Here is a 144,179-nt window from a genome sequence, read left to right as displayed (position 1 = left end):
TTCTAATATACTCCAAATGCTGTTTTGTCATATTTTAGTTTGTTGTTGATTTGTCTTCTCCTGGCAATATAAGTTTCATATCCTGAATTATTTATATAAGTCTATATGTTGTGTGTGATTCTTTTGAACCTCTGAGTGTAACAACGCTGTTTCAAATGCTGAAAAGAGTTTCCTCGCTCAACACTCCAGGTGTGTGGTGCTTCCTTCTTTAGCATTTCATGTAGCAGCTTCGTGATTTTGCTGAAGTTAGTTACACAACACCTATAGTATCTCACAGAGTGTAATTACACTTTCAATTGCTCCATTGTTTTAAAATGTCATTACTCCAACCACTTTGACCTTGTGGTGTCAGTCCTTCATCTGACTAGATATGACTAAAATAGCACACTTCCTTTCACAAAGATTCACATTTTTCAACCTGTAGTTTTAGAGTGTGGAGACTAAGCCTTTCAAACACTTCCTTTAGCCACATACTATGTCCCTGTAAGGAGGTCCCAAATATCACCACATCATCTGAGTAGATGAACAGTGTGTAACCTCGCAGTCCTGTAAAACAGAGTTCACCAATTTCTGAAATGTACTTTAAGCTGTTTTAAAGCACAATTGCATTTTTGTGTACTGAAAGCCATATTTTCTCGATCCTCTTTGTTTGATAAGACCTGCCGTTTTCTAAAGTGAGTGTTGAAAAGTATTTTGTCTTTGATAAACTGTAGAGTATCCTTGACTACGGATAAATTGATTTTACTGTGATTCCAGTCTGCTGTCTATAGCCATATTTGCTTTCCACTAGTGTCCATCTATTTCAGAACCAATATCAATGGAAAGTTCCATCCATTTTTTCTAGGCAGTAAGATATTATCCTCTGACTTCTTTTCATCTCCTGCTGTTGCACCTCATTTTGTGTTTGTTGTATTTTGTAGCACTGTGAACGTATCATCCTACCTTCTGCTTCCAGGAGCAGTTTGATTTTGCACCTAATTCTAGATGTATAAGTTACTTGTCTCCCAACAAATGAAAAATATCACCATACATTCATAGTTTTGTAATGGCTGTCTTGTCTTTTGCATTTAAGTGACTACCACAATAATTCCTTTCAGCACAATTATTCGTGTCTTCAGTTGTGGCCTATTCTTACACTCTGAAAAATTCCTGCATCAATACTGCCTCAGGTATACACACACCTTGGGTGATCTATTTCAGAAAGAGAGTCCCTCTCCTTCTGTTTGCCTTTGTTCTTAATGTTGCTCACCCATTCCTTTTGAGGTCCTACTGTCAGCCTTCTGTCAACTTGCTCAGGTCTCTTTAACTTCTCTTCAGCATTCCCGTTTCCTGTTTCTGCTGTAGATCATCAATTTGCCTCCTGTCCCTGCCAGCCTTTGCATCTGACCTTGTTCTGAAAGAGCCTTCTTATTTCTGTAAATGCACTGTGTGGAGCTTGCCCTCTTGCTCTGTCTTTATTTTGATGCCTTCCCCCCAGATCCACAGACTACTCGTGGTGTAATTAAGGTCAGTATTACATCATCATATTTCTTTGACAAAGAAATATGATCAAATATTCGTCAAAGATCTTTGACGTGGTGCTAAAAAGGGGTCATATTATTCCTCAAATTTCAAGATGGCGGACAACAACTTGTTGTTATGCGGTGCAGTTGCAAATACCACAATTGCATTGTGTGTGTATTCAGAAGAAATGCAGCGGAAAAAAAAGGAAACATACGTGGATGAAGCCCTAGGTATTAGGCCACAATAATAAAAGCATTCAGCAAAATTTGTTACAAGAGCTGCAAGTGGAGGAAGTAAAGTCTTAATATACAAATTACTTATGAATGGATGAGAATGTATTTAAGTATTTGTTCAGTAAAGTGGCTTATTGTATTACAAAAGAGAATATTCACTTGAGAAATGCTAGATGTGCAGAAGACAGGCAAACTTTGAAACTGCGATTACTTGATACCTGAGAGAGCTACTCTAGTTTACAACATGGCACTCTAATATCACATTGCACATTAACCAAAATAATTCCAAAAACGTGTGAAGCGATTTATAAAGCACTGAAGGAGGAATAAGTGAAGGTAAATAAATGTTTAGTAAACTATATGGGCAATAAGAACTATTTTGAATAATTTAATTAATGGAATTTGTGTTCCAACAACAATAAAGTTAATAAAAAGTACAAAACAGATGAAACAATGTTTAACTTGTGGCATCCAGGGTTCAAAAACAGACAAAGCAGGACGGAAAGGTAAGAAAGAATTTCTTATTTTAGAATTTGCCCACATCCTCTTATTCCAGCTTCCTGAATAGCTGCCTGGATGTTTCCAGAGGTGGATGGCTGTAGCTGTGATTGTGAACATGAAGTCGCGTGCAGCATATTTAACCCGCCTATCAACACAATTAGTAGCATGCACTGTGTCCCTTGTTCACCTCTCGCTCTAGTCAAAGCAAGTTTATTAAAGAGAGAGAGAGTCAAAAGAACAAACCAACTTTGAAGCTATGTTTACAAACACACTACAGATACATCAAATAGCTTTGGCACCGCCAGCACTTTAAGTGGTTACATTTCACATTGCAGTAAACAGAAGACTAATTACTTTTATGATCAAATCTACGTGAGGCCCTAGATTTGATCATAATTATTTGACAAGAGGTGAGATATGACAAAGTTCCCTATTATACCATCAAATTTCTTTGACAAATATTTGACATATCAACTCTGACAAAGAAATATGATAGTGTAATACTGGCCTAATTAAAACGCCATCTTCCTTTTAAGAAAACTCTGCCCACCAGCTCATCAAATGGAAATGCCCTGCATTCTGATACCTTCAGTTGGATTATATCTTCTCCATCTCTCAAGCTACTTCTTTATACCTGGTTTGTTTACAATCCACTATCCACAAGAAATATCATGTCATTCTTTGTGCATCCCTGGCAGTCCATTTCTACAAATTCATTCCTTTTTCTACAGTCTACTGTTAGTATTTTTCTGGGCAATAGATAAGGCGACTGCTTTCTTGCGCCCTTACTTAATTTCCCTGCTGTTTACTATTCCTCTCTGCCAGCCACGCACACACCACCCACTCTTGCATAGTGACCAGTTCGTTTGCATTTAAAATGTGTTACAGTCTACAACTGTGTACTTTGGTCACTGTGCAGGGACAAGTGGCACTGCAAGCATCTTATTGCCTGCAATGTGTCCATTTATTTCCCTGCCATTACTATGGAACATTGTAAGATCAATGTAGGCTGCCTTGCTGGCACTGTATTCTCACCTCCATTTTGTGACAACTGGCCCTACCTATCTTACTGGCACAACAATCTTGCACCATGTGGCCTGACTTACCACATACTAAACACTCCTTTCATTTTTCAGTGCTGCTGATCCTCTATCCGTTTGTAAAAGCGACCTCTATAGCATCTGCTAATGTTAACTGTTCATCCCATGCACACGCTACTGTTGTTACCCTGTCAGCATAAATCCTTTGGATGAACATCATCCTGCTTAGCTTCCATATGAGCACAAGGCTGCCTTCCAGTTATGACGTAACAGGGAACCACAGATTGCTTCTCTAAAGTAGTGTTGCAGCACATCCAGCTGTGAGCCCCACTATGCAATGCTTTCTTCACATTTTTGCCAACTTGCAAACATGATAATCTAGCTTTTTTTTTTTTTGGGACAGAATTTTTTACTAGAATGGTATGCATATCCTGCCAAGTTGAGCTTAAATCTCTGACTAACAATTTGCTATGTGCTTACCCTGCTACCTTAGTTTTCACATATTTAAGTATGTTGCATTGCTCAGAATTTATTAGCTAAAATACAATATTGTAATTGTCAAGAAAATCATTTAGTCCATTATTAGTGCCATTAAATGATTGTGGTATTAGAGTGCTACTAATAAATTGCTTGTTGGGCAACAATCGCATGGCAGTGCAGACTCACAAAATGCCATCTCCATCACATCAAGTGCCTGCTAAGCGGTTCCATTCACCACCTGAATTCATGGTGCTGCCACTGTTGCTGGCGTGTAGCATCCACTGTGAAGTGTTTGAGTTTTCGTGTCACCATCTGCCATTGTTGGTTGTGTGTGTCTTCCACTGCATACAGTCGCCTGCACCCTTGTGCTACCGCACTGCCACTGGCTGCCTCAGGGATGACTGCATTCATGCCAGGTGCAATCCATCTGAAACTGCTCATTTTGCCCACTTATCCTCCCCCTCGCCATACTCCAGACACTGTCTATCTGATGTGGCTCCCCCAATAGCCTGCATCATGATTCTTCAAGTCAAGCCATCTCATCTTGGTTCTTAATCTTGGACTGAGTAGGTTCAGTATTTTGAAAGATGGGAAGACCACTTTCGCAATCCTTAGTGTGCGGCTACTATGTACTCAAACAACAATTGCTACTCTATGCCAATCCCACAACTGATGTCATAATATATAAATTTGTGAGTTACATCCAGCAAGCAGAGTGGACAATTAATGACAGTATGCTGATTCAGTTAGCTAACCATGGTGATCACTAATACTAAACTACTACAATCTGCAAATTCCCATGGAGGAAGGACACAGGCTAAGAACTGAAATGCACAGCAGAGGCAGAGCAGATTCTGTTAAATCAATCACAGCCCCCACATACACCACATGGCAGCCCCATTTCCCATTCTGCATTGGCATGTCCAGCTACACCCAGTGGCACTGTCTCATGTATGGTCATGTGGGACCATATACTGTCAGCAACACACAACCAACACCTCGCTGCACCTCAGCATCATCATATGAGGCCATGCGAGTTCCACTTTGACATCTGATCAACACTCAGCCAACACTTTTCCAGCAGCATCTCCTTGCTGTTCTGCAAGCACATTCGTTCACTCTGGTTTCTGCTCTTTGTCATTTAGGCATTGCATTCTCCAAGTATGCAACAAAGTATTCTAATATTTCCACTTGCTGTCTTTGTAATTGTGCTGCATTTGGCATGTTCTCTTGCTGTATCTTTCCAATTTGGTTGGCATTTGAACCAGTGCGGTGTCACACAGCTACCCCTGGTTGCAGAGTGACGCTCCTCTCTCCACAAGGAACAGGAAGTCTCCAAAGGTTGCTTAAATGTTTTCATCAACATTTTTGTGCAATTGTTTGTCACATTCAATTCATCATACAAAACTTGATTGACTGTATCATTGTATTGACCTTATTGGTAATTACCTGAATATTCGAACATTAGTTTTCTTTCACAACTCATTAAGTTTTTGAACGTCTCCTCCAGTTCTTGTAATGACTGGTCTACCAGGACACTATCTGGCAGTAACTACTTGCTAGCAGTAACAAACAGCCACCATCTGAAGACATGAAGCAATTCCCAAGAGAAAATATTGTGGGATACGCAGAACATGGTTTGGTGACAGACCCTAAGAGCTCTATATTGAACGTATCCAATGGGGAAAGCCTGAAGAGTCACGCCAGGATGGTTATTTTGACAAGGACATGACCGAATTCTTTCCCATCCCAAGTATGTGTTCCATCTATAAAAACCACTTTGATCTGCTGTGATGCTGGGTGGCAGAACTTGGTAGATTAAGGTCAGTGTACAACCACCTAAGGTGTGGGTTGCAGTGGAGTGGCAAGTGGGCGCCTGTTAGACAACTGATGAGGTGATATCTTTGTAAAATCCTGCATTTATTATTCAAAGCACATCTGTTGCATCATTGCCCTGGGATGGAGGCAACAATGGTATGGAAACAGTGTGCACCCAGTCTAGGAAGGCACCATGTACAGATGTCAATGATACGGCTAGGCCACTGACTGTGCACGACAGGAACTCTGCATCAACCGTAAGAGGCCCTTAGCAGCCCATATTGAGGGCAGCAGCAAGGCTGACATGATCATACTAGTGACCCTACGCAGAAACGGCAGAATACCCAGAACAGAGGTAGACAGCATGCACAGGCGTGAGGGACAAGCAACAACATGTCCCCATACAGCAACCTGAGACCTCAAGGATGGAAGACTAGCTAATCCGCTTTACTTACTTTGCTGCTCTTGGTGGCTGGTGTTTCTTCTCTTGTTAGCTGTAGCAAGCTGAAAACTGGTGGGGTGACAAAAGAATAGTCCCAATGATGTGGCTCAAACAGTATTTAATGTTAGAAATCAATAACATTTACTTCTGTATTTATCAAATTCGTGATCAAGGGCCAGTTCGGGTTTCACAATTCTCTTTTGTAAGCGGGTAAGGGAAAACTAGATACTGCAGTTTGTTACAGTTCTCGTTGTAAAGTTTTTGCGCAATAAACCTGCTCTTGATAAACACTTACAATGCTCAGTGACAACATAATTTCACCAAAGTAACATTTACAGTGAAATCTAGGCACAGCATCTACTTGTAATAAATACAGTGCACACACTGTGGTATTGTAGAAAGCATGCTTCATAATTAACTTAATCCTTGAAAAACATTTTTAGAACATGAATTATTTAGGAATAAAGGAGATGACTCACCGCAAGGCATAAGCGCTACATTGTCAGTAGGTACACAAACAAAAGGTACAGAGATTTGCTAGCTTCCGGAATGAAGTCCTTTTTCAAGCTTGTAGCACGAACAGGCAAGTGTGCATTATTGTTACAGTGGTTACATGCAAAGCATTAACAGCCTAAAGTCGTTCCAATTTCTGCCAGTTCAGAAGCAAGGAGTGCAGCGGTGAAGCTATTTATGAATAGTAAGTTTAGTGCACACATCTGAACTGGATTTTAAATGGGGTGCCAGTGTGTAGGTTAAGCATGTGCCGCAAAGGAGAGGAGTAATGCGGGGGAAGCATGTTTTGTACCAAGTGTGTACTCTCACTGTGGATAGTCAGCTTTATGTCCTAAGGAGTTGTGGTTAGCATTTGTGCCACACCACGAATTCCTTTGTCATTAATTCTCTGTCTCAAACACACACTCACCTCAATACCATTCATGTTTCAGATTTTAAAAATAAGAGTACTAAGAAAAGTCTTACATTCTATGGTTTAGTTAGGTGCTTAAGTTGGTGTTAATGTGGGTGGGGGGGGGGGGGTGTTACTAACTAATGGCTGATTGCACTCGGGGGTAATAGTCTAAGAAAGGTTGGGAACCACTGGTCCAGTTGGTGATGGTGAGTAGGGATCCGTCTGTGGGCTAGATAGGGATGCAGGTAGAAGGTGCAGGTGGCAGACAGTTGGGCATGAGACATCATACACTGGGCCAAGAGGAACTGGTATATAATATTGCTGCTTTCGCAGGTGGCCTGGCCTCTGATGGAATAGCATAAGCCTGTAACAGGACTGGTGTAGGTGGTTGTGGATTGGACAGGTCTTACATCTGAGTCTTCAACAAAGGTACGACCCCTGGGAGATTAGGGGTGGGAGTGGTATGGGTATAGACTAGGATGTTGTGGGCAGCAGAACAGCACTTTGAGAGGGGATGGAAGTATCTTGAGTAGGATGTCCCTCATCCCGGGGCATGATACATAAAGCCCTACCGAAGGACTTCTTGGTTCAGTTGTTCCAGTTTCGGGTGAAATTGGCTGACAAGGGTGCAGTTCTTTGGGGTTGGTTCTTGGAATGGATGTGAGGATCAGGCGTGTGTAGGGATATGGCACATTATTTGTGAATTAGGTCTGGAGGGTATTGCCTGTCTGCAAAGGCCTTGCAGATGCAGTGATAACTCCCTCACCCAGTATGTTGAAGACCTCACAAAGGCCTGTTCGTGAGTGCAAAACTCGTTATCATGCAATATGATATAGATACCTATTCTTTAAACTTTCATGTATCAGTGACAGAAGAACTTATTTTATGTGTATTGTTGAATGTTCCAAGACATCTAACCCTCACCATCAAATTAACGTTGTAGGTTGTCTTGCAAATAAAAAAAGCTATTGTCACATGTAATTGCTGTGTAGAAGATTGCACTGGCAGCCTTATACACTGAAGTGCCAAAGAAACTGGTATAGGCATGGATATTCAAATATAGAGCTATGTAAAGAGGCAGAATACGACACCGTGGTCGTCAATGTCTATGTAAGACAAGTGTGAAACAGTTGTTAGATTGGTTACTGCTGCTACAACAGCAGGTTATCAAGCGAGTTTGGAAGTTGGCACACAGCATCTCAGAGGTAGCGATGAAGGGAGGATTTTCCTACGCGAGTGTGTCGTGACTGGATGTATGGACAGCCCTGTAGGATTCATGGTGTCAGTTCCCTCCAGCACTACTACAGATATTAGTTAAGTCTATGCCACATCATGTGCCACTTCAGCATGCTCACAGGGGTCCCACACAATGTTAGGCCGATATACCAGTTTCTTTGGCTCTCGGTGCAGTACTACTTGCTTGGCCAATATTTGTTACAGAAAGGAATCCAGTGTATTTATAGTGAACCATCTAAAATGTTTCATGATCCAAGGTGTTAAATATCTTGCTACCATCTGTCTGCAAAATTGCACCGAACAGCAACAGTGGGTTGGTTAGTAGGGGAGGAAGCAGCATCTGAAGATGGTAGGTTCCCACTCTAGTGGTATATTGTAAATAAGTGATCCACAACAAAATTGTTTTTAGAGGCACACTAAGTTAAAAAGCAATATTTTCCCACATTTTGGGACTCACTTCCAAATCATTTCATCCAAAAATACAAAATATTTTTAATCATTTATGCTTATTGGGAAACCACACTTATTGAATTTTACTGTTTTCAAAACGTGGTGACTGAGGAACACATCACACTGACAATGCTTCAATGTCAGTCACGCATATTCACAATCAACTTCAACTGCACATTCATTCCTAATACTGGTCAGCTAATAGTTCAAGGGAAAACAGAGGGCCGAAACAATCCCGAGCTACTCCTCACATTACACTCATTTGTTTCACGTTCATTAAGTTGCAATCATGTAAAAAGACAAAATGTTCTAGGTAACAAATGAAACATCAATCAACTACATATTGTTCTAACCTGTGCTTAAATGTTTTACAGCCCCACAAATGCATGCTTAGTTGTTGATCTTTCCTAAAGCCACACTGACAAATACCCCAAGGATAAATGGCCCAGCTTGCACACACATTGTTGGTTGAATGTCCACCTGTGTTGACCATGGCTGTGTACCCCAAAGAGACAGGACCCATCTTTGAAACAAAGATTATAATTAGCTTGTTGCAACCTATTGTCTCAAACATAGTAGAGATCCAGTTATTAGTGTCACTAATTTTTCAGCTGCATCATGTTGCACAGCCATCTGACTAGGATAATACATCCGGCTGTTAGGTATGTTTATTCCTACAAGAATACTCACAAATACCTCTGGCTTCAGAAGAGATACAGAAATGCAATTAATGAATCTTTCCCAGTTTTGATCTGTGATATACTCCATGGTATAGCTACAGTCTACAACACTATGAATATGTTTTAGAACATAATTACTTCCAAACTTGGTAGGACACATGTATTGATCTGCCACATCACAAACACAGCCATACTGAGTACCTGTAGTGTGTTAAAACTTGAGAGCTTCTGTACCAACTAATGTGTTCTTTGTCCTTTTTACAGTCTTCTGAATCAATGGAGATATTTATGAATACGCCTGCACATTATCTACTGTACAGTGTGTATCAGTTCCACATCCTTTGTGTAGTAATAGGCAATTTGAAGCTATCAGAAAAGGTACTACTTTGGGCCCCTTCATCACTATGTTCATTATGTTAAATTACCCTCTTGCAGTGCTGAAACAGGCAAAAAATGTCATTTCTGCAGATAATAGGGAATAATTTTAGTACTCTTGGATCAGAACAACAAAGTGAGTGAAAGTTGTTTACAGAATAACTTTTGCAGCACCAGATTGGGGAGCAAGGGCCAATCCTGTGTCTTTTCTTCATTACTGTATTATGGGCATAGGGTAGTTATGGTCACCAAAGTGACATACTGGTTTTAGTCTTGTGATCTGTGCCAGCTTTTAAGATGCAAAATATCTGCAACTAACACGAGCAAAAGAAAAATATCCTGTAAAGTGAATTCAGCATCACATGTTAATGCAGAAAGTACAAAGGAATTGAGTACTCAATTGCTCAGCTGTTGCTGCCATATTAGGCATGCAGGTAAAGGCAAACTAACAATCACTCCTTTTTGTTTTAATTATTTTATTCTGATCCAAGCACAGCCCTCTTACTAAAAGGGCAGCAAATGGTTGAAGGCTAGCTCCTGAGGATTATACTTACATATTATGAAAGTGTGCACACAATCTCTACAGTATTTTTCTACTGACAGTATCTATATATGCCCTTGAATGTACTACAAAATTATTGTATGACAGATCAAGAGATATGAAATGCTTGAGAAACTGCCACATCATGCATTTAGTTTCTACTACTAAGGCAGTCTAATAAAATTAAGGAAATCGAAGACTTGACAGCTTTCAACTGTGAAGCACAAACAGGTGTAGGTGAAAACATGTGTATGGAATTATGAAGAGCCATTGCCATAGACATTTACAAAATTGTATTGCAGTGCCCAGTGTACATAGATTGTCTGGCACCTGGTTTCTTAATTTGGATACTGTACTTATGCGTATTTTCATGTACAACTGTTTCATAATTTCAAAGGGAACTCCACAAATACATGGAAACAAATTTTCAATATTTCATTAAAAACAATTCACTTTTGTTTTAATAGAAAATGGGCAAGATGCAACACATGGAAAGACAAGGATTGCCAGCTAGTATAACTATCTGGTTGTACTGCTTAAACATCCTGTAGATATTTCCTTTTTTATGGCAAGTGCCTCAAAGTACTCACTGCCATTTGTTTTAACCATTTTATTTTCCTTTTCTCAATAGTACACTGCATGATTATAATACTAAAGCTAGATAAACCTCAATGTCAACTTTAGCACAGAAAGGAGCCAATATAACTACATGCATTGATCAGCCAAAGCATTGTGGCCACTACTCAGTGACAGTGGTTGCCACCTTGTGGCATTGCAGGCATGTGACAGTAACAAAAGTGTGTAAGGAGGGCAGACATTGACATGAGATCACCCTAGCACAGGTATCTCGCTGTAGCATAGACATGAGCTGCAAATGGGGAAATCCTGTGAACAAGTCTCACATGGCAAAGCTGTCTAGTGTTGGAGTGCTATTGTTGTGAGCTCTACATAAAGCAGTACAACAAAAACTCTGCTAGTTTTTTTTTTATCTGTCCAACATTGTTTACTTAAGGTGCATCTGAAGATTGGAATGGGATTTCTTAAACAGATCATTTTAATGTTATAAAACCATCTTACAGCCAGATGCTATTTTATTTGTAATATACTTGGTTGTGTTCCCACTATCCACTAAAATGGATAGTAAAGATGGAATGAAATCCTTGCACTGTATTTTTACCTATTTGAATATGGAGATGCATTTAATCAGGTTGTGTGTAAATTATTAATCTAGTAAAAAAGAATGAACTTGCCATTTTCATAAATTTTACACTAATTTGTAGTAACTTCATTGTGAGGAAAATCAGTTCCAGAAATGATCAGTGGGATGTACACATCCCACTTTTGAGAAAATGGTTCAAGTTAAAAATTATTGAAAGGCATATTTGTACAATTCTGACCCAAATAAGACACTAACAGCTGAGGTACCTTAAATTCTTAAAAACTAGTAAAAAGCACAAAAGGGTTAAGCAGTTGCATTAACAACAAATCTCACTGCTACAAGTTATGACACAGACAGGGCCTATCACAGGCCCTTGTATTACTAGACCCATGACTAAATTCACTTCCAGTTACACAACAATAAATTACACCTCTACAAGCAAATCTCAAGGCCACTGTACTCATGTAAGCCTCCACATTTAGCAAACAGTTACCAGGTGGAGTAACATAAGCCTGACTTACAGCAAAATCTAACATATAACCTAAAGACACGGGTGGTCCAATTGCAGCACAAGAAGCAATGCCTTTAACTTCATTATTCACTATGATAACTGCAGTCTTCAACTCAGAATTGTCTATAGCCTTATAGCTTGAGTTCTCTGCAATGCTCATGTCAATGTAAACATGAGTGAGCCATAACCCATGCAGAGTTAAAATTCATTTCTAGTTGCATAACAGCTTTAAGTTGTGGTTAGATAAGGTGACTCACATGGAGTTGTACATATGCAACAGCACTGAACAGCTCACAATGGGGCATCACTATCATTGTCACTCCTGGGCTCTAGGCAAAATTGAGTTGGAGACTGCAGTTATCACAGCAAATAAGATAAAGGCATCACTTCTCGTGCTGTAATTGGTGGACAATGTTTTAGGTTGTAGGTTTGATTTTGCTGTAAGTGAGGCTGATGCTACTCCGCCTAGTAATCGTAATGGATGGTTAACTTGTGTTAATCTCTAGGCACAACTGAGTATTATGGATGCATCACTTTGAGACTTATTGTAAATAAAGTCTTTACCTTTATTAAAGTACACACTGACATTGCTGAAAGACTTATGGGGTCATGAATAAAGTACATTCTAAAAGTTTTATACTTGTGAATAAAAATTAACAGCGTATTCTGACGAGGGAGCTCATTCTCACTGCTGTTTTATTTATAATTAGTAATTTTATAGCAATCTCCAAATTATGAAACCAATGAAGATTTATGGTCACCTTGAAGGACTATAAAAAATTTGGTAACCGAGCAGGTTTATAGGGGCAATAGTAACTTCCAAGTTACAGTTGTCTAAAAACAAAGCCAATTTTGTTTCCTAACAGCTTCAGTAGTGGCAATATCACTGCTGTAAACAGTCACAATATTCACATTTATATGATTTGAGTTAATCTTTTAGGCTATCACTGCAGTCTTCATCACTGCACTATCCATAGTATGTGTTACAACTGGCTCACCTGGACAAAAGCTACTGTTGCAAAAGTGAAAATCCCTCTGAAGGAGCTCAATTACAACGTTTTGAAATTATTAAACATACCTTTGAAAAGCTCAGTTGAGCTGAAACTACAATAGCAAAAATATCAGCTTTTTGGTAATTCGCACCATCTCATAGTGTGAGTTAAATACTGAAACACCTTTGTCGAATTTCTTGTAGCAGTTTCTCCAGAATTAACAGCCTATAATGCAAAACCACTACAATGTGAAATGAGAGAAAAGTTGCATTATCTATCACCTGAACCTACTTTTCATTGTTTTAATAGGGTTCTTGAGACTTTTCACAGGATCAGGATAAAGGAACAGAATTAACAAGAAAGCTTTTGTTGAAACATTTATTGTCCCAACAAATTTATACAAAAGTCTCTGCTGCAGCCACACAACACAATGAGCAGTGCTGATCAGATGTTATGGAGTTCCAGCAGCTGAAACAAAGAATTCCACAGTAAATAACACAATCAGAAACTAAATTTACATCTGACAGTCAAATTATAACCTTGCCCACTGGCCACAATGCAATGTACATTGCCAACACCTGCATGGAATTTGAATAACAAAAAGTTAATACTAACAATGATGTACAAAAATATAGCACATTCCTAAAAACAGAACATGAAGAGTACACAAGTTATAGCTTACATTCAGTTACACTCAAACAAAATTGGCAACAAGGTGTTTTTACAGTACAACATGCTGCTTAACAAAATTACTTTCACTAGCCTTCTCTACTAGTCAATTTGCTGGGATAATTTTAAATTTAAAATATAAGTTTATACTTTTCAGCCAATATTATTGAATCTGGCTATGGCCATTCAAACACTAATATCCTGAGAGAAGTGTGTAAAAGTTGAACTCTACATTTTTCACTGTAAAAAATTATGAGAGGTTTAGAAAACTGGGTCCATTCAGTTTGTAACAGCTCCCATGTTCAATATATGTTTTGCCTTCACAGGCCATCAGTTTAAACTATAAAACTAAGGTAAGCAATCACCTTAATTACAGAATTTATTGGTTTTGTAAAATAATAGTCCAATGTGTTAGTTACCTTACTGTATATTTTAATTAAAGACATTTTTGGTCAAAATAAGGCTATTTGTGAAAAATGTTTAAGAATGAACCTGTCATACCATGTTTATACTTTGCCACTCACAAAAGTATTTATGGAAATATTTTGAAAATTATGATTTATACCTTGAAACATTTCTTAATCAGAACCAGTTTTAATACAATGAAGAGCATAAAAATGTTGCCAGATGACTACTTTCCCAGCTCTAGGTCAACTAAGTCAGCTCAGCTATTTACAGAAGTGTTCATGCTTTCTTGACCAGTTTGACAATTTTATAGAGCCATGTTTCAGGAACAATTAGATAAAAATATTTTTTAGTCTCAGCACCCATTATGAGTACCATATTTTATCAAAATTAAAATAGTGAAGTAAATTGGGTGTGTGTACTTCACATGGAATGGCCCAAGCAAAGGGAAAAGACCAATAGATGCATTTGCAGAGCAGTGCACAGTGAAGGTGAAGGAAAATGAATGATAACTGACCCCTGAAGTTTGAGACCTACAGTGCAACCTAAAGTGAGGTTACATGATGTGATTATAACTGATTTGTTGTGCAGATTGGTATCTACATAATGCCATATTTAATGCTTCATTAAGAAAAACTGCAAGACAGATTCAGGAAACCTACACGATGTACAAGTATCCGACCATTTTAGTGCAAACTGGTCATGTGCATTACCACTAAAAATGTAAAGGGGATCCCTAGGTAACTCATGATTTCTCACCTATTAAACATTCAAAGTATGGAGCAATTTCCAAACCAAATGACTAGCAACTTTTTTCCATATGAATGACCTTTCTAGGAGAAAGAACATGAGAAGTTCATTCCAGAATGGAGGAAATTGAAACATCAGCAAGTTAAATTTGTAAATTTAATAACCCAACTGAACACTGTTGAAAGCAATTTTTGCATTATTAAGACTATTTCCAACCATGTCAAAGTATCTGTTTTGTTATCTTAGGTTACTGTGTATTGCAAGGTAATATCCACATGTCCATGTAAGATCAGTAAAACTTCCTCTGGTCATAAATTCCAGCCTACAGAACTTTCACTACCTTAACTTGTAAGTTTCAGGTTGCCAATGAAAGTGGTAACTGATTTGCTGTTTAGCCTTAGGTAAAATTCTAGTTACAGCAGCATAGCATGCTGATGTTGGCAACAACCATGACAATGCTGTTCCTGCTGCATGACAGGTTGTCCACTCAGAAAATTACATCAAAGTAATCATTTGCTTAATAGGTTCATCTGAGCAGTTGCCAGAAGGTTCGTGCACATGCAGAGCTGAATTCGCATATGAGCAGTGCCTTCTCCCACTTCTGGTTACTTGAAGCACAACTGTTTGCTGTATGAGCAGTAGCAGCAAGTATCCACATCCCACCCAAAAAAAAATTTCTGGTACACCCAAGTACATGCACAGAGCAAGCTGTGTCACAGTGAGGGGTCCTTCTCCATGTGAACCATGCATGTTTTGTCATATTGCTGTTATGTTTACAGCTCCCATGTCAAATGAAAAAACATTTTGGTGGCCAGGAGCCATCAGATGAATACACATTCTCATCATGAAAGACCAAAATAAGTTTCAATTTTCTGATTTTACATTGCTTTCACATTAGCAATAAACCATTAATGTCTTAAGTTATATCTGCCAGTTAAATAGACAAATTTGCTTCTAATAATTTTTTCCACTGAGGCAGTTTATTTGAAACTCATTCCACACCATTGGCTTTCAACTTTGTTCAATTTAAAGTGCGAATTTTCATAATAAAAAACCAAATACAAGAATACAATACTGGACCTCCAAGACAGTTGGCATCACAAAAAACATAAGAATTTTCTAAACCATCAGCAGTAATGGAATATGAGCATTACAAAACACCAATTTGAAGAGAAACATTTAATCAATTTACACTAGTACACAAATGACAAAGCTGGAGACTAAGAAATGAGTTGAGGGCAATGAGTTTCCCATGAACACTATGCCGTAGTCTCAGCAGGGACTTAGAATTGGTCAAACACTGAGATCATGCCTCCAAAATCATTTATAAAAGATTATGCAAATACTAAATCTTTACAAGATAAGGTGTGGTATTTCACCAACAATTATATAGCAGTACAATACTTACAGCGTGAGGGCCAGCAACCTACTTCGACCTCGCCCTCATCTTCCTCCTCTTCCGCTTAAGCCTCCGCATGCGCTTCTTCCTCCACTGAAAGCAATTACATAACTTACTATGCATATCAAAACTTAACATAGGTACAAAGTAGCTCACAGCGTGATGAAACGCAAACTGCACACTACACATGTGTAGCCATTCATTCACCGTTTTTCTATGAACAGGAAAATTGGAAACATAGTACGTTCTATGGGAACAAACTGGTAACGTCGTCGGTCCCTACACACACAAATCCGAAAGGAAGGGGGGGGGGGGGGGGGGTAAGCACAAACCGTGGCAAGGCGCCTTACATCTCACGGCTACCAGCGTCGTAATCAAAATACATTACAGAATTCACAATACAAGGCAACTCCGGTCTCTACAAAACGTGTCCAAAGCACACTAGGACTTCTAACTCCCTCAAGCCATGTTTAGAATTTGCCCAATATTCCAATATTTATAACAGACGTACTGCAGCACATTGCTTGAAAAGTTGGAAGACTTATCACCGCGAAACCAACAACACTGAACATACACACTATTGCGAAAACAACCCGGTAGTTTAATTTGCCCAACATTTTATATCGCGTATTTCACTTCTGCAAATATTACAGATCTTAACAGAAAATACTATATATCATTCACGGCTCCCCAAAAATCACGTGGTAATGCACATTCATAAAAAGTTAAACATCATTAATTCGTCAATAACATTAACGAATATTTCAAGCTCACCTTTGCTCTCATGCTTTCTGCTGAAGTAAACTACCTAATTCTCCAGTAGTTCTGAAAAATCAAGAGATTTCAACGGATATCACCAGCGACAAACGAACATGTATCACCAACGCCAGCAAATGAAAGAAGAAGGCTCGTGGCGGAAACCAAAGAGGACAAACAAAAAAAAATGCACTTTAACATAGTAGCCAACTTAACAAAACTAATCGCAATACCGTCTAAGAAAGATATCGATGGATTTTTTAAAATGTCAATCGATCCCACATTGTAGTAAGCTATAAATGAAACGAAATGTTTCTATAAGACACTAATATAATGATAGTTTTACAGCTAAATAGGTATACCGCGAGAGCAGAAACATTTTTAAGAGGGTGAAAGCAAAAGGCTACTTCACAATGCATTTCGTATGACGCCATTCACATAGGCCATCACGTCACGGCACTTCACGTCACGGTATAGTACAATTAATCTTTCTCAGGAAAAACGTTTTGGGGGTGCTGTCGCCTCCTAAGATCTCAAGCATATATATAAAGCACGAAATCTATTAATATAATATAAATGAGTGCGGTGAAAATAGGTTTTGATTTGATTTACTTTCATTCCAATTTACCCGTAGTGAAGAGGTCCTCCAGGATGTAAAACATGTCATAAAAACAACAATACATGACAAAAATTTACAACTCAAACAATATAAGATAACGTACCAGTCCACAGGTCACAAGTGAAATTTTTTAAGAACACTATATGAAAGGATCATTTTACAAAAACTAATGCACTGTATTTAAATAAAAAAGTTTATTTGTTTATTTATAAGGTAATAAACGTGTAATACAACTACTATAATACTTATTTCCAATGAACACATTACTGCACTGAAATTGTGCAGAAGTTATATTGTACTTTATATATATAAACTTTATATATATGAACTTGAGATGTTAGCAGACGACAGCACCGCCAATATTTCTTTGCTTTCATGCCAAACTGAATCTATTCCATAACGAATTTCCATTGAGGGTACTTCCGCAAGCGAGGTCAGATATATGAATACGAAAAATTATTTAGGTTGTGCAATAACAGAACAGAGCTGACACACAGCATGTATACAAATAAGTCTATATGTTGATGAAACACTTTTCGTTAAAAAACACTTAAAGTGAAAAAACCAGCTCTAACAAAGGAGCAAAACAAAGCTGTTTATGTCAAATTTACTTATGGATAAAGTCATCATCATCAGTTATCTGCTATATTAGCAGGTCCTTTGCCTCTCCATTTTCTGCAATCCATTGCTTCCTTCTTAAGGCTGCTGTATGTTGTACAATCCATCATGTCATCCAGTATCTGGAGTCTCTTCCTTCCTCACTTCCTTTTCCCTTCGACATAACCTTCTTAAATTGTTTTTATCAGTCTGTCATTCTTTCTTAATATATGACCAATCGAATTTCATTTTCTTCTCTTTATTACATCTAGTAACTGTCTATTCTCTCCCACACCTCTCAGTACCTCTTTATTTTTTACTCTGTCCATCCAACTTATTCTTTCCAACCTCCGCCATGTCCTGATCTCAAAAGCCTCCAACCTTCCTCTGTCTTTCTTCCTCATAGTCCATGTTTCAGCGCCATATGGAAGAACAGTCCATGCAAGACATTTTATGAGTCTCTTCCTGATTTCTCTGTCCAGACCGCTGCAGGAAATTCTCCTTTTCTTATAAAACGCCTCTTTGGCCATTGCTACCCTTGTTTTAATTTTTGTCATGCACTTCCAGTCAGTGTCTATCCTGCTTCCAAGATACTTAAAATTTTGCACCTCTTCTAGTATTTCTCCATTGAGTATAATTTTTATTTCCTTATTTCCTCCCAATACCAATACTTTTGTTTTATTTGTGTTAATTTTCATTCCATATTTTTTCCGTTAGTTTCAATGATGTCCACCAAATCCCGCAATTCATTTTCCCCTGTGGCTAGGAGGACCAACTCATCAGCAAACCTGAAACACCCTACTCTTCTTCCTCCAATTTCTACGCCTTTGTCATCGAATGAGCATTGGTCAATTATATTTTCCACGTAGAGGTTGAAAAGAGTAGGTGATAGACAGCGTCCATGTCTTACTCCTTTCCCTAGTCTGATCCAGGTTATACTTTCTCCTCTCAGTTTAACTGAAGCTTTTTGATTAAGATATAATGAGTTTACAAGTCTTCTGGTTTTCCAGTCCACTCTCTTTCCCCTCATTATAGTCCCCAGCTTGTCTCACACCACATTGTCAAATGCCTTTTCTAGATCGATGAAGCACATATATAGGTTTCTACTTTTTCCATAAACCTTTCTCCCAAGATTCGTAGGAGCCCTATTGCATCTGTGGTTCCCGTATTCCATCTAAAGCCTAAATGCTCCTCGCCAAGATTCTCGTCCATTACTTTTCAAGTCTTTCATTAATTATTCCCAACATCACTTTGGCTGCATGTGGAATGAGGCGGATCGTCCTATGCTCGCTGTATTTATTGGTTCCTTGTTTTTTCGGTAATGGAATCGTTACTGTTGTCAGAAAGTCCTCAGGCCATTCACCACTGTCATATATTTATCACATAATCTCAATATTTTTCTTATTCCATCTTGGTTCAAGCATTTTAATATTTCTCCCGGTATTGTATCTGTACCTACCGCTTTGCCATTTTTCATTGAAGCCATGGCAGACTTTACTTCTCCCATTATGATGGTTGGTCCTTTCTCATCGTCACTTACACTGTAGGTGATTCAAGTTCCAGAGTTTCTGGTTTGCTATTTGTGTCATATAGCTCTTATAGATATTCTTCCCATCTCTGGAGGAAATCGTCACAATCTTTGTACACTACCTCTTCGTCTTTACTCAAAATTTCCATAGTAGCACTTCCTGCTCTCTTTTGTTCCCATGTCATAGTCTTTACTCTGTTGTATAGTAAGTCGTATCTTCCCTTCCTGTCCAGTTCTTCAATTTCATCACATTCCTCTTTTAGCCATATTTTCCTAGCCTCGTCTGTTTCTGTTCGCAGTTCATTATTTAACCTTCGGTTTATCTTTCTTGCATCTTTAGTGCTCTTGTTTTTCAATTTTGACTTTTTCCCTTTTACATATCCTGCCTAGTAGAATTTTGTACAGAGCACAACTTAATCATAGCTAACACTTGGTTCAAGAATCATAAAAGAAGGTTGTATACGTGGAAGAATTCCGGAGATACTAAAAGGTATCAGATAGATTATATAATGGTAAGACAGAGATTTAGGAACCAGGTTTTAAGTTGTAAGACATTTCCAGGGGCAGATGTGGACTCTGACCACAATCTATTGGTTATGACCTGTAGATTAAAACTGAAGAAACTGCAAAAATGTGGGAAATTAAGGAGATGGGACCTGGATAAACTGAAAGAACCAGAGGTTGTACAGAGTTTCAGGGAGAGCATAAGGGAACAATTGACAGGAATAGGGGAAAGAAATACAGTAGAAGAAGAATGGGTAGCTCTGAGGGATGAAGTATTGAAGGCAGCAGAGGATAAAGTAGGTAAAAAGACGAGGGCTGCTAGAAATCCTTGGGTAACAGAAGAAATATTGAATTTAATTGATGAAAGGAGAAAATATAAAAATGCAGTAAATGAAGCAGGCAAAAAGGAATACAAACGTCTCAAAAATGAGATCGACAGGAAGTGCAAAATGGCTAAACAGGGATGGCTAGAGGATAAATGTAAGGATGTAGAGGCTTATCTCACTAGGGGTAAGATAGATACTGCCTACAGGAAAATTAAAGAGACCTTTGGAGAGAAGAGAACCACGTGTATGAATATCAAGAGCTCAGATGGCAACCCAGTTCTAAGCAAAGAAGGGAAGGCAGAAAGGTGGAAGGAGTATATAGAAGGTTTATACAAGGGTGATGTACTTGAGGACAATATTATGGAAATGAAGAGGATGTAGATGAAGACGAAATGGGTGATACGATATTGCGTGAAGAGTTTGACAGAGCACTGAAAGACCTGAGTCGGAACAAGGCCCCCGGAGTAGACAACATTCCATTAGAACTACTGACGGCCTTGGGAGAGCCAGTCATGACAAAACTCTACCAGCTGGTGAGCAAGATGTATGAGACAGGCCAAATACCCTCAGACTTCAAGAAGAATATAATAATTCCAATCCCAAAGAAAGCAGGTGCTGACAGATGTGAAAATTACCGAACTATCAGTTTAATAAGTCACAGCTGCAAAATATTAACGCGAATTCTTTACAGACGAATGGAAAAACTGGTAGATGCGGACCTCGGGGAGGATCAGTTTCGATTCCGTCGAAATGTTGGAACACGTGAGGCAATACTGACCTTACGACTTATCTTAGAAGAAAGATTAAGAAAAGGCAAACCTACGTTTCTAGCATTTGTAGACTTAGAGAAAGCTTTTGACAATGTTGACTGGAATACTCTTTTTCAAATTCTAAAGGTGGCAGGGGTAAAATACAGGGAGCGAAAGGCTATTTACAATTTGTACAGAAACCAGATGGCAGTCATAAGAGTCGAGGGGCATGAAAGGGAAGCAGTGGTTGGGAAAGGAGTGAGACAGGGTTGTAGCCTCTCCCCGATGTTATTCAATCTGTATATTGAGCAAGCAGTAAAGGAAACAAAAGAAAAATTTGGAGTAGGTATTAAAATTCATGGAGACGAAGTAAAAATTTGAGGTTCGCCGATGACATTGTAATTCTGTCAGAGACGGCAAAGGACTTGGAAGAGCAGTTGAACGGAATGGACAGTGTCTTGAAAGGAGGATATAAGATGAACATCAACAAAAGCAAAACGAGGATAATGGAATGTAGTCCAATTAAATCGGGTGGTGCTGAGGGAATTAGATTAGGAAATGAGACACTTAAAGTAGTAAAGGAGTTTTGCTATTTAGGAAGTAAAATAACTGATGATGGTCGAAGTAGAGAGGATATAAAATGTAGACTGGCAATGGCAAGGAAAGCGTTTCTGAAGAAGAGAAATTTGTTAACATCGAATATAGATTTAAGTGTCAGGAAGTCATTTCTGAAAATATTTGTTTGGAGTGTAGCCATGTATGGAAGTGAAACATGGACGATAACTAGTTTGGACAAGAAGAGAATAGAAGCTTTCCAAATGTGGTGCTACAGAAGAATACTGAAGATAAAGTGGATAGATCACGTAACTAATGAGGAAGTATTGAATAGGATTGGGGAGAAGAGAAGTTTGTGGCACAACTTGACTAGAAGAAGGGATCGGTTGGTAGGACATGTTTTGAGGCATCAAGGGATCACAAATTTAGTATTGGAGGGCAGTGTGGAGGGTAAAAATCGTAGAGGGAGACCGAGAGATGAGTACACTAAGCAGATTCAGAAGGATGTAGGTTGCAGTAGGTACTGGGAGATGAAGAAGCTTGCACAGGATAGAGTAGCATGGAGAGCTGCATCAAACCAGTCTCAGGACTGAAGACCACAACAACAACATATTTTGCTGTCCTGCTTTAATGATTTCTCCTTTCAGCATATTCCAGTATTCGTTGGCATTATCAGGTGGTTCTTTGTCTCATAATGTTTTAGAAACTCACGAGACAGCATTTCTGTAATTTGCTCTTTGTTGGATCTTATCTTCTCTAGATCCCACTTCTTCACCATGGTCGCCTTCTTCAGTTTTTTCATTTTTATTTCTGTTTCTGCCATAAGTAAATTGTGGTCACTACAAATATCCGCACTTGGTAATGTGTGCACCTTCTTGATTCCATTCCTGTATCTTTCTTCTACCAGTATAAAATCGATTTGGTTTCTGTATTTATCCCCCGGTGATTTCCAAGTGTAGGGCCTCCTCTTGTGGTTCTTGAACCATGTGCTTGCAGCTATCAGCTGCCTTTCCCAGCATAAGTAAATTAGCCACTCACCTCTATTATTTCTCTTTCCAAAACCATGACAGCCTACTATGTTTCCCTCTTTCCCTTTTCCCACAATGGCGTTCCAGTCTCCCACTACTATTTTGCAGCATTTTTTTATTTTCGTCCATTATTCACTCTATTACATTGTATGTTTCCCCTACATCATGTTCTGAAGTTGTCATATACACCTGGACAATCAGTAAATCTTTTTGTGCTCCTTTCAGCCTTACACCAACAACCCGGTCATTTGCATAGTCTACGTATTCCATACATTTAGCCAGTTCCTTTGTCATAACCATTCCTACTCCATTCATTCCTTTTAATTCTCTGACAGAGTAGTACAACACATATTCATCTAACTGTAACCCTCCATGTCCATTCCATCTTACCTCAGCAACTCCTATGAGGTCCATATGATTCTTTTCCATCTCTCTTTTAAGGTTATCTATTTTTCTTGCTCGTAGCAGAATTCTAACATTCCAGGTACCAATTCTCGTTTTCATTTTGTTCCTCCTTTCAAGTTGTCCCCCCCAATGGGTGACTATTTTACCTCTGAACACTGATTTAACATGAGAGGAAGCCATTTTTGTGCATAAAATGGAGACTGCACTATGCAGGGAAGATAATCTGCGATGGTATTCCGTTGCCTTCCGCCGTTCTGGAGGCCGCCCCTAACATGGGATACAGACGCCTTTTGCAGCTGCACACTCCGGGTCAGATGCTGCATGAGAAGTATAGGTTGGAAACTGAAAGACCCCTAGCCCTTGAAACCTAATAGCGTCAGGGTCGGAAAAGAACAAGAGCTGGCTGAGGGTGGCCAGATAGGAAAGATAAAAGTGAGGAGCCTGGCATAAGTAAATGGAAGCAATGCCAGGACTCAGCTTGGGGCCCCGTGGTCGTGAGCCAAGTAATCACTAGGTATGACTCCCTGAGGATAAGGTAAACAGAGTTTATTCTGTCATAAATATTGTTTGATATGTTTATTTCTGTATAAACATATATATATTCATTATATATATTATTAGCAAATAAATGCCACTGTTATGAAATATTGTTTCACTTATCAGCATTTTGCCTCACTAAACGGGTCAAAAACGTACGTTATGAAGTTTTCTTTGGCCGTCAATAAACTTTATCTTTGTTAGTTCCTCAATTCCGATATTACACTCAAACATTTTATATCATAGATCGTATCTGATAACCTCACATACACCGTTCGATACTGGGCTAAGCGAATTGACGTTGTATTACGTGACAGACAGTGCGAATACATGACATGATGGTGCCAAGACGATACATAGCATGACGGCATTTGTGCATTGTCTCTGAATATTTCTTTTGCTCCCCGTTCCTCTTCATCAAATCGTCCCAGAATACTTCCACCTGCTTCGTAGGAAATTTATATTATAACCGAAAAACGATTTTATCGCTATCAATAAAGTTTGCAAAGTCTATTCCACAAGCAATGAGATCAGTGCAGATAGATGTGCAAAAACGTGAAGCTGGAGCTGGAGGTTTGAGCTGCATTGCTCAAATGTGTACTACCATATCTACCTAGACAAATCGAAGTGTGTACATAGAAGATCGCCGCGAAACTGGCGCGTGATTCATGTTTAAGTCAGCTGTTTCCTCAGTCGATTGTTTCTCGTGATGCTAAAATGATTGATACATTTCAGTGATTTAGATAATTAGTTGTCGAATTTATTGAAGTATATAGGACTGACACAAGTTTGTGTAAACTAAAACACGCAGTTGTACTCATTTTACATATAAAAATCTATCTCATAATATTGTCTTCCACAAGGAATTGCTAGGATATTTTCCCTTGTTAGTGTTCTATGCTTTAATATTGTCAGGTAGTGTAGCTAAAATCAAAAGAAGCATTTATTCTACAGATGAGAAGAGCTGGAATATTGTGTTAGATCGATAAAAGAACATTTTGCATCAGTGCCTCCTGCGACATAAGAATTCTTACACTTAAGTGTGAGCCCTAATGGAAAATGTGGTTCATAAAAAGAGTGAATCCAGGTAAATCACACAATTCAGTACCATGGTACTGAAAGAATAACATATAACACAGAGTATGTACCCACATCCAGAGTTCCATTTTGTATTCTGGTGCAAATATTTATGAAAGATTGCTGGTAAGCAGGGTAACTGAAAATTCCCAAATACTGAAGCAACATAAAGAAATGTCATTGGCCACCTCTATAACTTATTAGGTTACATGGAGTTCAAAACATGCTGTGTGAATAGGGTTTTGAACATGGCTGATATCTCCAACACACTAAGGACACTGCACTGGTGCCATTTGTGGTCAAATACAACAGTGCAACCTGCGGGTTTGGCTAGCATCTGCACTTGCGGTGTTTCTTATGCATTTCTTATTGTGTTTCCATATTTTTGTCCAACCCCTGTAGCTTCACATGTAACAGGTATTATTTTGACCAATGCTTGTCTGGATACTAATATCGAAATTTGTTCTCTTCATACAAGTGTTTTGTTGTGTTGTATGAGTGTCAATATATGGCTACATGTCTCAATGTCCATTGGCAAATAATTTTGCCAGACGTCAGGTTCAGCATGTGATTCACGAAATACATTAATAAGTGAAAACTACTTCATGTAATGATATGCTTTCTTGAACAAGTAGATTGTTATTTCTTCCTTTGGCACTCTGTTACCATTTTCAAGACTAATTGCGAACATAGACCACAGCAGAACTTCCTGATTGTGAGTTAGTGTGCTGAACTGAAACATTCATTTGCGAAAGTTGCTTGTCACCGAAAGCTCCTTCCTATACTGACAGATTTCAGGACAGCAGTACTCTTAAAACGTTGTTCAACACTACCTATGAAATATTTGATATTATTATTACACAGAATACGAACTTCACTCATCAGAAATCCCTCAGACTATTTAGTCATTAATAATTGGTACATTGGTTAATGCAGATAGGAGGAATATTAACAAAAACACACAAGTAACGTACATGAGAACAAACTGTCTGCAACCGTAAGTTGAGAAATAAGAAAGGTGTATAGCTGATAAAAGAGACCTACTTGTTTGGTTCTGTGCACTTGTCGACCATCTGCACATTCTCAGTCTGTTAAAAACTTTAATTACGTTTTATCATAAATATAAGAAAACTTCCATCTTTTTCAAAAAATTTATTCTTGACTACCAGATATATTTCGCCTGTTCATATTAGGCATCTTCAGTGATATTCACTTTTGAGTAGTGTTCACACAGGCATTTGTTGTTCTACGTGTGCTAAATGCACATGGTATAGGTAAATGCACATGGTATAGGTTTCTTCTGGTAAATGTTTCTTGCACATAACCTATACTGAAAAAAATTACATATACTTGCCTTGCTGTTGGTCACATGCTATACAGCGTGTTCGAAAGAAGAAGCACTACACATATAATATTAATATCCAAGCCATGATGGCGTTTTATGATATGTCTAGCATGGTGCACCCTAGGGCAGATGCTGTGGGAATCACGCAATGAAGAAAATGGCCAGAGAGGTGCTATGAAGTATTGTGCAATGACTGGGAATTTGGGGTGGATGGGAAGAATCCTTGGACAGCATAAGCAATTAAGACAACCACTCCCGTAAAGCGTGAATCCATGTTTGAGTCTCAGTCTGGCACAAATTTTCAGCTGTTACTACTGAATTATTTCAGTGCCCTCAGGTAGATGACTTGTGTATTTGTCTTTCATAACTTAATATCAGTTACTTATTTTCAATTCCTTAAAAATGTGTGGCATTAACGGATAATATATAATGCCACAATAAATAGCAAATGATGCTCCTGGAAAATTTGCATCCCAAAATTCACAACAAAAAGTATAAAACCAGATGGGCCTACCTCATTGTGAATTTGTAACCTGTATCACCAGAATGCTTTTTAGTCCAGTTTATGAAATTCTAAGGGTCTTGAAGCTTTCTTCCATACTTTGTTTCTCGTATGGCATAATGTATCATCAGCTACTGTCATATGTATAAAAATTAATATATCTTTATTTGAAAGTGACTGAGGAATCGATTTCGCCAGTAGTGTGGAATAAAACATTTCACTCTCGAGATATATTTCAACATCTGTGTGTTACCTGCTCTATGCCTCATGGTCTTTCTTAATTTGTTGTTTAATCTTCAATTTACTGTACATCATGTGTGATAAATTATAGATTGGTAGCACATACTGTTTTATCACTGTGATATATCTTCCATGTGTGATGTGTGAGACATATTTTGTAAACACTTTTATATACCTTTATTCAAGTCATTTGTTTTATAACAACTAATAATGGAATGAAAAAAAATTGGAGCACACATTCTAACAGAGTTATTTGCTACTGTTGCAACTCTACGAAACTAACTCACATCATGTTGGAATGTTGATAATTTAATGAGGTATCAGATTTATTTCAACATCAAACTGTGGAGAACCACCTCCCTCAACTTCAATATCTAATAATATGAGCTGAGAGTGATGTGAAAACTGATCTTTTTGTTACATATCCAGTCTTGAAAACTAGATTTGCAGAGTTGTGAATATAAATTAATCTAAAACTGCTATTTAAACTAAGTATGCTACATTAATGCATAATACAGCACCAGGTAAGAGACTGTTCACGTGATTTTATGTCTGTTATAATACATTATTGCACATTCTGGTTATTTCTGCATCTAGCTCTAACATTGCTCTAATTCGGGAAAGAGCTATGAGAGCAATGATCAGTACAAAGCTAACCGATACATGTAGAAGGTTCCTCTTCCAATACTCATATTATGAAAATGTTTTCATACTGAGATCGACTAAATCTGTTGGAAGTAACAGCAATAAACTGGATATAAAACAAGTGCTTTCACCAGTGGGTAATAAACTGATTGCCCATGGCAAAACAAAAAACAAAAATTAATTTCAATATTCATACAACAGAAACAAGGAAGTCAAACTTACAATTTGTCAACATAAAATACATTGTCTTTTTCTTATTTAGCAATAATCCTTTAAGATTATTGCTTCATTTTCTCAAATTTGGCTTTTTGACATATTGGAGTAAAGAAATACTGTGTGTGTGTGTGTGCGTGTGTGTGTGAGAGAGAGAGAGAGAGAGAGAGAGAGAGAGAGAGAGAGAGAGAGAGGGTGGGTGGGTGGGTGGGCGGGTAGGTGGGTGCGTGAGACAGTGGGTGGGAATATGAAACTGCAATAACTAAATGTCACCTTTCACCTAATTATGTCAAATCCTTTTTGCTTCATGTATATATAAATTTTTATCACACCAAGTCATTGTAATGCATCATGACACTTGTCACTTCATAATTCCCCTGGTGTGTACATTCCTTTTTAGAAACTGATTGGAAGAATCAAAATTGGACTAATAATACAGGTAAATTGCATGTTTGAATACTGTTCTCACTTGCTAAATTTGCGTTCTTGTTCTACATGTTTTCTGTAAATATTTTATGACTATGATAGATGGGAAGCATTGGATAGTGCCTTACAACGTTAAAAGTAGCTTATTTGGAACTGGAAAAAGAGATAAATTGAAGGTAACAAATTTATACACCTACACTGGATTTTCCTGACTTTTACTACACCATGTTGCAACAAAAATGACACGAGTTTGATAGACCTCTTATGTGTCATTGCAACTAAGAATGATATTTTCTCATGTTTTGAATGATGGAATCCAACATGGCGTTAAAAGAAGTTTTGCACTGACAACTAGCCCTACAGGTGACCAAACAATAAGCATTCAGAGTGGGGAAAATATCACTAGCATTTGGAAGCTCTTCATCTATTGCTCATGCACAGTAATGTCAATTTGCTAATGTTGTTGAATCCTCTTTGATTATTGCTCAAACAAGGGAAATTTTTCCAGAATTTCGTAATACCAAAGGTTGCACATGAGCAAATTGAATCTATTCAATTAGATAGCTCTACTGTCAAATGAAGACAAACTAAACTTTTGTGGGTGGGCGTTGTCAACTAGATTCAAATGTATTCACTTTGTCATGTTAAACTGAAGTGATATGTTTCTGTGATTGCTTTAATTTTACTTTATTTTATTTTACTTACATGTTATTAGTGACGATAAACAATGAAAAGTTAGAATGACTTCCCATTGTAAAGGGTGTAGCTCTGGGATCTGGTCTTCTACAAACTCTTTTCATTATTTATATAAGATATTTCAAGAATATATATTCCTAAAAGAAGTAGTGTTGGTCAAAACTAAAACAATATTTCCTGGAATGATATATCCAGAAAGTTGTACCTGTTGAGATACGGGCCAATCTGCCCTTTTAATCCCATCTGTCACTTAGGTAGAAGTAGATGCTGAGGCAATGCTGTGTGTGGTCACAATCCATCCAAACAAAAACTTCAACCCTGTTCGCGATAAATCTTGCACACTTTCAACTACGTATGGCTCCATTCATATTGTGTCACATCCATTAGTCTCACACTCCTGGAATATCTGCAAATTGTTGATGCATTAGGTGTACACCAAGGCCTTTAATGTCCCTATAGACACCAGCAGTGTCCTGCAAATTACAATCATTCAGATATGCAGAATGAACTGCAATGGTAGGATAGTATACACCACTGAATACTATTTATTAATCATCACAATTAAAATGCCCAATATCTCAACAGATATCGGTTTCCAGACATATAATTATAGGAAATTTTCGTCTAGTTTTGACCTATACTACTTCCTGTAAGAAGATTGTGCAGTTGTTTTGAATATCCCATCTAAATGATTTCCTCATAGTTGCGTCATTAAAGCTGCGATCTACAAAGATGACACAGGACTCACTACACATGATACCAACCTTGAAAACTAGCAACTCAGCCTGGCTGCAGTGATGGAAAGCTATGCTACTTGGTTTGAGGCAAATATACAGCAGAAAAATGCCAACAGAACTGAAGACATTGTATTCAGTCTGAATGCTGCCACTCATGAAAAGGAACAATCAAACTATTACGATTTAACACAGACCAATATCTGAGATGGGACACCCGCAGAAGTAAATTATGTGACAAACTAGCACATGTTATCTATGTGCTATACTAACTGAGGAGCAGTGTCAGTAAAGAACGTCTAGCAAATGAGTATTTTGCATTCTTCCACTAACAGCTGAGCTATGGAACACAACTATGGTTTACTCGTGTAAGCTCCAAAATAAAGTTTAAATGACAAAAGAAAGCTATCAGGTGTATTCCAGGTCTTGGTACAAGTGCATCATATATACATTATTTCAAACATCTAAATTATAATGACAATGTGTGGCCTGTATACTTACAAGTGCCTATCTTGGTTAAAGAAAACCTAAGTAAGTATGAGGTAAGCAAGACAAACAGAGGGCATAAATTAATGTTCTAAAGTGCCTACACATTGCCATAAAATAAATTTAAAACTAGTATTGTATAATGGTTGAGAAGTGAAGAATTTTACTCCACTCAACAATTCCTTAAGTGTTTAAGAAATCACCTACATTTCTTATGAAAATGAACTACAAGCAAACAACAGACCCTCTTGTACTTGTTGTCATTTCTCTGTTAGTTATATTCCGTTTTTGCCATACACCAATGTAGCGCATTTATTTGTAATTGTTCTGTTACATAACTATGTATTGTGATTGTCATATGCTTAATTAAACAGAGTGTTTCCCTCTATTTTTTAAAGTTTTGATGACACTGATTGCGTGTACCAATAGAGATGTTTATACCTGAACAAAACATTTAAATGTGTATTCTTTTCCATTGAGAATAACGGTTTACTTGGAAAATGTTTTATTCCATACAACTGCTTAGTTCTAACTGATTGCTTAAATTCATACACAGGTAGGCATCAAAAGATCATATACAATGCCATAATAAGGAACAATCATAAGGGATTACTCCAGCAAAATTGTCATCCTGAAAACAATTTTGATACACGTAATACCAGCTACTGTGGATCTGGACATACTTGCTGTAGTGTTTCAATACATTAACTGAAATACCGCTATCTTTTCCCACCTGAGCATCAACGGCTAAGTAGTTATTAGTTGTCTGAACAAGTATTCTTAAGTGTCAATCAATTTACAGGGTGGCACAGAAAAACAGACAGTTTTAATTAGTCTCTGAAAGTGGAATGTCATTATTCACAACACTGAATATTTGTGATATATTTCAAGTTGGTACACTATTTGCTGAGATGGGGCGCTGGAGTGGGCCTGAAAGTATTGTGGCTGTGAAGGCCTTTTACAAACATGGTGACGGTGTTGCTGCTGCTACATGGGAATACCATCATCATTTCAAATTTAGATGTAATGATCATGTAACGTCAGTGTATGCAATCAGGTTCTGGATGAAAAACACTGAAGCAGCAGAAAGTCCGCTTAAGTAGAAATGACCAGGAAGCTCAGAAGTTATTACTTACAGAAACAAATACATGAGATGCAAAATACTATAACAAACAGTCCAAATCACTATGTGAGACAAATTGCAGCAGGAGCTGGAATGTACAGTCATAGTGTCCACAGGATTGTACAGAATGATTTAAATTTCCAACTGTACAAGACACATGTTGTGCAATGAAAGTGGTTATTAGAAGTAAGTCATTCAGTCGATTGAAATGCTGACTAATGAAGGCCTCTTAAATTTTCTGTGGAAGAGCAACGAGAGAAATTTTAATTTCAGTGGTCGTGTTATCAAAAAAAGAAAAAAAGCTGCCATTATTAGTTCGAGGATAGTCGTCACGAGCTGCATCAATATCCGTTACACAGCCTGAAAGTCACATTGTAGTGCGCTATCTCTTCAATATAATATATAATAATCGGCGGCTCTATCTGTTTTGAGGATGAACATGGACGAGCAACCACAGCCAAATTGGTAGATACATTCCTCACACCTGAACATGAACTGCAAATGAGAAGTGATTTCAACAAGATGGTGCTCACTGTACTCAAATTTCCATGGCAACTGTGCACAGAATGTTTGACAATCACATTATTTCAAGGAATGGGGACGTTTTGTGGCTTCACGGTCCTCACAATTTATCTGTCTGTGATTGCTTCCTTTGCAGACTACTGCAACACGTGGTGTATGCTAGATGTCTCCACACAATTGCGGAACAGAAATGCACGATTCGTCAGGGAAACCAGAAACATTCCCGTACAGATGTTGGAATGTGCAGTGAACGAATTACATCACAGATTGTCAGAGTGTCAATAGAACAATGTTGGCCACCTACATTACATCATTTTGAAACCGTAAATAGTGTGTGAAATAGCAATACACAAGACCTTCGTTGTAGTGACTGAAAATGGCTTACAAAATACTCATCAGCGGTTGAGCACAGGAGTTAATGACAACGTGGTCTGGTGTTTACCAAGGAGGTGTGCAGCAGTGCTGGTCACTACAAGGAGTCAACCAATGGTCCAGGAGTCTACCAATGGTCAGTGCCTGGGAGATGTCCATGATCACAATGTTAAGAATGTCAGTGCACATTATTAAACTGAAACGAAATAATTTTGTAAATAAAATATGACCCATCTTCTTCTGTATGAGCTTGTAACAAGTTATCATTAAGTCTTCATCGAGCTTTTCGGAAGTTATGAAACTTAATGAGTAGATAAGTCACTACACAAATCCTAGCAGAAGAAGTATTAAGTGGATATAGAAAGCAATTTTGAATTGGATTTTTATTTATCCAGTAACCTGCTGAATTATTTGAGATTCTGAATTCTACTAATTATTGTGATTACAAAAAGAGAAACGACGCTCAAAATATGTTGCTATCCATTCTAAAAAATACTGGAAAAAGAGTTATCTACTACAATTGACTTAGATATTGCGACATGATTTTGTTCAGCTGTTTCCAACATCTGAAGTTTTAAATTTTAAGTCACGAAAATCTTGCATAACTCCTCTGGGTGGTATAATGAATCAACGATAAAGACAAAGTTAAACGTTCAAATCATAAGAAATAGCGAGAAAAAAGAGAAGATCGATAATTGTGATGTGTGCGATGTTCCTATAGAGGACACATTACTGTATATGACAGATATTATCACGTGGCGGACATCGACCATGGTTAAGTGTGCTCTCTCTGCTTTTCAGAGATCTTTCGACCAGTGGCTGTATAAACTCGTCTGAGAACTCATAGGTTCGTTTGAGCAGCTCCTAGAGGGCTCATGGCCGTCCACAGAACTGAATTTGCGTATTTATAATACCTTCTCCCACTTCTGGATGCTTGAAGTGTGACTGTTACCGATATGTCCAGTAGCACCAAGCAGCCAGACGCTACCTGGAAATTTTTTTATGGCATGCTCAAGCTACCCATCCGCGCATGTGCAGAGCGTCTATATTGCAGAAGGGGAAGGGGGGGTGCATTCTCCATGTGATCCATGCAAAATGTAAATGTTTCATGATATTGCTGCTTTCTCTTCTTTTACAGTTCCCACAGTAAATGAAAATGAAACAACTCACTATGGGCAGCAGCCATCAAGTGAATTAATATAAATTCACATAACCACAGAAGACTAAAATATTTCAGCAGTTTCAGTTTTCTGATTTCATATTATTTCCACATTATTAGCATCGACCATTAATCATTTTACAGATTAATAAAGTTATTTTTGTCCATTTGCTAAAGAAATTTGCTTCTATTAATCTTTTCCGCCGTGGAAGACAGTTTATCTGAAATTAAGTGTTTCATTCCACTGTATTGGCTAGTTTCAACTGTTTGCTCAATTTCAAGTGCACATTTTCATTTTGAAGCACCTATGACAGTATATCATAAAAAAGAATACAACATGAGATAATACACTGCTGGTACTCCAAGAAAACTAGCATCACGTAAAATGCAAAGAAAAGCTTAACATCGGGTACTTCAGTGTGAATCTGGACATACAAATATGCACTTTAAGCTGAATTAAGCATTTTGACATGCTTTACGAAATCCTGATTCTGCTAGAGAAGTGTCTAACGACCTGTTCCTTTTTTGACAATGTAAGTTCCCTTAAGGCTATATATCTATAAACACTTGTAAATATTCACTTGAAGCGACTAAGTAGGCAAGTTTGGTCAGAAGTACTAAATTAAATATTTTGTTTCAAATATATTGACAGCTTTAGTGGGATTTTACAATTTTGCCTTCTATGGAATATATTGGTTTTCGATCACAAGACACTTGTCTAGTATTTCCTCTAGGCTTGATGTTATTTCTTAATTTGTGTTGTTCACCTCTTAAATTTATAGAACGCCATTCTATGGTAAATTGTAGACTGGTAGCACACCATGTTTTATCATTTTAACTTCCCACTTGGCTTTATATTTATTCCTAGAGTTGAATTAAATCTACCAGTTGTACAGTTTTTTGGCCTCACACATAACCTTATTAATGTTTTATACAGTTTGAAGCAGTCATGAAATAATTTAATGGCCCTTTGTTCTGGTATAGGCTGCACAAGGGACCGTTTTCTTTTCATTTTTGAAAGAAATTTTTATTCCTTCTTACTAGCTTTTTGTACTGCTGTGTAGATGTGAACCTGATTGGAAACACTTCATAACAATATTGCGGAGTATTGTAATGTATATTTAAGTGACAATGTAGCAAAACATTAGGGCACTTTGAGCTGTAGAGACTACTTTGGAAATTAATATTACGCTAAGAACTACTTTTTTATTTTTCATTCTTTAACTGGGTGTGACATGATAAAACAATTGCTCTAAGTATAACTCCATATGTCTCCTCTCAGCAACATGCTGCAGTGCCGCACATGGCCATGTGATGCCCCACCATGCACGAAATTTCAAACAATAATGCAACAAAAAGCGCATGAACAGAGCAAACACCAAATACAGAGTTCCTACATAATTTCAGCTGTGCATGCACAATAATGCCTGTTTTCTGACGCTCTCTGGCTCAAACAATTCTCATGTGGCTTACGTTTTCACCGATTTATGCTTTTTGGCTTGTGTTAATAACAAATCAGATACGATTGCAAGAATTTTATTGGTATTTATCTGTCGGAAACATATAACTAAACCCAACCATACTGAACTTTATCCATAACAGATGAAGAATATCTAATTACAGAATTTCGTAGCTACTCACTATAACCTGGAAAACTGGTAAGCTTTGTAATTTAGTTCATGCAATCCCGATATTCTTCCAGTATTTTCCATTGTTTTGTTCCTTGTACAATTTAAAGTATAAATTATGATCTGCTAGTGCTGTAATGGGCCGGAGTGGTTGACCATTTCCTCAGCAGAGGTGGGTTGTGTTGGTAGTTCATTGTCACGATGAGGGCCACTGGCAGCATATACAAATAGCACAGTTTCACGTTACAACATGTGTAGCATCGACCCATAGTGGTTATGCCCCCTCTGATGTGTGTTGATGGCAGAGATGCCAGAGGTCGCTACGGTACCATAGAGTAGACACAGAAACCTGCTGTCGTCCTTGTTGTGGAAGACAGGCTCCAGCAGTCGAGTCTGCCCCTGTGAGATGGGGCACGCAGTGTCACTTTGCCTGTTCAAGTACCTGGAAGTTGGGTGGTGTAGTAATATTTTGTGTCTATCTGAGTGTGAAGATTCATTGTAGTGACAGTGTGGTGTATTTTACATGTGTGCATATTGAGTACACTTGTGCTGTTACTAACATGTCATAAGATAACAAAGGCTACATGCAACACATTCAGTACAGCATCATTCCACAGGAAAGTAATTTTATCTATGATATTGTTAAGGTTTCGAAGTGCTCGATAAATAAATCACTTTGGAGTACCTGTATAGGCGTAAATAAAATTGCCAACTGGTCGGTGTGAAGCACCATAATCGTTTACTTATAGAAATACCTAAGGGTTGTAGTGGAATGTCTTTTATCATGAATAATAATTTATACCTTCGTAGGTTCGCGTGGATAAACGGTTTTTGTGTGGTACACATATTAAAATTGAAAGCTGAGAACTTTCTTAAGTCTGAAAAATCTCGTCACTTGAACAATAGATAGCTGTGAAGTGGCACCCACAAGAGTCTGTTTTGAAATCGATATTACTATTTGCAACATGAATTAAATTAACTTGACTTTAATCTGTTTATTCAAGAAATTAATTGTAATCATCTCCTTTTGGATTTACACTACATAATTCTGCAGTAATTTAGAAATGAATCTGCCGTCTTACAAATGGCGACCAACAATGCTAATTGCAACTCACACGTACCACACCTTATTAATCTCTGAAAAACGCACAGTTAATTTTTCTTACATTAGAGACGTTAATGCTACTGAAATAAGTGGTCTGGTTATCAATAACAGCATAATTTTCCAGGAATAAGTTACAAGATACATATATGTCCATTCACATCTATCTTGTTGAGAGATTCAAACCAGAGTAAAAAGATCACGAAAATCTATGTCTACTCTTTTCATTTTTCTCAATACCTTTACTACAAAACGTAGATTCATTACCATGAAATATCCATACTTCTTGTCATATACATTACAAAATCTAAACACTTACAATGAAACAAAGTGGTGGCCAACAGATGTGCTAACTAGGCCGCTGTTCCTGTGGTTGTCCTGCTTTTCTGCCACGTCAGCAGAGCTGTGAGTGATGGTACCTGGTTAGCAATGTAGAGACTGACTGGTAGAATTGCTGCAGCAGATGCAGCAATGTTGTGGGTCTGCTCCGCACGTGGCAAGGCGTCTGTGGCTCGTTTGCAACAGCTGTGAAAGTACTGCTATTACTCAATAGTGCAAAAATAGTAACAACGCTACAATACCTCCCTTCTTTGGTAGATCCAATCTCCAGATCCCTGCCTTTGATAAACCTGTAAGGACTCAACAGATATGGACAATAGTGTACCATGTACACAGTTCCGCCTTACATCAGCTTGAATGACATGGTCCATCACCTGTGACCTTAATCTGTGGTTACAACTCACTGGCTTTTTATCTACATCTATTTAGTAACATCTTTGAAGTCTGCACTGTTAGTGTTAACAATTCCCCACTCTCATTCACAACTACTTAACAGTAAGCTGGCTTAATAAACTCGCCATAAAAATACACAACAGACTCGCTGATAACATTGTTGGTACTTCTTCAACGTACTGTTCGCCCTCCCACGACAAATCCTAAGGTTGCCATGCCTTTGGTTACATCAGCAGTGTATTGTACAATAAAAAACCAGCAAAACACCGTGAATACAAGAAAAGATATTTCCTATCATTATTTACCTTAGTGTCCCTGCAAAATTACAATCTTTAACTTTTTATTCTCATGAAAGAAATGACATTGTTAAACTATTTCAGTCTTTGAAAATTATCCTTAACAAATTATCTTTGGCAATAATTGGCCAGACTCCATTAATATCTTATGCTCAGCATCTCTTTTCTGTCTATTTGGTGTTTTTTCCACCTGCTGTTTAGATACCTCTCCTACATCTACATCTACATCTACATCCGTACTCCGCAAGCCACCTGACGGTGTGTGGCGGAGGGTACCCTGAGTACCTCTATCGGTTCTCCCTTCTATTCCAGTCTCGTATTGTACGTGGAAAGAAGGATTGTCGGTATGCTTCTGTGTGGGCTCTAATGTCTCTGATTTTATCCTCATGGAATCCTCCTAGGAATCTGTTCCCACAACAAGAGCTATCCTTACATTTTCCTAGAAAAACATATATCTAAAACTAACTGCATACATAAGCCAAATACGGTACGTCCAATCGCAATACATAGACAGATAATCATACTTATCTCTCCTACCACAGTTCTTATCACAGCGTGAATTCTTTTCACCATGTTATGATCTGCTCGCCCAGGGTAAATTCCTGGCCCCTAGTGGTAATATATCATATAAATTAAGCCTTAGTGTATTTGTCTGCAGTCTAACTGATTTGTCCCTTCAGACAGATGAACTTTGTGACAGTACTGTACTGGCGAAAATGTCTCTATAATTGTCCATCTACGATCGACCTTACGACGCCAAGGGTAAATTTTGGTATGTTGTTTGCATAGAAAGCTTAATTGAAGGCGTGTCTCATACCTTTTACCTAGCCGGGACTGTGGCCGAGCGGTTCTAGGCGCTTCAGTCCGGAACCACAGAGCTGTTATGGTCGCAGGTTCTACTCCTGCCTCGGCATGGATGTGCAACAGTCTCCAGTCTCTGGGATTACAAGAATATTTACTGTCGATGAGAAATGCTTCGTCAATTTCAAATTTATTTGTTGATAATCGAAATCAGTATCTGCTTTTACTCGCCAAAAAACGAAGATATTTGTGAGACTTTTATGGTGAAATAATCCAGTAGCACAATAATTTCCAGAATTTCAGGTGTTTTCACATGCTTTGCCAGAATATCATACCATTTACGTAACTGTTCCCGATATCAACCACATAGCAGTATCCTACCGATCGCCAGCACAGTATAATTCCAAAGATAAAGAGTGGAAATTATATCGTTAGAGAGCCGAAACGTTAATGAGGTCATAAGCTTAGATGTGCTGCAAACCATTGTGTTACTATAAACGTATCTCGTCTGCAAATATTTTTGCTTGAAAACTCGAAAAGAGAGATAACAAATATTTCTTAACACTTACGGATGACAATCATATAACAGTTTCTAGATCATCGTTGTACTTTACAAAGTCAAATAAGTTTTTAATACTCATAATCGTATGTTTCTTATGTCTAGAAAACCAGCAAATGTCTATCCCATCGGTCTTTCACCATCTGGATGCAAACACATCACAACTACTGTTCTTTCAACGAAATAAAGAGGGGAATTGTGTAGAATGACAATATACCTCACTGTCAAACAAGAGGCATCTAGAATTTTCGGAGCTGCCTGACCGACGATACACATAGAGGAAGAGACATGTAACGACCTGTCTCACTACGGCCCTGACAATAACGTGTGATGTCACTGATCACACCACTTCACAGTCGAAGAAGAACCTTCTGTTTCTGGTCTTCAGGAATCAGTCACAGATGGACATAAGATTCAAGAATGTGATGCTTCCTGCAAGCCATTAAACGCATTTCTCAGAAAGAATGGCCCACCCATAACAATAGAGAAATACTTGACTGTTTAATAAGAATCTAACAATGTCACAGAGTTTCCAATACTCCATCCGTTGAATGATTTACATTGATGCAAAAACCTCATACCTCCACATATAATTCGGAACTACTGCTGGAGTAAGGGGAGATTCAGAACTTAATCACGACATTGCTCATTTTTTACTGCCACACATTGCTCGACAGTAAACTGATCATGATACTATATTCTATCTAGAGCTGAGTATATCCATGTAGATAGTGCGCATATGCATAGCAGTAATTATTTATTTAGAAGCAAACACAGTTCTTACAAGCTTATCCCACTATCATTAATGGCGAGCCAATTAACAAATGAGTACAAGGCAGAACAAATCAACATCAACGTTTCCTCCAGCGACAGCTGTCATCTTACTACCTCTCACAGTTCTATCCGATTCGTTGCGCTACGGTCACCGTGTGACATAATGATGTGATTTGCATTCATTCAGCTACTAGACAGTCAGTTCTTAGTGGGTGCATCACACACTCCTTAAACATCTGTGCAAATGAATTAGAGCCTGACACACTCTTCTGCTTTAGCTTATCGACTTGTCAGTTCCTAGTGCTTGGGTTTTTCCATAAGATCCCAGCAAACTAATCCGAGCCTGACATATGCATTCTACTTCAGCTCGCTCTAGATGCTTACTGGTAGCCATTTATAGCAGTTTACACTTGCAACGACAGACTAAGGGATCCTATTAATGTGCAATAGATTCAGGTATGTTCAGGGCAACAGCGAACACCATCAAAAGTCTTCCCACCCAATTGCAGACAACTCCATCACCTACAGTCATACCACATCTACAACAAATACACCACAAGCGGCTGTACAGTGCATTGTGGAGGGTGTATCACACCAGTATTATTGCTTACTCTTCTATCCCAATCTCACGCTGATCAATTAACAATATGCCTAGATACGTCTATACATACACTGATCCATCCCTATATCACCAGGAGAAATACTTCGTCCTTCCCAGAGATTTCTTTTTCCTTCAAATTTTCGAATGAAGTATGCCAACCTATGCAACCCTAGCAGCAGCCGTATAATGCTGAAAGGTCTCCATTGGATTCCTTTCATGTTAATTTCTTAAATCTGTTGTCATTTACGGCATAAATTCCTCTTCTAAATTGACTGTGGTGTTTCTGACTATCTGGGAGGAGACTGAGCAGTGAAACGTGTTACTTTTACACATAAACAAGAACGATCTGTCACACTACTACACTTTAAAACACAGTTTATATGTAATTCATGTCACACAGTCTCATACGGAACCTACATCCGATTTCTTTGATATGTTGTATATGATAAGATACTGTCATCCCCTTTCCCTTCTGTGTGAGAGGATGAATGAGCAAATGTATTTCTAGTTCCATGCTAGATGGTAGTAGACAAGCCTGTCTGCTAGAGAACAGTAGGACCAACGTCGGAACAGGTAGCTATGCTTTCTAAAAGCAAAGAGTTTTCAATCCTTAGTATTGTCCTCTCTGTCCCTTGTCATGTTGGTATAGGAAGCTGGCTCTCTGGTCATTTCCGTTTTGTATACGGAAGCACCCTTGGTAGAAACCGAGGTCAGTCTGTCCGCGGCGAGCATCTGAAGTGGTAAGATCTCTGGCTAGGCGCGTGTCTGCTAAGTCTGTAGGACAATGGATTTCTTAAGTTCAGCCTAACTGAAAATTTAATCACCTTTATTTCAGGTTTAGCTCTAAAATATATATAATGTTATCTTAAATTGCATCGCAGTGTGATTCGAGTGTACAGTTCAGAATATCTTCCGGTAGTTGCTTTGTCACTACTTTGTGAGTAAAGTGGAACCACGTGTTGATCAGTAACTCTAACTAAGATCATCAGTCTTAAATGTGAATGTGCATGAGATTATAACGTCTCGTCTTAACAATATTTTTCAATATAGCAACTTTTCTTTATGTTCAACCCATGTGGGGTGTACTTTGTAAGACCAGTACCACGTGCTTATACAATTGTTTGACCCATCAGGTTAATAGTAAGACGATAGTAACCAGTTCGAAGTTTTTGTTTTGTAATTGCTTTTCTAACTAATTTATTTTAATTATCAAGATTATTGTGGAGTACGCTCTTTGTGTAAACCAAGTTGACCACGTGAAGCAAAGTAACCCTCAGTTATTCTTTTCGGGAAGATTTCACAGAGAGTTAGTATGAATTTAGTATACCAGTGTGTGGTAATTACATGACAAACAGGATTGCGCTAGGAACGTAACTTCTTTAGGTGAAAATTGAATCGGTTGGCTGTGGCTAACTACCTCTTGCATATGTTTCAATGTTCTTCGTGTGTTATTTATGAATTTAGTGTTGTATGCAGTCTCTCAATCTTGGCTCCCTTTTTGATGTGTCCCATAAGATTACAAACTCACATTTTCACAATCCTAAATAAGGCACCAGCTTAGTTATGACTCAAGTTTCATATGCTGAAATTTCAATGATCAATGTTAAAATAAATTTCCAAATATAAACTGATTTATTTCTTTTTATTTAAATTCTCTTTTTTATATATGTATCACCGGTTTCGTATGACTATTAAAAGATTATAATTAATGGTTGTCTGGTTGGAAATTTAGTAAGCTAAACTGGACGCCTGGTGAAACAGTTGCTCAGTAATGCAACGTTAACTTCCTCAGATAGCTCACAGCTTTTTACCCGCTTTTATTGTCTATCAGCACCGCTTTCACATCAAATTAATGCAACAATATTATAATGTTTTCTCTTTACAGATCAGTCACATAACACGAACAGATGTGGGCTCACATGATTTGTAGACAATGACTATGCAGTATCGGGCTGTCAATTGATGTTACTCTTCACCAGTAGGTGCCATTTAACCTCAAATGTGTCTTTGCATGTTAATGTCAGAATAGTAGCTGACAATGACCTCAAAGTTATAGTACAAAATAAGAATTTATAGTGGAGCTCGTTCAAATAGAGTGGAAGAAGCTATATTGCAAACAGATATGTAATTCAAGGGGCAGTTAATAGCTAAACACGACTCATTCTGCCTCGTCATTCTTGTCTTCAACAACAGCAGTGTTAGTGCAGCAATTACTCACTGTGCCTGGTGTCGCTACATTAAAATTAACAGCTTATGTGGTGCAGTGGAGCGAGAGTATATCTGTGGTACTGATTTGCTTAAGGTAGTGGGATAATTGAGATAGAAATGTGCTGTTTGTGATTTTGGTCACTCAGTCATTGTAAGATCAATGAAAGGTAGTTCCAAGGTGGTGTACTTACTCCAATAAACGTGGACTTCGAAGCATACAAGAAAAGGTATGAAATTTTCACTCTACAGCGGAGTGTGCACTGATATGAAACTTCATGGCAGATTAAAACTGTGTGCCACACCTAGACTCGAACTCAGGACCTTGCCCTTCGTAGGCAAGTGTTCTACCGACTGAGCTACCCAAGCACGACTCACGCCCCGTCCTCACAGCTTCACTTTTGCTAGTACCTCGTCTCCTACCTTCCAAACTTTACAGAAGCTCTCCTGCGAACCTTGCAGAACTACCACTTCTGAAAGAAAGGATATTGCAGAGACATGGCATAGCCACAGGGTGGGGGAAGTTTCTAGAATGAAATTTTCACTCTACAGCGTTGCACTAAGTTGCTGTATTTATGTGATGCAACAGTTTGAAAAGCTGAGGTCTGCCATATAGTTCTAAAACTTTATGTGCTTTTAGTCTTCCTTGTTGGTTGACTGAAGGTTTGCAGTCGTTGGTTGGGGAGGTGGCGACAGTCACTCATTGTCGGCCGTCGCTGTTGTAGAAGCTGGATGTTTCGCACCTTTTTCTCGATACGGTCACCAGGCTAAATAGGCTCTTGATGTGCGCCAGCTAATGCTTCCCATTCGCTACTCCGTGTCAGAAACTATCATAGCAAGTCGAGCGCAATTACATGCTGCCAAACCCCGAAAGCGCGACAACTCGCCGGAGCGTCACACAACACACCTGCTCCACCACCTATTCCAGCCAGACTACCTCTTCCCGCACTCCATGCGGCAGATTTAACACTACCAAAGATCCCGAACACTTTGGTTCTCCACACGACCTGTCGATGTAATCGTTCGAAGCATAGTTTTCCCTATGGCAGACCCAGCATAAAAATACAAATAATATTTACAAAACAAACCAATTATACATCGACATAAATGCATATATATATATATATATATATATATATATATATATATATGTGTGTGTGTGTGTGTGTGTGTGTGTGTGTGTGTGTGTGTGTGTGTGTGTGTGTGTGTGTGTATACAAATAATAAAACAATTACAATATATAAAGACAGAGATTTGTCATATCTTCAGGTAACAAAATAAGGAAAAAATTTATAGTACAATAGATGGAAGTAGGAGGATATGAATTTCCGGCGTTACACGTGCCCCACATTGTCTGAGGATGTTCGTGTAACCTAAAGAGGCTCAGAAAATGTCCCAAAAAGGAAAAAAACAGCGGAAATGCATATGCTCAAATCATCAAGAATATTTAGCATTTGGTTAATTATCCATAAACCAATTTTTAGACCATAATAATTGAGTGGAGACGCTCCTAACCTTATTCCACTCCGTCATCTCACACAAAAGAAAACATGTTGAAAAAATATTAAAATTCATAGAAAACACAGATAATGGTTTAGCTATTCTAAAATCAGCAAAATTCCTAACAGTATCAAGAAATGGAATACTATTTACAAAATTAATGGTCATAAAAACAGGTAGATCAAAATACACAAATTAATAATTAATTACATAGAATACATTTTTATATAACTTTTTCATAATTAATATTCTTGTCATGAGAGTCCACTTAACACTAAACAAGAAAATAATATACGGCAGATCGAAAAAAACATAAATATTGACAACAGAATTCTTTCACATGAGCTGTCTAGGAAGAAAAACAGCTCAGCCTTCTGTACCCGCAAGTACAAAGATTGCCGACCGGCACAAGAGCCGACAGCGACTCCGCCTCGCCAGTACTATTGCGCCCGCCTGTGTGGCACGCTTGATCTCACTCGCCTGTGAAACGGCATTTCCAGAACGTCTTTTCACTGAATTCTTTCAGTAAAACTCACTCCCGAGCGCTCTCAAGGAGTTCATTAATACTATCACAGTGGATAACTCAACACTGTCCATCATCACACGCATCTACTAGCCTGAAACTTAAAACAGCATCTAAGTACATCGGCAATGGCTAGTAAATCACATATTCATGAAATCTTACAGCTAGTTACAAAATCATATTTACATCCCTTAATCTTCTGTGACTCAGCTGAAAACTTAAACTAGCAGCTTGGATTTTTCAATTGATTAATCATCAGTTACTCTTAAATCATTTAGTCAAATTTAATTACTTATTAATTACAACTTCTTTAATGTTCTCTTGGTCAGGCAAACGCATGGCAATCTAGCAACTCCTTAAATCTTACACTCTATATTTACATACTGTGCAAATTACCCATTCTGTGGTATTAATCAATCCTTGGTTGGTACAATTTCAAGTCTACAATGTTCCGTATACCTTATAGTTTTCCAGAGCTTGGATACTCTAAGCAATAACCATTTGTATGAGGTATACCAATGACTTCATATGGTTCATTATAAACAAGCTTAAATTTAGAGATTTCATTGTCTGTCTCGCTCGATTTCTCATGAGCTTTTAAAAGTACTAAATCTCCGATTGCAAACTTAGCAAAACGCGCTTTATCGTCATGACGTCGTACACGAGCATCGGCTTTTAGCTTCATTACTTCTCGCAAACGATCTTTTTTCACACCAATACTAATGTCAATCCGTGGAGGGAATTTGATTACCTCTTCCACTAAACGTTTACTACTGCGGCCAGTTAACAATGTTCATAGGCTGGGATTGCCTATGCACTCCGTCTCCTGCCTTGTCAAAACTAACTACTATTGTTTTATCTTGTGACGTACATGTCATAGTTTTGCTTTTGCAATTAATCACTGCACAGTAATGTAGTAGCCAATCTAACCCGATAATTACTTCCGTAGTTAAGTCTGGCACGGAGACAAACTCTTGTTCAAATCGTGCCCCACATATCTCGAAGTTGACAAAAATCTGTTTTGTGACCGGTTTACTGGCCTTCCCAGTAGCGCGGACAGTTTTCACTCCTGTCACTGGCATAACTACGATACCAGGTCTGTTTTTCAGTAACTGAAATATTCTCCCAGATACAGCACTCGATTCTGCACCGGTGTCAATCAACACGTTTAGTTGTAGGCCATGCATATTAACAGACAGTCAGACACTACTATCTGTCTACACTTATCCTCGACTGTTTCTTTATTTTCCCACAATAAATCCTCGTCTATATCCAGGTCATTCCAGAAAAAACCATTCGGCTTTGATCCTAAATCCGGCTTATCTGGCGGCTTTTCCAGCCTCTGTTCACATACAGTTGTAATTTCAACACGTTTGTCCTGAGGCTTAGTCTGCAGCTTCGCCTCCAATAACGAAACCTTTTCCTGGAACTCGTCAACTAGTAAGTGTTGCTTTGCTATCAATTCACTAATTGTCACCTTCGTTAATTCCTCTTTGGTCAGATTGATTTCATTTGCCAATCTACCTGGAGGAATGTGCCCAGTAGTATCTGCAATTACTTCCTCTGGATCTGCGCAACCCACACTGCCACCATCCGACCGTATAACGTCAGCTCTAACCTCATACACGCTGTAATCTACGTGTTTTTCTACCATTCGTGTCCGGTTATCACAAAAATTTTCGTAGTCCTTTTCCTTAATACTCTCGCAATATTTAAATTGGAGTTCTGTGTTGGATGGGTCGGCTACTTCTAGCACTATAACTTTCGGTAAGGTCTGCCGGTTAGGGCCACAACTTTCCATTACTACTTCAACATCCAACTCTTGCAGGACGAAACACGATGAACCTTGCTCGTGTTCCCCATTAACATCAACTATTTCTGGTAAAGTCTGCCGGTTAGGGCCAGAATTTTCTATCACTTCACAAACACTATCTTCCCGTGGGACGAGACGTGGCAAATCCTGCCCGCGGTCCCCATAAACACTTCTCCCGTACAGGCCCCTATAATCTCTTAGTTCGTCGTATAAACGACCGAACTGCCTTAACCAGACCACATCCCTTTCTGCATCCCCTCGCTCGATGACGGACGTGTTATCCGACATCTGATCTTCTCTCAACAATTGCGAATCATTCTTAAACTCAATCTCCAGTTCCGCTGTGGGTGTTACAGATGCCACTTTATAATCGATTTTCGGAACACTACTTAAATTGTTCTCACTGACAGTGAATGTATTTTCTACTGCTGTGTTTACAGCTGATCTGCTACTTTTCGGGCGCACTCCTTTCTCTTAACACTGGCACACTCTCCCGCCGTTGATTATTCCATATGTAATTTTCATAACGACGACATCTGGGTTTTCTCCTGTTATTGGGCCACCAAAATTTTTCCACTCCTGGTCGGCCCCTCACCGGCGCGGCTAATGGTTTCCCCGTCTCGTCCCAGCATATCTGCTCCCCTGATGCTGCTGAGGCGGCTTATCACACCCTCTGGCGTTATTGCTGTTCTTTGAAGCCCGTATCACGTTAGTATGATACTGGTTTCCGTCATTCCTGTTATTATTTGCATTGTACCGACTGTTATTACGGTCCGAACCATTATTGTTATTGCTGTCATGGTTGCGGTATGCATTGTTCCCATGGTTATCGTTGTTGTGGTACTCGTTGTTGTTACCACGGCCTCTACCACTGTCGCGATTATTGCGCCAATTGTCCTCGTCCTCAACTCTTTCCAGGAAATCATTGATTGTCTTGTAATTGCTTCCTACGTAGCGTTTTGTATCATCTGGAAGCTTCTTGTAGAGTTCCCAGACTATTTCGGATTCCCTGCGACGACCACGCAAATATTCCAAATTGCGGATCCAGCCCTCACAAAACTCCTTCATCGAGCCACGCGAACTCGCATCGAAAAATTCGCATACGACTAATTCGCGCAAGACACTTTGTTGATTTTGCTCTGACCAGTATTCATCCAAAAACAAATTTTTTAACTCGTCAAAAGTCAGGTTCGTAATGTTGAGGTTTAAGCCCCAAAGCTTGGCATCACCAGCCAACACGTCAATAACTGCATTAATTTTTCTCTCATTAGTCCATATCTGGGTAAAACTCTTTCACAATTTTTAATAAAATCCGTCGCCTGTATACCGCCTTCTTTCAAGGGGTCAAACCGCTCCTCTTTCGTCAAAAATTCAGAACTATGTGCACAGATTGGCACATAGCACTGTTTTTCGTCAAGTTTCTTTTCCAATTCAGACACTCTCGTAATTACTTGGCAAATGGTTGTCGCAAGCGTTTCTACTACCCTCTATTTCTCTTCGCAGGTATAGCCTGCTTCGTCACTTTAGTATCTACTTCGGACACTAAAGCCTTTAAAGTTTCCACCTTACGTTGATCCTCTTTTTTCACTAATTGAATTTGTTCCATCACCTTATTCTCGATGATTGGAGCAAATGCTTCTCCAACACTTTTCTCGATTTTACTAATTTCGGAACCGAAACGAGTATTTATGCTCGCAATGTCCGCCTGTCCTGTTTAAGATTACCGATTTCGCTATTAATTACAACAATACCTTCTTTGATTTTATCAACTTTTGTGTTAACAACTCGAACATTGTTGTTAACAACATTAATAGCCTTGTTCTGATTGTCTAGCTTCCTGTCAATTTTTCAGACTGAGCTTCTCGCTTGGCAGACTGAGCTTCTTGCTTGGCAGACTGAGCTTTAATTTCTGCCTATTAAGTTTCTATTATGCTAGACTGAGCCTTTTATCAAAACATTCAATAAATCACTTAAATTCCCGGAAACTAGCGGTTTTACTTCCGTAGCAGGTGCCTCTTTAATTGTCCCCCCGTATTCGTCATCAAGGGGTTCAGATTTGATTTTCACTTCCGATTCCCTAACATTTTCTAAAGTTTGGAATTCCATTTCTGCTCTTTGTTTCGGCGGTCGCGTCTTTCATGCTAGCCGCCTGTCCCTGAACAATGGGTTCCGCGGTGCGCTTTTCCCACTGTTCGACCGATTGTTCTGTATCCAAGTCTACCAAATTTTGGTAATTGTTGCCTTCACTCATTTTACTAATTTTCAATATAAATGCCAAATCTCAAATCTAATTAGGATTCCTCCCACTACTTATTCTCGCTGACGTAGCTACCTGTTCATAACCAGTACTTTGTTACGAGATTTGCACAATGCAAAATTCGTGTCCAGAACAACCTCAAATCCGAAGACTGTCCTGTCACCAGGTCGCAACATGTGACCTCCCCCTCACTTATCGACCTTAATGACAGTGAAAAATTAAACTGTGTGCACCTAATGGAAATTTGGGAAAAGTAATCGTCACCGAAGTTAATTTGTCGGTAAAGAGGGAGAAAAGGGTAGCATCTAAATGAAAGGAAAAATGCAAATGAAATTGGTGAAAATTAATTTTCAGAAAATGGTAAAATTAATAAAGAAAGTAAGTGTGTGATAGTTACATTAACAATCGTCACCGAAGTAAATTTGTCGGTAAAGAGGGAGGAAAGAGTTACATCTAAATGAAAGGAAAAATGCAAATGAAATTGGTGAAAATTAATTTAGAGAAAGGGTAAAATTAATAAAGAAAGTAAATATGTGGTCGTTACATTAACAATTAATTGGCGTTAATTAGATATTTGAGATTTGGAGAAAATCACGGTCGCCATTCCTATGGACAACTACTATAGAAACTGAAAATACAATTAGCACTAAAAGTGTGGCAACTGATGGTTGACATATGTTGTGTGAAAACTTTTAACAAAAGAATTAATAAAAGTGGAAAATTGAAAGTTAATTTAGTGACTGAAATTAATAGTGAACTTTGTTTCTGAAGCACTACGAATTCAATAAAATAAGGCTACCTCAACAATCATTTCAAAAGCTACTTGACTCTACGCAATTTAGAAATACGAGAGTTAACTTTGAACTTGAATTAAATTATTCTGAACAATCAACAGTAGGAAAATTTAGTTCGAACCAAGCTGAGCTGCAGTCACAGGTAAGCTAAAATATGGTAACAAAACTTACACTCTTAATTTGTTTTTGTGTAATCTAAATATTGTAGCCACCTATGAATAGTTTAACAGAACTTAATTAAAGCAGTGAAAAGGGAATGATATCACTTTAATGTTGGAGTATGGATTTCAACGACACTCAGGTTCATTCCAGAAAAGGAAGGGACCCTGCCTGGTAATGTAATTGGGACAATGAGCAACAAAGGGTCATGCTAAGTTGCTGTATTTTTGTGATGCAACAGTTTGAAAAGCTGAGGTCTGCCATACAGTTCTAAAACTTCACGAGCCTTTAGTCTTCCTTGTTGGTTGATTGAAGATTTGCAGTCGTCGATTGAGGAGGTGGCGACAGTCACTCATTGTCGGGCGTCGCTGTTGCAGAAGCTGGATGTTGGCGCGCCTTTTTCTCGACACGATCACCAGGCGAAACAGGCTCTTGATGTGCGTCAGCTAATGCTTCCCGTCCGCGACACCTTGTCAGAAACTATCATAGCAAGTCGAGCACAATTACATGCTGCCAAACCCCGAAGGCTCGGCAATCGCGGGAGCGTCACACAACACACCTGCTCCACCCCCTACTCCAGCCAGACTCCCTCTGCCAGCGCTCCATGCTGCAGAATTAACACTACCAAAGATCCTAAACACTTTGGTTCTCCGCACTATCTTACGTAAAGTAACCCAAGCACTAGGAACTGCCAAGTCGGTGAGCTAAAGCAGAAGAATGTGTTAGGCTCTAATTCATTTGCACTGATGTTTAAGGCGGGTTTGATCCATCCACTAAGAAGTGACTGTCTAGGAGGTGAGTGGCCACAAAGCCTATCGATATGTCACCTAGAGACTGTGGCGTAACAAATCAGATAGAACTGTAAGAGGTAGTATGATGACAGCTGTCGCTGGAGGAAACATTGACGTTGATTTGCTCTGGTTGGTAGTTGATTGTTAATTGGTTGCCATGAACGATAGTGGGATAAGCTTGTAAGTACTGGGTTTGCTTCTAAATAAATAATTACCACTACACTTATGTGTACTAACCATGTGGATATACTCTGCTCCAGACGGAATACTGTATCACGACAGTTGACTATTGAACAGTGTGTCGGGGTAAAAAATGAGCAATGCTGTGATTAAGTTCTGAATCCCCCTCTACTCTTGCAGTAGGTCCTAATTATACGTGGAGATATGAGGTTGTTGCACCAATGCAAATGATTCAATGGATAGAGTATTGGAAACCCTGTCATACTGTTAGATTCGTATTAAAGAGGTATTCTCCATTTGTAAAAAAAGGTGATATATTTGTCCCAAAACATTATGGTGTCAACGAAGTACCATTACACAGTCATATTTGTAACTTATTAATCATAGAAATAGAGTGTAGTCTATGATATACTGCTGTTCATGATTTTCACGCTACGGATATGAGGCAAGGATATACATTAGGGAAGGGGTAGTGAGCAGAAAGGTATTCTGCTATTGTTCACAAAGTAGGTATGTTTCGACTTGCAGAAAGCATTTTCTTTCAGCACTCAAGAACGTCTTTGAAGCCATAACGTTCCATGGTTCATCAGATATTCTAGACAGGAATTTTGTTTACAAAGAACTGTTTCGTTTCAACAAGTATTACCTTTCTCTCACTGCTGCACATGCTGAGAAGGCTTTAAGCATTAACTGCTGAATGCTCTGGAAGTAGCCATATTATTGGAGGCTGCTTCTGAAATTTTTGATAATGGGTAATTTAGAGGGCTGTATCTCAGAAAGAACTTTTCTAGACTGCCGGCAGCTATAATTTCCTCTCGTCCAACTATTCACCTGAGGCTGAGTGCATATTTGTGCGTGGACCCTGCAGAATGGACTACGTCACACTTGTGAAATCATAACAAGGCATCTCATGCCGTCTCATCCGGCAGCTGAGATCTCGCAGCCGATCCCTGCCGTGGCCTCGGACCCATCCGTAAGCGTTCAATGTACAATCTTTGCACATGATCTGTAATTACGTTTACGAAGACTTTGAGTGACTCCATCGTCAGATACATGCAGACAACGTTGTAAAGCAATGCAGCGCTACTGTCAATTTTTTTGAACGCAGTATAATTGACATCTTTCACACTCGGACTGGCCGCACCGAAGAACGTTCTGTTTTGATGCGGGATAGTACAGGGCTACACGTCCTGTTAAGACGAAAGCCATTGTCTCTAGTAATAAAGTTATCCGCCAACCTAATTGCAATTGCGTCTTTACAGACACTGTTCCAAAAACCGGAAGTGTTAGCGAGTATGACTGTTTCGTCAAATTTCATACCGTTTTCCTCGTTTAATCAAAGTTCTGCTACCGTCGATTTTTCTGGCTGTTGTAGCCTTGTATGACGGCGATATTCGACATACCTGTCATGAACTGTGCGAATCGAAAAGCCGATTTAAGCCTCCCCACATTGACACGGAATTTTGTATACATCGGGCTTCCTACTCCCTAAATCATCTTTCACAAAGTCGAGTAGTGCCCTAATCTTGGAAGGTGGACGGAACACCCTCATAATGTTAAAATTCCTTAAAATTCTACCAATCTTAAACGATATGCACCCAGCATAAGGAATAAAGGCAACCGATCTATGCTCCTTTTCATGCACTTCGAGTGATGGTCCACATTCTGTAGCCTGACAAATCTGCTTCTCAGAGTATCTATTTTCCTTAAAAATAGCCATCAAATCCTAAACTTTTTGGCTTAAACTGTTCGCATTGGTAATGGCATATGCTGTGCATACCAAAGTCCTAAGGACCCCACTGCGTTAGTATGGTGGATGACAACTCTCAGAATGCACAAACCGATCTGTGTGCATCGGCTTTCGGTGAATACTATATCCCAAACTACCACATGGTTTTTGTAAACCATGACGTCCTAGAATGGAAGCATCCCATCACTTTCAACCTCCTTGGTAAATTTTTCTCGTCTGTAGGACAGTTCTTCGAATTCTAGGAAAATCTTTTAGACATACGATCTGCTGTGTGTCTGTGTCTTTTTTATGTGCTGTTGTGGGTTTCAAAATATGTCATGAGCTTTTGGATATGTGATTGTTCTGATTTTACAGTTTGTGCTTAGGCACCAGTGTGAGTATCTCATTGTAGAACTGTGCTTTGAAAAGTGAGGAAAATAAAAACAATAAGTGCCTTAACACTGCTGACTCCAGCAGAGAAAATTGACTAACTCCACTCAGCATTTCAGAAAAGCGGCAAACATCACAGTAACTGGAAGACTCTGAAATTTATTCTCTCAGACAGTGCATCCAAACAATCAGCTGAAATGCGAATAGTGGTGGTGGGGGTGGAAAGTGGCAGGTGGTTGTAGGTTAGTTTCGTGCACCCTCTGTTGAGGCGAACATACACGCACATGTTTGGATTAAGTGGCGGTAGAGGGCGGCAGAAAGTGGGGGTGGGGGTTGATGCAGTGTGGCGGACAGTGCACCAGTAGGATAACACAATCACAAACACATTTCCCACCAAAATAAATAAAGTACATTAACCTAACCTTCCTCTCTGACAGGTGGGCAGAGACTGTTTCCAACCAGTTCCATGGGGTGGAGTGGTGATGGGTGTGGGTGATATCATAGGAGTGTGCCAAAGGATGGTGGGAGTTGGGTTGGAGGTGGTATCCCAATTGCTCTATTTCCTGCCAAAATTTGAATTTTCCCTCATGATGTCAGTGCAATGGTGCCACATCTACAGCGCAATCTTGGATAAATTTGGCAACAATTCAAGCTGTCCCAGAAACTGCCTAGCCCCACTACTCAAATAAACACAGTTTACTACTTATACTACAACAGAAAACAGATCTATTACCACAAACTTAAGGTACAGCACAAAAAGATTTAGTTACTACGAAAACATATTTTTTCTATACTCCTCTGTGGCTAATTATGTACTTCATGTCACTCTACATCTTTCTCACGCCTGATGCGGCACCTTCCTGTGGTCTCCTATCTGTCACCAGAGGGTATACACGTCAACCAAATGAGAAAATATTCTCGGAAATAATCAATTTTTCTTACTTTCTTTTGACACTCTAACTTGATTTTATCTATAAAGGAATGCAGTCAATATGTGCTTTTTCACAAAATGCACTGATTGTTCACAACTTACCACTAATAGAAGATCAGAGAATGAAACGAAACATACATACTACCTTGTCCACATACTGATTATCGCTTAATGTCATTGTCTCATTCACTCGACGAGCGGCTAACATTGGAGATATGATGTAATCTTCGTGATATGCGTAATCAGAGACTCTGGACCTCCACTGCGTTTGTGTGTGGAATGAGACATACTCGGTATGGAACACCTAAAACTTTAAGGAACACCTTACTTAGTCCTTTTGCTTGTTTGACCGTTTATGAGAGTAAACATGGACCTTTTCACCGATATGAAACTCAGTCTTCCTTACTCTCTTTTGATAGGTATTCTGCCTCAATTCGTCTTCACGTTTAATATTATTCAGTGCCACTTCAATGATAGCCTTGTGCCAGCCAGGGCCCGGCCTCTTTTATCCTAATGGGTGGCTCGTTATTTTTCAACACCAAGGCAGGAGGTAACATCATAGACAGACTTGGTAGTTCATTGAGGACTTCTTGGAAAGTCTGTAGATGCACATCCCACATGTTGTGTTTTCGATGGCACTACAACCTACATAAATTACTCAGTTGTCTCAATAGGCGTTCTGATGGATTTGAGGATGGATGGAACAATGAGATGAAGGTCGGTTTTATACTTCTTCTTCTAAGCACCCTCAATCAATATTGTGAGCGGAATTGCGGCCCATTATCGGAGATTATATGCTTCGTCGGCCCGACCTAATACAAAAAGTTATTGGCAAATGCCTCAGCAATAGTTTTCTCTGTTCCCATCCACAGTGGAGTGAGTCATACAAACTTTGATGTCAGTTCCACTGACAAAATGAACATGAGTGACCTGACTTTGTACACGTTATTGGCGCTGAATATGTCAGTTGCAGTGAGGCTCACAATTTACTCGGAATAATTGGATAGACAGGCGCAGCAAATGGGCACGTGAGTGGTTTGGCCTTTTAACAAGGTTGGCGCACTCTAATAATACGTTTTATCCTCTTCAACATATTATTGAAAGAGCTTGTCTGACGTAGTTTTTGGAAGCGCTTTCTCGCTCCAAAGCGATTGTAACTTAAACGAATTTACCAAACTAAATTATTCGCCAGTCCGTTCTGTATCGCCAGCAACAACCTCGAGTACTCTAGACACCGTTTTCTGAAAAGAATATTGTTTTTCACCGAATAATATTATCAAATAACAGCTTGGTTCCTATTTCTCCGCCTTTTTTCGCCTCTCTCAGTGTCGTGTCTTTGTCATTCTCGCGACCAACATTTTGCAAGGACGTGGTAACAAATTCGCGAACGCCACAGTCTTAAGATATCCATCTCCCCCATGCACCAGTCCTATAGATGCCCGTGAAAGTGCATCCACAATTGTATTCTTTTCTCCCGGCATATACTCGATCATGAACTGATATCCTTGGAGGATGACTCAGCTTCGGCGACGAAAAAATAAAAAAAAAAAGAACCTGCAGAGCACGGTGGTCCTTGAATACCTTAGTATGCCGGCCATGCAGGAAGTAGCTGAATTTGGTAAATATCCAGACTATCATGAGACATTCGGGTTCCACTACAGAATAGTTTTCTCAGAACGAGGTAGAAGACGACTTGCAAATGTAATAGATCTCCAATAGATGGATCACTTCCTTCCCTATAAGGAACAAAACCGCTGCAACCACATTCAGCAAGCAGTCCATCATTAAAAAAAATCCTGACTTAAATCAGTGTGTGCCAGGATGGGTGTGTTTACTGAACAATTCTTGAGATTTATAAATTCATCTCTTTCTCGCTGATGCCAATTTCAAGCCGTATTATTCCCTACGAGAGCACACAGACGTGGGATGGATAACACACTTAGATTCAAAAATTTTTCATTGGTATTGGTGACGCCTAAAAACCCTTTAAGTTGTCTTTTCGTCGTCGGCGTAGGAAATCCGGTAGTCACTTTAACCTTGTCAGGGTGGGGCTGCATTCTGACTGCTGAAATAATATGCTCCAAGAACTTTATTTTCCTTTTACCAAACTGGGATTTTTCCAGGTTTACAGTCATACTTGCTCATTCACTGCATGCAATAAACGGTTCAGCACATTACTGTGTTCCTCCCAAGATTTCTCTGCATTCAAAATTCATTGATGTAAAATGTCTTCCGCTACTGAAGTTCTCGGGAAGGATGCTATTTAATTCTCGATAACACAATTAGCCCAAATGGAGGCTTTTTAAATTTATAGCAGTCCTCACTGCATAGAAATACGGTGTACTGCCTACATTATGGGTGGAACACAATCCGCCAATAACTAGTCCTCAAGCTCATCGGGGAAAAAAGTTTCACTCTGTGGAAGCGTTGGAACAACTCATCTGTTTCTGGCTTAATAACTGTATTTATCTCTGTAGAAGCGTATAGATTCATCTAGTTTCGGAACGACCATGAGGAGAGAATTATATGACCTCATGGCCTGCCCAGTCACACCCTATTTCAGCATCTTAGCAGTTTCAGCCTTTAAGTTCTCCTTGTGGACTAACGGATCAGGTATGGTATGACAAAAGAACTTTTGATGTCACTGTACTTGGAACTTATGAACAAACTTTTTAGTCACAGCAGGTGCATCGGAAAATATTTGCTCATCGATCTTCAAACCTCATACAGCTTCATTCAGTTGGCTTTTGACACGTTCCCCATACTAAGCATCCTCATTTCTACAGTTTTCGAGAAAGCTTCACTTACTTCACTCTCGGAAAACGGAGAACTTACACCACCTATGTAATTGATAAGGATTTCCGGTTCCAGTTGCAACTCTGGAAAAACAAGAATTCGCAGGCAGCTCACTTCTGATTCGTCCCTCAGAATCAAATCACTAAAAACCAACTCAATGGGGCTTCCCTCGATACTGAGCGTCATAATATCTCCATCTAAATCCAAAATAGCACGAAGGACATTCATGAAGTTAACCACCAGAATCACTTCCACATTCATTAGGGGCACAATTAATAAATTAACTTCAAATTCCTTAGTCATCCCACTGGAGGTTGGAGACCTCCCCCGGGCATGGGTGTGTGTGTAGTTCTTAGCATAAGTTAGCTTAAGTTAATTTAAGTAGTGTGTAAGTCTAGGGACCAATAACCTCAGCAGTTTGGTCCCTTAAGTATTCACACACATTTGAACACTTTTTGAATTCCTTAGTCTGACACTTACAAAAAAAACAAGTCTGCCATTTGACCTCTACACTCTTCCTCAAAACTGCCCCCTTCACCTTCGTCCCCGCAACGACAAAGTTGGCCAGGTCCCTGCCTCTTCGCATTTCCAAAATGCAGCCTCACTTTTTGTCGACAACACAGGGCAGACATAACTCCACAATGGAGATCATAATAATAGGGCTAACAGCCGAAATTTTATTAGTAGCCTGTTCCTGCAGCAATGTTTCTCTTATATCTTCCTGTAGCGCACACTATATTTTTCTGTTATTGTGGACCTTGTAATAACGCGTTTGTTGTCAGAGACAAGTCGTAACTAACGTTGCCCACTATTCTCTGGTGGATTATTTCGGGGATCGGCTGATCTAATTTCCACGTCTCCTGGAACAACTACCCTGCCATTTGCGTTGTTCTGTTCGTCACGATTATTTCCTCGATTTCCATCACCATCCCTTTGCCAATTTTGCTGATTCCCATTATTTCACCTATAGCTTCTATCATTTCGATTACCGTTTTGCCACGGATTGCGATATGGCTGGTAATGGTTATCGTTGCGATTCCCTTCACGTGTTTGTTTGCGCCGCCGAGTCATAATCGGGCCATGACTACTACTCGCAGTCATGACAGATAATGAACTGGCACTGCCTCCGCATTATTCTGCAAGTCATACTATAGTTCCTGTAATAATAACTTGAACGCTTCTGTCATCTTTGCACCGCCACGCTAAAACAATATGACGAAGGTTTGTTGGTAGCTTCATTACACAAATCCTAATCAACTCATCCGGGCTGTAGGGATTGTACAAAAACTGTTTTCTTTGAAGCGTGTGCTCAAGGAGCAGTACTGGACTCTCAAAACCTGACATTTAAATTCGGCAGCATCATTATTCTATGCATCAGTGGGTCTTGAGTGGCCTCGGACCAATATGCCAATAGAAATGCAAGGTGGAAATCATGTATGCATGTTAGAGCTATCGACCTCAGGCTTGCTCCCCACTAGATGTCCACCCATGAACTCAGTTTTATACTCATCCGGGTAAGTAGGGGGAGGGCAATACTGATACTGTTCAAACCAAGCACGAGGGTGTTTCTCTTCTGACGAGTTCCGAAATACTTCAAGCTTTCTGACTCAAAGGAAATATTTATAATCGAAACTGTGCCTAACTACCGACTACCTTCGACATGGCTAAATTTGTACTTAACGTCATCGTCATCTTCATGACCCGAATCTTTATTATCATGATTTTCACTCACGTTCTTCTGCAGGTGTACTCTATGCTCTACATCGTGCCCGAGAAGTATTTCCATGTGAGACATGCGTTCATATAATTCATTCGTGGCATCTCACTGCCTCTTATTAACCTCGTAGTGACCTAGCTGAAACTTCAGGAGGAACTTGACCTCTTCACTTTCCGCAACATTTACAGGTGCAGTCCTATCACAACTCTCAGACACCTTCAAAACCACCACTTGCTCTTTAAGCCTCTCCAGGTTGTTTTCATTTTCCTCAATACCCTGTAGCTTTAATGCATCAGATTTATTTCCTAGTTCACGAATCGCAGAGATGTACCCTTCTACTTCATTCCTACCTTCTAGGTGCTTGACGAATTTTTGACGATCACGCTCACATCTTTGACTTAATTCCTGGAATTTATTTTCTAGTCCTTCATCTTGGACTCTGACTTCGTCGCTCACACCCTGCTGTTTCGTTTCGATCGCACTTACTCGGTTCCCTACCGCTTCAAATTTCGCATTAATTTTCGGTGCGACCCCATTTTTAATTTCGATAGCTAAATCTTTGTTTCTTTCTCGTGACCTTTCCTGTGCTGCCTCAAATTTTGTTTCATTTTCCTGCCTAGCATTTCAGCCAACTCGGTCAGCCACGTATTGCTCAGAGCTACACTCACAGGTGTACTCTTTCACCAATTGCAGTTTCAGCCTCATGCACACCTGCACTTCTGATACCAGACCTTTGGTTTGAAACATTATTGACTGTGGGTGGAACAGATTGTGCGCTTTCTAAATTTAAATTTCTGCAGAACCACTAAAATCCGGCTCAATCAGATTACTTGCCTCAAAATGATCTATTCTTTTTCTCTCCCTACTCTCCTGGCTAAACGTGACGAGAATCCGAACCCCTCCACTTGCCTTTCCCTACAACACCCATTCCCCAGGCATATTACCTAATTTCTCAGCATCTAATTTATTTTTTCTTATACTGCTCTTAGAGCAGCCGCACGTATCCATCTCGGAAACAAATGAATGAGAGCTGATACTGGAAAACACCCTTATTTGAAGTAGCTTCAGCAATATACATGCTAAAATTTTGCTAAATTTTTTACACTGGTTAAACTAAGGTATTCAATACACACAACCTAACACAAGGAAACGAACCTTAACTCACAAATCCCAATGCAAAAATATATCGTCAGACGCACAAAACTTACATAAAATTTCCAATCAAAATTTCAACTCTTTAAATCCCCCAAAGTATATAAATACGCTTCAGGAAAAAAGAAATAAGAAGGCATTATTGCACACTGCAGGTAACAACACTGTTCAACCTCAATAAAGAAACTGTGCAAAACCTGTGGATATGCTAGAACATACTAATAATCTCAGAGCAGCATAAGAAAATTCCTAGTGCAATCAAAAGCTTGACAGAGCGCCGCCATTATGAATGACACCTGTCGTCGTTTCGTGCTGTAGGCTACTGGTAGGATCAGCTTAGGGAAATATCTCTTTTTTGATTCCCTAAATCCCATGAATAACTGTAAGTGGGGCCTACGTTCGCTTGCCTTGAACAAGTACCAAATGCAAAATTTCTAATTAATGGACGAAATTTATTTTTATATATTAATTAATTAAACTGATAAAATCCATCACCTCACAGAGCATTTGATGATTTAATAAAATATCAAGCCATATGTTGGATACACAATAATGAATTTCATTGAAACTTTATTAAGGGGACTTGCGAACTGACCGATTTTAAGAATCTGACTGCAAAGTGGAATAACCCTGTGATGCGTAATAGCAACGAATTTAGCAATAATTAACACTTATTTCTTCATTAAAAGTAACACACACACACACACACACACACACACACACACACACACACACACACACACACACACACACACACACACACAGATGTTAAGTTAAAACACAGTTACTTGGAATGCTGTTGCATGAATCTCGACACATGGTACGTTATACAACACAAAAGGTGAACTGACACATGTGGGGGCATGTCTGCTAAATTACTGGTTACAATTTATCATGACCACATATTTCACATTCACATTGACCACTCACAAAAAAAGACAGGATTAGCAAAAAGCTTCCCTACTCCACATGTAATCTCACTGGATCAGAGCACAATTGGCTTTAATGGTCAGTTTCAGAGATCAAAGCCCACTTCCAAAATTCAATACAGCTAAGTAATTTTGTAAATGATTTTACCAAGCATGAGCACGTCTACTCTGCGATGAAACTGAGGATTCAATTTTACCACGAGCAGTGTTTACGTAGAACTGGAGCCTTATGGTTTACAAAGAAATGCACATGATGAAGTAGAGTACATGCTTCTAAGTCCATGGGAATGACACACAAATTGGATGGTAAAGTAAATAAAATTTAATACAAACATTCCACAAAGCACACAACATGTTCAAACATGGTACACGAAACAACATCATGTAGTGGGACTGCTCGTACACACCAAGTTTGAATTGCTCGAAGGATCACACTGAGTAAACTGAATATTAATGAAATTAACACAGTTCTCCAATTGAAACAGTTAAGTGGCTTGATTATCAGTGCCACACACCAGAGTGACTACCGAAAACTCGAACAAAGCTAACTCTTATACATTTCAACTTAGGAGTTATTACTCAGAGCATCCTTACACACTGGCATCCTGAGGAAGAGTAATGCTAGCCTGCACCATCACAAGGGTCTCCACAGAAACCCGAAAGGGCTCACAAAGTGTAAGTGGCTTCTATCTGTACTAACCTCACAATGGATGCTGGCCAATGGCCACTAACACCTCTCTGATCCAATGTAGTTGTATTCAAGCTCTACAAAAAGATTGCCTAAAGTGCTCTTAATATTCTAGGAAACCTCCTGGCAACTAAGTGGCAGTTATAGATAAATCACATATTCACACTAGCAGACAGTGGGGTGGACGGGAAATATATAACATAATACATAATAGTGGATTCCACAGATACATACAGAACATAGAATTTGAAACTGGAAAAATATTCTTCTTTGTCATTGAAATGCTGCTGAGAAATACCACCGAGAAACGCCATTGTAATATCACGCACTCTCTCATCAATTCATCAATCTTTCTCTCTGGGCATAGTTATACTGAACATCTAAAGAAATTCTTCCAACCCATATGTGGCATAAAGCAAACCAGTGCTTAACAGTATTGGTTAAAAACAGTCTTGGTTGCAATTTTATTATTTTATTTTTTAACTACTCATTCCGCCTTTTTTAAGGCATCTTCAGGTTATCTTAATTTGGTATATCTCAAAAGAATCCTTTAGTCAGTGTAGCCAAAGGGCATCGTCGAATATATCACGCCAACATCGCCTTCGTTAAACTCAGGAAAAACTTTTCTAGATGGACACGAGTGACACCAAGATCTGCATAACACGTTCCTGTTCACTCCATACATGGCTACACTTCATACAAATAATTTCAGAAAAGACTTCCTGACACTTAAATCTATACTTGATGTTAACAAATTTCTCTTCTTCAGAAACGTTTTCCTTGCCATTGCCATTCTATATTTTATATCGTCTCTACTTCGACCATCATCAGTTATTTTGCTCCCCAAATAGCAAAACTCATTTACTACTTTAAGTGTCTCATTTCCTAATCTAATTCCTGCAGCATCACCCGACTTAATTCGACTACATTCCATTATCCTCGTTTTGCTTTTGTTGATGTTCATCTTATACCCCCCTTTCAAGACACTGTACATTCTGTTCAACTGCTCTCCCAAGTGCTTTCCTGTCTCTGACAGAATTACAATGTCATCGGCGAACCTCAAGGTTTTTATTTCTTCTCCATGGATTTTAATACTTATTCCGAACTTTTCTTTTGTTTCCTTTAGTGCTTGCTCAATATACAGACTGAATAACATTGGGGAGAGGCTACAACCCTGTCCCACTCCCTTCCTAACCACTGCTTCCCTTTCATGCCCCTCGAGTCTTATAACTGCCATTTGGTTTCTGTACAAATTGTAAATAGCCTTTCGCTCCCTGTATTTTACCCCAGCCACCTTCAGAATTTGAAAGAGAGTATTCCAGTCAACGTTGTCAAAAGCTTTCTCTAAGTCTACAAATGTTAGAAACGTAGGTTTGCCTTTCCTTAATCTATTTTCTAAGATAAGTCGTAGGGTCAGTATTGCCTCATGTGTTCTTACTATACGGAATCCAGACTGATCTTCCCAGTTTTTCCATTCGTCTGTAAAGAATTCGTGCTAGTATTTTGCAGCTGTGGATTATTAAATTGATAGTTCGGCAATTTTCACATCTATCAACACCTGATTTCTTTGGTATTGGAATTACTATATTCTTCTTGAAGTCTGAGGATATTTCGCCTGTCTCATACCTCACCAGATGACAAGAGTTTTGTTAGGCCTGGCTCTCCCAAGGCTGTCAGTAGCTATAGTGGAATGTTGTCTACTCCCGGGGTCTTGTTGCGACTTAGGTCTTTCACGCAGATCATATTTACCATTTCATCTTCATCCTCTTCCATTTCCATAATACTGTCCTCAAGAACATCGCCCTTGTATAGACCCTCTATATACTCCTTCCACCTTTATGTTTTCCGTTCTTTGCTTGGAACGGGGTTTCCATCTGAGCTCTTGATATTTATACAAGTGGTTCTCTTTTCTCCAAAGGTCTCTTTAATTTTCCTGTATTCAGTATTTATCTAATCCCTAGTGATATACGCCTCTACATCTTTACATTTGTCATCAAGCCAACCCTGCTTAGCCATTTTGCACTTCCTGTCGGTCTCATTTTTGAGACATTTGTATTCCTTTTTGCCTGCTTCATTTACTGCATTTTTGTATTTTCTCCTTTCATCAATTAATTCAGTATATCTTCTGTTACCCAAGGATTTCTACTAGCTCTCATCTTTTTACCTACTTGATCCTCTGCTGCCTTCACTATTTCATCTCTCAAAGCTGCCCATTCTTCTTCTACTGTATTTCTTTTCCCCATTATTGTCAATCGTTCCCTAATGCTCTTTCTGAAACTCCCTACAACCTCTGGTTATTTCAGTTTATCCAGGTCGCATCTTCTTAAATTCCCACCTTTTTGCAATGTATTTAGTTTTAATCTACAGTTCATAACCAATAAATTGTGGACAGAGTCCACATCTGCCCCTGGAAATGTCTTAGAATTTAAAACCTGGTTCCTAAATCTCTGTCTTATCATTATATAATCTGTCTGAAACCTGTAAGTATCTCCGGGCTTCTTTCATGTATACAACCTCCTTTTATGATTCTTGAACAAAGTGTTAGCTATGATTAAGTTATGCTCTGTGCAAAATGCTACCACACGGTTTCCTCTTTCATTCCTTACCCCCAATCCAATTCACCTACAATGTTTCTTTATCTTCCTTTTCCTACTATCGAATTCTAGTCACCCAGTCACACATGCTGTGTTATGTAATCGTGGCTGGAGGTGCTACATAGCAGTATTGGAGAGAACGAATTAAAAAAAAATCTATCTTAAAGTCACCACATGTAAAATATTAGGGTACTATGAGCTGTAAAATATTGATTTGATACGAATTTTATGCCAATAATTGCTTCCTTATAGCGATAGGATATGATCAAGCAACTGTCCTAAGTACAAACATTCCCGTAAGTCTCCTCTGGATACTATGCCGCAGTGATGGTCACGGGATGCCCAGTACTCGCAAAATTCCAAACAGAAATGCGACAAAAGCGGCGAGCAAATGCCGAGCACGGGATTGCAACATTATCGTAGCAGCGCATGAGCAGTAACGTCTGTTTTCTGGCGCTCTCTGGCAACCGCTCCTACTACCGATGCGAAAGACTAATACAACATCCGTCTGAAAAGTGTTGTATTTTTGATTTCAACCCATGATGGTCTTTGGCGTGGTGTCCGCGGTTTTGAAAGTTGTTTTGAATTTTCATGGATTTTTACATAAGATGCTCTTGAGCTGACAGAATTTGCGAATTTTTTTGTTGATCAGTAAGAAAATGTCGCAGAGAAACCTTTCGCAAGATGCATCTGAGGAACGGCTGGATGCCTTAGCGTCGGAAACATTAAGATACTTGTTAGGAATGGGATATACTAAGTTACCTGTGAAACGACAAGATATTACCAAAAATGTGCTGAAAGATTATAGTAAGAACTTCAAGGCAGTTATGGAAAGGACGAAAAGATTTTTAAACGAGGTACATTTCTTGCGTTTCCATTAACGATAGCGAAAATGTTGTGTCAAGTATGTTGTCTCTGTAAGAAAGGCCAACTTTGATTTTGGCTGGTTGTGAAAGTACTCATTGTGTTGATTAATCTGATTCTCCATCGTTGGATTAATGTGATTTCACCATATATTAAGTTTTAGTGTTACGTAAAAAATTTACATTTATGTGCTGGTTGTAGTATTGACCAACAGTTAGGTGCATTATTCATATGTTCATATACGTCTTCGTTAAAGTATGTTGCTGTTGTTTGCAATATATTATCTGAGAAAGCGTGTGATTTTGGTGCTGCAAAAGATCTATTTTGTATTGATTTTGGACGGATTTGTTTGCCATGTTACAGATTTACGTTTTGAACTGAGTGCATACTGCGTGGTGAATAATTTCATATCTGCCCCAAAAGTTAACCCATTTTCACTTATGCCTAACACAATGTACCATATTTTTTGCCATCGTTTTATCACACAATTATTGGTGGCATTGGAGGAGATTTAATCTCTGACTCTTATTTGTGCACACAAATTTTACTTTCTTCTCTGTTGCTAAATTTATATTCAGTTCTCCGAAGAAACACGTTCACTACTGTATGATGTATCCAGATTAAGACCCCAGAAATTGAAGGCCAGCACCCCATCCACTTCTCCCTAACACCTTGGCTGTGGCTACAAGCTGATGAGTAACAGAGACTGGTCTATATTAGTTGTTGCCAGATTTCAGTTTCATATTTAATACACATCACCAAGATAGGGAGTGAACCAAACTTTGTGACTGATTGTCATTCCAAAATTTCAGTGAAATCAGTCTGTGCCAACATTCAACTACTATTTCTATGTAAATAACTTAAATCACAAAGTAAGTTCATAGAGAGAACTTTGTTTTTTCTGCATATTTTGCATAAATGGGTCAAGTTTGGGAAGTAGTCCCAATGAAGTGCTTTGTACTTGGAAAAGCTTGGGTGGTTTCAAGACTCTATATATCGTAAAGAAGAAATAAAGATAGTTGACAAATTTTAGTCAACCCTTGAACAGTTTCCATGTCATCATCTGAAACCCTTGTGAAGGACAATAAAGTGAAAAGCTTTTTCTGGACCTTATTGTGAGCTATTCCATTTAGCTGCTCTTGCATTATTGTGAGCACTATTGCACTGTGATCTTTGTTTTTGCAGCATGTTTGGGTAAAAAGAAAAAATAGTATGTTTACATGAAGGCATAAACCGTATCGTATAACATCTGTGATGGCTTTGCACAGCTGTTTCGTGTGCTTGCGTCAGTGAATTGCAATTTTGTGTGTGTGTGTGTGTGTGTGTGTGTGTGTGTGTGTGTGTGTGTGTGTGTGTGTGTCTATGCAATGCCTCAGTGTTGTCACTATTCTGTAGACAATTAAGGTTTCACCTTCAGCTGTGTGCAATTGAAAGATGGCAACAGTGCTACCAGCTATAGTATATCTACTCTCGCTAACTCTCCTGAAGTAGGGTACCAAGCTCATCAGCTGGATGGTTCAGCTGTCCCATGGCCACGGTTCAGCAGTGGCCGTTCACGCACACAGACAGCTTTCCAGTAGTTGTACCTATATACCATGCCGTACTGTGGTTGCATGTAACTTGATACACTGCATGGCAGTTTCCACAGGTTAACCTGCTTTCGTTGAGGTAGAAGTTGTGTGTCAGGACACAGGTAGATGATAGTGGGAGGATGTGTGGGACAGGTGTTGGATCTCTGTCTTTTTATGCCTTTCACGTGGCTGTGACACATTGCACAAAGGGCTGACAATAGGGGTAGGATAAGGATGGGCAACAGCCAGGCCACTGTACTCAGAAACAACAGTGACTATATGTGTGGGAGCTGTGGGTGTATGAATATGTTTCTACATTTAAAAACAACTTTGCCCAATAGCATAAAAATATCCAACCATCTACTTTCAATGATGCTCAATGTGTCCTCCATGTAATGAGTGTTAATTTGACCAATTTCACATTGCCGGTTACTAAAATCTGTTATACTGTCCACTCACTCTAATGTGACCACCTGCCTCAAGCCTGAATAAACACCTTTTGTAGTGTGGACCATTACGAGATGTGCAGGAAGAAAGTCAGTGAGGTTCTCAAAGGTACGCACAGGGATGTGCCATAGCCATGTGCACTAGGTTTCTCGGTTGAGGATCCGTAGTACATATAGCCCAATCGAGGTGGTCTCACAGATTCTCTTGGGTTTAAGTCTGATTGCCAGGGGAGTATGGTAAATGCATCCAGATACTCTTAGAACCACACATGTACACTGTGAGCTGTGTGACATGTTGCATTGTCCTCCTGGTAGATGCCATAGTGAGGAAGGAAAGCATACTGCATGTATGGGTGGATATAGTCCTCAACGATAGATGCATATTTGTGTTGATCCTTTCTTCCTTCCAGAATGGTGAGACTACCAAGCGAATGCCACAAAAATATTCCCCAGGCTGTAATGTTCCCTCCTCTAACATGGACGTTTGCATTCAGAAGTTTCATACTGCACATGTTTACAGTCATCTGTCAATCGGATGCACCTGAAAAAGCCACCTGTTGCCACTCAGCTGATGTCCAGTTGTGGTACCTACATGCAAATTCCAGACTTCGTCCCCGATGGACAAGAGCCAGCATGGGTGCACGAACTTGGTGGCTGCTGTAGAGACCCATATTCAGCAAGGTTCACTGAGTGGTCATTGAGGGAACACTGTTGGTAGATCGCTGGTTCATCTGAGTAGTAATTGCTTAACAGCTGCACAGCCATTCGCCTGTACACATCTCCACAGCAATCATTCATCCATGTCATCTATGGCCCATGGTGCCCCACTGTTGCCTTGGTGCTGATTTTGGATAGCACCATTCTGCCATACACTGTATGCTTCAACTATGGTAGCATATGAACAGTTTACAAACTTAGCTGTTTTGGACATGCTTCCACCCATGGCCCATAAGTTCACAATCGTGACCTTTTGGACATCACATAAATCACTCCATTTCCACATTACAACAACAATAGTACTGTTTTCCGCAACCCCCTTTACACAGTTTGTACACCCCACTCCTATTGCTGCCATCTGTGAGTGTTTTGCATGTTGATGTGGAACATAAGTGATAGTCACATTAATGTGACTCGACCATGTATATATTACACACAATAATTGTTTGCATATCTTTGACAGTTGTATTTTCAATCTGTTTGTTATCCTTATTGAGAGGGTCTCCAAAAGAAAGACAAGAAAGATTTGCCATTCAGAAATTCTTTTAATTTGTTTTTAAATGCTGGTTGGCTATCTGTTAGATGAGAGACTTTTGTGGCAGCATAATTCACCCATTTCTGCGCCAGTTAGATTTAACCTAGAATGGTGAGGATCAGCTGTTCTCCATACACTTTGCTGTTGCTTTTGAATTTGGATGGGTTATTAATAACAAATTTTAAACACACACACATACACAGGGTGGTCCATTGATCGTGCCCGTGCCAAATATCTCATGAAATAAGCATCAAACGAAAAAACTACAAAGAACGAAACTTGTCTATCTCGAAGGGGGAAACCAGATGGCGCTATGGTTGGCGTGCTAGATGGCACTGCCATATATCAAACGAATATCAACTGTGTTTTTTTAAAATAGGAACCCCCGTTTTTTATTACATATTCGTGTAGTATGTAAAGAAAGATGAATGTTTTAGTTGGACCATTTTTTTCGCTTTGTGATAGATAGCGCTGTAATCATCACAAACATATGGCCCACAATTTTAGATGAACAGTTGGTAACAGGTAGATTTTTAACATTAAAATACAGAACATAGGTACGTTTAAACATTTTATTTTGGTCGTTCCAATGTGATACATGTACCTTTGTGAACTTATTTCTGAGAACGCATACTGTTACAATGTGATTACCTGTAGATACCACATTAATGCAATAAATGCTCAAAATTATGTCTGTCAACCTCAATGCATTTAATGCATTTAGCAATACGTGTATGACATTCCTCTCAACAGCGAGTAGTTCGCCTTCTGTAATGTTTGCACATGCATTGACAATGCGCTGACGCATGTTGTTAGGCGTTGTCGGTGGATCACTCCCCACCGAAAGAAATCTGGGGATGTCAGATCCATCATGTTGGAAGTAAATCGCCATTCTCTAATGCAGTGAAACATCGGTAGAACATTACGTAGGAAATGAGCATACATTGCACCATTTAGATTGCCATTGATAAAATGGGGCCAATTATCCTTCCTCCCATAATGCCGCACCATACATTGACCTGCCAAGGTCGCTGATGTTCCACTTATCGCAGCCATCGTGGATTTTCCATTGCCCAATAGTGCACATTATGCCGATTTACGTTACCGCTGTTGGTGAATGATGCTTCATCGCTAAATAAAATGCGTGCAAAAAATCCCTTCATCGTCCCATAATTTCTCTTGTGCCCAGTGGCAGAACTGTACACGACATTTAAAGTGGCTGAAACTTCCTGTTTCCTTAAATAATCTAACTATCCAGCGAACGGTCCGAACACTTGGATGATGTCGTCCAGGATACCCAGCAGCATACATAGCACACGCCTGTTGGGCATTTTGATCACAATAGCCATACATCAACACAATATCGACCTTTTCTGCAGTTGGTAAACGGACCATTTTAACATGGGTAATGTATCGCGAAGCAAATACCGTCCCCCCTGGCAGAATGTTACGTGATACCACATACTTATACGTTTTTGACTATTACATCGCCATCTATCTATCACAAAGCGAAAAAAGTGGTCCAACTAAAACATTCATATTTCTTTACGTACTACACGAATAGCTGATAAAAAATATGTTTTCCTTTTTTTTTTTAAAAAAAATCAGTTGATATCAGTTTGACCTATGGCAGCGCCATCTAGTGGGCCAACCATAGCGCCATCTGGTTTCTTCTTTCAAGCTAGACGAGTTACGTTCTTTGAAGTTTTTTCGTTTGATGCTTATTTTGTGAGATATTTGGCCTGGTCACTATCAATTGACCACCCTGTATATATATTTTGTGAAGTTACTATGATAAATAAATGTGTGTAAGATGGATCTTGGGTGGGCTCCAGTTATTATTATGGTTGTATTGTATGGAACTGGGGACCTAGAAATGACGGAGAGGCTTCGTCCCTGCCATAGCCCTCAGTGGTTCACAACCCCACAACAGGATACAGCAGTCCACTCACCCCACCGCCATCCCACACCGAACCTAGGGTTATTGTGTGGACCCCCCCCTCTCCCCTGGGAATGTCTCTCACCCAATGAGTATAATCCCAATGTTTGTATGGTAGAGTAAGTATGGTGTATGCATATGTGGAGAAAGTGTTTGCGCAGCAATCGCCAACATAGTGTAACTGAGGCGGAATAAGGGGAACCAGCCCACGTTTGCCAAGGCAGATGGAAAACCGCCTTAAAAACCATCCACAGACTGGGTGGCACTCCAGACCTTGACACTAATACACCGGGTAAAGCAGTGCATTAGGGTGCACGGCTAACTGAGCGGGCTATTATTAGTGTTATAAATATATGCTTTTGTGCAATAAATACTTTTTCCCTTAATGATGAATTATTGCAAAATATACTAATACAGTGGAACCTTGGTTAACGAGCACTTCCCATAATGCTCAATTCGCATAATGAGCAAAACAAATTGTAAAAAAGTGACTCACTTAACGAGTGATGTTTTGCATAACGAGAGGATGATTTAATGTGACGTCATCAGCCATTTGTGGATGGTTGGAGGGGAAACGTTTAACTATATGAACACCTTTCAGTGTCGGTAGTGGCAAATGAATAGTGTATTTAGTACGTACTGCAATCTGGGCTTAGCGATCTTTCTGTTACCATCGTAGTGCAGCTTGTGAACACACGTTTTTCTAAACTTGTGTTCACAAAGTGTTTTTTTGTGTGCAAATCTTAATTATCTTTGTCAAAATGTCCCCAAAGATAAAATCACAAGAAGACAGCCATAACAGAAAGAAAATGACTGTAGAAATGAAACTTAAAATCATTGAAAAATGCAAACATGGTCTGAGTGTTGCTGATTTAGCATGCACATAAAATCAGTCCACATCAACTTTTTGCACTGTCCACAAGGATAAGAACTAGATTAAGGAGATAGACGCTTCAAATGAAGCGACAATAGTACAATACAACAGCTGTGTATTCTGAATGGGGGTAAAATGCTGCTCCTTATATGGATAAATGAAAAGCAATTGCAAGGCGACACCATTAACAAGAACATCATTAGTGAGAAGGTGAGAATGATTTTTGCCGATCTCATTAAGAAGACGTAGGATGATCAGTGGCTCTAGAAGCTTTTAAAGGAAGCCATGGGTAGTTTGAGAAGTTTAAGGGAAGAACCAGCATCCACAGCATTGAGAGGCTTGGCAAAGAATCCAGCTCTGACACAAAGGCAAACAGCAACTTCAAAATGCATGTTGATTCTGAGGGTTATTTGGCCCAACAGGAATTTTATAACAGCAGAGGAGAATTCATTGCCCGGTCACAAGCCATCACAAGCCATGAAAGAGCGACTCACATTGCTATTCTGTGCCAATGCAAGTGGCAGTTTGAAAATTAAACCATCGCTTGTGTACCATTCAGAAACTCTACATCCATTGAAGAAGTGCAACTTCCAACAGAGTGGGGTAAATGTGATGTGGAGGTCCAACAACAAGGCTTGGGTGACACCTGATCTTTTTGTGATTGGATCAATGAAGTATTTGGTCCTTCGGTGAAAAACAATATTTGCTTGAGATGAATCTGCCACTCTGTGTCTTGCTTGTTATTGACAACGCTCCTACCAATCTAGACTTTGGAGGTATTAATTCATCAAGATCCAATCTTCCCAATACCACTCTGTTATTCCAGCCTATGGACCAGCCTATTATTTCTAACTTTAAGAACCCCTGTACTAAAGTACTCTTTGAGCATTGTATTGAGTTGACTGGAGGTACCAGTCTCACCCTGGAAGTTTTGGAAATATCACTTCAGCATTGTTCCTGCGTCAAGATGACCAAAAAGGTGTGGGAAAGGTACCAAGAGAACTCTCACTTCTGCTTGGAAGAAGCTTTGGCCAGAGTGCATTGTCAAATGTGACTCTAAGGCACTTGAATCAGTACCTGCGGAGCCTTAGTCAATGGGATTGTGTCTTTGCCCAAGAGCATGGAGAATAAGATGATAACAATGATTTTAATGAACTTGTGGATGACCACAGTCAAAAAATGACCACTAAAGAGCTTATGGAGTTGCAGTGTTTTCACAGCAGGAAATTTGGAAAGGAGTTCTCCAGAGGAGGAGGCGGTAAGCAATCTTCTGGTGCAATAAGAGAAACGCTGAAAGCATGGGAATCGGTTGTGTCGTACATTCAAAATCATCACCCCAGTAAAGCAGTGGCTACGCATGCTACAGATTTATTGGACGATAATGCTGTCGCATTTTCGCAAGGTGTTGAAGCATCTTCAGAAACGAATGACTATAGATAGCTTCATAGTAAAAGGAAATTAGTTACGTATCATGAATAATAAAGTACATAATACGAATACAGGGTGATTCAAAAAGAATACCACAACTTCAAAAATGTGTATTTAATGAAAGAAACATAATATAACCTTCTGTTATACATCATTACATAGAATATTTAAAAAAGGTTTTTTTTTTTTTTTTTTTTTTTTTTTTTTTTTTTTTTTTTTTTTTTTTTTTTCACTCAAAAACATGTTCAGAGATGTTCAATATGGCCCCCTCCAGGCACTCGAGCAATATCAACCCGATTATCCAACTCATTCCACACTCTCTGTAGCATATCAGGCATAACAGTTTGGATAGCTGCTGTTATTTCTCGTTTCAAATCATCAATGGTGGCTGGGAGAGGTGGCCGAAACACCATATCCTTAACATACCCCCATAAGAAAAAATTGCAGGGGGTAAGATCAGGGCTTCTTGGAGGCCAGTGATGAAGTGCTCTGTCACGGGCTGCCTGGCGGCCGATCCATCGCCTCGGGTAGTTGACGTTCAGGTAGTTACGGACAGATAAGTGCCAATGTGCTGGCGCTCCATCCTGCTGAAATATGAATTGTTGTGCTTCTTGTTCGAGCTGAGGGAACAGCCAATTCTCTAACATCTCCAGATACTGTAGTCCAGTTACAGTAGCACCTTCGAAGAAAAAGGGACCAAAAACTTTATTGGCTGAAATGGCACAGAAAACGTTCACCTTAGGCGAGTCACGTTCATACTGAGTTGTTTCCCGCGGATTCTCAGTGCCCCATATACAGACATTGTGACGGTTGACTTTCCCGTTAGTGTGGAAAGTTGCTTAATCAGTAAACACAATCTTTGAAACGAAAGATTCATCTGTTTCCATTTGAGCAAGGATAAAATCACAGAAATCGATTCTTTTAATCTTATCAGCTGCAGACAGTGCTTGAACCAATTTCAGACGATAAGGTTTCATAACTAACCTTTTTCGTAGGACTCTCCATACAGTTGATTGTGGAATTTGCAGCTCTCTGCTGGCTCTGCGAGTCGATTTTCCTGGGCTGCGAACAAATGCTTGCTGGATGCGTGCTACATTTTCATCACTCGTTCTCGGCCATCCAGAACTTTTCCCTTTGCACAAACACCCATTCTCTGTAAACTGTTTATACCAACGTTTAATACATCACCTATCAGGAGGTTTAACACCATACTTAGTTCGAAATGCACGCTGAACAACTGTCGTCGATTCACTTCTGCCGTACTCAATAACACAAAAAGCTTTCTGTTGAGCGGTCGCCATCTTAGCATCAACTGACGCTGACGCCTAGTCAACAGCGCCTCAAGCGAACAAATGTACAACTAAATGAAACTTTATAGTTCCCTTAATTCGCCAACAGATAGTGCTTAGCTCTGCCTTTTGTCGTTGCAGAGTTTTAAATTCCTAAAGCTGTGGTATTCTTTTTGAATCACCCTGTGTAACAGAAAGAAACATCCCACAAGGGAAAAATATATTAAGAAAAGATGCTGTGACTTACCAAATGGGAAAGCGCTGGTAGATAGACACGATGTAAAACACACACACACATATCAAGCTTTCGCAACCCACAGTTGCTTCATCAGGAAAGAGGGAAGGAGAGGGAAAGACAAAAGGATGTGGGTTTTAAGGGTGTGTCTGTATATGTGCGGATGGATATGTGTGTGTGTGTGCACGCGAGTGTTTACCTGTTCCTTTTTCCCCCTAAGGTAAGTCTTTCCGCTTCCGGGATTGAAATGACTCCTTACCCTCTCCCTTAAAACCCACATCCTTTCGTCTATCCCTCTTTCCTGATGAAGCAACCGTGGGTTGCGAAAGCTTGATATTTGTGTGTGTGTGTGTGTGTGTGTGTGTGTGTGTGTGTGTGTGTGTGTCTATGTACCAGTGCTTTCCTGTTTGGCAAGTCACAGCATCTTCTTTTAATATATAAAGTACATAATGCTGTATGTATAATTTTCTTTGAATAAATGACATGAAAAAGGTTAAAATTTTAGTACTTTTTCTGCCTGGAACACATTATCATGTTTTAGGTTAATTTATGGGAGTAAATAGTTTTGCATAACAAGTAAGATTCTGGAATGAATTATGCTCGTAATGCGACGTTCCACTGTAACTGCTAGAGCACTCACAAAAAAATGCTGTAGCGTAGTAGAATTCATAACGAGTAACTTCGCTGTGGAATTACTAAACCCAGTCTGTTGAAAATTATGGCAGTTACAAAATGGTCAAAAAACTGTCAACCTCACATAACACAATTCAGTGAGCCTCTGAAAGCCATTTAAATCCTTAAATTTTTGGTATCTTGATTGCAAAGTTTGTTAGGTTTACCCCATTCTACAGGGAACATCTGAGAAAATTTATTTTAAAATGGAAAAATAAGTTGGCAATGATTTCTGAAATTGATCCCTTTATGGAGAACGTGTATGAAAATATCGAAAACTTTCTCTGTGGCAATATAAAATGTCTCTGAATTTACCTTGTGATTTAAGTTATTTACGTATGAATGTTGGCATAGACAGATTTTGCTGAAATTTTGAAATGACAATTACAAAGTGAGGTTCACTCATTGTCTTGGTGATGTGTATGAAATATGAAACTAAAATGTGGCAACAACTAATCTAGAATATATAACTAAATTAGAATATGCAGATATAAAGAGACAAATTGTATGAAACTACTAATGTTGAACATGGTTCTAATCTGTATTATAAATATGTTTTAATGTATTGTTATTTGCATGATTTTCTATGCCACCTAGAGAAATATATGCTGTAAACTTTTACAGGATTATGGCATTGATGTTGCTGAAGTTGGTACATCAGCTGGAAACAAATCTTACATACTAATAAACCAGTTTAGGTACAAAGATATACCAAGTTCAAGCAGATTTGTGTCAGATTCTATGAAGTCTCAACAAATACTGCTTATGATTGTCCTTTCCTTTGTATTCATGAAGGGAGGTGTAGTTAAAGAAGGTAAGTTTTAGATTTTTAATTATATTCAGATTTTATCATTTACTTTATACCTTTGTCACTAACTGTGTGCTACTTACAGTTAACTTGTATAATGTGATGTAAAGCAACTAGCAATTTTTGCTCCTAATTAACTTCCTAAGATGTGGGCTACTTGTGAGGTGCTATGCACAACAGGTACTGACTAATTTAAAATAAGTATTGTCTCTACCTGCCTTGATTATGATCTCCATTTTGTTGAATGTCTCTTGTACATATTCAGTTTGCTTATGCTCATCAGTGACTGAGCGAGGTGGTGCAGTGGTTAGCACACTGGACTCGCATTCGGGAGGACGACGGTTCAATCCAGTCTCCAGCCATTCTGATTTAGGTTTTCCGTGATTTCCCTAAGTCATTTCAGGCAAATGCCGGGATGGTTCCTTTGAAAGGGCATGGCCGATTTCCTTCCCAATCCTTCCCTAACCCGAGCTTGCGCTCCATCTTTAATGACCTCGTTGTCGGCGGGACGTTAAATACTAACCACCACCACCACCACTATGCTCATTGATATATGCCAATTGTATTCTAGAGGTAAGACTACAAGTTTCAGCAATGTTGGATTCCAAATTTTGTTTTGGGTATCATTTTTTATTTTTCCCGAGTTTCTTCAAATGAAATTGTGGATATGACAAGCTGACTCTTTGAGCAAGGCTAGAACACATTTCTTCCCATTATCCTTGTCCTGTAACACTAATGTAATAATAACCTCCCTGTCAATGGCAGTTTGTCTGCCAGTGGGGTGACAAACTCCAAGTCCAATATTTGTCTGTTCTTTTAGTGTTTTGCACAAAACAGCATATCATCTTTCCAGGTTTATAAAACTTATTATGATAGTGGGAAGTGTGTGGAATATAAATGATTACAGTATCTGGAAATGGGCATTGAGGCAGTCTGGTTGATTTATCAATGCATGTTCAACTCCGTATTTAAATAGAATCTGTATATTGTTGCTTTTGTCAGTGGAAAAATATTGATGTATTGAAATTGATGTTTGTAAGACACAAACATAGTGTTTGGTGGCCCTCCTCTTGAATGTTATCAAAATCTGGCCTCTCCAGTGAACTGAATAGATCATATCATGTGGGTGGAAATGAGGGTCCTTCCCAGGGGAAAAATATCTATAACATATTTTTAAGAGATCCTCAGTTGAAAATTATGGTATACACCCATTGTTCTGCTTGACGTAAGTCTACTAATCTCACAACACAACGAAACACTAGGCTACATTACCATTCCCTGTTGCACCTCTCAGTTGCTTGGAAAATGTACATTGTCTGTTATGAAGCAATCAGATCACAGAAGCTGAGGTAATGTGGTCATATCACGGAAAGCAGGAAAAGTTAACTTCAGGGATTTGAGGAACATTTTGCTAGTTTACATTTTTTGTGAGACATTTCAATTTTTCCAATAAGTAGAACATCGTTATTTATTCCATCACATATATTTGCTATTTAGAGTAGCATCAACAACTGATATAAGTGTCAGCTACAATTGCTGTGACCAACAGGGGTGAATGGTGTTAGTAAAACATGTTTCTTGTTGACTTCAGAGAATAAACTGCCATGCACAGATGAAACCAAACGTTCACATTATTTCACTAGTGTACTTGTATAGATTTGGTACCTGTATGTGAGAGAATTTTCTGTTAAATGTGTATTGGAGGGACAATGTTACTCTCAGTTTGAAAACTGTGTGGAGAGTTTTGCTGTTCACCAATATGGAAAAGAAGTAGGACAAACAGATCGCAAAGTACACACATTTGACTCGTTCTTTGAATTATATAGAAAAAGTCATGCATCATAACTCAAATAAAATCCAATTACAATGAGTCCTTGTACCATTTATCCTCTCTCCAAATTACACTTCCAGAATACTTGTTCAAAGTGAATATTTATTTTAATATTTATTTTATATTTATTTTGATAAAAAGTAACTGTCGTGCACCAAATACATTTTATTTCAATGGAACAAACAAGTTGCTTGCACTCTGTTCTTTGAAACAGTACACCCGCCCACCCATCCTCCACCCACCCAAGCCACTGCATGATGGAAGAGTAGGCTCAGTTTCTTATATTGTGTTTGAAAAATTGAAACAATACCTGCATCTTAGTGCACTTGTTAAAGTATTGCGATAAATGAGCAACCCTTATGTAAAGAGATGCTTAATGATATACTGATAGAAATGTTGGCATTAGACTTGATGCTTGACTTTCAGAAATGTGGATGGTAAGATTGTGGTGATAATGTCTTTCTTCCTAGAAGCACGATTAAGTCAGTGGAATTGATAATGATAAAATTAATGCTGTAACAATGAAACTTGTCTGAAGTCTCTGATGTTACTAACTCCGGTTAAACAATTGTTGTCGTTCAGTACGAAGACTGGTTTTATGCAGCTCTCCATGCTACTCTATCCTGCGCAAGCCTCATCATCTCCGAATAACTGCTGCAACTTTCATCCTTCTGAATCTGTTTAGTGTATTCATCTCTTGGTCTTCCTTTATGATGTCTCCCCCCCCCCCACTCTCCCTCCCTCTCCCCTCCAACATTAAATTGGTAATCCCTCGATGCATCAATGTGTCCTATCAACCAATCCCTCCATTTAGATAGGTTGTGCCACAAATTTCTTTTCTCCCCAGTTTGTTCAGTAGCTACTCATTAGTTACGTGATCAACCCATTTAAACTTCGGCGTTCCTCTGTATGACCACATTTCAAATGCCTCTATGCTCTCCGTGTCTAAACTGTTTAATGTCCGTATTTCACTTCCATACATGGCTACACTCCATACAAATAATATTGGAAAAGACTTCCTAACACTTAAATCTACCTTCAATATTTAAAAATTTCTCTTCTTCAGAAACACTTTTCTTGCCATTGCCAGTCTACATTTTATATCCTCCCTACTTTGGCCTTTGTCATTTACTTTGCTGCCCACATAACATAACTCGCGTACTGCTTTGTGTGTCTTGTCTTGTAATCAAATTCCCTCAGTGTTACGAGATTTAAATCTAGTACTTTCCATTATCCTTTTTTTGCTTCTGTTGATGTTCGTTCTCATATCTTCCTTTCAAGACACTGACCATTCCATTCAACTGTTGTTCCAATTCCTGTGCTGTCTCTGCCAACAACTGTTTCACTTTCATGACCCTTGACTCTTATAACTGCTGTATGGTTTCTGTGCGAGTTGCAAATAGCCTTTTGCTCTCAATATTTTACTCCAGCCCTCAGATTTCAAAGAGATTATTGCAGTAAACGTCGTCTAAAGGTTTCTCTAGGTGTACAAATGGTATAAATGGAGGTTTACCTTTTCTTAACCTGTTTAGCAAGAGAAGTCATAAAGTCAGTATTGCCCTGCATCTTTCTACATTTTCGCGGATCTTCCCCGAGGTCAGCTTCTACCAGTTTTTGCAATCTTCTGTAAAGAATTCATGTTTGCATTTTTGGAGCCATAACTTATTAAACAGATAGTTCGTAATAGTCACACCTGTTAGCACTTTCTTTCTTTGGAATTGGGATTCTTGTAGTCTTTTTGAAGTCCGTTTCGCACATCTTGCACACCAGATGGAAGAGTTTTGTCTTGGCTGATTATCCTAAGGCTGCCAGTGGTTCTGACGGAATGTCATCTACTCCCAAGGCCTTGTTTAGACATAGGTCTTTCAGTGCTTTGTCGAGTTGTTCTATCAGTATCATATTTCCTTATCTCATCTTCATCTACATCTCTTCCATTTGTACAGTGTGGTGACAAAAGTCATGGGATAACTCCTAATATGTTGTATCTCCAATTACCTGGCTAGTGCAGCAGCTTGATGTGGTATTGACTCAGCAAGCCACTGGGAGTCCCCTATAGAAATATTAAGCCATGTTGTCTCTACAGCTGTCCATAATTGCCAAAGAGTTTCTGGTGCAGGATTCTGTTTGCAAACTGACCTCTAGATAATGTCCCATACATGTTCACTGGAGTTCATGTCAAGTAATCAGGGTGGCCAAATCATTCACTTGAATTGTCCAGAATGTTTTTCAAACCAATCATGAACAGTTTTGGCCCATGACGTGGCGCATTGACATCCATAAAAATTCCATTGTCGTTTGGCAACCTGAAGTTCATGAATGGCTGCAAATGGTCGCCATTAGTCAAACATAACAATTTTCAGTCAATGATTGGTTCAGTTGAACCAGAGCACCCAGTCCATTCCATGTAAACACAGCCCCCACCATTATGGAGTCAGCACCAGTTTGCACAGTGCCTTGTCGACAACTTGAGTTCATGGCTTTATGCAGTCTGCATCACACTCAACCCCTACCATCAGCTCTTACCAACTGAAATTGGGACTCATCTGACCAAGCCATGGTTATCCAGTTGTCTATGCTCCAACCGATATGGTAATGAGCCCAGGAGAGGTGCTGTAGGTGATGTCTTGCTGTTAACAAAGGCACTTGCTTCAGTTGTCTGCTGCCACAGCTCATTAATTCTAAATATCGATGCACTATCCTAAGAGATATGTTTGTTATACATCCCACATTGATTTCAGCATTGTTTCAAACAGTATTGCTTGTCTGTTAGCACCGACAACTGTACATAAATACTGCTGCTCTCGGTTAAGTGAAGGCCATCAGCTACTCCGTTGTCCATGTTAAGAAGACTGAAATTTGGTATTCTTGGTACTTGGATCTCAGAATACTGGATTCCACAACAATTTCCGAAATGGAATGTCCCGTGCTCCAACTACCATTCTGTGTTCAGAGTTTGTTAATTCCCCCCATACAGCCATAATCAACTCTAAAACCTCTTCACATGAATCACCTAAGTACAAACGACAGCACTGCTAATGCACTGCTCTTTTATACCTTATGTTCGTCATACTACCACCATCTGCATATGTGCGTACGCTATCCCATGACTTTGGTCATCTCAGTGTATAACATTGCCATCAAGTACATCTCCCACGAATAGACCCTTCATGTTCTCCTTCCAACTGTCCCTTCTTAGCTTAGGACTGGTCTTCAATCTTAACACTGGATTTTAATACAGCTGCTTATCTTTTCTCCAAAGGCCTCTTTAGTTTCACTGTAGGCAGTCTCTATCTATTTCCTAGTGAAGTATGCTTCTAAATCTTCACATTTCTTCTCTAGATTCGTGCATACCCATTGTGCACTTCCTGTCAGTCCCATTTTGTAGACATTTTAATTCCCTTTTGTCTACTTCATTTTATGCATTTTGTATCTTCTCCTTTCACCATTTAAACTAGATACCTAAAGCAATGGAAAGTCCAGGATGGAATATGGGAACATTATGAAAAGAATAGTTGCTACTCACGATATAGCAGAGATGCTGAGTTGTGGAGAGGTGCAACGAAAAGACTGTCAGAATGTAAGTGTTTGGCAAACGAGGCCTTCATTGGAAATAGTCAAAACAAACACACAAACACAAACACACACACACACACACACACACACACACACACACACACACACACACACACACACACACACAATATAGAAACACAACTCGACCACACACTGTGTATGCTGAGACCAGACAGCGAGTAGCAGTGCATTGATGGGAGAAGCAACCAGGTGATGAACTTCAGGAGGAGACTGGGGCAGGTAGGGGGGGGGGGATAGAAGGTGGGGGTGGGGAACAGTAAAGTGCTGCTTGTGGAAGCATTCAGAGAGGGTAGGGCAGCTGGGTGCAGTCTGGAGGTTAGATGTGGGGCAGGGGTAATGGAAACGGAGGGAAGTAAAAAGATTGTGAGTGGCTGTGTAGTGCTGGGATGGGAATAGGCAAGGGAGTAGATGGGTAAGAACAATTCAGGCAAAGAGGATTCAGAAACATAGGATATATTGCAAGGAGAGTTCCCTGCCTGTACATGTCAGAAAAGCTGGTATTGGTGGGAAGGATCCCGATGGCACAGACTGTAATAGACCCAATGCAAGACCTGTCCCATACATCCTCTCACCACCACCTACTCCAGTCCGGTCACGTACATCACTTATGCCATCAAAGGCACGGCTACCAGTGAAACAAAGAAAAATTATGGAAATAATCTGGATGATTGACTAATCTGGCCTTCTAACATCAACGAAAATGGCCTTCCAGTGCTGGTTAAACAGTCATGTGACAGGTATTTGTGAATGTGAGTTGTGGTCGGTAATCCAAACATAACTTTTCTGGTGCGCAACATATGGATTCCCTGCACCAGTGTGAGGTTTGAATTTTTTTTTTACAAAAACAGTGAAAGAAAAAAAACCAGTTTTGCATGTGTTTGATAAACCAGGTCTGAGCTCTCTTGTTAGAATTTTTTTTTTTTAATTGGTTGTAGGAAGATTCAACAGCTTCTTGAGGTGATGAAAATCACTATACATTGTGTTTGTTGTAAGGGAACTAAATGAAATTGTTTGCCAATAAATCAAAATTATTCAATGTTTTTCTCTGTCTGACAATCATTGTTTGACATACTCTGTGATAACTTGTGTTGTCACTATGTAGAATGATTTGACAGTTTTGATAGTTTTTCGTGATCAATTGATAATTCGTGGCAAACAAATTGTTATACAGCATTTAACATTAACTGTTCTTCAGTCCTCTGAAGCAATGGTTGTGGCATGTCCAGAGTAAACAATGAAATGAATGCTTATTTTCTTGAAAGTGTTTTGTGAATTAACCACTTTTGTTGGCTTCTGTCCATCTTGAAATGCCCAGACTGTCAATTGCTGCGTAGTTTCCAGCTTGTATGAATATATCAAACAGTTACAGTGTTGTAAATATGAATTTTGCATTTCCATGATTGAAATTTTTGAGCATATCCGTATGCAATTGACTCATGCATGTTTTTGTGCTTCGGTCAAATTATGTGGAATCTACTGGGAACATGTCTTTTTCACAGCTCAGTCTTTTTCATTTGCTTGTGCCTTAGTCCCGGATCAGTGCAGGGTCATCATGGCTATTAATGAATTTGGCATGCTTAGTTAAATGGGTGGTCAGATGCCCTATCTGTTGCCACACTGTTACCCTCCAAGCCCCCTCCCTCTTCCGGGTTTGGAACATGTGTATCTCAACTGTATATTCATATGACAGTGAGCGAAAGTTTTTCTAAACGTCTATGAATAATGTAAGTGACATGGGACTAGAGTACCAGCAAGGTATTCACATAGTGGTATGTGGGAAGCCTCCTAAAACCACATTCAGGTTGGCTGGCACAGTGACCCTCTTCGTTAACCTGCCTGCTGGATTCAATCTGGGACCAGTGCGCATGTGTGTATATTTTTCCCCACAACTGAATGTTAATGCAAAATGGTGTTTTTGATATGCATACCAATTCTCTTCACTCACATTGTGCACAGCAGCAGCATGTTTTGGAACAACAATAGACTTTGGTCGACCTTCATGAAAGTCATTGCTGGTGGAAGCACGACCTAGACAAAATTGTGAAAACCGATCATAAACTGTCTTTTCTAAAGATGATTGTTTACCAAAAATTGAATGAAGAGATTAAAGTCATTGTTATTAGTTAGACCTTTCACGAAAATCTCAAAAATAACCCAATAAAAACCTGCAAGTGAAACTTCCACTTTTTTTTTCTGCAACACTGCTTCTTTAATCATGCATTGTTAACAAACTACTTGGCAAGTTTTGAGCTGCTTCATTTCAACAATAACAAATGTCAAATTTTAATACAACAGTAATGTCATACTTCAGTAGCACCATCCAGCGGCCATCTGAATAACTGGAAAGGCCCTTTTAAATGATCTGTTTCTGTTTCTTGCCTTTGGCAATCTGTGTTCTGCTTGATTGCCACATTATGATTTGGAGTCCTGCAGTGTTGAGACTTTGGGTGAGATCTTTACCATTACTTGCCTTGTTAGTTTGTAGGTTAGATGATGTATAGGTCATTTCAACTATGGGATCAAAATATTTGCATAATTATTTTGCAGTCATTCCGCGTACAGAACTTGAAGTGAATTATAATATGAAGTAGTACCCTTCCCCTCTGAGACCGCTGATGTCGTCTTTTATTAACTGCAAGTTGATTTATAGGATCGAGTAATATTGCAATATATATTCAACCTTATGTATTTTCTCCTGCTTTACAAATAGTTTATTGACTTGCTGGAAGATGTTATTTCATGGTGGTCTGTGTGATGTATCTGCACAGTTTTGAGAACAATACAGCTACTATTTATCGTATTTTTGCCAATTAGTTTGCTCACCACAAGTCACTCCTGTTATTACATTGAGTAGTTACATGCAAGCAGGCCACCATTTTGCCGACACCTATTGTTAGTCTTTCTCATATCAATCACCAGTGTTTGAATACTCAGTCTCAGTCCATTAATAATAAATACCCAGTTCTTTTGCATGAGTGAGTTTCATTATACCGAGAGGTAGGTCATTGGACACTGTTCTGGAAAGCAGATGACTGTTGAAGATGATGCATAGTACTTTTACAATAGTGAATTTTTCGTGGAAGATATGATAATAAGGCATTTTCTGTTTTCAGTAGTAAGTGCAGAGTTTGCTAAAAGCTTAGTTAAACATTACAGTAATAAGTCTTTTGGAGATTACAGAAATGAGGAAACACCGTCATATTGCCGGTTTTGGCTATAAGCTGAAAGTAAACACTGTATGTAACGTTTGGATGGGATCTGAAAAGTGATTATCTAGAAGTAGTTGTTTGAGTACATAGCTGTTCAAATTCATCACTGTTGTGCATTTATTAAGTAAGTGTGTGTGTTCTGTGACTACCTTCAATTACTTGTGGGGTCAGCTAGTGTTTTCAGTTGTATACTGGCATGCAAACATTCATATAATACAGCATAGGAGACCAGGGTTTTGCCTAGCTACTCATGGTGATAGCTTGTTTATTAATCCATTTCTTCTCCGTGTTATGTACACGCAACACGAAGTTTCTAGTAGTTAATATTTTTCATGACGTGCCAGACTAATTGTGTAATATAAAAAAACAATAGACAGAGAACTTGTTAATGCCATTTAACGTATGCGTGATGAGTTTTGTGCAATAAGTGCATTTTGCTAAGTTTAGCTTAGTGTTGAGTGTGCACAACACTGGGAAGAAATGGATTAACACAGCTTAACTTACATTTGGTGACCAATCTGACAGTATCTTGTATTACGCACAAGCCTTGTAATAGTGGTGATATTGCCAGAAAAAAAGAAAGAGGTACAGGGAATATAATTTCATTTTATTCCTTTAGTGACAGGATGTAGTACTCTGGAAGTTCATTTTAAATTTGCAGTCCACAAGATCATCCTGCTTTAGTGGTCCAAAAGAGTTTACAGTTTTTTAATTACCTTAGGTTTGAAGTTCATTGGTCTGCCCATCAGGACTTCTGTGAAGAGATCAGTGTCTAATTTTGCTTGATCCTTGTTGGGCACTTTCTATGAACACAGATACCAGATTGTGTGTGGATGTCATTTCTTAGGTAAGCAGCTCTGTCCTTGTCTGAACTGAGTTAGATTATTATAAAGGTAGCTGGGCTTTCTGCCATGATTAGCAATACTTAGCAGATGCAAATATATGATCCAGAATTCATGACTTGCTTAGGTAAATATGGTTGCTGCTGTTCGTTTTGCCAGTATTTGGTTCATTACTCATTTTGTCAGTAGATACTCAACATACAAGGTGTATTTTACAGACTATAAGATGCTATGGACTATACAGTGGAAAGACCCGTACCCAGAGATTGGAAAGTTGCAGAGGTCACACCAGTATTCAAGAAAGGTAGTAGACGTAATCCACTAAATTACAGGCCCATATCATTAATGTCGATATGCAGCAGGGTTTTTAAACATATATTGTGTTCAAACATTATGAATTACCCGAAGAGAATGGTCTATCGACACATAGTCAACACTGATTTAGAAATCATCGTTCTTCTGAAACACAACTAGCTCTGTACACACACAAAGTGTTGAGTGTTATTGACAAGTGATTTAAAATTGATTCTGTATTTCTAGATTTCCAAAAAGCTTTCAGCGCTCTACCACACGAGTGGCTTATAGCGAAATTGCGTGCTTATGGAATATCCTCTCAGTGAGTAGATTTGTGACTTCCTGTCAGAGAGGTCACAGTTTGTAGTAACTGATGGAAAGTCATCGAGTAAAACAAGTTGTTTCTGATGTTCTCCAAGGTAGTGTTATAGGTCCATTGATGATGCTGTCATTTATCACTTAGTAAATCCATCAGAAGAGCAAAACAAATTGCTAAAAGATTTAGAAAAGATATCTGAATGGTACAAAAATTGGCCATTGACTCTAAATAATGAAAAGTGCGAGGTCATCCACATGAGTGCTAAAAGAAATCCATTAAACTTCGGTTACGTGATAAACCAGTCTACTCTAAAGGCTGAAAATTCAACTAAATGCCTAAGAATTACAATTATGAACAATTTCAATTGAAAAGAACTCGTAGAAAATGTTGTGGAGAAGGCAAACCAAAAACTGTGTGTTATTAGCAGAACACACTGAAAATGTAACAATTTACAAGAGAGACTGCTTACACTACACTCATCTGTCCTCTTTAGGAGTACTGCTGTGTGATCTGGGATCCTTACCAGGTAGTATTAACAGAGTACATCGAGAAAGACAACGAAGAGTAGCATGTTTTGTATTGTCGCAAAATAGGTGAGAGAAAGTCACAAACATGATACAGGATTTGGGATGGACAGCATTAAAGCAAAGGAATTTTCCATTCTGGTGGAATCTTCTCATGAAATTTCAGTCAACAACTTTCTCCTCCAAATGCAAAAATATTTTGTTGACACTGACCTACATAGGAAGAAACTATGTTTACAATAAAATAAGGGAAATCAGAGATCACACAGAAAGACGTAGGTGTTTGTTTCTTCCGCATGCTGTTCTGGAGTGGAATAGTAGATAATTATTGTGGAGGTGCTTCAATGAACCGTCTGTCAGGCACTTAAGTGTGATTCACAGAGTGTCCATGTAGATGTGGACGCAGAAGATGCCCCTCAGTTTTTAAGCAGTTTTTTAAAAAATTAACTTTTTTACAATTTTTATTATTAGATCACAAAGCCAGACTAAAAAAAATCTTAGTTTGTAACACCGAATTGACCTTTAAAATCCCAGAAAATTGTCATCTGAATTTTCTTCTTTTTCTTCGTCGTCATTGTTGTCCTTTCATATGTAAGATGGTCTTTAGTGCCATTGAGAGTGTTACTTCTGCTGCACTACTTCAAAGATTTAACAATAATGTCTTCTTTCACTCTAGACCATTTGTTGATTATAGGCTGTTTTAAAGCTCCCTTCGGCATAAATTTATGTTGAGTTTCATCCATCATCTGTTTCTTAGATTCCTTTCTCCTATACACTTAATATGGTTTATTTATTGGAATAACAGTAAGCTCAATTTCTCTTTCACAGAATTTTTCAAGTGACTACGAAACTGATTTAGCACAAGAAGAGAACTCTTCTTCAATAAAGCACTTCTCCTTCTATCATACACTCTTATTCATAATTTCATTCCAGCCTCATCCATCAAATCCTTGTCACATATATGAAGAAAAACACCTGGCAGTGTTTCAGAAGATTTTGGTATTGTTTTGCACTTTAAAATGATCATTGGATTAAGTTCAGTACCATCAGCACAACATGAAAGCACAATAGTGTAGTGGATTTTTTCATGTCCACTTGTTTTTATAGTTAAAGATTTAGCACCTTTCGTGGCTACAGTTCTGTTACTCGGCATCCAAATGTCAGAGGTATTTTGTCCATATTTGGCTTAGTTCCACACTGGTTTTCTTTTTATGTTGAATAATAAAGTGATGGAAAGATAATATTTTCACTTCATACTTTTGTGGCTTTTTCTGAGATGTTTTGATTTTGGTTCACTTGCTGAGTCCATAATGCTTCATAAACCTGCAGTACGAACCCACTCCAGCCATAAATCTGTTCAGTTCACTGTAGCGCTAGCTTATGAGCATGTTTTTAATCATTTTTGTATTAATTCCAGTGCCATTTTGATGGTGTCCTTGAATCCAATTCAATATGTCATCTTGTGTATTTGGCCACTTTGCAGTTAGTCCGCAATTTGGACATTTAGTCTTCCTCATTTTTTTCAGTTCTTCTTTACCAGCTCACCAATCGTGAATGGTTTTTTTCTGTTGATGGAAGGCTGAAATGCCGCTTAGTGGCTCTCTTCCCATCTTCTTCTGCATATGCTGTTACTTTCAATTTATAGCACGCGTCACACGAATATGTTTATTTTTTTCCATTGCAAAACTAGCAACTAACAAAAATATTGTACTTTTATCAATAACACAAATCACTTTCAGTTCAGGTTCCCTTGTTCTTTAGACTGCAATAACCCATCATAATCTGGACAGCGTTCTGGGTTTGTGATGTCAGGGTGGGATTGAGACAGTGTTACCAAGCTTGTGGATCCCTGCAACTCGTGTTCGTTGCATCGGTATGCTGCTGCTGCCAGTTGAATGCGATGTTGCCAGAGGTTTCCCCATGGTATGGAATGTATGGCCATTTTTAAGACTGGTGGGAATTTCAAATGAAACACAGGATTTTTTATATTAATTTTGAGTATAAGATGCACCTGAATTTTGGAAGCAGTGTTTTGAAGAATAAAAGAATGTTATAGTCCATAAAATACAGCAAATGATTTTTTTTACTTTTGCGGGCTTTATACATATGATGATCAAATTTTTTTAAAAAATCTTGTTGGTACACATGTTTTTGATGTTTGTAATTTATTGTTGACAGTTCAAAAGGTTGTATGTAGTTTTGAATGCTTGGCGAATTTTTACTTTAGAAGAAGATGCATCAAAGAATTTGCATCAAATTTTGCTTGAAAAATTGAATGAAGTGCAGCACCACATTAAAATTTTCACTGTGACTTTTGTCGAATTGACCATGATTAAGATAAGAGTTAATGAGTGATATAAACATTTCAAAGAGAGCCGAGAAGATGTTGAAGGTGACAAGCGTCCTGGATGCCCTAGCACATCAATTACTGATGAAAATGTGGAAGAAGTAGCAAATGGCTCTGGAAAATTGGCAAATCACCATCAGAGAGGTTGCTGATGATGTCAGCATATCCTTTGGCTCGCGCAAAGCAGTTTTTTCATATGTTTTGGGCATGAAACATATAACAGCAAAGTTTTTTCTGAAATTGTCAAATTTCACCCAAAAACGTCATTGTGTAAACATCACTCAGAAAGTGCTGAATGAAGTTGACAGTGATCTAAAACCTCTAAACAAGGTTATAACAGATGATGAAACATGAATATACAGGTATGACATCGAAGCCAAGGCCCAATCAACCCAATGGGAACTGCCTGAAGATCCAAGGCCGAAAAAAATTCGGTAAGTTTAACCATGTGTGAAGATTATTGTCTCGGTTTTCGTCGATTACTATGGGATAATGCATCATGAGTTCCTGCCTTATGGTTATACGGTCAATAAGGAATACTACCTTGAAGTTATGCATCTTTTGTGTGAACCAATCCAAAGAAAACTACTAGAATTCTGGCAAAACCTAGTGGAAATTTGTGTCATGATAATGTTCCCACCCGTATTTCAATGCTTGTTCATGATTTTTTTGGCAAAAAACGATACCATTATGTTGCCTCAGTCACCTTATTCTTGTACATGGCCTCCTGTGACTACTTTCTATTCCTGAGGCTAAAGAGAGGATGTCATTCTGCCATCATTAGATGAGAGAAAAACAGAGTTGCTGAAGGAACTGAACACCATAACAGAAACTGAGTTCCAGAAGTGTTTCCAAGATTTAAAAAAGCTCTGGTACAAGTATATTAGATCTGAGGGGAATTACTTTGAAGGAGGTGAAGTTGATGTTGATGAATAAACATTCTTTGAGGAAAACAAAAATTTCCGTTTCTATGGTATTACACCTCATATAATGCTGGAAGTTGCTATTGTGCTGAAGCATTGTTCCAACATGAAGGCTGACAATTGCAAGCATATAATTTGTAAGAGATCTTCAGTTTCTTTCATTTTAGGGATAGAAAGCTGAGATACAGACAGAAAGCACACTGTCAATAGATCTCTTGTGTGTATGGTTTTCTGTATATGTTCTAATTTGTAATGCCTATTTATTGTGGAATGACAATATTATGAAAAGGATAGATTGCTATTCACTATATGGAGGAGATGTTGAGTTGCAAACAGGCTCTAAAAAAAAATAGTAATAAACTGCTATACATTTGAGCTTTTGGTCTGACGGCAGTCTTCTGAAGTAGAAAAAGCATGAAGGCATCTCACAGAGATGTGACCACCGTGGCAGGCTACAGAGGCCCCAGCAACAGTAGTGTGTGTGTGTGTGTGTGTGTGTGTGTGTGTGTGTGTGTGTGTGTGTGTGTGTTTTGAAACTGGAAATTTGTGGTATGGTCTTATGGGATCAAACAGCTGAGGTCATCAGTATCTTAGCTTACCCAACTACTTAATCTAACTTAAACTAAGGACAACGGGGGCGCACACGCGCGCACACACACACACACACACACACACACACACACACACACACACACACACATTCCCCATGCCCCATGCCCGAGGGAGTACTCGAACCTCCGGCAGGGAGGAGGGGGGGGGGGGGGCGTGACAAAGAGCCTCAGACCGTGTGGCTACCCCATGTGGCATGTTTTATTCTACTGTGTAAGAAGGCCTTTTGGCCAAAAGCCCAAATGTATAGCAGTTTTATGCCTGCTGTGACTCAGTGTCTCCTCATCAGATTAGTAGCAGTCTATCCTTTTCATAATGTTGTTGTTATTCTATCCAGGATTTTTCATTATGTATTGTGTAGGTAAGTATGTGTGAGTGGAAAGGGGGGAGCACTACATCAAGCTTCCTCTAAGTGAGTGCAGTAAACTTTGTAAAAACCCACATGCAATCAATTTGTTGCACTAGACAAATAACCATTAATCCTGTAGGTGTCTTAGAACCTAGTTTGGTTTAACCCTGTACTGGGAATAGCTAGTCAGTGGAGTGTCGTAGCCATTATGTTGTGTAGAGCAAATGTATACAAAAATTTACTCTCCTTCTCTAGTTGTCTGTATTTGGTTATGAAATTTAGTTGGTAATTGCAATATTTGCCAAGTTGATGCTTTTTTACAATTGAATGTTAGTAATTGATTTTGCAAATGATTTTGGACTGAATGTAAAAAAAAGTAAATTATTCAAAAAGCATCACCTGTGATGACAAAGCCTGACTGAATTAGAACAGATAAAGTCGGCATTTTCTTACTCATACAGTTTAAGTCTGAGGTGAGTGCTTGAATACCATTACTTTGTTTCTGGAGAAAAACTGCTAGTGTTTTGACATTCATGTCTGACTGGTGCAATAACTTGAAAAATGCAGATTAAAGATTTACAGCAAATAACAGCTTTTAAAGCATAGATGTAAATAGTTATGTGCATTCAGAGCCATCACATACTTTTGCATTACAATTGTAAATGGTTTACTTGCATGCAGAATGCAAAGAGTGATGAAAGTAAAAGTAAGAGGTGGTGGTGGTGGTGGTATGGTCTTCAATCTGAAGGCTGGTTTGACATCTACCCAAGGTCACTCTATAAGTTTTTCCATTATTTTGTAAATAATTTGTGTCGGTATATTGCAATGTTGACTCATTTAATTGATGGTTTTGTAGTATTTACAACTGTCATGTACTGCCTTCTTTAGAATTGCAATTATTATTGTCTTCTGGAAGTCTGAGAATATTTAATCTACCTCATATAACTTGCACACCAGGTGGAATAATTTTGTCATGGCTGGCTATCCCAAGGATATCTATAATCCGGGGGATTGTTGTGTGTTCCAGAGCCTTGTTTCCACTTTGGTCATTAAGTGCTCTGTCAAATTCCTCTTGCACTATATACCACCCATCACCTCTTCACCTACTTCAACTTCTCTTTCTATAATACTTCCCTCAAACAAATTTCCCTTACGTACACCCTCTGTATATTTTTTCCACCTTTCAGATTTCCCTTCTTTACATAAAGTTGGCTTGCCATCTTCGTGTAGTTGCTTCTCTTTTCTCCAAAAAACAAATTAATTTTCCTGTAGGCAGTATTTATTTTTCCCCTAGTCATGCATGCTTCTACAGCCTTGCATTTGTTCTCTAACCATTCCTGCTTAGCCATTTTGCACTTTGTGTCAATCTTAATTTGTAGGCATCGTGTCCTTCGTGTGCTGCATTTTTATGTTCTCTCCTTTTGTCAGTTAAATTCAATATCTCGTGAGCTACTCAAGGATTTCTACTAGGCCTTGACTTTTTAATTATGTGATCCTCTGCTGCTGTCCTTTTTTCATCTCTCAGAGCTACCCATTCATTTTCTACTGTGTTCCTTTCCCCTGTTTAACTCCAGTCTTGTTTAGTGCTCCTCCTGAAATGTCCGACAACCTCTGCTACCTTCAGTTTATCCAAGTCCCATCTCCTTAATTTCTTGCAATTTCTCCAATTTTAATCTGCAATTCGGAATCAATAAATTATTGTCAGAGTTCACATTTATCCTTGGGAATGTCTTACAGATTAATATCTGCTTTAGAAATGTATGTCTTACCATTAAATAATCAATCGGAAGTCATCCAGTGTCCCTAATAGAGATCAGAAATAGAGTGAATGACAGTCTAATGCTGCGGGTTGTATACATTAGAAATCGAGGCATTGCTGTTACCTTAGTAGTTCATTGAGTATATTAAATGTGAGAACGTTGGTTTTTTAAAGAAAAAAGAAAATTCACACTTGAATTTTGTCATTGCATAATATATACTATGTTTTTACTAGACTGAGAAATGTTCCCCTTGCCATTGTAGGCTTAATATATATATTCATTTGTTATCAATGAATAGTTGGATTAAAACTGTAACATAAAGTTTTGTGTTGATTTAAGTGTTGTATTGAGGTGTTACAAAATAGTAGTTACTATCAGATATTCTCACTGCTTATTTCTACCTTTTTAACATTTTTCCAGATGTGCTGTGGGAATTTCTTATAAGACTAGGCTTAATTAAAAAAGGAAGCAACTTCATACATGAAAGATTTGGGGATGTTAATAAATTTGTGTCTCAGGTGAGTATCTTTCATAATTTAATTTGTGTAGCTAATTTTAAGTCGTCTAGTGTGTCTTGTTCCTTGTGCCTTGATTCCTTCTCCAAACTTCATAATTCTCTTGCTGCTATACTGTCTCACTACTCCTGTGTAACTGGATTTACCTTTAACTGCTGTCTGATTGTCTCCATTTGAGGGGGGGGGGGGGGGGGGGCTATCCCATTTATTCCTGTATCCAGCCAAGTCCAGATCAGTGCTTGTGTGGTACTTCCCTAGTTTCACAGATAACCATATGTGATATAGTCTATTATTACTATGAGATCATCACATGCAAAAGCATTTTAAAGCTTCTGCCAGCTTCTCCTTCCTTGGTAGGAATCCAAGTTCCCCTCCTGTCTACATTTGATATAGGCTATATTATATTGTCAGATGTTACATTGTTTTGGAAGTGTTTGTGCATTGTGCAACTGATATAGAACCTGGCTACCACACTGATATTTACCTAAGTGGATGTATAAAACTGCCACCACGCCACACAAGCCCATCAATCCACAAGGCAAATTTGATCTGGAGCCTGCATACCCTCCATCCCATAAGCATGTGCTTTAATGCGCTTGACTATCTGGGCAGGTTGATTTCATGCTCATTCTTGTCTTCCATTCTTTATTTTCTTCTTTGCTCAGGCCACACCCTTCTCTCTTTTGCCTATTACCATTATAGTGCCTGTTTGCTAGCTGTGTACTTAGTACAGGAGTTCCTCTTTACCCAGTGCACTATGTTTTGCACGTCATCCTGCACATCTCAAAACTGATTTTTTCAAATTTTCTGTGATAAGGGGTGTCGTGATGACTTGGAATGAGAGAGTGATTCTCTTCCAGAGATGGGGGCGAGTGCAGTGGAAGAAAGCAGTCTGTAGCTATAAATGTCCTTTATTGCTCCAGAAGTGCAGAGTTGGGAGGACCTTATTTCAAACTCCGGAGCATGGGAAATGGCTGGATCTCAGCATGTGGACCTGCAGTGGTGGCATAGGGCAGGGCTGCCAAGAGCTTGAACGGTCAAGCAGCAGTCAGTGGTTCAAGGCTCAGTGATGGTGTTAGCAGCATAATCTTAGGTACTTTGTCCTCTTCATGGCATTGTCCAACATGGGTTGGGTGTCATAACGTAGCCCAGTTGCCCCACAATGACTGGCTGGTCCCTAGAGGTATAAATATTGCTGTCTGGAGACTGATAATGCAGAAGAGAAAGAATTACTGCGTTCTTCCATTTGATTCATCACATTCTTCCCTCCTTGGTTGAATTTGGCCATCGTAATTCCTGTTTAGAAGTTGACTACAACATAAGCACTAGAATGTTTACATTTATATCCACTTTGCGTCCTCCTACATGAGGTCTATGAGTAGTGTTGATTGTGAAATTCACTCTTAGTATCGCTGTTCCTTATCCATATTTTTTTATTGTTGTTTCACTATTTTTCCTTTCGTTCTGTATCTGATACCTATAGCTGGAACTGCTACCCCTTACTTTGGGTGCATCTGGACTGAGCGCTAAAGGAATAGGAAATCTTCTGTTAGCTTACCATATCTGCTGGTGATCTAAGTACATCGGGATGAGTTGGGGTAACCATAGACGTGTTCTGTTTCAGTTGTTTTACTCTGCTTTTGTTTTCTTTCTCTTCTGCTACTCCGCTTCCCGTTTGGAAGGTGCTGCTGATAATGAAGGCAGCACCCCCAGGGCTTCTTTAAGCGGGTCAATACTCCCTATGTGCACTATTGTGGTGTGTGTTGGGACCTCTAATTTAACCTTAATAGGTGATTTCAAGTTTAGTATTTGGTAATGTACTTGGTAAGCAGCACTTACGGATTGGTTTGCATTGCCCATTGTCTGGCGTGATATTTTGGTAATATTGCTTTTTTATTAAGTGTTCCTAGCTGCTGTTCCAAGGCCTTAACATTTGTCTTTTTAACTTGGTGCCAAATAATTCTTAATAATCTGGAAAAATTTCAAAGTAATGACTTATCTTCTCCTGGAAGTGGTTTCCTATGGCCAATAGATTTCAGTTTTTGACTTAAAACAACCTCATATGGGTATAAGCCCATATTCTCATCGACCTTTGAATTGTGACTGACATAAAATTTGTGCCTTAGTCTGTTGTCACTGCCTCAGGTGTTCCAAACTTCCGTATCCAATGATTAACCATTGATTTTGCCACGGTTTTTGTCTGCTGGTTTGGTATGGTGATCGTGGACACGAAAAGTGAAGAATGATGAATTATTGTCAGTACATTATTGTTCCCTGCAGGTGTTTGATCGAATGGTCCAGATATGTCCACATCGATTATCTCAAATGGGTTATCTGTCTCTGGTAATGGCTGTTACACAATTTTTGGAGGACTGAGTTCTGATCTTTGTACACATGGGACACAGTTTTTTGTGTGTTGTTCTATATGTTGCTTATGTGTGTTTCACCTGTAGTTTTCTGAAACTTGGTGTTCTGTGGCTCAGCAGCTACTGCGTTTTGCTAAAACTGAGCCACAAACCTACCACAACAGCTTGTTTCGTAATTTTGCTTGTACCTCTAGCCACAAACCACATCTTGTATGAATATACAGCACACTGTCTTCATTACTGAATTGTGGTTGCTTTGCAAAGTGCTGGCACTTTGAGTTAGTAACTTGTGCTTTCTGCCATTCTTCTGTGTCTACATCGGTGCATTCCACAGCACATACTTTCCCTCTTAGCCTGTCTACATTTCCAAGTAGTTTACTCAGTCGATGCACAACTTGAAAATCAAATTTGCTTAATCTTAATGCCCATCTAGTTAAACAACTTGTTGGTTCTTTTTAAGTCCCATTAACCATTTTAATATCTTATGATCAGTTATTATACCTTAAAATGTTGTCCATACAAACAACAGCAGGAATAAGTGACTCCATATATATAAGTCCTAGCATTTTCTATTTAGTAGTAATTTTTTAGTTGAATAGTTTTTGCTGCCTTATTGAGTTGTCTTCAAATACCAGAAAGTCTAGGATGGAATAACAATATTGAAAGGGCAGATTGCCAATCACAGCATAGGGGAGGAGCTGAGTTGCAGACAGGCACATTGATAAAGAGCGCTTGGAATATGTCAGCTTTCGAACAGAGTCCTCCTTTTGAAATCAAAAACTTGCACACAGTCTTACATGAAACACACACACACACGACTACTCTCTCTGGGCCTTAAAGACCAATTGTGACTACATCTGACGTGTGCAGAAATTGCTGCTCGTGTCAGGTGGACACTATGTGCTCATACAGTATTATCTTCATAAAGAAATCTGTTGTCCAAGTATTGACTGTAACAGCCCTCAAATTATGCTCAACAGCAATGAGAGGCATCCAGATCTATAGGTAATAGCAACCCAAAGTATGACCAACATATCTCTCTGACAAACCCATGTGAACGCATGTTGGAGATGTGCATTGATACGTGTCTGCTTCCACATTGTTCTACAGTGAAAAAAATATGACACCACTGACCATGTTCCATCCTGGGTTTTCCCTTGCTCTTCTACTTCATGCACCAGGGTGCTATGGGGTTTGTATTAGATACCTTGAGGCACAAATTGATGGTGCACAGTTTCATTTGGTGTAGTCCTCCTGTTTTCCTTTCACTTGTGATACACACAAGCCATAATTTGTAGGTAGCAGTCATCATCTGGTCTCACTGTAGTGTCTGAAAGTTCAGATGATATCACTATGATGTACACTAACTTAGATGGTAACTTTATGCTGGCAAGCCTTATGAAGTGAGAATACTCACACAGTCTAAGCTTGATGTGATGCTTCAAGACAAGTTGACAGACTGAACTATCACAAGTCACGTTCTGTTCACGATTGGAGGCACAGAGCACTCCACTGAACTGTACTACAAATGCAGTTTACCTTTTGCACCATTGAACAGTTGGCTGTACATAGCAATTTGCTTTTTTTTAAAAAAAAGCTTACAGAGAAAAAAGTTTCTTATCTTAAAACGTTGAAACAACCAGGAGACCTCATTGATAACAGAAAAAAGTAATAAATATTCTAAAAGAATTAACTTCTCAAAAATAATTAATGTTGTTTACGAAATGACCACCTTTCCCCTTATGATATACAAGCTAATTCAGGCTTGTATTTTGTCATATACCACAGTAAAACATTTCAAGTTCAAATGGCTCTGAGCACTATGGGACTTAACTTCCGAGGTCATCGGTCCCCTAGAACTTAGAACTACTTAAACCTAACTAACCTAAGGACATCACACACATCCATGTTCGTGGCAGGATTCGAGCCTGCAACTGTAGTGATCATATGTTTCCAGACTGTACCACCTAGAACAGCTTGGCCACCCCGACTGGCTCTGCGCAAGTGAAGGATATAAAAAATGTGAGGCAATACATGGGATTTTGTGTATGGGCAATGTCATGTGCGTAATTGGCATCTACCAACCAAGAATCTTTTAAGAGGTAGCATACTAAATGTTAAAGAGAAACAAAGAATTTCCAGAAGTAACAAGATTGCAAACAGGCAAAAAAGACAACAAACTCGTTGTTGTTGTTGTTGTTGTTGTTGTTGTTGTTGTTGTGGTGGTGGTGATGGTTGGTGGCAGCGGTGGTGGTGGTGGCTGTGGTGATGGTGTTCAGTCCATGCTAGTCTGTTATGTGTAAGCCTCATTTTCTTTGCATAACTTTTGCAGCCTACATCCATTTGAAACTGCTTACATTATTCATCCCTTGGTCTGTCTCTAAAATTCCCCACTCCCTCCCTCCCTCCCTCCCACCCACCCACCCACCCACCCACCCACCCACCCACATCTCTTATAGCTGCTTCTTCATCTTCTGGTGCATTCTTTTCACCTGATGCAGTCAGTTGTTGCCTAATGCTCCCTTTGAAAATCAGCAGCCTCTGATTCTTTCAATTTATGCAGATCCCATCTTTTAATTTCCTACCCTTCTGCATTTTTTTTTCCAATTTTAATCTGCTGTTCATAACCAGTAAATTATTGCCAGTTTCAACATTTGCCCATGACAATGGTTTGTAGGTTAAAATCTGATTTCGAAATCTCTGTCTTGCCAGTATATGATGTGTCTGAAACTTATTGGTGCCTTTAGATCTTTTCCACATATACAACCTACTTTCGGAAACAAACTGCCACAGACAGTGCAATTTACTCAAATTAATCACAGAACAAAACAAAAATTTAACTCTTATGAATGCCTATACGCAAAAAAAGACCACTGAGGTTTGAAAACAGTTGATAATTCACAGTATATGGTGATAAACTCATACATATTACACTTATAACCATAAAACACGGAGACAGAAAAACAAAAAGCATGGCTTACATTAAAATAACAAAGAAAATCGGTAAGGTTGTTTATAAATAAAAAATAACTATCAGAAACAGATTAAGTGCTCCAGAAACAATACAAGAAACACATTTGCTGCTTGATTTTTCAGTTTTTAAATAGGCTAAACTTCCCCAATGTTTCCTATCCAGTTCTCTTACACAAGTAGACAAAAATACACTGAGCTGATGAAAGTCATGGGATACCTCCTAATATCGTGTTGGACCTCCTTTTGAACTGTGTAGTGTAGCAACTTGTTGGAAATCACCTGCAGAAATAATCGGACCCTCTATAGTCGTTCGTAATTGCAAAAGTGTTGCAGGTGCAGAGTTTTGTGCATGAACTTACCTCTCAGTTATTTTCCATAAATGTTGGATGTGACTCACTTTGGGTGATCAGGGTGACCAAATCATTAACATGAGTTGCCCAGAATGTTCTTCTAACTAATCGTAAACAATTGCAACCCGGTGGCATGGTGCATTGTCATCAATAAAACTTCCATTGTTGTTCGGGGACATGAAGTAGATGAATGGCTGCACATGGTCTCAAAGTAATCAAACATAACCAGTCCATTCCATGTAAACACAGCCCGCGCAATTATGGAGCCATAACTATCTTGCATAGTGCCTTGTTAACAACTTGGGTCCATGGCTTCGTTGGGTCTGCACCACACTCGAAACCTATCGTTACCTCTTACCAACTGAAACTGGGACTCATCTTACTGGACCATGGCTTTCCAGTTGTGCAGAGTCCAACCAATATGGTCATGAGCCCAGGAGAGGCATTGCAGGCAATGCTATACAAAGGCACCTGCATCGGTCATCTGCTGCCATAGTCCATTAAAATCAAATTAAATAGCACTGTCCTAATGGATACATTTGTCTTATGTCCCACATCAATTTCAGCAGTTATTTGACATGTTGCTTGTTTGTTAGCACTGACAACTCTATGGAAACCTGCTGCTCTCAGTCATTACGTGAGGGTCGTCGGCCACTGCATTGCCCATGGTTGAGAGGTAATGTCTGAAATTTGGTATTCTTGGCACTCTTGATGCTTTGGATTCGCTAATGATTTCTGAAATGGAAAGTCCCATGCTTCTAGTGCTAACTACCATTCCGTGTTCATAGTCTGTTAATTTCATTCGGACAGCCATAATCACATCAGAAACCTTGTCACTTGAATCACCTGAGTGCTATTGACAGCTCTGTCCATGGAAAGTCCTTGTATATCTTGTGTACGTGACACTACCACCATCAGTATACATGCATATCGCTGTCCCATGACTTAATCATGCTTATACATTGGAGCTATTTTCAGTTTATTGAGTACTTATTTGCAGATGTTGAGTGAGATATTATTTTAAAAAGTCAACAGCTGAAGCTGTCAGCTGTCTACCAGACTGAAGAGCCTGCCCCAAGTGTAACATGCTGTCAATGTGTATTGATAGTGTTGATTTCATTGTCTTCCCTAACAGCAGTTAGGATACTTGCCACAGCATGGGAGATATCAAATGCATCACCCCAGCCTAAGCTCTTCCAGCGTCAGAAGAGGCTCAGAGGCTTAAATTGGCTCCCCTTGCAACACATGCAGGCCACCTAGATGTTATTGAACATCATTCATTTCAACAAAAGTTAATCAATGCAATACAGCAGATTACTGTTCTACACCTGAACGTAATCCATCCCATTCAGACATATGCACACACACATTGCAGGATATACTGTGGATGCATGGCAATTGGCTCCACTCTATGCATTCCACTCTAAAAGAGCCAGAAGTCCTGAATGGAAGGGATTTATGCAGTCTGCCAGTAACATAGTTAATGGTGAGAGAAGCATAACAACTTTATGGTCACTCTTAATTCACTACCACTTTTCAATACACTGTCAATAAAAGAGTGCAGCTAGGTGCCACGTTTACCGATTCAATACTTTTTGCAACATCATTGCGTAGGTCATTAACTGCATCACACTTATTAATTAAACAGCTGTCAGCCATTTTTTCATTGGAACATTTTTTATTTATAAGCCCACTTAAAAATAAATACTTGCATAATAAACTGAAAATAACTCCACTATATGAAAATAACAAGCTCGATGAATTGTATCTGTTCACATGAGGGAACTGAACAGGAAATACTGGGGAGGTATAGCTTGTTTGTTAACTGAAAAATGAGGGGCACTCATGGTCAGAGAATTCGCCTTTCCCAAAGAATGCTACAACTGCCATATAACATGTCTAGATGACTGAGAACAAATTTCTCCTCTAGCATGTAGTAGTGTGTGCAGCGATGTACATAGAATCTGTCCATTTGTATTTTGTGTGTTAGTATTATCAGTAACTCATTCTGGATTCCATGTCAACTAGGGTTGCCAGGTTGTACGTTTTTCCCATATTCTTATGTATTTTACTATTAATTTCGCCTTATGTTTTTTATTTCCCTGTACAGCACTTTCTTCTGTATTTTTAATATTTGGCGCTAAACTATCGCAGAACCCAACACAATTCTTCCCCAATATATATATTCACATTAATTTGGTTATATTCGTTATTATTACCATTCAGATATAGATTTTAGGCTGGTCTACGTTTAAATTGGTACTTCTGACGATCACTCGATCGCATAATCTATAATGTTGCCGATATACTTATTTCCGATTATGATGTGTACAACTACAGATGTTTGTAAACTAATAAACTTTGTTGCAGTGAAAATTTCTTGAATTCATACAGTGGAAAGTGTAGTTTTCTTAATTTACTTTTGTTCAAGAATTGTAATGAGTTCACAATCAAAGAAGAAACGCGGCAAGCAACAGCAGTACAGTCAAATGTACTTAAAGAAATGGGAAGATACTTTCGTGTGGGTTAGGCATGGTTTAACTTCTGATAAACATGCTTTTTGTACGTCGTGCAGAAAGGAATTCAGCATTTCTCATGGTGGACTGTTTGATCTCAAGCAACACACTCAGTACAATGGACATCAGTTAAAGGAGAAAGCAAGTAGTCAAACCACGAAAGTTTCCAAATATTTTGTGAACTCTAAGAAATCTGAAGCCAATGTTGTCATAGTTTGTGAGTTAGGACTTTTGTATCACACAGTCAAACACAACCGAAGTTATTCAACTTTGGATTGTAGCAATAAATTGATGTCATGTATATTCACAGATTCAGAAGTTGCTGTAAAACTTTCCTGTGGCAAGACGAAGGCAGAAATGTTGGTGAAAAACATATTAGCACCTAAAAGTGTCAGTGATGTTAATATTCTAAAATCTCCTTAAAATAGTAAGTTTTTCTCAGTAGCAACAGACGCTTTGAATAGAGGCAACAGAAAGATGTTCCCAATTTATATAAGATACTTTGAACCTTTATAGGTGTATAGAACAAACTGTTGACATTTATTGAACAGCCTGATGAAACTTCAAATGCAGTGGCAAAGTTAATTGTTGATAATCTGGAGAGCCATTCACTAAATATTAATAATTTAATGGCATATAGTGCTGACAATGCTAATGTGAATTTTGGCAGGAAACAATCTGTTTATCAGTTACTGCTTTCCATAAATTCCAACCTGCAGAAAGCCAGTTTTTCAAACCAAATGGTTCATAATGTGATGAAGCATGCTATGGTAGAGCTGGAAATGGATGTAGAGAATCATTCCTCAGTATCAGCTAAAAGGCGTGAGGAACTGAAATCATTTTTTTTAATTTATGGATTTTGAGTGGTCTGAGATATTAAGGCATGTGCCCACAAGGTGGCTGCCCTTAACTCCTGCCATTAACAGGTTGATTGAGTGCTGGTCAGCTATAAAGAGCTATTTCAGGAGCATTGACCGAGCGAGGTGGCGCAGTGGTTAGCACATGGACTCGCATTCGGGAGGACGATGGTTCAATCCCACGTCCGGCCATCCTGATTTAGGTTTTCCGTGATTTCCCTGGATCACTTGAGGTAAATGCTGGGATGGTTCCGTTGAAAGGGCGCGGCCGGCTTCCTTCCCCATCCTTCCCTAATCTGAGTTTGTGCTCCGTCTCTAGTGACCTCGTTGTTGACGGGACGTCAAACACTAATGTCCTCCTCCTCCTCCTCCTCCTCCTCCTCCTCCTCCAGGAGTATTGATGCCTGTCCAAAGCAATTTGCATCAGTATTTTTAGCTGAAGACCCAGTGAAACGAATTATTTCTGAAATTTACTTGCATTTTGTGTCAAATATAGGAGGTCAAATGCACCCAGTATCCAAATACCAGGAGAAAAGGGAGCTAAGCATCATTGAATCACATAACAGTCTGTGCATGATGTATAAGAAGATTACACAAAGAAAGACGTATAAATTCTATGGGAGTGAAACCAAGAAATTATTGGGAGAGATTTCATCAACATCTCTTAATAAGATTTCATGTGAATTTGATTCTTTCTATGACACATTGTTGAAATATCTTGAAAACCATTATGACTCCTCAGCTAATAATAAGTATGCAAGGTTGGAACGTCTTACTTTGAATGGGAAATTAAAATATTGTGATTTTGAACTTGCAGTGGAAACACTTAATCCACAAGATAGGATCAACCTGGATCAGCTATATGAAGAATTTTGTGAAGTGAAAGATAACTTTACTAACTGTATCACTAAGGATAGTGATGTTGCATCTAAGTGGGTAAAAGTCTTCACACTAGTCCCTCAACAAAACGTGACAAATATCTCTCGGCTCATGTGTTTTATACTAAGCATACCAGGTTCAAATGCATTTGTGGAACGAGTGTTTTCGATGAAGAAGAACAAGTGGACTGATGTTGGGAACAGGTGTTCACCAGAACTTACAAAAAAAGAACTTCAAAGAGTAATAAATTTTTACATGTCCTGCAAAGATTTTTTAACCAGCTAAGGAATGACAGTACACTCCTACATAAAGCTAAATCAGTTTCAAAATATCATAGTGATATAACTATAACAATTAATTCCATATCATTAAAGCAATATTTTTAATCTGTGATTTTTCCATCCTCTGCAATGCAGAAGCTATTAGTCCCAGAGAAAAAAGTTTCATTTTGTACTAGGAAACATTTTTGCTAGTAGTGGTGGCATTAGTTTTTATAGAACAACATCAAATGTGACCATTGAACTACTCATACTCATATTCAAATCCTATCAGTCAGTTTTTCTTTTACCTTCTACCACAATAACTACACAGATTTTTTCCCCTTTCGATCTTTTTTGGGTCTTCTTTGACTGGGCTATTCTGGTTTGTACAGGTACGATATTTTAGTTTGGTTGTAACTTGCTGCTTATTGAACACTCTGCTGTTTCAGTGTCAGCTATTAGCTAATACACTCTACTGTAACTCCCACATTCTCTTCTTTATACCCCCCCCCCCCCCCCTCTCTCTCTCTCTCTCTCTCTCTCTCTCTCTCTCTCTCTCTCTCTCTCTCTCTCTCTCTCTCTCTCTCTCTCTCTCTCTGTTTCTCTGATTTTGCCCTTAATGTGCTGCCGACAAAGCCTCAACAGTTTTTTCAAGCTCCCCTTCCTTTTCCTTCTTGCTCCCATTGAAAGTTTGTACCAATTAAGCTCTTGTATTCTGAACGTTCATCTTGTTTTTTTACTTTTTGTATATTCATTTTTATTATTATTGATTATTAATTCTTTATAGTCATTAACTGTATGTGTTCCTGTTTCTATCCACCAGGATTTTATTCGACAACTGTATCTGGAATATAGAATTGTTCCAAATACAGATCCTCCAAAACATGAATTTGCTCTTGGAAAGCGGGCAGAGTTAGAAGTTTCATATCGTGGCCTCTTGGAGTTCATGAGCTCTGTATGTGGTACATTTTGTTTATAAAAACTTTATTTATGTAGCTAACTTTTTTAAAACATAATCCGAGACAGGGATGCCTACTTATCAGTTGTTGAAACAGGTACATGGATCATTCCAAGTCATATCGACTAATTTCGGAACATTTTCATGCTTGACCATCATGGATTTCAATGATATATTATGTGAATATTTACTCATGTCTCCAGTGACCATTGGTGAAGCTTAACATTCATCAAAGCAAGGCTGCTGACCAAGATATAGTCACTTTTTTGACTCTAACTTTGGACAGAACAAACGTGAATTATTGGCGATTTTGAGCTGTTAAATCTGGGACAATGTTTTTTTTAAAGAAATGAAATTTGGCCAGTTTTTGTACAACATTGTGAGTTCTCTGAAGAAAAAATGAAAAGATTTTTTACAAGCCTTATTTAGCAACAAAATTTTAGGTAAAATCGTCCAAAAAATTTTCAAGGTTGGGCATCTTATGTCTCGGGGATTAAAGGCCTGACAGATTTGAAACTTGGCATTTAGTATCCTAACAACACAAGGCTCTTAAATATTAAGTTTCATTTATGTACCACTGTACAGTACTGGATAAATTAAGAGCAGAGTTCAAGATTCCATAAAAAGATAAGAAAGGTGGTATTTTTTACCTGATTTATGTGTGTTAGATTATCCAGTGTGAGCCAACGATGTTAGGTAATTTGAGAGTGTGAAAATCATGACAAAAAAGTAAACTTAATACGCAATAGGTCAGAAGCACAAGCAAGTCAAGCACAAAAGTTCATTCACATGCTACTTTCTAATAGTCTACAAATTAGTCGATAAGATGAAAATTTTTGTTGAAAGGTGAAAATAGAGTATATTTGACACTTCTTTTATAAATATCATTTCCTGTTCAGGCTTCAAACTGAGTCCCATTCAAAAAAATGTGTTTGAGGTTCCTCACCACTTCAGAAGGATTTAATTTCTGAACTGGACTTACAGTGCTATATAAACTGAGGCAATGCAGCTGGAAAGATTATGCTGTGAATGAAGTTTTAATTTCAGCTTCTTCTATCTTGTTAATTGTGTGATAAATATATACAAAACAACTTAACAATATTAGGTTTTCCACTGTAAAATATCATTTGCACACTGCTTTCCATGTTCTATAAAACCAGTTCAAACTTTATTTCTGTAAAAATTACAAAAAAGGATCACATCCAGTCTACTTGTAGAAAATCTGTTTTCCGTAACTGATTTGAAACTAATCGCCATTGGAAAGAATATATTTTTAAGAATGCAGAAAATCACATTCAATTTTCCAATGTACACTACCAATACCTGAAAATGACAGATGAATTTTAGGGAATATTCCCACAACAATGGGCTACATTTCAACAACCTGTTGACTGTGTTTAGTTGCATGTATTTTTTTCATTTGTGTATTGACAAGTAATATCTCACTATATTGTGTTGGTCCATTGTTTGAGTACTCTAGGCACTTTTCCACCGAAAAGTCTGAGGTTAACTGCTAGAGATAAACCTAAGTATATAAAAAGTAAAATTGAACACGTGAAGAATCTGATTACAGACAAAATCATGTCTGCTGCCGGATTTTCTGCATGAGAGGGGCAACAAAGCCAATTTGAAAAAGATGTTGCAACTTACGTAAAGATTATGTTGGTCTCATTGAAGAACTAAGAAAGGAAACTGATACATCCAACAAGCCAAGAGAACTAGTGCTACAGACTGTGGTCCCAAAAGGTTGGTCAGTACAAGAAATAGTAGCAAATTTTGGCATTGCAGAGCACATTTCAAATCAACATGAAAAAAGGAGAATGGCTTTTATGCTATTTAGTACAGTACGGTACAAACAGCTGTTTCAGATTAAACAAGAGCAAACACTTTTGTATCTGTATTTGGAACCATTTAGCCAAACTGAGACCCTTGCTTTTTTACCTGAACACATCCTACTGAATTCTTTGTCTTCTTAAATGTTTTCAACTCTATTAGTGACCGATTTTGCCATCTTTCACTTGTGGTATACGTGCGAAAGTTGGCAAAGCTCTGGAATAGCGTGTGGTATGCATGTTAAAGTTGGCAAAACCCTGGCACAATTGGTCATCAATAGAGTTGAAGGCTTTTATGAAGACAATGAGTTCAGCAGGATGTGTCCAGGTAAAAAAGATAGTGTGTCATTTTGGCCAAGTGTTTCCAAATAAAGATACAAAAGTGATTGCTGTTGCTTAATCTGAAGGAGCTATTTGCAGTGTACCATAATAAATATGGAGCTGAAGTTCGCTTTTCAAAATTTTGTGACCTCAGACCCATGTGCTCCATCACCATTGGTGGTTCCGGTACACATTCTGTTTGCATCTGCACTATACACCAGAATGTGAAGCTCATGCACCAAGATGCTAATATCAAAGAATACTAAAAACAACTGACAGAAAGACCATATGTAGTGTGATTTCAAAGGATTGTGTGTTACGAAGATGGGAGAATTATCCTGGTGGATAAGCATACTTGAAAAAAAAAAGTTTAATGACTGGGATCAGGAAGGATCAATAGGAATCAAACAGTGTGTCCACACTGACCATGAGACATTGGTAAAAAGTGTAATAATGGTTGAAAACATCATTAAAAAACTTACCATCAAATTTTGGAAGTTGACTAATCACCATTAATAGCAAAAATACCAATCAATATTTGAAGTTGTTGAAGTGTGACTTAAGAGAAAGTGTATTGATTGCTCTGTTGGACTTTGCTGAAAGTTAGTTGTCTGTTGTCCAAAATGCTACTCAGGGATTTTGTTGGGGAAATTTGCAAGCTGCATATTTTGTTGTCAGTGAGGGCATGTTGTGAACTGTTAATTGTTACATTATTTCAGATCACTTGCATCATGATACAATGTCTGTAAATGCATTTATTTGAAAATTGACAGACTTTAAATTGAAGAGAGCAAAAAGTTTCAAGAAGACAGATGGTGAGAAACCAGCACAATCGGAGGTACAAAAAAGCTTCATGAATTTCAGCCTGTTGATTCACCCTCAGTTTATATCAGCAAAGTTTCTAAGGACACAAATTTTGTTGCCAGAGTAATTCAGTGCAGACATGCTAAGTCTGGAATTTACGGAGTTGTTACCTGGCCATTACATTGCCTGTATATTGGATAACGAATGCTGGATTGGCAACATTATTGACATATCAACGTAACAAAATGATGCACTGATGAAATTTACACATTCTCATTTTATTGGCCCGGAAGATAGGATGCTTGTTGGGTACCAAAACACCACCTCATTTCTATGCTCTAGCTCCTTCAGTATCATAATCTGGCTGACAGTATCAGTTTAAAGAAAACCAACTCCAGAAAGTGGCTCAGAAATTTCAAGAAATGTAAACAACAATACTGAGGGGTTTGAAATAAAAATTGATATTTCATTTTACTTGCTGCCTATGTGAGGTATCTGAGAATCAGAGAAAATATACTTAGCAGATGGCTTTGTAAGCAGACGGGTATCATCACAAGGCTTTGGAAACTAAATTAAGAAACCAGATTGCAGGCTTGGGAAGTGGAAGTGGAACAGGCACGTAATGATTGTATTAGGGAAGACAAATGGCTGACATCGGTTTATTGGGAGAATTTTAGAAAAGTGTGGTTTATCTGTTAAGGAGGCAGCATATGGGACACTTGTGTGACCCATTCCTGAGTACTGTTAAATTATTTGAAGCAATCCAGAGATTATTTCCTCTATGTGTTGCTGATGGATTCAAGCAATATGCAAGTATTACAGAGATGTTGTGAGAACTTGAATGGAAATCCTTGGAGGGAAGACGGGGTTCTTTTCAAGGAACATGTAACAACCACTAAGGTATAAGACGAGAGATAATGGCTTGTACATAGACATAGATATAGTTATTTTCCCTCATTCTGTTTGCGAGTGGAACAGGAAAGGACAACACTAGTAGTGACATAGGATACTTTGTGTCATACACTGTGTGAAGGCATGTGGAGTATGTATGTAGAATTATAAAAAATCCATCCATAGCTGGTATTGCACAGCTATCGGGCGTTACCCGTGTGGAGTTACTGGTTCATGTTCTTGAACTGATAGTGTCAATGTTACCATGGACCAAAGCAGTATAGTGAGGTATTACTTGTCATCTTAAAAGTAAAAACCTTGTGCAACAAAATACAGAGAACAGTTTACTGCAATGTACACTGTTGCCCTGGTACATTCCCTTAGATTTTTCCATCGTTTCAGATCTTTGTTTGCACGTATTGGAAAATTGAATACGATATTATAAATTCTTGAAAACATGCTCATTCCCACTGTGATTAGTTTGTGTAAAACAGATTTTCAAAAAATAGAGTGAATGTGATCTATTTTTATAATTTTTATGAAAAACAAGTGTGAACTCATTGTGTAGAAATTTATAAAGCAATACATGAATGACATTTCATATTAGAGAACCTTGTGTCCAAAGTTTCATGTTTATCACGCCTTTTATATATGAGATATAAGAAGCCCAAGTTGAAACATTATTTGCAGTGCGGTTTTTCTGGCTATTGTACATCGTACATCATTGGCCCTTTGGCAATTAATCCCACTGTTTGGGGGGGGGGGGGGGGGAGGCTGAAACATTTTTGAAGCTTTTAACAGAAAATGCTATTTGTAAAAGAAGTGTGAAATATACCTTATTTGCCCATTTTCACAAAAATCATCATTATTTCGACAAATTTGTAGATTGTTGGAAAACGGTATCTTTGTGCTACCCACCTAGTGTCTATTAATTTACATGCTCAGCAAGCATTTATTCTAAGAGGTTTAAGAATCTGAAGTTTACATTTTTGTCACACCACAATTTTTATGTCTTACTTTGGTTCAAATTATGTAGCATTTTTACCCCACATTGGATAATCAAATGCAGTTTTTTGCGGTTAAAACCAAACCCTTTCCAATGAGCCCAGTTTGGAAAGTTATAGTTTTTTGCTTTTGGTTCATAAATACCGCATATTTTTTTAGCTTTTTACGAAATCAACTTTGCACTTAATTTGTTCAGTACCGTAAAGAAGTACGTAACTGAAACTTTGTATTTGAGAACCTTGTGTTGTTAGCTTACCACATGCCAAGTTTAATGATCATCATACTTTTTCTCTGAGATATAAGAATCTACACCCAGAAATTTTTTCATATGATTTTGCCTAAAATTTTCTGGCTGAAAGTGGCTTGTAAAATTTCTTTTAGTTGTTTTTCATAAGAAAACACACAAAGTTGTACAAAAATCATATTTCATTTCTTTCAACAAAATATTGCTTGAGGTATAACAGCTCAAGATTGCCATAAACTCATGTTCACTCTTTGCGAAGTTGTGCATGGAGTCAAACAAGTGACTATATCTTGGTCGGTATCACTTCGAAGAATGTTAAATTTTACCAGTGTTCATTGGGAACATGTGTGAATGTTCACATAAAATTTCAACAAAATCTATTATTGCTGAAACACAAACAAAATTAAAACAAAAATAAAAATAGCTGAATCTCGTAAATTCACCACATTTCTCTAATTTGTGTTGTCAAACTTTCTCCAGTTTTTCCTGTTTCAGCAACTGTTTAGTAGATAAACTGCTGTCTTACAAATAAGTGATTTGATCTGCCTTTCATCAAGTAACTTTTTTCCCTTAATCATAGTTAACTTTCTGTAAAATCTACATCAAAAATTTTACTTGAAAATAAGTAATTTTAAAAAAATAATGAAAATTTTTTGTTTATTGTTTTGGCATGCGCAGTAAAGAGATGGATACTCAGAATGTGGTTAGGTAACTGTTATTTTGAAAAGCATAAAGCACATGATGGTGAGAGAAATCCAATAGACTTGCTATAAGTGCAGTGCTCCTTAAAGAGGAATGTTTCATTCACAGTGTGTTGAAAGAGAACCTAACAGGAGTTTTTTGTGACTGTCTCTTAGTTTCTGTTTAGTCCTTCTGACTAAGGTTTGAATCTCAAAAAGATTCTTTATACTCCATTTTGCATGCAGATAAGGAGGAAATTTGTAGACTTGGCGCAGCTTGCAATGGTGATCTACAAGAACCATCAACTGAAATCATAATAAACAGGAAACACTCGTGAAGATTATGTGTTGTACAAGATGGTGGTTAAACTTTAAGGTGAACATTTAAATAAATCAACTTTGATTCAAGTAGCTGGTAATATGGACAGCAGCCATTACAGCATTAAAGCCAGTGACTGCCCTATCTTCAAGGTCTCTATGATACCTTTCAAGATAAAAAGGGCCACATGTAGCCTGAGCTCTTCTGACTTATTTCCATGCAGGTGGTGTCCAACTATTGTCATGACCAGCATATACTTTTATTATCTCACCCATTGAAAACATCTACAATTTATGAATTTGGGCAAAGAGTTGAAGCAGTGTGGAATGATGTACCTAAATCTGTAATGGAAGTTCATTTCAGTTCGCTATCTAACTGGGTGGCAGCTCTTCCCGCGAAATTGCACACACTGTAAAGCTGCAGATCACCAACATAGACTAACACAAATTTAGCTGATATAGAAACCAACAATTGCAGAAGCAGTATTAATATTTTGAAATAAAAAACAACCATTAGTGTTAGAATATTAAAACTACAGGTGCTCACAAGGAAAGGGGGGGGGGTGAGTGGGGGGGAGAGGGGCACTTGTCCCTTTTGTAATATGACAGTATCTAATTTTTATTCACTCCAAAATTCACGTCTTTCTGGTAATGATAGTCTGTGAGTCTATTAAACCACAGATCTAGCAGTTTTGAGATCTGCAGGAAATAGGCTTTAGCAGTCACTGTACATATTGAGTTTATTTGATTGTCATGCTATACACAAAAAATTATGCCTGTTTGTCTGTATGGCAGTAGTTTGACTGTTCCAGAGGTATGTATGAATCTTCACAATAGTGTCTCTGACCTTTCCCATGTCACTTCCTTGTATAGTTCTATAGTTCTTATTGAGTTGCAGGAAAAAAAAAAAACCTTGTTGGACACTGGGTCATGTAGATTTCAGTGTCAGTTCCCAGCACAACACGAATATTGCTCCAGTACGCCTGCCAGACGTCTGTACCCAATTTGCATAAGGATATTCCCCCTTTCCCCACTGCTCTGCTCAATTTAGTCATAATAGTAGTTCAACAATTTCTGTGAACAAGGGAAAGCTATGACAATTGCTGAGTGTTCATTCAATTTTACATGGGAGAGCTATTGTTGTTGGCTCAAGAACAATAGCCGTGCTGTAATGGGTGTGTCTACATCTATAGAGCTATGGAGTCATAAGCAACAGTCAAGAACAGAGGAAAAACAGCAAAATTCCAAGTTCAAAAGAATGTCCTGTCCAGGAACGGGGAAGTTCTCATACTTGATGGGTTGCAGCACATCACAATATGCCTTAATAGAGCTACAAATGCTATAGTCCAGTTGACATGGTTGCATAATAATATATAAAGCTGGGGAGACATGAAACATTTGGTTTGTTTGCAGGCTGTTAAGAGGCCCCTCACACACTCAAGATTTATTGTACAATAATATTGACTGACTGAGAGAGGTATTAACAGTTACAGTTTGTGCAATATATTGAAGGAGACTGCAGAGCATTAAAAATATTGGCACCCATTAAAATATATTTCATTGTGTAAGAGTGATATTGCACTGGACACAGCATCTGCTGCTGACGTTTTGTGACATACACACATGTAAACGACTGATAGAGTGACATCATCTGAATATGAATATATCAGGAAAGACAGATGTAACGAACCCTCTGTTGAAGTGCATTCACTTGGGTTGTATGTTCACATATTTAATACTTGTTCAGTAATTAGCTATAGAAACACTCCACAAAAGTGTTTAACTCCAGGGAAACAACATTGCAACTGCTTATTTGTTTGTTCTGGAAACTTGAATTATTTGTTGCAGAAATACATAACAGCACAATCTGTCTACCCTTTACCATAAAGTATATTATTCTTTTCATATTTATAGATCACTTCCAGCCTCGTGGAAAGTAAAATCCTATGAGTATATGACCAGTATATTTTCTGTTCATGTAAGGTGTAACAGTGTTCACTAATCAGTTGAAATATTCCTTGTTCATCCTTAACAAATTCCAATAGTCATCCGGCTTTTCTCCAAGTTCATTTAGCATGTTAGTATGACAGTATGTAGAACACATTCCAGTCCACTTTTTTGCCAGTCAGTGCTTCCTCTTATTTGTGTTTCTGCAGCATGTTATTAGCAGTTGCAATACGTTTGATTGCTGACATATTCGCTATGAAGGCAGATGTGTTCTGGGCACAAATATGGAGCCATAATATTGCAGTGTTCTTGATCTTGCACTTTTCATGCAATGTATTGACACCACAGTATTGCATTTTAAAAATTGAACATGTGATGAGTGCCCCTTTAAGTCGGTCTACCAGCCAGTTTGAGGATGGTGTGAGTTTCCTGCATTCACTTAGTCACTGTGTTACTGTTTATCCAAACAAGCCAAAAAATATAGTTTTCAGAACACATTTCATTTAACTTAAGTCATCCTAATCTACATGAAGTAGTAGAAGACATGAAAACAATGCAATAACCATTGTCAGATGTCAAGGTTTGCAAGCAATCAGAAAGGAAAATAAGGGAGAAGCTACCACTCTCCTATATCGGACTGTTGTGTGGAGTATAGATAAATGTAACAGGAAGCAGTATTCACTTAGCTCGTGAACTTTTGCTTCTTTTCTAGTAAAATCTCACACACAAATACGTATAACCACACAGACGACCAAATGCATACTCCTGCAGTCATGGCAATTATTGATGTTCAGTTATTGGAAGTAGTTGCCTAGGTTAATGGTGGTAAGGAGGGGGTGTTGGGATAGAGGCAAGTCTTTTGGCAGATGATTCAGTAGCACATGGGGGAGGGGGGGGGGGGGGTCACATGGGAGTGGAAATGGGAAAAGGTAAGATGAGGCAGGGGGTGGTTTAGGCCAGGCGTAGTGCAAAAGTGCTAGAGAGATGATTCCCACCTGCATAGTTCAGAGAAACTTGTGCTGGAATGAAGTATCTAAATTGCCTGCCTGGTGAAGCAGTCCTTTGTGTTGTGGTTTGTAGCATGTACGGTGACTGGATGGTCAAGTTTGGCAGTGGCAATTCACGATTGAATAATTGTTATGCCCACATAGAATGCTGTGCAATAATTGCAGCGAAGCTGATATGTAACCTGGCTGTTTTCATATGTGGTTCTTCCTTTTACTGTGTAGGAAATGTCTGTGACTGGACTATAGGGATGTGGTGGAGGGGGGGGGGGGGGTGCATGGGACAGGTGTTGCACCTGGACCAACCACAAGGGAATGGCCCATCGGATGCAAGATTGGGAGTAGGATTGGAATTGTGAAGGAAAAGGATATTATTTTGGTAGGGTGGATGGCTGAAACTACTTTGGGTGATGTGGGTAGGATTTTGTAAGCAATCAAAGTGTTGTGTATAGTAGTAAATTTGAATAAAATTGTTGTAGATGGCATCAAAGTTGAATAAGAAAAAGTGTCTGTCTGGCCAATTAGTTGATCCCACAAAATAATTATTCTATAACTTTAAGCCCATAACCCCTACTTGCAGCTTCATGAATAAAAAATAGTAATTCAGGTTAAAGTCAATCTTCGGAGGACCTCTGAATGTGTGGTTGGATTCCTAAGAGTTGCCTATGCTGAAGTCTATAGGCCAACCAATGTGTTTGTCATATACCTCTAAAAAAAATGTAGTAGTCACAAAGTTCAAAGGCAGGAATTTGCGTTGAAAAATAATGCTCACTACGCACAAGTGTTTTTAAGATTTAACAAAAATGAGTTTACTGTTACACTTATCAGAGGTTAATAATTATTTTATCATTGAATTAGTGAATATCTGAGTGAGAGGTTATATCAGGGCCAGCCATGGCTTGCCAAACTTCAGCCATGGCTTGCCAAACTTCAGCCATGGCTTGCCAAACTTCACCCATGCAAGGTGAGCGGACCGCATGTAGGCGCAAGGCTTGGGCTTTCTCAGTTTTCCTTGGCTCTTCTTGGAAGTATCCAGAACGACATGACTTGTCATTGAGTATTGTGGCATGGCATTTTCGGTCAGCACTGTTCTCTTCGCTTTGGCAGACTCGTGGTGTCAGCACTATTTAGCCTTTGCTGTTTGTTCATGCTATGAAGGACGTTCAGTGGCTATTTGCACAAAAAGAGGCAGTGTAGCGATCTACTGTCACAAGCTTTTAAAAAATAATGGAAATGACAGAAGAGAGGGATGAAAATTCTCTCACTATACAGGGTGAAAGTTAACAAAGCTGACAACCTGCAGGGCCAGATTCATGACTGGAAATGGAGAAAGAAAGCTCCTATGGAAATGGGTTCGAAAATGCATTGTTGCCATGGTAGATGACGCTGACGAATGACATTTCCTCTGACCACGTGCTGTGTGTTCCTTATGTATTGCAGGATGTGTGACTGACACAGCATATTGAAAGCAGCAGAATGGTCTGGTAATCATGTTGGGAACAAGCTGAGATGGTGTTTGTTTACGGCCAAGCAGATGGAAACAGTCAAGAGGTAACACTGCTATGTAAAAACAAGTACCCTCACAGGCAATCGCATTACACAGCATTTCAAGCCCTTTTTAGGTATTTGTATGATTACACATGTTCATAAGACCTTTTTTTCCTCTATTTTCTGTCAGGGGTGCCTGCAGTTTGTTGGTTGTATTCATGTTGACCCTGTACATTATCACACAGACGTTGGGTAATGCAGAGTTGCTATGAAATGATATTAGACTACCATCCAGAAAGAGTTGAAAGATTTAATTGGCAATTAAAGAACAAAATCTTAAAATGATGGACAGATGGGATTCATTGTTCTGTCATCAAGAAGCACTTTGTGGTAAATTTGCAGACATGGAGCAGGTGAAGAAATTGGTGGTATGGATAGTAAAATTTCTGTAGTCACATGCATTATTCCAATGTCAGTTGCAACCATTCTCAATGGAACTGAATAAAGATTTTAGAGACTATATATTACTGCTTAGTACATCAGTTAAGTCGAGTTGCCTGCCTGGAATGATTTTCAGATTTTACACCTGCTGTTGTTGAATTTTAAAAGAACTGCAGACATGAAAATTAGAACATTCGGAACGGATTGCAGACCTCACATTTTAAGTAGATTTGACTGCATACTGCCCACAGTTAGATATTGCAAGGTGAGAAACAACTTCTTGTTCATTCAGTGGGGATGCAGTTAAAAGAAAAATTGCATTTACAAGTGGCACATTCTGATAAACACAGTCCAATTCCTAAGCTCACTGATGTTGAAGAAAACAAACAGTTTGAAGAATTCATTGTGGCCTTAAAATAATTAAAAGGATAGTTTCCTAAATACTTTGAGGACGTGTGTTCTTATATTTTCCCGGCGAATGAGATGCTTGAAGGTTTCTTTGGCATGCAGCCGGGTTGACTGGTCGTTGTAGAATGAATTTTTAACGGCATAACGTGCCATCATCATCAGGTTACTCCTGTTGACTGACATCCTAGGCCGGCGGGTGGTGTGGTATATATACCTGTCACCTCTGCCCTCCACTGACTCCGCGTATGGACCGAGGGATGTGCAGGCCGCGGTGGTGGGGGTAGCTTGCACTGACGAGGTGACCGATGGGCGTCAGTACGCACGCCGCCTTTGGCGGGTGTGGTGCTCCGTTTCTGCTGCTCCTGCAGAACTTTTATTGCTGGAATCCACGCTTGGCTGAGTTTAAATCCGTTGTACTTGTTAATAAGTTTCTTTTGCAGCCGGATTTCAACATCTGAACTCTATCCACCTCCAAATTCAGTTCACCGTGGAGGTGGAGAAAAACGGGCAGCTACCATTCTTGGATGTTCTGGTACGGAAAAAACATGCCCGAGAGACGTTCAAGTACTTTGAGGACATTGTCAACCTTACATCGGTTTTCGGGATGTTTTCGAGACCAGTTGCAGTTTCAGTTGAAAGTGCTCCTTTGCAAGTGCAGATGTAACTGATTAATCTGGAAGGTAATTCCCATTTTAGAGACAAATTCCTTTAACATAACAACTGTTCAGGCCATCAAGTTGATTTCCTCATGTAGGGTTTGCATGTGTCTATAACGAGGTTGCAAAAGTTTCTATTCTCTACCGCTCCCCCTAGTGCAGTGAAAGTTATTCCTTGATATCTCAATAGATGTCCTATCTTCCTGTCCATCTTTTTTTTCTTCACTGATTCTGTGGAAGTCATCCTCATTCCTTACCTTATCAGTCTGTCTGTTTTTCATCATTCGCCTGTAGCATCACATCTCAAATGCTTGGATTCTCTTCTGTCCTTTGATTCTCCTCTATCCTGCTTTCCCCACTGTCCATGTTCTTTGAAATTTCTTCCTCAAATTACAGCCTATGTTTGGTATTAGTAGACTTCTTTTGGCGAGGAAGGCTCTTTTTACCAATGCCAGTCTCCTTTTTATGCTCTCCTTGCTCGATCCATCGTGGGTTATTTTGCTGCCTAGGTAGCAGAAGTCCTTGACTTCACCTGCTTCAGTATCACCAAGTCTGAGATGAAATTTCATGTTTTTCTCATTTCTGTTGCTCCTCATTACTTTCATCTTTGAATTACTCTCAGTGTATAGTCTGTACTCATTAGACTGTTCAATCCATTCAATTTATCCTGTAATTCTTCTTCACTGCCACTGACAATAGCAATGTCATCAGAGACTCTAATCATTGATATCCTGTCACCTTGAGTTTTAATCCCACTCTTGAACCTGTCTTATATTTTCGCAACAGCTTCTTCAATGTGTGGTTCGAACACTAGCGGTAAAAGACTACATCCCTGTCTTACACCCTTTTTAATCCGAGCACTTTGTTCTTGATCTTCCAGTCTTATTGTTCCCTCTTTGTTATTGTATGTATTGTATATTACTTGTCTTTCCCATTAGCTTACCTCTTTTTGTCTCAGAATTTTGAACATCGTGCATCATTTTACATTGTCAAACGTCTGATAGTGTGATAATTCTCACACTTGTCAGTTCTTGCTATCTTCAGAATTGTATTGATGTTTGTCTGACGGTCTGGTGGTATATCACCAGTCTCATACATTCTACACACCAACATGGGTGCCCATTTTGTTGCCACTTTCCCCAGTGATTCTAGAAATTCTGATGGAATATTATCTGTCTCTTCCCCAGTAATGCTACAAATTCTGATGGAATTTTACCTATCAGTTCTGCCTTATTTGATATTAAGTCATCCAAAGCACTTTTAAATTCTGATTCTAATACTGAATTCCCTCTCTCTCCCCTGTCGACTCCTATTTCTTTTATCGTGTCATCAGACAAGTCCTCCTCATCCTCACAGAGGCCTTCAATGTACACTTTCCACTTGTCCGCTCTCTGCCCTGCATTTGACAGTGTCATTCCCATTGCCCTCTTAACGTTAATGTCCTTGCTTCTAATTTCATCAAAGATTGTTTAGACTTCCCTGTACACTGAGTCAGTCCTTCTGACAATGATTTCTTTCTCTATTTCTTCACATTTTTCATGCAGCCATTTCGCTGTAGCTTCCCTAAATGTCATATTCATTCATTCTTGAATGACTTTTATTTCTGTATTCCTGAATTCCTCTTAACATTTTTGTACTTCCTCCTTTCAGCAATCAAGAGAAGTATTTCTTCTGTTACTCATGGTTTCGTCGCACTTACCTATGTTTGTCTTTCCAACTTTTGTTATTGATGTTTTTAGAGATGTCCTCTTCAGCTAAACTGCCTACTGAATTATCAAGTATCACAGTATGTATAACGCAGAGAACTTCGAGCGTACCTCTTCATTCCTTTGCACTTCCGTATCCCACTCTTTTGCAGTTTGATTCCTACTGACCAGTCTCTTGAACTTCAGTCTACTCTTCATCATTACTAAATTGGGATCTGAGTGTATATTTGCTTCTTGATATGCCTTGCAGTTCAGTATCTGATTTCGGAATCTCTGCCTGACCGCAATGTAGTCTAACTGTAATCATCCTGTATCTCGTGGTGTTTTCCAAGAACACATCCTCCTCTTAATATTCTCGAACAAGGTATTCGCTATTACTAGAGTTCGCGCCATGTAAGAAGGTGCCCCAATTTTCAGCTGTTCTGTGCATCTCTCTCCTCTAGCCACTGGCAGCCAATAATATTCAATCTCTTTCCAGGCAGCTAGCAAAGAGTTATAGCTAAAGAGTGAGAATGTTGTTCCTCCATGCTGCACTGTTGCTGTACTTCATGACAACATGTGGTGTAGGCAAGAGAACTGTAAAAAGAGTCGTAAACAAGTGTGTCAGACTGTGAGAACTGTAGAAACAGTTGGTTTCATATTGCCTGGAAAGCATCAAAATCACAAGGAACCTGTAACACAAATTGATGGTTTTAACAACATTGTTTTAAAGTGCTTCATGTGAATGTGTGGCGACATCACCGAAATGCGTTACAGTTATGCAGCTTCGTCAATGTAAAGAATTTTAAAAGAGATTTGTTCCAGATATGTTAAGAAGAGAGGTTTTAGTTCAAAGAAATGACATAGGTGCTGCACAAATTATGTCCCGTATAAAGATTCACAACATAAGAGGAGGAGTTAGTTCAGCATGGGTCAGTTAGAATCATTCAATGATCTGCTGGAAAATGAGTGATGGTATTGGCAGTTTAAAGTACTCATAGGAATAGTTTCTTGGATAATTATTCTGAATGCTGTCTCCTCTTCTGGTTTTGTTTATGGGAATAAACTTGTATTTACGTGTAAGAAAAAAATAGTGATTACCATTTGCAAATGAACGCTGTCATTTTCGTGACGTGATTCACAATTCTTGTCATACCTTGCTTTGAAGTCGGCCATTGCCAATTATAATTCAATTGTTATAGAGAAAACATCAAGTACAAACACCAGAAAAGCAGATATTTTTCCCCGGCTTAAAAATATAAATATTAAGCACCATTTAAACCAGACTCATGCCGATCTCCTGCATCTTGTTAATTTATACAAGTCATGTGACGGAACACACACATTTGACTTCCTTGCGTGTGAATGGGGTCTCACAGTTTTGCATGTCATTGTCAGTGTAGCCCCATAGAATTCATTTGAGCAAAGGGTTTTAAGGTTATGTGTGTGTGGTGAATCACTTGTGCATGAGACAATAGACAGTGATTCAGTAGACAACGTTCCACGTGCAGCAATGCGCACTGTCAGTGCGGCATGCTCTAAAGCTTCATAAAGAAGAATTTGACTAGGAAGTGATGATGGATGTAAGCTTTGAATCTATCATCATAAATTTACAATCAGATTGTTCAGAAACAGACTCAAATAGAAGTGACAATGGTATTACAATACAAACTTTGGAGCAAAGTAATGATATTTCTTAGTTTTAAAAACTCATGGTTTAAAAAATGTGTTTGTCAACATATCAGTTGCGTACACAATAATGAGAACTTCCTAGCCTTTTTGATTAGGAGTTTGTATCCTTTGAATTATGCAGGCTATAATGTTCAACATATTACCAAAGGAGAGGTTAAGCTTCTTCCAACCATGTTGTGTGCTCTAATAACATGTGAGAATGCAGCTGGATAAATTTGTCAAAAGTCCGATATTTTCACATGTAAACATCTGTAATTTTCAAGACACAAACTGGATAAGGCCCTAAAATGACAGTAGCTGTTACTTGTCGAGATGTCAGTCGTTTTCGATGTTATCAGTCAGCATTCCCTGGAGTTATTTGCAGATGATTGATGAAGGTTTGCTTCTTCAATGGATTATAAACGCGGTCTCGCACAGTAATATCGAACGTGTTAACAGTGAAAAGTATGACATCTTACTGAAAGTTTTTACGATTGTCTTTTACATTAGTCTTCTCTACCAGTAATTCTTTTCTACACACAGCGATTACACTTAACTACACACACACACACACACACACACACACACACACACACACACACACACACACACCTTACCCCTTACACATTTTTAAAAATTTTATTAAGTAGAAGCAATTGTCAAGCAAATATAATGATTTTGGTTTGTGCTTGAAGTTAATATTTTTGTGTATTTAATTTTTACTCATAATGCAGTTCTTATCGCAATGTATCGCAATGAATGGTAATTATTGCAAGCAGTTTCAATGACCTTGTTGTTAGACAATTGTCATTTTGAGAGAAATTGTACTTGACATCTTCACAAAGCTGTGTCAGCTGTTCTTGCCTCCCGATGTCAAGTGAAATAAATCTGTGGAGCAGTAGACGCAACATCGTCAAGATGTGAATTAATATTTCTCTCATGACGATTGATTGAAATTGTTCTTGATATTTATTATTCCTCTCATATATTTGAATGTATAATACAATGTACCATAGGCAAACAAGCCTGAAAGTTGTCTGCAGTAATGCAGTTGGCAACATGGACTTTATTTGGCCACTCTCTCCTGCCGCACATGTGCAGTTCTCATCCCCTACGCTTCCTTTCCGCTCTGCCTGTATGTACTTAAGTGCCATCATAGATGTGGGCTTTAGTGAAATTTATTCCAAAACTCATTAGTCGTTTCCCTCTTTCATTCCTACTACCAAGCCCATATTCCCCCTTAATTCTTTCTAATTTTCTTTCCTCTACAACCACATTCCAACCATTAGATTTTCACCTCCCTTTACATACTGAATTGTCCATTCAACATCCTCATACACTTTATCGAACTCTTCAGCTTATGCTTGCAATGTTGGCATCTACACTTGTAACATTTTTGTCTGCTGGATTGCTGCCGAATCTAATGAGAACAGCCCTATCACCGAACTCTTTACAGTAACTCACTCTCTGCTCTACCTTTGTATTCATAACAAATCCTAATCCTGCTATACCATTTTCTGCTGCTTTTGATTTGGTCACCTCTCCCTTTGCAGTCCATTCCCGCATATCTGAATGGGAGGACTAGTCCAGAATCTTTTGCCAATGGAGAAGTCATCTTGACACTTTCTCAGTTACAGGCCACTTGTAGTATCGATACACATTGTATCTTTAACCCTTAACTACTCTAGTGAAATGCTTATACGCTAATACTCTAGTGGGGTCTCAAAGTACCCCAATAAGTCAAACAAAACTTTAAAGAAATTTTATTTTGAATTGCACTTTTATCACTGAATATTATAAACATTTTTATGCATTTGAGATGTGATTACAAACAATTTTTGCACACTGAAACATGTTTTGCCCCTATTTTGGTTTTATTGTCTGCATTTCATGCACACATGTAGCATCTTGCTTTTCTCGTGGGTTCTGGCTGTGAGATGTTGAGGCAAGAGGAGTACCACCAAGTATATCATCATCTCTCAGTTCACGAGAACGGAGTAGGACATCTTGATGTTGTATATGGGATTTTACTAAATCCATTCCAAGCCTCTGTAGCAACTCTCTTCCTTTTTAAATTATTAGTTTGATCAAGTTGTTTGGTGTACTGAAGTAAAACAGCAGCATTGACTCCTACTATGTTTAAAATGGCATAAAATACAGACACTGGCCATCTGCATGTTCGCCTTGATACTGAATAGTTGGCGCACATTTGGTCCAGTGTGTCCATTCCTCCTTTTGTGGCATCGTAATCAATGATCGTTTCAGGTTTTTTGTGATCATAGTGCATAGATGGAAGCAACACAAGACTTGACCATTCCGAGGAACATAAGAACAAATTGTCTTTCCTTCATTGCGCCCAATTAATGCTGATTCTACTGGGTGCTTTCTTTATGGTTTGAATTCTTCTGGGATCTGCAGTTTATTTAGCATTAGAGTGCATAAGACAGTCAACTTTTGGCTTCCAGTTGGTCACAGAGTTAAAGTGACATGAACCAATTATCTACTGTCACATTTCTATTGCTTTCCTTAATTGGTGTTATTAATTTCAAAACATCCTGTGTTGGAATTGATAATATACTTTTTTGTCCCTTTGACTATGTAGACAAGTGCATTGCCTAAATAGAATGTTCGTGAATCACAAAGGAACATAACTTTGAGGCCATATATGGCTGGCTTCTTATGCATATACATGCAAAACTTGCACCTACCACGAAAGAGTACTAACATTTCATTGATTGGCATGTTTGCTCCTGGAGTATAATACTTTTCACATTTGTCTATAAAGAGTTCCCAGACATCACTAATAGCTGCAAGTCTGTCATCAGCCTTCCTAGCTTCTCATGTAGTAGTAAAATTGAAAGACAAACAAGACAAAATGAATAAAAATCTATGAACGTTCATAGTGGCTCGAAACACATCACAACCAGTTCCATCATTAGCGAAAAGTCCAACATTTTCGTGAGTAGATTTCATTACTCCAGATAAATAAAGCAGACCTAGAAATGCTCTCAGTTCTATTATATCTAGCGGCTTTATGAATGCTGATTGAGGAGCTCTGTGTTTGATTGACATGTCATGTATCTTGACTTTTGTGTTGGTGACTAATAGTTGTAATAAATCTTCAGTAATAAACAATTCCCAAGCAGATAATATGTCAGTTGAATCAAGCATTTTTGCTTCACGTCTAGCAGCTCGAAGGTGACTGCCTATATTGTGAGCATGGTCATGAGATGTAGGAGGAGCTTCTTTTGACCCTTTTTTTTTCTCAAAAAAAAAAAAAAAAAACTTTCTCGGCGGAAGGCCTAATACATGCCACTTCATTTGATTCTTCACAACTACTTTCTGATGTAACTTCAGAGGTGGGATCATGATCACACAGTATAAATTCATCCTAATCTTCTGTTCTCTCCTCATCAGATTGCAAAAACGCGGGATCATTCACTATTCTTTCCAGCTTGTCATCTGTTAATGATTTCGATTGTGCCATTCTGAAAAATAATGCATACATACTCACATAACCTTAAAAATTGATGATGTTATCGAAATTTTGCTCTTTTGGAGTACTTCGAGTTCAGTTGCATAAAACACTAATTGAGATAATGAAAAACAATTTTATGTTAATACTCTGGTGGGGTATTCTGAGATCTCTTTCTCTTTATCTCACAAAATATTACCGGAAGCACCACATCCGACGCTCTGTGTTACACGGCATCACTTCACTGAGGACTGTCAAGAACACAGGCGCTAGCTAGCTGTTGTTCCATTCACGTATTGTGTATTGTATTCATATCGTCTGGGGTTCTCCAGGACCCCACTAGAGCAGTTAAAGGTTAATGCATTGGTGTCCATTGCCTTCTTCATTCTCATGCCGTTGGTCATTGCTGATCAGATTTCCCATCTCTAGGACGATAGAGTGCCCTGAGCCTCTGTCTGCTCCTCCACCCTCTATGACAAGAACATCGGCAAAAGGGGGGGGGGGGGGGGGTGACTCATGTGCCAGAAGTCTTCAACCACCGCTGCTGATGATTTTTATTCAGAATTTAAGCAGTGGTGGTGTTCAAACCCAGGACACAGGACGTTTTGAATACTAGTGAAATACGCTACCCTTGATTGATGTCGATTATGGATCTAAATAAGTCACAATTACATGGCAACGTGAGTGTAAAAATCTGTGACATTGTCTGCGTCTTTGTGTATGTCGACAGTTTGTACCAGATAAAACTCATAGTATCTCCTCAGCACATCAAAAATAATTGAGTAATACTGAAAATTTGTTTGGTTTTTGATCAGTATTGTTGAGAAATTTGAGATAAAAAACCCAGTCAGATACAGTGCAACTGCACTGTAATTTAAATGTGGTGTGTTCATGGTTTCCCCCTTTCCACTCCTAACAGTCAGAAAGTATGTCATGGCGGTGCGGGAAAGTGTGTCATACTGGCTGACTGCTATGGCACTCATCACTCATGCCAGGGATTAGGTCGCGATCCAAATTCTTGATCACACTTTGATTGAGCAGTATCTCACATTATGTATTGTGTAAAGTCCTGGAAAAGTCTCAGAAAGAAAGTGAAGTCCGTTTAGTACAAGTGTAAATTTGAAGTTTCACAACTGCAAACTAGGTATATTCGATTACAGATCACTTGTAAATTATTGTATTAAAATTTGAGAGTTCAGACTAGTTTGCATAACACAAAGTGGTGAAGTCCACATGTGTAAGATATTTGAGTACTCACTATGACATGTCTGTATTACAAGTCCAAACAAAGTGTTCAGTGCAAGACGGCTGTCCCTATTTAAGCACTCGCTTTGATGTGAGCCAAACTTCTGCAAAATGAATTACGAATTTAATGTTTTACACATATATTCACATCAGTTTACACACAAACTTCCTCAGATGTCTATTGCTTTTGATAATTTTTCTCTAAGTTAAATGGTCTGTTCAGAAATAATGATTATGTCAAGGAAAATGCTACCTTATGCTGATTTTGTTGCTAATAAATATAAACAATTAAAACTAAGTACATTCATACATCATGAGTGCACACCCACACCCACACCCACACACACACACACACACACACACACACACACACACACACACACACACACACAAGATACACCTCACAAAGAATCCAAACTCCCAGCTAGAACACATTCAGTTGTTCCACTACCCGCCATCTTGTTTTGTAGTTTGTAAACAATGCCATTGAAAGCTGCATAGTGCAGTTTTTCACAGGGAATATAATAGCGAAACCAGAATAAGTAGATGAAATATATAGTAAACACAGACACAAACTCACACATTAACACATGATCTTCTATATGGAATTAATGAATGTTAGACCTAACCGCAACTTTCCCAGGCATAAAATTTTAAATCTGTATGTGTACAAGTATTAAAGAACATTTTTACTGTTTAATAGAAGGAAAATAAAAGCCGACTTATGATACTGAAAGTGTAACGAAACAAGTCTGAGTGATAGAAGAAAAGAAAAGAATTGGGTTTGCTCAAGGAGGACCTCTTCCAAAAACAATTTTAAATTAGTCCTGTGGAACATATGCTATATTGTGCTTTCATTTATACACCGAGATTTGTAGTTACAGTTCCACTTAGAGATCTTATATTCAACACCATTGCATCAAACTCACAACTAAACATTCAGTGTTCCCGATATTTTTAATTTATATCAGGTGTTTTGAACATCACAGTGCTTTAGTAGGCATGGTCCTAATAAATGTGACATAGGTACCCTTGCACTAACCCAGCCTGTCAGGTCACTTACTCAATAATAGTGGAATCTGGATCTTACTGTTACTTGACTTTTTCGCAGATGGAAAGCATTGCCAGATATAAAAGTTAAATTAATTACTAAGAGAGAACTGGACTGATTGGAAATCACTCAAAACCTTTGGAATTTAGTGCTCCACAAACATGCTTTCAAAACTGAGAAATGAAATGAAAGAATGATCTTTCTCTATTCCTGTACCTATTATAAAAACCAATTTATTTTTTATTTTTAAAAAACAGAGGCCAAAAACATAGAAGAAATATGTATATTCTTTAACATTTTGGAGACTGGCTACTTAGAACAATGTCAGACCTAGGAAACTGGTGTTTATGCTGTTATTTAAAGTGTTACTGGCATGTATGTGATTGATGTATCTTAAACAGTAATACAAGCTGCAAGATTTATTTTCATATTTCCTTTAGTTCTTTGATAGACCACAAATGTTAAAATCATGAGGACAGAAAGTGTATTTAGCCTTCCAAGAAAAGTGTGCAAGGTGAGTTATTGGGTAATTTCTTCCTCTTGAGCTTTCCAGGTGTCTTGCTCACCTAACAGATGTGATATTTATTGCAGAATTATACAGAACTTTGAAAGTACATGTCAGTGTGATCATATTGGTTCAGCTATTTGCGATAGCAGCTGTTATGTTCACTAATTTTCGTTTGAAATACGTCCAGAGATTGGCAGCAGAAGGCTGAGTCCAGTTTTCAAGTGATTGGTGGCTCATGCTTTGAGAAAATGGCGGCCCGACTCATAATCGGGTGCAGTCTTTTTAACACAAAGTTGTGACCCAAGTTATGCTAAGGCTTGGTGTCCAAAGTGTTAACACATGGACTGCTACTCCCATAGCGATGGATGTTTCACAGCTAGGCCAGACCATGGTGTCAAGCATGAGATGTTGCTGCAGCCACAGGTTACCTCATGAGAGTTAATGTATTAAATATTGTTCTAATGCATTACTCATTTTACGTGGCTATTCAAATAATTTGAATTTAATGTTTGTTTCAAAAGTTAAAAAATTCCTGTAATTCCTCTTGAAGACTTAAATTAACACAATTTGCTCATATATCTGTATTTTATTTCAAACAATGGAAAATCCGGATGGAATGTAAAAATATTAGAGAAGGAAAGTTGCTACTCACCATTCAGCGGAGATGTTGAGTTGCGATAGGCACAACAAAAGATTCACACAATTATAGCTTTCAGCCATTAAGGCCTTTTTCAGCCACACACACACACACACACACACACACACACACACACACACACACACACATATATATATGCAATTTGCACACCAGTCTGCAGTCTCAGACAACTGGAACCACAAGTGTGAATCTTTTTCTTGTGCCTATTGCAACTCAGCATCTCCACCATATGGTGGGTAGCAATTTTCTTTCTCTAATACTATTATCGTATTTTATTTCATTAAAAAACATTGCCCATCATCGGTGTTTTCCAAAGGGAACTTAATATTTTCAATTGACATTATTGTTTTAAAAAATTTGCATTTGGGGTTGGAATGAAACATGGACGGACATACTTGGCAGCATTTTCATACTTTTGTATCAGAATTTTTGATTTGTTGATTTTACCCCCATGTTGAGCAGTCAAGGAAGTATAATTCTCGTGAATTATAATCATTGCATTGTCAGTTTCATTTTCTGCTAATATTGTGATACTAATTTTTTTGGTATAATTCTTTCCAATTTAGTTTAATGGTAGGTCCAGATTGCCAGAATGAAATGCATAACTTTTATACATAATTAAATGGCACAGTTTCAGAAATTGTAATATGTGCAACGCCAAAAGTTGACTACAGCTGGTAGAACAGTTTGGTGTATAATAAATGGCAACATCTCTGAGCAGTTAACAATAACACACTGAGAGTTCTGGTTTGGATCAGCAATACAATACTTAACTTGATAGTCACTTTTAGCAAGAAGTATGGAATGACTGACCTTGTCTTCTTGCACAGCCTGCAGCCAGCTCTCTCTGTTGTATATAGACACTCACAAATGTGGCTAATATGCAAATATTTGTAAGAAGTTGTAACAGTTACAAAAATATTAAAGTATTTCAAAAACTTTAAGTCTTTCTCATTGGATATGGCACGAGTGCTGTGCTTTCTTAGCTGTACACTATACATGGTTAGCTCTTAGACATTTAAAAAAGAAACTACACTGAGGTATTAATTGTTGGAAGATTGGGAAAACATTGCCAATTACGGCCACAACAGTGCCAGCACTAGATGGCAATGCTGTTCACTTGTAGGCGTTCATACATGTGCACTGGTCTGAGTAGTCACCTTTGTAAAATCAAAAAAGGAAAGTGTTAGAGGGTGCGCATGCCTTTATTGTTACAAGTGCCACTTATTGTTTCTCTGCACTTTGGTCTGTATGAAAAGTATGCCAGATCACAAATGAAATGATCCTATGTCCCCTTACTTGCATATATATTGTTGCTTCCATTCATCTCAGTGGTATTGCTATATCTGTTGTGGCATCCTTACCAGTAACAGTATTTCATGATATGCTTTTGTGTTATGTAATCAATGTCATAATTAATAACTGTTAAAGTGTTAGAATATTAGTAAGTAACCAAAAACTCATTTCTTAAGTTACATATTCACATTAAATAGTGCTGCTTAATGTTGTAGGTTTATGGAAACTCTAACATACAAGTGTGGAATACCCAGTATGAAGCTGTTATGCAACAAGAACACATGTGGATGCAAAGGAGTCGTGGGGGAAGTGAACTATTCACTTCTTCACAATCCTCAACTCAGTCTGATACATCGCCACCGTTGTCCCAGACAGCAACAAATTCATCTTTGCGGTCCAGACAGTTCTCATTGTCACAACCTGGTCCTTCTGGCTTACAGAACAGAGGAGCAGGCAGCTACAGCACCAGTCAACCATCTGGGACATTCTTGCATCCATCTAGCCTTTCCCAAACAAGACAACGCAGCAGATCCAACACTTCTTCGCAAGGACCAATGAAAAAATTGCGGAGCTAACAGTGACAGATGATATGTTGAGGAGAGAAGTTCTTGTACTACTTTCCAACTCTTTTTTTTTCCCACAGACATTGGAGATAATGGCACATTTGTGCAGGGGCCAGTATGAAAACTCAGTGTTCATTGGTTTTACTACAAATAAATGTAATTTCCATGTACAAATTTTTTGCAGAGGACAAAAATTTTTGGTATAATACCTTCTGCAGATTCCCTATGCAAATATTATTATTAGAGAGAAAAATCAATTGTTAAAAAGCATTGTCCTCAGATTGTTAAGTGTAAATGAATGTGTAATCCTTGTATTTTATGACCAAGAACACACAGTAAGCTTAACATGCTTAACTCTAATTTGAAAAGGTCAGTTTCTTTTGACCTTTTTCAAATAGTATTTAAAGTGATTAGTTCTTTAGCTAATTATGTGAAGTAAGAATTTGGAATTAATTGCAGATTTTGTTCTGTAATTAATCTGTTCCTTTGAATACTTGTACTTCATCTTTTTTTATGAGTGTCTTGTGTAATTTATAAGCAACTTTCTACCAGGCAAATCAGTTTTCAGAAACTTTATTATTTCAAAATATTTGGCCTTTTTAGCAGAGTATGTCTTTACAGGTGTTTTAGTATTCTAGTCAAATAATTCTTCCATTGTTAATTCAGGAGTGGATTATTATCGTAAGCACTATTTGATTAATGAGTCCCTTTTACATTCCATTCTGTCCAGTTCCTCACTGTGTTAAAGCATCATACCAGTGTTTATAAAGGTGAGCTTGAGGTACATCTGGAGGCTATAACTGGATTTGGCGTGTACAAGCGATCTTTTGAAGGTTTCACTTCTTCATCATAAGATGGAGGAGGAAAAATTATTCTGAAACATGTGGTGACTTATGATATGCTGGTACACATTTGGACTTTGAAATCCATTGTTTAGTTTCTCCTTTTGTGTATTTACTTGTGCTTATCAACTAATTCCACAACAAAAGTAGCAGACAGTGGTTGACCAATGCCATACATCCACAAGCATGTTTAGTAGTTCATAATTCCCATAAGATTTGTCAGTACGACTTAATATTAGGTATGTTAAGCATACTATCAGATAGTTGATGATATCACATTGCAGTGGCTGGTACCCTTTTTAACATTTTTAATAGCTAAATTTTATCCATTACTTGACTGTTGACATTGGTCTGCTTGAACAGATTTGATGAGGAGTAAACACCTCTTTTAGAACTGGTTTTTGAAAAAGATTAAAATGTTCACGCTGACCTTCAGGCTGTCAACTGCTTTACTTTTAAAAAATTGTATATTGTTTGTCCAGCACACTATGCACAAATGTGGTTCTCTTTGTGCAACTGTGATGGTGTAGGTGTGTAGATTGATTTTATGACAACAATTATATTGTTTTCAAGGAAAGATAAAAATATTAATACCAAGTGCTTTTTTTTAGATCTTCATTATTCAGTACCATATCAGTTGCAGCAAGCAAACTTCAACCATTTAAACTTTCACCCATAATTTACTTAGCTCAGTAGTAGGACCTGGGTCACTATTGTGAGATTTTGATTATGGGTACTTTTAAATAAATGTTATCTGTGTTACTCATATGCAACTTGAGAAATGTGAAACACTCAGTCTCATTGCTCTTGGTAGCAGTAGTGCAGTGTCAGGAGAGCTTCCTGAAAGTGTTGCAGGAAATGCATGCAGGTAGTAACTTATTTTGTCAGCAGGTAGCAAATGATGTTTCACATAGTATCTATGCATATGGATATGATGGGGAGTGATAGGGATAGTGTTGCTCTCAAGTATGTATATTTTATCCTATGAGTTGTATGTTCTGTGATACACTATGTGAAGTTTTCTTACAAAGTTGTGAGACTATTTCTAGTGCACTATTATGTTGCAGTTTTACCATTTCACGGGAAAGTCTCATTACTTTCTAGAAACACAAAATATGTGATATTCATGTCACATCTAATGTGACAGAGGATATTTTTGTAACATGCTAGTGCAAGTGTGTACAATATAGCAGCCGTGACTATTGTCATGTTGCAAGGAAAATGTATTTTATTATTTTCATAATAAAATTTATGAGGAAAAAATTTTCTAATGCTTTCCTTTGTAAATTCAATACCACTACCATATTCTGAGGAGAAAAAAAAGGAAGTACCAGGATCACATAAAAATGTTAAAGGGACTTGCAAATCTTTGTGTGAGTAAACCACAGCTTTGTATCGTAGGCAAGTTCATAAGTTTATGTTTTTATATAACTAAATTGTATAGAAATTTTCTGGTATGTGAAAACAATTTTTCATATTAAATAAGGATTTTATGGTTCAAGATACCCAGAAGTTTGTTATTGGTATAAACTGTTGATGATGTGACCTTGTACGCACACTAAGAAGCTGAATGTTCAGGGTTCAATCTTCGATATGTCGTAGAATTTTTACTGTTACTTCTCACTTCTTTCATCTCTGACATGGTTTACACATGCAAAAAAGAACCAGGTCACACTGTGCATTGGAGCCCACTTTAAACTGTAAGTCTCTATGTAACTAACTGGGTAAATTCATTTCAGTGGCTAAACGAAGGGAAGGGCATCCCATCTTCAATAGGACTATGCCTAGTAAAGCATTGGAGTGTTATAACCAATATTTGGGTTGGAGATAACTTACCTAAACTGTTAGTGCCTGAACTAAAAGTGGATTTCAATGAGAATTTAGTCTCTCAGTATAGTAACAATCTAAAGACTGAAACTGCTGCAGAGTGAAAATCTCATTCTGGGATCTAAAGACTGTTTCTTGATCTAAAGCAATTAAACAGGTAAACCACACATCACTCATCAATGAAGTTCTTATGCAGTGGCTGTTATGCCGGTGTGAAATTGAAACATGAAAGACATTTATTGGAACCTGTGCCACATATTTGAAATTTGTTGAAAGATGGAATGCTTTTTATTGACTGACAATAACATATAAACATATTGCATACTAAATATGGATGCCCCAAGAAGAAATTTGTATATAAATGAAGTGTTGTTAATATGATGCCATGACAGGTGCAGAATACATTCTCATAAAACTGGAGGAGGAAAGTTTAATCATCTTTTGTGTGAAATGATGTAACTTTTATGTGCGGTGATAAATAATTAGACATGGACTCTACACACAAAATTTATATGCAGACACTGCATGCTACATCTCTGAATTGAGATTACTTTAAAGTAATTATGTTATGTTTCCTAAATGTTCATGTAATGACAAATGCAATGGGTGGGCAGTTCAGAAGTTTTAAAGGGTGTCAGTATTTTCTGGAAATGTGAGGTGTGGGGAAAAGTATTGTGGATGAAGGCTGTTCTCATGGGCACCTAATTAGGAACAGTGGGGAAAGTTGTACCATTCCTGACTTGATTTCCATAGACTCTCCTTGGTAGCAAGTCCACAGCTACCAGCCCACGGGTCCTGAAGTCAGATTTGAATGGCAGCGATGCCATGGAGGCAGCTCTTCTGTGAAATCCTGTGTGATGGAATCCTTGCAGAATTGGCACCTGGCCAAGAAAACTATTTCAAAGTGAACACGTCTGGTCTGTCCCGATCACTACTCTAAATACTTCTCAGCCGGGCCTGTTTTTGATCACATGACTTGTGGAAGAGAATAAGAGCATGTGGTCCACAGCCTCTAGGAGCACTTGGCTCGCCTCCTGGTGCACAGTTGGAGCATGGCTGTCTGTCTTCTGCAAAACCGTCACCTGTCTGTTAAGCATCTTCAAAGCACTGATGTTTAGCCTTGGTACAGCATTAATTATCTATCTTAGGCACAAGAAATAGTTCAGATTTAGGTGAAAAAGTCACAGTTTACACTTGAACACTATTGTAGTAATTTATCAGAGAAAAACAAACTGTGGCAGTTCATTTCAGTCAGTCCACAATGAGAACCACAATTTCAAACAATAACTTGCTCCAATGGCAGTGACATCACACACTTTCTTGTTACCTGCAACACATTGCAGTTGAAATGTTCATTCATGTGATATACAGAAACTGCTTGAAAGGTTTCATGGATATCTGTGCACTTTTTTTGTGTACGGGATGTGCAGAGTAGTGGTGTTAGTCAACACTGGGAGGACACTCAACATAGATCCTACTTGTGAGCTTCCAAACCACAAACTGCCAATTTTACTTTGTCTGCTTAAATTTGGGCATAAGAATGAAATGTTATTTCATGAACTATGTTATGCTTTGAAAATTGCTTAGGCTGGATTTTACTATTTTGGATGAATTACAAAAACAAATGTAATTTTTGACTTGTAGAAAATACTGCTGGTTAGAAATTTAGAAGAATATGTCGACACTATTATTCTTCCACAAAGTGTAAGTGCTGTGTTGCAAATAAGTTTAAATCACATGAAATTGTCAACTGATGAGTTGATTAATCAGACCTGTATATCACTTTGTGTAGAAAAATTAAAGTGAAATAAGTGTGTAGTAATAGTTTGGAATGTAGCAATAGCTATGACAAAATCTGCAATGGAAAATAAGACTGGTGGTTTGATGTTCATTATAATGTAGGCAAAATACTTTCCAGGAAAGTGGGTCATCTTTCTCAAACATACTGATTAACTCATAGGTGCGAACTGTAATACTGACATCAGTTAATTATATTTTCAAATAATGAGTGCCATAATGAAAAGTAATTACATCAACCAAAAGGATAACCTGAAAAATTAAATTCAAGAGAAATTAAGTCTAAATAAGATATTGATATCTTCTTGTAAGCAGTACCAAGCCAGCAGATAAAAGTATAGAAAATAAGTCAAATGTTAACAAAAATGTCTATTTATGGGAGTAGAAAAGCATAACAAGTGGGAGAATGCACTTTGCTGTGCCACACAACAACCACATTGGATCACATAGAAATGTATTACTGAATAACTGACAACATAATCCAATGTTAAGACATTTAAATATAAATCACAAACAAAAAATGTAACATTTTCATTAACCATGAATTCACAGTATTAGACATGCAAATGAAATATATACAAAGACTGGTCATTGAGAAGCTATCAAATATATACATTTTATATAAACAACAATGTAGGAAAAGACAGATTGCTACATACCATAAAGAAAACATGTTAAGTTGCCGATGGGCACAATTAAAAGACACTTACATAAAGCTTTTGTCCACAGCCTTCATCAGTAAAAGAGAAATGCACACCATTAATACACACAAACAAGCACATCTCATGCACACATGACCGCAAACTCCATTACCTTGGGCCGGCATGCAACTGTCATGTGGGATGCAAGTAGCAATCTGGAGGGAAAGGATAGTAGTATACGGGTAGGGGGAGAGACGAATGCTGTGTGATGGAGTGTGCAGGTACAAGAGCGCCAACAGGCACAGTATCAGAGGTTGTGGGGCAGGGAGGTTGGAGAAAAAAGGAGAGGAGTGGGGAAAGACTGACAGATGCGTTGGCAGTGGATAGCAAATAAACAGGGTGGGATATGAAAATGTGGAGGAGGTGATAGGACAGAGGGGTTGGAAACTGTTAGGTGAAGGATGTGAGGATAGTATGTTACCGTAGGTTGAGGTCGTGATAATTATGGTAGCAGAGAATGTGTTGTTAGGATAGCTACCATCTGTGCAGTTCCGGAAATCTGGTGGTGGAGGGAAGGATCTAGATGGCTCAGGTACTGAAACAGCCATTGAACTCTAGTGTGTTATATTCAGCTGCATGTTGTGTCACAGTGTGGTCTACTTTGCTCTTGGCCACAGTTTTCTGGTGGTTGTTCATCTGCCTGGACAACTGGTTGGTAGTAATACCAATCTAAAAACCCGTGCAGTGATTGCAAGAGAGCTGGTAAATGACGTGGCTACTTTCACAGGTAGCCTGGCCCCTGATGGGGCAGGATAAATCCTTTACATGTCTGGAGTAGGAAGTCCTGGGTGGCTGGATTGGGCAGGTTTTGCACCTGGCTTGCACAGGGATACGATCCTTATGGTAAGATGCTGGGATTTGGAGTGACATAGGGATGGACTAGGATGTTGTTGAGGTTGGGTGGGTGAGGGGGGAGCCTTTAATCAGATATTGGAGGTTGTGTTGGGCTTCTGGGATAGGATCACTCTGGCAGAGTTTATAAGTGGAGGAGTCAGATAATTGGCAGAGGCCTTCTGCCAGGTAGCCAAGCGTTTCATAACAGCAGTGGAGGGACCTTTGCAGGTAGATAATGTTGGTGTTCTGAGGAAGGGACCTGGGGAAGGATGGTGAGGCAACGTTCGAGGCAAGGAATTTCCAGAAGGTGACTAGTGTATGGTTAGGTGCAAGGGGGGAGGGGGGGGATCGTGGTTGGATGGTGGTATGAACTGGAAGAGGCAGGGTCCATTGTTGGAATGAGGGTGATTTTTGTTGGAGGGATTGACAGTAAAGAAGTGCTTACATTGCAGGGATCGGGAGAAGGAGAGTAGGTCTTTGGCATGTCCAGCATGGTCAAATTTGGGTTTAGGGCTAGAGGTGAAGCCTTTGGATATAACTGAAACTTCTGTGGAGTTGAATGTTTTGGTGCGAAGGTTAACGACAGTGTTACGGGAGTGCTTTGGCACTTTATTTGGTGGGGGAGTTTTGGAGGAGGTAACAAGTTGAAAAGGTCTGGTAGGTCGGACAACTTATGGAGGTGGTATCTGGATTGCTCCTCTAGTTGCTGGAGAGCAAGGGATTCAATTTCAGAGATGTGATTTATGTAGTAGGGATTGTAGAGTAGTAGTATCTTGTGAAGGGATCACGATGGTTCTGGGATGCCTGTGCCATGGAAATGTGTTTTTGCAGTACCAGTTTGTGAGGGTCAGGTATTGGAGGAATCTGAAAAGGTGTATGTCATGTGAAAGGAGGGGTGGGATCCAGAGAAAGGAATCTTTACGGTTACTCTGTTTGCAGGGATTCCATGGTGGAGGCAGCATTTGAGAAACAGGATGTGGGTCGAGGTTTTAACCAGGGAAAGGGATACTTTTCGAACTGGTGCAGGAAGACAGAGTAAGGGTCATTTGGTGCAGGAATGGTGTAAAGGAAGTGGGAATGATGCAGAAATGGGCAAAATAAGTGTTGATGGTTGTGAGAGGAGCTGGATAACTGAAAAGATGTGTAAAATTGTGTAAAAAATGTGTAAAGATATGCAGAAACACACTCAGATGTGCAAAAATACGTACAGATATATAAAAATATGCACAAATACTTGAAACCACTTAAAAATATAAACAAGTACATTGGAAATAAACGTAGGAAAGGAGAGGGAGAACAGATATTGAGAAGAGTAATTCTGTTGAGCAGTGTAACAAAGGAAAATATCACAGAACTGTAGAATGGAAGAAAGCTGTTCAGGAAAGTCAAACAATGCAATATCAACAAAGCAGAAAAATACAGATTGTGACTTATCATAAGGAAGACATGTTAAGTTGCAGACAGGCACAATTAAAAGACACACAAAGCATTCGGCCAAAGCCTTCTTTGGTAAAAGAGAAACACGCACCTTTCATACACACAATCAAGCACATCTCATGCACACTTGACCCCCAACTCCAGCACCTTGGGCCAGAGCGCATCCATCACGTGAGATGCTAGCAGGGGGCAAGGAAGAGGAAGGGATAGTAGTGCATGGCTGGAGAGCGAGACGAATGCTGTCTGGTGCAGAGTGCAGGAATTAGAAGGCTAACAGGTTAAGCATCAGGAAATTACGGGGCAGGAAGGGGGGGGGGGGGGGGAAGGAGAGGAGCAGAGAAAGACGGGCAGATGCATTGGCAGAGGGTGGTAAAGAGAATGAGTGGGAGATGAAAATGGGGAGAAGGTGGTAATACGAGGTGGAAACTGATGGGTGGACGGTGTGGGGACAGAATATTATCATAGGTTGAGGTTGGGATGAGTACAAGATAAAAAAGAACAGCCACACAATCTCAAAACAAATCATGATTTAATCATTCTACCTGCAGACAAAGATTCCACCGCTTTTGTTATGAATTGCAGTGACTACATGGCAGAAGGCCTCGACCAATTATCTAACTCCTCCACCTATAAACTCTGCCAGAGTGATCCCATCCCAGAAGTCCAACACAACCTCCAGTCCCTGCTTAAAGCTTTAGGCCCTTCCCAGAACATCTCCCAAGAATCTATTTCTCTCCTCACCACTATGACAACCCACACACCCACCTTCTACATGCTCCCCAAAATCCACAAACCCAGGAATCCTACACACCACACTGCGGCTGGTTACTGTGCCCCCCTGAAAGAATGTCCACACTAATTAATGAACACTTCCAACCAAATGCCCATAATCTAGCCTCCCACGTCAAAGACACCAACCATTTCATTCACCAACCCCATTACCTCTCGAATTCCCACTTGTCACTGTTGACTCCACCTCCCAATGCCCCAACATCCCTCATGCCCATAGTCTTACCACTATTGAAAAGTACTCCAAACCCGCTACCTCATTCCTCATACACCTTACTAACTTTATCCTAGCCCACAACTATTTCTCCTTTGAAGGGAAGGTATATAAACAAATCTGTGGCACAGCCATGGCCATCTGCTTGGCACCCTCATATGCCAACCTTTTTATGGACCACCTAGCTGCATTCGTAAGTGTGAAATTCAATACGCATCCGCAAAAGACTGAAGGGCCAGGCAAAATCACTTGGGCATCTACTCCATTCTTCGTACAGATAGCAATATTATCAATAGCTTTATGTACTTCAAGGTGCGAACACCTCCTTTAATAACGCAGCATCACTAATCTGTCTCACTGCTGCTTTAAGAGTGGCTGCTCGACAACTGACGCAGTCTTAAGAGAAACTACTTATATTTATCTAACCACAGTGTGGCTTACACACCCTACCGGAAGTGACTTTTAGCCCGGCGGAGCTCAAGTAATAACTATGAGCTCTGCCTGCCAGGCTCCTTCCTTAACACACTTTTTCTTAAGTATCGCAGATAAGCATATTACATTCTTCATTGGAACTTACATATCAAAGTATGTTGCAGTGGCAGTGAGACTCAGAGATGCCCAGAGGTGCCTCACATAGAGAGTGTCCCAGGGTGCCCATGAGAGCTACAACACCAAGAAGAATCGCTTCTCGGCCTGCCAAATGACTAGTGCAACAGATTAGTGATGCCGCGTTATTATAGGAGGAGAAGACATTCGTGCCTTACAGTAATAATAAAGCTATTGATAATATTGCTATTAAAGTACTCAGTAATGAAGCCACTTTATAAAAAGGGAGACAGGGATAATATTGACAATTATAGACCTATTTCTAGCCAGCCGCGGTGGTCTCACGGTTCTAGGCGCGCAGTCCGGAACTGTGCAACTGCTACGGTCGCAGGTTCGAATTCTGCCTCGGGCATGTATGTGTGTGATGTCCTTAGGTTAGTTAGGTTTAAATAGTTCTAAGTTCTAGGGGACTGCTGACCACAGCAGTTGAGACACATAGTGCTCAGAGCCATTTGAACCTATTTCTATGCCATCGGTGTTTGCTAAAGTTATCGAGAAGGTTGTATATACAAGGTTACTGGAGCATTTAAATTCACATAATTTGCTGTCAAATGTACAGTTTGGTTTTAGAAATGGCTTAACAACTGAAAATGCTATATTCTCTTTTCTCTGTGAGGTTTTGGACGGATTAAATAAAAGGTTGCGAACGTTAGGTGGTTTCTTTGATTTAACGAAGGCTTTTGACTGTGTTGACCACAAAATATTACTGCAGAAGCTGGACGATTATGGAGTAAGGGGAGTAGCTTACAATTGGTTCGCCTCTTACTTTAAGAACAGAAAGCAGAAGGTAATTCTCCGCAATATTGAGAGTGGTAGTGATGTTCAGTCCCAATGGGGCACTGTTAAGTGGGGTGTTCCCCAAGGGTCGGTGCTGGGGCCACTGCTGTTTCTTATTTATATAAATGATATGCCTTCCAGTATTACAGGTGATTCAAAAATATTACTGTTTGCTGATGACACCAGCTTGGTAGTGAAGGATCTTGGGTGTAATATTGAAACATTATCAAATAATGTAGTTCATGAAATAAATTCATGGCTTGTGGAAAATAATTTGATGCTAAATCACAGTAAGACTCAGTTTTTACAGTTTCTAATTCACAATTCAACAAGAACTTATATTTTAATCAGACAGAATGGGCATATTATAAGCGAGATGGAACAGTTCAAGTTCCTAGGCGTTTGGATAGATAGTAAGCTGTTGTGGAAAGCCCATGTTCAGGATCTTGTTCAAAAACTAAATGCCGCTTTATTTACCATTAGAACAGTATCTGAAATAAGTGACATTTCAACACGAAAAGTAGTCTACTTCGCATATTTTCAAACGCTTATGTCATATGGTATTATTTTTTGGGGTAATTCTTCTGATTCAAAAAGGGTATTTTTGGCCCAAAAACGGGCTGTTCGAGCTATGTGTGGTGTAAGTTCGAAAACCTCTTGTCAACCCCTATTCAATAGTCTGGGAATTTTGACATTGCCCTCACAGTATATATTTTCTTTAATGTCGTTTGTTGTTAGCAATATTAGCTTATTCCCAAGAGTTAGTAGCCTTCACTCAGTTAATACTAGGCAGAAATCAAATCTGCATGTGGAATGCACTTCCTTGACTCTTGTGCAGAAAGGAGTGCAGTATTCTGCTGCATCCATTTTCAATAAGCTACCACAAGTACTCAAAAATCTTATCAGTAGCCCAAACACTTTTAAGTCTAAACTAAAGAGTTTCCTTATGGCTCACTCCTTCTATTCTGCCGAGGAGCTCCTGGAAGAGCTAAAAAATTAAGCAAATTCCAGTGTTACATTTTTGATTTTCTTTATTTAAATTAACGACTTGCGCTTGAATATGTTCCTTATATTTCATTTTATCTGTTTGTACAATCTACAACTGAATATGTTTCTTATATTTCATTTTCTCTGTTTCTATAATCGTGTTACAATTTCAGGTACTGACTCGTTCCATTACCATGGAGACTTCTCCTTAATGTGGTCCCACGGAACAATAAATAAATAAAATAAATGAAGAACGAAGTAGGCGCCCAAGTGATTTTGCATAGCCCTTCAGTCTTTTTGCAGATGCATATTGAATTTCACGCTTACAAATGCAGACGCTAATTGACATGGTAATGGTTAGATTACAATGGGTGTAGCACGTGGCACTAAAATAGACACTGAAGCTGGTCTTGAGACTTTTAACAATCGAGAGATTATTGCGTATCAGACATTTCAGATTTGTAACATCTACAATAGAGACATAGGTGCATCTTATTATATGTCTACAATGCTGTTGGTTCTTGGTACGAGGCATCATTTCAAAATAAATGAGTCAAGAGTCTGTGTCCATATGGCTAAAGAAGCTCTTAATTGCAGCTACATCAAAGTTCTTGGTGATGTGACACATGATTATAGAAATTGAAATAAAGTACTTATCCCTTCCTTATCTCCTCTGAGATAAAAAAAGACTTCACATTGATTTTTCCAAGAGCCGAGAAGCAATTTTTCTTGGTGTTGTAGGGGAACTCTGGGATGCTCTCTGCGTGAGGTACATCTGGGCCTCTCTCTCTCTCTCTCTCTCTCTCTCTCTCTGTGTGTGTGTGTGTGTGTGTGTGTGTGTGTGTGTGTGTGTGCACGCGCGCCCAATAGAATAGTGTAATATTCTTATCTGCAATACTTAACCATTTTGCAGACCTTCGTAGCCTCCCAAAACATCAAACCTATAGCCTGGTTCAGGTTTATTGATGATATCTTCACCTCGGGCCCTAGACACCCTATCTTCATTCCTTCACAATCTCAACACCTCTCTCCCATCTACTTCACATGGCCCTCCTCAACCCTGCACGCCACCTTCCTAGATGTTGACCTCTTCCTCTCTGATGGCTCCATCCGCACCTTTGTCCACATTAATCCAACCGACCACCGACAGCACCTGCATTTTGACAGGTGTCGTCCCTTGTACACAAAAAAATCCATCCTATGTAGCCTGACTATATGAGGACAGCGAATCTGCACTGACAAAAACTCCCTTGCTCAGTATGCTGAGGGTATCACGAAAGGCCTTCACACACAGGCACTATCCACGAGACCAAGTCTGCAAACAGATCCTCTGTGGCATTTCCACTCACACCTCCAATCCTCCCACCACCCCGAGAACCATCCAAAATGGGGTATCCCCTTTGTCACATGGTACCACCCCAGACTGAAGCAACTGAACCACATCCTTCACCAGGGCTTTCATTACCTATCATCATGCCCAGAAATGAAGGACAACCTACCTGAGTTACTTCCCACCCCTCCTAAAGTGGTGTTTCGTCACCCACCCAACCTCAACACCATCCTAGTTTGTCCCAGTGCCACTCCCAATCCTAACTCCTTACCTCAAGGATCATATCCCTGGGGAAGACCCAAGTGCAAAACCTGCCCAGTCGAATCACCCAGCACTTTCTGTTCCAATCTTGTCAAAGCTTTATCCTATCCCATCAGAGTCAGGGCCACCTGTGAAAGCAGCCATGTCATTTATCAGCTCTGATGCACTCATTACACAGGTTTTTATATTGGTGTGACTACCAACCAGTTGCCGACATGGATGAATGGCCCCCACGAAACTGTGGCCAAGAGCAAAGTAGACCACTGCGTATCACAACATGCAGCTGAACATAACACACTTGAGTTCAGTGGCTGATTCACTACCCAAGTCATCTGGATTCTTCCCTCCACCACCAGCTTTTCTGAACTGTGCAGATGGGAGTTATCCTTACAACACATTACCTGCTCCTGTAATAATCCTGGCCTCAACCTATGGTAACATACTGTCCCCACACCCTCTGCCCAAAAGTTTCTACCTCTTCTGTCCTATCATCTCATCTACATTGTAATCTTCCACCCTATTTATTTGCCACCCTCTACCTGTTTTTGCCCACTCTTCTCCTTCTTTCCCCGCCTCTCTGCCCCACAACCTTGTGACACTGTGCCTGTTGGCATTCCAGTTCCTGCACTTTCCACGAGACAGCATTTGTCTTTCTTCCCACCTGTACACTACAGTCCCTTCCCCTTCCCCGCCTGCTTCAGATTGCTGCTTGCATGCATTCTGGCCCGAGATGCTGGAGTTAGCTGTCATATGTGCATGAGGTGTGCTTGCTTGTGTGTACAAATAGTGTGTGTTCCTCTTTTACTGATGTATGCTGTGGCTGAAAGCTTCGTGTAAGTGTCTTCTAACCATGTATTTCTGCAACTTAACGTGTCTTCTTTATGGTAAGTAGCCATCTGTCTTTTCCTACATTGTTGATATTCATACATTTTATACAGTATTTTTATAGAAGTATATACATTAGAAGCAAAGGTTTATAGGCCTGTATAAAAATGTGCTATAACAGTAATTTCAAACTTTTGACTCACTATACTCCATGAGTAAACTATTGGATTACAGGCGTGCACTTCTATTCACAGCTCAGCATTGTCCAGGTGGTGAGTTTTATTTCCAATGTTCATCGTCATTGCCATGCTCAGCAATCAGTGAGAACATTACCTGCAAAAAAGTGCTTTTCTTAAAAGAAAATTTCATTCTGCAAGTTATCACTTAATTCTAAGGCTCTGTATATATTACATAATCAGTCCAGTTATGGTACTGGAACCTGTCTCTTAATTTCAACCAATTTTATTCAGAGAAAGTTCTACAACTTCTTTGAAAACAAAATTGCAATTATTGTCATTTAACTCGTGTCAGGCAGTTCATGGTATCCATTGTGTATAAGAATATGTCATTCAAAACTTTATCTCTACTCTCTTTTTGTTAATGAAACCAGAGCATGGAAGATGTTCCAAGTGCAGTAACTGTAAGAAGTGTGTAAAACCAAGAACTCAGGTCATAACCCTGTTTGAGGACTGAACCCTAGTTACTTGAGAGATGTAACCAAAATAGGATAGACCCCAGGATAGAAAAATTTAGGGCACGATGACTTAGAACCCAGTAAGAGGTAGCTGTAAGTGTATCAGAAAGGAAAAATGGAAACACCTAATTACTTTACTTATCACTAAACATGTCTCCAGTTCTCTTTACAAAACAAATATTTCATTAGATTTATTTCAAAAGCGTCATGAGTAATTCAAACTACTTTGAACTGGTTTGAATGGACCATGAAACACATGCCATATTTTCTTCTCTCTTCATTTACCTTACTGGATTTATCCTTAATCTTCATAAATACTAATCCCTTGTAATTGAACTGGGTAGGCTGGACATGGTTTGTCTCTCCTCTTCCTTTCCTTGACCTTTTTCATCATCATTTCTTTAGCTGCCCTAATATTTTCATCCGTGATAATTTCCCCCAATATAGGAAACACCATCTCTTTCCCAATAATGTTAGTAGTGAGGAGGATGTTCGGGTCGGTTACACCAAACAACACTCTCATTTTGCAGTAGTTCGTTTATTCACCTGAACACATCAAAGGCTAACACAGAACTGACATGCGGAACTGCGCAAAGATAATGTTTAGCTTAGTTCAAAAATGATACTCAGATCGATGCTGGTGTCAACCTCTTCAGCGCCTCATAGCCCCGCCCCCCCCCCCCCCCCCCCACTCCGCCAGTATGGAGTACTCTTGGGAGGCCGGGGGGGAGGGGGGACTATGCCACGAGAGCCGGACCATGGTCAGATCGACAGCGTCATCAGTGAGTTGTGTGGGTAGATGTCGTGAAGGAAGGTTTGGCCACCGAACATGGAAGTCTTTGAAGCAAGCCGGGCATTGTGCTGGTCATGTGGCATCAGGTGGGCCGGCGTTTTGCGGGAGAAATGGAACGATGATGGCGATGTCTCCTGTGGGCATGGCGAACACACGAAGCATGTCTAGATCGACGTCGGGTGAGAGGGGAACACATTTCACCAGGTGGCTGGGAATGGCGGAGGTTGTGTCATGAGCACCAGATGAAGGGAAACAGACGACGAACAGTGTATCATTGTGTAGTATTATAGAGATGTCATGGATTATGTCCATGGGGACAGGCACAAACACCTCAAGTGAGTGCACATTTAAGATGGGGGGCCGTGAGAAACCTTGACAGGGCGAGGCAGGCGACGGGGGAGAGGTCAAAGGGACCAGCGAAGGGCCGGTGGCGAGGGCATGATCATAGGTAAGCTCGATGTGGGGAGCATGTGATCACTCAATGGAGTGAGTGAGACCGGAGTAGAGGGCGAGGTCGGTGAAGAGCTCGATGATTGGACGTGGAAGTCACTTGACCGAGTGTGTAAGTCCGACGCGGAGGAAGTGGTCGGAGCGTCGTGAGCCACGACAGTGATCGCCGTGGTCGTGGCCTGAAGGGGGGTAGAAGTAGGTTCGACACGAGCAGGCTTAAGTCTGTTGAGAGAGAGACTGTAACAGCTGAATCTTTTATCTGGATGTCATAGGTGTTGGCTGAGCGCCGGAGAACTCGGTATGGGCCGGTATATGGAGGTTGGAGGGGAGCACGGACAGTGTCATCTCGGAGCATGACATATTTGCAATTGTCCAGAGATTTTGGAATGTGAACCTTAGGGCGGGAATGGCTGGTGGGTGGAGGGATGTGGAGGTTGATGAAGTGGTGTCTGACGTGGTCCATGAAGGAAGGTAAGTCAGACTGAGGGGGAGAAGCAGAAGGGCTCATGAGTTTGCCAGGGAGAACAATGTTCTGGCCATATATGAACTCGGCTATTGTGCCTTTGAGGTCTTCCTTATAGATCGCATGAATGCCGAGTAGCACAAGGGGAAGGGCCTCTGTCCATAGAGAGTCATGGCATCGAACAGCCGCCTTGAAAGTGCGGTGCCAGCTCTCAACTAGCCCGTTACTTTGCGTGTGATACGGTGTGGTATGGATGCGTCGGATGCCGCAAATGTTACAAATCTTGTTGAACAGGGCCAACTCAAATTGTCTGCCCTAGTCAGTCGTGATGATAGCTGGCCATCCGAAATGATGACTCGACGAAAGCTCGAGCAACAGTTTCTGCCTTAATATTGGGGAGGGGGAAAGCCTTGACCCAGCGAGTTGTTCGGTCGATAGACGAGAGAACATAACGAAAGCTGTTAGAGGGGGTGGAGAGGGTTGAAAATGTCAATATGAAGATGCTGGAAACGCCCAGGAGGGATCGATAAGGCACTGAGGGGGGTGAAGTTTGCTTGTGTACTTTGAAGTGTTGGCACGCGATGCAGGAGCCTGCCCATTGCTGGCAGTCCTTGGTGACATTTCTCCACACAAAGTGCTCCGCAACGAGGTGGGTGGATGCACAAACACCGGGGTGGGCTAAATTATGCAGTGCGTTGAAGACAGCTCAACGGAACATGGGTGGGATGAGGGGCTGTAACGTGCTCATACTGTCGTCGCACCAGATCTCACCAGAAATGCCAGGGAAGGTGGTGCAGATGAAGTGTAGTGAAGAAGTAGAGTCTGAAATCAGGTTTTGTGTTTCCTCGTTGGCGGGTTGGAGGTTAGGCAGTTCAGAGAGGTCTAACAGCGAATGAACGGTGTTGACTCGTGAAAGGAAATCAGCAACTATATTTTCAGCACCCTTTATGTGTCTGACATCGGTGGTGAACTGAGATATAAAGTCCATGTATCTGAAGCAATGAGGAGGTGGGTCAGCTGGCGGGTTTGTAATGGCCGCAGCCAGGGGTTTGTGGTCTGTTAAAACATAGAAAGGGCATCCCTCAACGTCAGTCTTAAAATGCTTGATCGCTTCGTAGACCGCAAGCAACTCCCTGTTAAATGTGGAATATTTCTATTGAGCATTGGTGAGCTTGCGCCAGAAGAGGCGAAGTCTGGCCGTCAATTGTCTGGCTAAGGACAGCGCGGATGGCAGTATCGCTCGCATCTGTGGTGATAAAAAGCTGCGTATTGGGATGAGGATGCGCAATGGTGCAGGCCTCAGCAAGAAGATTTTTGAGGGCAGGGAAAGAGTTAGTCATGGCAGGAGTCCATGGAACGGGCTGAGATCCAGAAGTGTGGGTGCTTGGCAAAGCACCCGTCAGTGGTGATGTCGGCGACACCCGTCAGTGGTGATGTCGGCGATAATAATTAACCATCCCCAGCAAGCGCCAGAGCTCTTTGAATGACACAGGTCTGGGTTGGTTTAGTATTGTTTGTACTTTCTCAGGGGGCAGTGAAATGCTGTCTGCAGAGATGCGAAAACCAAGAAAAGTGACAGCGGGTTGATGTAGCTGCAATTTGTGCTGGTTGGTCTTGGTGCCTGCTGCTGCGAGTGTGTTCATAACAGCTTGCACATGTCGAATGTTGTCCTCGACGGAGGAGCTAAACACAAGAATGTCATCAAGATATGCAAAGCAGAATTTTAGGTCGAGTAGCACTTCTTTGATGAAGTGTTGCCAGGTCTGGGTTGCGTTTTTCAGACCGAAGGGCATGAATCAAAAGTGAAATAACCTGATTGGGGTGGCGATTGC

At 39.1% G+C, this 144,179-nt stretch overlaps 1 protein-coding gene and 1 long non-coding RNA gene across 3 annotated transcripts; one reads left to right on the top strand and one right to left on the bottom strand.

The window, feature by feature from the left end:
- Positions 1-13,232: 13,232 nt before the first annotated feature.
- On the bottom strand, positions 13,233-17,029 carry LOC126334887 (uncharacterized). The gene is made up of 3 exons (XR_007564783.1): positions 16,866-17,029; positions 16,101-16,184; positions 13,233-13,336 (listed from the first exon to the last, which is right to left on the bottom strand). It is a non-coding gene; the product is annotated as an uncharacterized LOC126334887 (long non-coding RNA).
- A 46,191-nt stretch (positions 17,030-63,220) lies between these two features.
- Positions 63,221-128,446, top strand: LOC126334886 (non-structural maintenance of chromosomes element 3 homolog). 2 transcript variants are annotated; one of them, XM_049997584.1, is made up of 5 exons: positions 63,221-63,733; positions 74,071-74,260; positions 91,276-91,373; positions 102,395-102,526; positions 126,373-128,446. In XM_049997584.1, exons 1-5 carry the CDS (start codon positions 63,536-63,538, stop codon positions 126,730-126,732), a joined length of 978 nt encoding a protein of 325 aa, XP_049853541.1. In that variant the 5' UTR covers positions 63,221-63,535; the 3' UTR covers positions 126,733-128,446. The 2 variants fall into 2 exon arrangements, with proteins under 2 accessions (XP_049853541.1, XP_049853543.1); XM_049997586.1 differs by lacking the exon at positions 102,395-102,526 and having other exon boundaries at positions 63,364-63,733.
- The last annotated feature ends 15,733 nt before the right edge of the window (positions 128,447-144,179 follow it).

This window comes from Schistocerca gregaria, chromosome 2 (genome assembly GCF_023897955.1).
Source record: "Schistocerca gregaria isolate iqSchGreg1 chromosome 2, iqSchGreg1.2, whole genome shotgun sequence".
NCBI lineage: Eukaryota > Metazoa > Arthropoda > Insecta > Orthoptera > Acrididae > Schistocerca > Schistocerca gregaria.
The sequence above is the reverse complement of the archived record's forward strand: the minus strand, read 5'-3'. Positions and strand labels throughout refer to the sequence as shown.

Excerpts from the sequence above, each read along its gene's own strand:
- LOC126334886 (XM_049997584.1), top strand. The coding sequence starts at position 63,536 with ATGTCGCAGAGAAACCTTTCGCAAGATGCATCTGAGGAACGGCTGGAT. Across the intron at positions 74,261-91,275 it reads GGGAGGTGTAGTTAAAGAAG|ATGTGCTGTGGGAATTTCTT; the intron begins GTAAGTTTTAGA and ends ACATTTTTCCAG. Across the intron at positions 91,374-102,394 it reads TTAATAAATTTGTGTCTCAG|GATTTTATTCGACAACTGTA; the intron begins GTGAGTATCTTT and ends TCTATCCACCAG.